Consider the following 144,179-nt stretch of genomic DNA (forward strand, 5'->3'; position numbering starts at 1 on the left):
GTTTAAATTGTATGGATAACCTTAATAACAAAAAAGTGACTGTGGAAAATAGAAAGAAGAAGAAGAAGAAGAAGAAGAAGAAGAAGAAGAAGAAGAAACATAAACAAGAGTTCTTTAACCTGAAAGGTGGAAAGATCTAAATATCCTATCGTATATAGATATATAATAAAAATAATACAAAAGAATAAAAAAGAACACAAAAATATGGTTGTGTAAAATAGTTTTATTTACAATCAAATAAAAAAAAAATTTACAGTCCGGGAATACATGTTTATGGTATCAGTCGTGGGTATATATTTTAAAAGTGCAAATGAATCATTGTTAATCCTAAACAATGAATATAATAACCGTTTTGCAAACATGTACTCAAATTAGTTGCTTATGGATTGTTTAAAAAAATTAAATGGCAGATATAGTGCATGTAAAAGTTAGCATTAATAGAGCAGACACAACATTATAACTTGTTTTTTAAATTTTATCTTATGTTACAATGTAACTAAAAATCTATTGTGAAAATGGAACTTAATTCCAAATATGCTTTCTATATGACTATATAAAAGATCTCATACCGAACGATTTATACTAAGATAAGTAATACACTGTAAGAAATCTATCGTAGAAATACATTTAAACCATCCCTATTGCATACAACATAAATTGATTTCTTATACTTTCATGTTGAATACTGATTGGTCAAGACGCAGTTGATAATCCGCTCTATTACCATTAGCGTTAGCAACAGACCTGGCAACGAATAACACAACGAATTGTTACATGCGCGTAAATTATGTGCGTATGGTTTGATGAGAATTCACGTCATTTCTACATAAAAGCAACTAAGTTTTCTTAAAAAAATAAGACATTCGACATAATAAAATAGATAGTGCTTGTTTGTAAGGGTAACAGTTGAATTTGACATCCCTCAGAAACCAGGGTAATTCATTTCAAAACTCAGGGTAATTTGACATCCCTCGTAAACCAGGGTAAAACCAGGGGAAACCAGGTTTTCTCAGGGTATCGATTTCAAATGTTACCTCTCCAAACAGGCACTATTTATATAGTGTTACATCCTAGTAATAGGTAAAGAAAATTTGTACATTAGACATTTTACAGCTAACTTATGTTAAAAAAAATTGTCCTCTTCGGTCTGCGACATTTCTCTTTTCGTTCACAAATTAGAAGTTTAATCAGAATTTGTTTCATTTCTCTGTTAATAAAGATATGAAGATTACAAATATTGCGAAATTTGCTCGATGAATGAAATTATTCATGACATTTTAAGTGCTTTCACATTTTTGATTTATCATTATCTTATTTTTTTTTTTGGCAAAAAATCTGAACTTGAATGTTGACGTTTGAGGCTTACTTTTGCATGAGAAACACTTTGTGGACAACTTGTAGACATCGTTTTTTCTGACATTGATAACGCAGACTTCTTCACTTTGGTTTGCCGAAATCTTTTAAGCAAACTCTTTTTCTAAAAAGAAAAAAAAGTTTATTTTCTCTAGTAGTTACAACCGAATTGATCCTCTAAAAATGCAAAGATTTATTTTAGATCGAAAATCATAGAATTGCAAAGCTAGTCTTTAACTTAATCTAAGCAACAAAAAATGATTAATGGAATTCTTTACAATGTCGATTTTTTAATCTAATATAAAAGGCAATTATAGATACTATTGAAATTTCATATCTGATTTCAAAATGATACATGTAATACTATTAATGATAATCATGTGTAAAATAACATTTTTCCCTTACCTTAGGTTTCATCAATGGTTCATTTGATTTAGATGTCGACGGGCTTTGTGAACTAAGAGTAGTTTCTTTTGTCCCTCGCTCAGTAAAACTCAATATTGTACTCAAAGTCGGGTATCTATTCCATATGCCTTGCCTCACCTTACAAGAAATTGCAAATATAATATTTGCTGTAAGATATTCTATTGAAATCCCCATAGGTTTTTTTTTAAATAAAAAAAAGAAGAGTCATATCTCAATCAAGATTAAGATTAAAAAAAAATAGTCATTTTCATATATGTATAAGTACATTATGAAATTTATTACAAATTTTAAAAGCTGACCTTTTTGTCCAACAAAACGTGTGAAACAAAAATGAAGAACCCCTGAAAAATAGATATTTATTATAAAAATGGCAATGTGTAAGTAAAACACATGATTCTGATTTTTGAAACAACAAATCAAATAAAACTTAAGAAATAAGAAAGAAATAATACTTCTTTTTTTCTAAGAAAACTACCCCAAACACCTCTGCAAATTAAACAAAGTTAAAAGCAAACAAACACGAAAGAAACATGATAAAGATATCAAACCTGGAATGAATTTGCAATGACAAACAAATACTGAAACACAACTGCGTTTTCGTTAACTGCCAGGATTCCGAACAGCCAAGTTACTCCTAGAACTGGCAGAAGTGTTCCAAGGGACCGCAGACCGGATCTAGTAATTAATGAAAATATTTTTTTTTTATCAGAACGTTTTACAAATATAACATGTACAATTCCATGTTTTGTTATGCATGTATGTTAGTGGGTTTGTGGCTAAGAAGAAAAAAACCTATGTAAAAGTATTTTGTATGTTTTGTGGATACATGCAATAAATTTGTGAAAACTAGTATTATTTTATTATGTTAAACTTTATGTTTGATATTCGATTGTCGGATTATGTTGGGGCATATGTACTAATAAAACAAGGTTTTTTTTCTACACTGCTAGTAAACCAACTTATATGAATATCAAAATTCTTCTTGGTTTGACTCACGACGCTTTCCTCTGCAGTGAAGATCTTGCCACTATCCTCGAAGCAAACAACACCCTCAAAAGTGAAACAATTATAAGAATGTTGATCTGAAAAAAAACCACAATTATTTTTTATAGAGAAACAACATTAAGTTTCAATTCTGTGAGAAACATTTAAATTCGGTGCCCTGAAAAATCTCCTATTCTCTTTACGCTTTTGAAGAATTTGATGTGTAAGGAAAAACTGAATAGTAGAACGTGTTGCTCAAGAACTTACCAAACTAATCAGACAAACTGGAATGATAAACAAATAGAGAGAGCCACTTTCGATGGACAACCAGCAGCTAAAAGGTAAAAAATATTTCTTTACCGACTGGAGTCAGTGGTAAACATATTTATGGCAATCAATTCTGTATTCAAGTATGTATGTAAAAGTAGATACATTCTTTAGTTCTTGAAAAGATAATACTATGTAAAATACGCATACTACGACTTTAGGTGGTATCCTTTACCCCAAAACGCTCCAAGATTTGTTGCAGTAATAATGACCGGTATACCTGCAAAATAACCGCTATAAGAATGAAACAAAATCATCCTTATTTTTTTTAATACTTACATCTAATTCCATATCGGTATTTTACGCAACTACCCGACTCTTTTTTTGACCAATGTATACCGTGTTGAAAGGGCAATTTAAATCGCTTTAACCCCCACCTCCTTCAAATTGCGTCAAATGAACTGAGGTAATCCCAACAATATTATGTATGAAGTTGAAGAAAATAATTAACCAAGTGCTTTAAAATGTATGTAAACATTCATCCATGTACTTGTATATGGATACATGAACTTGTAATGATTCCATAGAAATTGTATTAGAATTATGTAGCTGTTAATAAGATTTTGTTTATGTGAATGCATATGTAGTCTGAAGATATAATTCAAGTGAGGGTTTATTTTTGTGATGATAGTTTATCCCGCCAACCCCCCAAAAAATTAAAATTTCATCGCATTATGATATAAAAAAATAATATAAAGAAAAAAATCGGTCACTTAAACGAATGTTTGAAAAGTCTATACGACTTTTTAAAATTTTAAAATTTATTTAAATAAAACAAAAGGAAATATCTTACGATGAAAATATATCTAAAAGGTTAAATCCAACTCGTGAAAGGTTCATTCAAATACATACCCCAGATTCCACCCAGAAACCAACGAACCCTTGATTTAGACTTGAAGTTGTTTGCAACATACAGGGCATAGTAAGTCACTGTAATACTCATGAAGTAATATACACCTAACCCAAGCATACTGAAGAAGGTCACTAAGAAAAGGTAGTGGATAATGGCCGTTATCGCGACGCAAGCAACCTGAAATATAACATATATACTCAGTGTCGGTACATGTATACAGATTATTATTTTACAAATATGAATCCAATAATTTTCAATATATAATTTAGGTACAATATTACCTGATTGTTTAATGCTTTATAAATTTTTGTGGATTGTTTTCTTTCTTTATAAAATCTACGTACATGTATATATTAAATGTATAAGAATTATATATTCATATATCGGTAACCAAATAACATGACTGTTTTAAGTAATACATTGTATATTTTATCAATTTATTTTGAATGTTTTTTTTGTAAGATCTACGTTTGTATCTTAATTATGAAGTTATATATATATTTACACTGTACACTCAAATACCTATCACTTATCAGAAGGCAGAAATTGATTTTTACCTCATTCTCTGTCTGTTCGACTAACGATATGAAAATTGTATACGACAGTATTAACGATCCACAGATATTCAGCAACATGATGTTTTTGTCACTCCTGATAAATCTGAAATTTACTTACAATAAAATAATTTTGAATTTCTATATTACATGTACACTCGCTGGAGTAATATTTGTGCATGAATGATACAAATCAGTCTTACATACCTCCATGTCAGGATGTAAATCAAAGAAGTAAGAAACGTAAAAGCTATGGAGAGAGCTACCCCAACAAGTGACATCGTTTTTAAGAATGGACTTTCTTCTGTTACCTAAAATGTAGTGAAGGTAGTTTGGAATACCAACAGTAAATTTCAGTTTTGATTTCTTTGACTCTATTTGCATAAGAAAGGGGCGTTTACCTGAGTGTATGGTCTCATTAAAATAGCAAAGTTTGTGAGATGGTTGCAATGGTAAAACTGTTTTCTGACGATCTGTTCGATTCACAGTGCATCCCTCCTCAGACCATTTACTATATAAAAAAATGAATTAGAAATAAACCCACTTATTGCTAACTTTTGTATCAAAAAAGCTTGAATTTTAAAATCAGAGAAAACGATTTGTTTACAATCACTTACTTTAGATTAAAATCCCATGATACACATACAGCGCGCATTTCTGTAGACTCATTCTAAATAAACAGTTAATATACAAAAAATAAAAAACCAAGCTAAAAACAAACAATGGGATTAACCTAGGTTAATTGCACTTTTACACACGTCGGCAATAATAGGAAACTTTTAAGTTAATTGTTCATAAGAACTTTACGTCAATTGTAAACCAAAATCATATATTTCTGATATCTTACTTTGACAGTGTGTCCAAATATAAGAATGAGAGGTGGATCCAACACTCCTAGGTCTGTCTGGGTCGTGAGGGACAATATTGGGGAATTAACAAAGGATCTTTGCTTAGACTTTTCTCCCTGTTTACCTTTCAACTCTTTACTGGTTGGTTTAATTGATTTTTAAAAAAGATATGAGTATGATATTTCAAGTTTAGTATCGAAGCAAATTAAAAGAAATCATACATTATGATAATATCAAATCAGATGTTTGAGAACATGTCAGATTTACAAAGATTTAGCTAGATGTAAATAAAGATTTAAACGAAAACTGAAAACTTGTTTTAATAGTTTACCTGTTAGGATCAGATCCCAGAATGTCTGACATTGTTTTATATAGAACAGCAACATAGTTGATCGCTTGTAGGAAAAAAAATATTGAGAGATTGATTGGTATACTCTTCCAGTATCAATAATTGTTGTTAAATCTTAAATTAAATTGTGTTTTTTGCATAATTGTCATTAACAATAAATGCATATAACGAACAAAAATTAGGGTTTTTTACCTTTTGTAGCGTTTGATGCTTGTTTTGGTAATTCTAGAACGGTAGGATGTTCTTTGGAGTTTTGAGAAACGTTGTTTGATTGTTTATCCGGAAAACGTATCCCCGTTTCATCGATTTTTGTTTGGTTGATAACAAGCTCTATAAAAAAAACATCAATTTACGCAGTGTTTTTTCTACTACATGAATTGGCAATTTTAAACGATAAGGAAATGCTTTTTTACCAAAATTAGAACCGGTAAATTTAGTCGCTGTAATATTGTCGTTTTGGAGTGTAATCTTGCTGAAACGGTCCATTTTTTTTTAGGAGAAAGCTGGGGTCTTTTTCTGTCTAAAAAGTAACAAACTTTGTAAAATACGATATAATAAATCTTTCAGGTTTGACATTAAACGATAGATTGACTTTTGCCCCAGGCCACAGGTATGCTCTTGTAAGTAATGGAAACTTTTAATTTTGTCCTATTTATTTAATAGATACACAAATACAAGAACTTTATTAAATTTTTTATACCGCATGATTTGTTTTATTTGATTTTACAACATTTTATAATGTTAATATACCTCTTTGCTTACAGTAGTCCAAGAGTTTGAGTTATCGGGCGACAAAATGTTATCAATAACAGCGTAAAATACCTGAAAATAATTGAAGAATATACATATCGTTACTGTTTAATTTATATGGACATTAACACGCGCAAACGGTATTCTTTGTGTACTTTGTTAGCTGTACGTTGCGACATCCTAAAAGACACACTAATTATTCCAACACCGTGAAATATATATTCTTTGCTGTGTCTGTGCATTATTTGGGTATATGCTAATGAAGATGACATGAACATTATGCATTAATAAATTAAGAGACAATGGACGTTAAGTGCAAATTGCGGTAAAAATAAAATGATCTTTGCCCTAAATTAAGAGAACTGAAATAAGAGAGCTATATGCAAATATTTGGTTCATAACTATTTAGACTTTGATAATTGTCATTATATATTTTAGAAGCTCAAAAGTTAGTGAACCAGTTTGTGAGTAAACGCTACTTATGAAACATGTTAATTGAACTATTTAGGTAAGATTGTACAAATTTTACATATTGCTTTGAACATGTTCAATTGAATAAATCAAAAGGAGAAGGACGGAACAATGTATTGCCATTGAATTTAAAATAAGCAAGTAGAATTAAAAACGAATTTTACTTTGAACGTGTCAGTTACAAACGTTATTCTACTTTTCTAAGTTTTTGCTGCATCCTTAAAAAACAAGTACACGTACATTTTAAAATTATTATCACTTTAACAAAGAAAATAATCAGTACTTTTGAGTGAAAAGGGTCAAAACAATTATTCAGAGTTGAAAACGAGGGAAACGTTTTCGCTGACTTTTCACAATTTTTTAGTCCAACACTTTTTAAAGATGAGTGAAGGAATGAGGGGTTATAACGTAGATAATTCCAGTACATGACCTCTTTTTCGATAGCTAATCCTGTAGCGTTGGTTACTGTTACAATCTTCTCTAAAACGCCCAGAGACGAACTCAGATCACCAGCACCGATTCCATTTGTTGACGACGTCAGGTTTTTCATCAGTTGTAGAGTATAGTTAACTGTCTCCTGGATTCTTATTTGATCCTGTGTTTCATTCCCGATGATACTTTCCAACTTGAAAAAAAACAAAACTTATTTTGAAAGATTTTTACTACAAAAAAAATGATTGATACACTCATGATGTAATTGATCATTGCTTATGCATTATGTAAGGAAACTTACAAGTGACGATGCATTCACTAAAGCTTCGTTGGTGCAGTTGATAAAGTTAGGAGGTTCCCATTCTCCATGTTCATCACAAAATCTTGTTGCCACTCCTAGATTAGATTTGTTTGTTAATGATTGATAAAACATAACAGATAATACGATAAGAAGCATTCTTATTAACCACTTTTTGGACAAAATATATATTCTATCTTATTATATTTTTGATAATATTCAAGAGAACAAATAACAAAGAAAATAATTATTTTTTATCAATATAATTCATAGTTACTGGTAATATATCGGGAAAAATGTTGACAAAATTCAAAAGAAAAAATAGGGACATTTACCCGAGAATGTCCTTAAACAACAATTTTAAAGCTGTGTTACAACGCACTTTGAAAAATTACGCACTTTTAAAAAAATTTTCAAAGTGCGTTAATTTTGGGACTAGGTCAACGCACTTTGAAAAAAAATACTTTTTTTTCAAAGTGCGTTGATGTCGTCGATATTAACGCACTTTGAAAAAAAAGGTTCATGGTTTAGTGTAAATAGTTGATAGTTTTATATACACGTAAAATAAATTATTGTTTTAACTTTGTTCAGCTTAATGTGATATATTTAATAAAAAAGAACTCGTTGCATTCTCAAGTAACTTGATAAACTGTTTCTAGATGAGAATTTTTTTCTTTTCTCATAAGACAATAATTATCACAGAAAAAAAAATTCGGGAGGTTTGAATTATCCAATATGACATAAACTTCATCGCCTAGCAATTGCATTTTCCTTTTTTTGGAGTATGCAGCAAATTTACCTTTTATCTAGTATGTTGGGCTATGCCCTAACGAATATGATTTATATATATGAATAATGGAGATCGATGTATAATAAATTTCAACTAGCTTATTACAAATATGATGTGAAAAAAGAATACCTTAGTTATGTTTATCAAAACCAATATGATCTTTTAGAAGATCAGTGCGAGAAAATTAACCCACATCCTAATGCTTGTTTTTAATTTTATAATAATTTAATGTTCGTTAATGTTAATATCCTTTTATTGAAGTGATTTATTTGATTAGAATACGAAAAGAGGGTTACAGTAACCGTTGAAACACATAGATTCTTTAACATACCAATGGAGAAATTATTGTTCGACCAGCACGTTTTTTCAATAACACTGCATGTACTTATACAGAGCATATTTCTTTTTCCGATCTTAAATGTTTACCCAAAGTTGCTGAATATCATATGTTTTGGAAGGAAAAATGAGGGGTAGGTGACCTTCATCCTGTAATCAATTAAATGATGCACTGGTATTTGACCTGTATCTTTGGTTTACCCCCACCCCCATCCTCGTTCTAAAAACGTTAAGTTAGATTCACGAGTGTTAACAAATCATCATAAAATAAAAAAAATTAGAAATTCAGTTCCAGAATTTGTGATAAAAAATATTTTTTCAAAGTGCGTTAAGAGTGTCGATACTAAAATATGTTGATGTACCTTCATAACGCACTTTGAAATTTTTTTTCAAAGTGGGTTAACTTGGTCCAAAATTTAACGCACTTTGAAAATTTTTTTCAAAGTGCGTTGATTTTGTCCAAAATTTAACGCACTTTGAAAATATTTTTCAAAGTGCGTAATTTTTTCAAAGTGCGTTGCCACAAAGCTGTTAAAGAATATTATGTGACAAATGTGACATCAAAATGAATTGATTTATAAGATAATTTAATGTAAGGAGAAATAAATATTTTCTTTTGTATATTTGTATACGATTCGAGTTGATGTGGTTTTGCGCATGTGTGCGGGAAACGTTAACAGCAATGAGAGAGAGAGAGAGAGAGAGAGAGAGAGAGAGAGAGAGAGAGAGAGAGAGAGAGAGAGGACACCAAGTTTTGAAACGATCGTATCAAAAAACACGTTCAGTGTATATTTATACATAATTGTAAATAGTTACTAACATTTTATATCAATATAGTAATTACGACTACCACCTTTTACTGAAGCTAATCAATTGATATTGGGACCTCACGACTATTGGATCGTCCGAGCGATATATAAAGCAATTTGACGAGTTTACTAGACGTTTGGTCCTGTATTTGAATCGGTGCTAACTTCCGTTTTTTTCTCTTTTCAGATCAATCATTAAATAATTCTTAAACGAGATAAATTGAATTTACGTAACTTAATTTGACTGAATAATCTATGTAACAAGAAAATGATATTTTTTATGTATATAGAATAATAAAGTATACAATGCATAAATGTTTGAACGAGAAATCTCATAATAAAATCTTACGTATGCATCTTACAAAGGGGCATGGTCACGATTTTGGTCAAAAGTTATTTTTTTGATTTTAATGTTTATAATGCTTTAGTAAGGCATCTTTAATAGGCAACCATCATTTATTGAGTTAAAGGCGAGTCACAGAGCTTACAATTCCTCACTATGTAAACAAAATCTTTGTTTACATTTTGAAATTTGAAATGAACTTCAAGTTTTAGACCTAAAATGAATGTGTCAATCGTTAAGAACTGTTCATTTAAGCTTAAAATGAATAAGAATAAAGAATAATCAGCTTGAATTTTTTTTTACTCGTATATTGAACCTGTGTAAATAAAACAGGGCACGAGCCTTGTGTACATCACGAAGAATTGTGAGCCCTGTATCTTGCTTAAAACTCATTGACTTGCACCCAAATTTCATTTGATCATTAGAAATTCATTCAAAAAGCATTGTAAATAACAAAAACAGAAAAGTAAAATTTGACCACAATCGTGACCACGCCCCTTTAAAATAAATCTTCTAGTTTGAGAGAGAGAGAGAGAGAGAAGAGAGAGAGAGAAAAAGAAAGAAAGAAAGAACAGAACGTCGATGAACAAACGTTTCTACGCAAGTTATACATGAGGCAATACACGGGTAGGTAAAAAGTTGATAAAATTGTTTTTGCAATTACAAAAATCACAACTGTATGCAACTTTTTATAACAATTTACCTACCCTTTTGATATCTAGGACACGGCTCCTTTAAAGTTTTACCCGCCATAGCAGTATTCCATAATATTCCATCTATTTGTTCATCTTTGCAACTCATCAGTTCCTTAGGATCTTTAAAATACATACATCTATCAACTATAGTAAAATGTGTCATAAAGAAATTTATTAAGTGCATAAATCTTTAAAAATAGAGATAATTCAGTAATAAACGTGTAAAATTATACATATTATATAAAAATGATGTCGATTTTCTAGTCCAACGTGATTACAAAAATATTCCATATTAGTGGTTTAATGTAATTTCTGAAATGTGACGATAATATTTAGTTTGATTTCAGTTTGCATTTGTGATCTTATCAAATTTAAGACTCAGCATAATCATTATACTTTTATCCGTTATATTATTATTAATACTTATGAAAATTATTTTTTGTATTTTAATATATCAGTTATTATCCTCTAATATGAAGTCAGTGCAAAAAAGTTTTTTTTTACTCAACTAATGACTGGGAATGAGGGGAAATCTAATGACTGGGAACGAGGGGAAATATGGTTTCTGAAAAAATTCCAAACCCAACCCATACCCATCTAATCATATGTTATCCTTATACCTGTCTTGTAAAACCCTTCACTACAGATGCAAAGGTAATGTTCAGTACAGTACCAATCAGACCAAACCTAACAGAAAGTAATCCCCAACTACAGTACCAATCAGATCCAACGTAACAGAAAGTAAAGCCCAACTAAACCCTGGGTTTACTTTCTGTGTTTACTCTGGATTTACTTCGGGTTTACTAGAATGGACCCAGAGTAAACCCAAAATAAACCCAGAGTTGACACAGAGAGTAAACGATCAGAAGTATAGATGGCAAGATAAAATACAGGTCTGCTTCACACATCAGTGCGTAAAGTTGACCACAAAAGCAATTATCGTGTAAACTCAAAGTAAACCCTGAGTAAACCCAAAGTAAACCCCGAGTAGACTCAAATTTTCAACAAGAGGCCAATGGGCAACAGCGCTCAACCAAACAGTTCCTTGTAACATTCGGTTTCGTAGCATATGCTAATTTTATTTTAAACTTTGAACCATTTCAGGGCCCCCAGTATTGTTCCGATGTTTTTGGTTGGCTTTAAAATTTTAGGATCTACACTATAGTTGGATGCTTGCTTAGTAATCTCACAATCTCTTTGTAGTTATGGAAAAGAAAAGTTTTAAACGTTCTTCATAATATATATTTCTAAGTAAAACTTTGAACCTCTTGGAGGCCCAGTATTAGTCCGGTGGTCACACTTCTATTGATTACATTATTTAACTTTTTAAAGGATGCTTGCATAGTTATAGTGTGTAGTGACTTTGAACCAAGTTTATGTGAAGGTCTTATAAGCCAAGTAGGGCTAAGTGAAGAGTATATATGCCCTTAAAAAAGAATGTTTGTATGATCTGATAATGACATTGACACTTGACCTACAAACATCAAACAAGGTCACTACATACATGTACCCTTTAATCAAAGGCACCTTGTGGGTGAAGGCCTTAAGGTATGATCAAAAAGACTATGCAAGTATTTTTTTTTATTGAAACAAAAACAGTTTTTGAAGTCTTTATATAAATAAATAGACTCATTAATAGTAAAATATTAATTGGCTAACCAAAATCTCTGATAAACAGTACATGTAACCTTAGACCTAGAAACACGGTTCAATATCACTGCACACCCTTTACCCAAAGGCTCTAACAGTGGGTGAAGTATGAGCCATTTTGGGTAAAGGGGAGAGAGGATAATTATGCTCCAGACAAGAGATATTGTAATGGAGGGAAGCACAGATAGATGTACAGACTGATACCAATACGGTGCCCGCACAGCACGGCCCTTATAAATTAAACTTGTTAAATGACTTCCAAATGTGCATGCATGCATGAATGCATGTTAACTGAAAAAAAGGTTCCTGAAACAAAACTGTGAGGGAAAAGATTAAAGATTTTATAACGAACAGTCACTGCAACAAGAGGCCAATTGGCCTTAACGGTCACCTGAGTAGCATATAACCCATACACAAACTTGTCGAGGAGTCTCATATACATGTATGCATCTAATTAATTAGGTTTCATACTGGAGTAGAAAAATTATATATTTGTAATGATGATAACTCCCTGCCCGAAATCTTTCAAAAAGAACTGTGAAACCTATAATTTTGGTGAAAAACTAAAAGATCTGGTCTACAAAATCATGAATTCAGTTTTCCTCTCAGGTGTGTGGGAGTAAAGAAGATAATTCTTTAACATTACGCAGTACAGTTAAGGCGGCCAATAAAAATATCGACAAATTTTTGTGATGAAAACGCATATACTTTAGTTCACCTGGCATGTCCTTTATAAAACCAATAACAGTCACTCAAATAATATATATTTCTAATATATATATATATATATAAGTACACTATTTTATGTTCATAGTGGTCACGTGATATGACAGTCGCATGGTGCAAGCAGATGTATTTGTAGCTTTGAGGTCATTTAAAAAATTCAATATTGCAAGGGCATGGTCATGTCAAAATTCACAACTGAATTATAAAATAACTTAATGTTATACCGTAGATTTTGAAAAACGCTGCGAACTTCGTGAGATAAGATTATTTGTTAGTAGTAACCGTAATTCATAATGCATTTGTTGAATAATTTTGAAGGTCACAAGGTTAATTTCATTAAAAAATAATTAATTTGTAAGATTTTACAAGGATCGTAGAAGTTTTTAAGTTACATAGCATATTTCAAATTCACATGTAAAAGTTTGTCAGGATCAGTTAAGCGGATGCCCTTGCAATTAAGTGATTTATTTAGGTACTCAGCTTTAAGATATACGGTATTTTACACAAAACAGAGGTTGCCTCTTTATACGATGTATACTTATAAAAAAATGAAAATAAGACTATATAGGTAGCATTTTACTAATAATAATGTTAAACAAAATATTCATTTATAATTATCCGTTAATCTATGACATTAATTTTCTTCGCTAAAAAAACTGCATGATAGCCTTCAATGACTTTACTTAATGCGTCATTTTGGAGCATATGACGTCATATTTTGTAGTACAGCGAGAACGACATCTCGCTTATATTTCAGTGTGTAGGATATAACAGACCTCAAAACTGTAAGTAATAGCATTTGTTGTTTTCAATTAAAAGGTAAGCATAAATCAAATTTCCTCATAAATTAATGAATAAGTAGTTTTGAGATTTTTGATATACTGTGATGTCATAATGCACATTTCCCGTACTTTTTGTCTGAACGGAATTTATTCACAGCCTTAACTGTGCTGCGTATATGCATTAACACCTATACATCCATTTTGGCCAAGCCCTAGAGTCAAAACCCATCCTTGAGGGGACATGAAAATTAAAATTTCAATAGAGGACTTTCTGGTAAACATAATGATTAGTAAGTTTTTGTTGTACAGATGGGTGAGAATAAAGAAGAAATTTTTTACAACTTATATGCATTAACACTAGTTATTGCCATATTGCCCCCCCCCCCCCCTCTCATGTCCTAAACCCCTGACCCAGGGGCCATGAATTTCACAATTTAGGTAGAGGAGTTAGTGGACAATACAACCATGTATTCAGTTTTTTGCCCATATGTGTGGGAGTACAGAAGAAGATTTTAAAAGATTTAATATATTTTACTATATGGCCATATTGGCCCAACCCTAGAGCCTGAAACCCTGACCCAGGGGTCATGAATTTAGGTAGAGGGCTTCATGGACATCATAATCATGCATTTAGTTTGTAACAAATATATATGGTAGTAGATAAGAAGATTTTCTAAGATTCAATACATTTTTACTAAATGGCCATATTGGCCCCATCCTAGAGCCAGAACCCATCCCCTAGGGGCCATGAATTTCACAATATGCTTCATGGACAACACAACTATGCAACTAGTTTTTTCCTCGCATGTGTGGGAGTAGAGAAGAAGATTTTTAGAAAATTTGGCTTTTTTTGCATATTTGGCCCCGCCCGTGGCACCCCAGGGGTGGTAGAGCCATGAATTTCACAATTTATTTTCTTCTTACCATAGATATGTTTCACACCAAAAATGGTAACGATTGGCCTGTTATTTTTCAAGAAGAAGTTAAAAATGTAAAATTATTAACGCACGACGACGGACGAAGACCAATTGCAATAGGTCACTCAGGTGACCTAATAAAATGAGTCAGTTTTAAAGTCTAACAAGGCATACTGTACATTCTAATGAATTCTTGATGGCAATTCAACTTTTAGTCTTAAGCATTGAGAAAAGGTGTGCATATTCAAGATAAAATTGACATAGCTGAGTCCTTTTTATTACTTTAGGATATGGATAAAACAGGCATTGAAGGAATAAACAGGCAGAGCTAAACCCGAAAAATAAAGAACTACCTGTAGACACGGTAGAGATATCTGTAACAGGGAGCACAAAACAATGTTTCTTCCCAAAACATATTCACTTATCAAATACAGTAAAACACAGTTATAGTGAAAGGGCTTATGATGAATTGATGCTAACAGGGAAGTTATTTTCATTTCTTGTGACTTTTTTACAAGTTGTAAACTTGACAGACATAACAAATTATGCTTATAACGAAGCAAAATCACCCCTCCCTGACTCCTCATTATTAAGCATGTTTTTACTGCAATGTTAGAAGTTCAAGAAAATTAAATTACCAAAAAATATTAATCACAATTATTTTTTTCTTCTAAATTCTAATGCATATGAAATAGTTAATATTAACATTGCAAAATTCATGTTCATGTTGTGCAGTTGTAGAAAATAAACAGCTACTATAAAAGCTATATGGAGTTTAAACCTAAACCATTTAAAAAAAAAATCGTATCTAATGTCTACTCTTTCTCCAAAAAAAAAAAATATCTGTTATTTTTTTATACTTTTTAATTTGTGTCTGTTTTTCAATCTGCTCAAAAGAAAATCTAATAATTTAATTCAATGAGTGCCTATAAGCTTTTCTTAAAGTTTGTCCTATTTTTAGCTTTTAAACTCATTCCATCATCATGATCATGCAACCAATTGTATGGCTCTATTTATATTTGAAAAAGTCTGTTGCATTGTTCCACATGGTTTAATTTCAAAATCTCCATCATGGATAAACTACTGTAAATGTATTACATTTGGCTGTGTATTCTATTTAGCGCTTTTGGCGGAATGCAGCTTACGCTAAAACAATTAGCTCGCTAAATGCCTTGCAAATATGTACAAGAATAGTCACATTTAGGAGTACGCTAATTCAAATCCACGCCAACTTGTTCAAAAACTAATTTCCGCCAAATATCTAACACGTCAAATATAATGCGTTTACAGTATGTTTCTTTTATATTATGTACAAATTGATTATTTGTTTTTAACATTTTAAATGTTTAATCCCATGAAACTATGAAATGAAAGTTAACATTGTTTTATGTGCAAACATGCAGTGTAAAATATTTCTTCGTTGAGGAGGTATCAATGATCATAAAAGACAGGTAATCCCTATTAAAAAATTGTAAAAAAAAAACAACAAAAAAAAACCACTTTGTAGAAAATCTCTAAGCAGGAAGACTTAATTGAAGTGATGACCAATGACAGCTGTTTGTTTCTCTCACTCAGTAATGTGCCTATCCAGTACAAACTGTTACCATGCTTGTCCGAGGAAGCCAGTAATTGAGTTGTAAGTGAGATATGCATCAGTTTGTAAATTGCAGTGTTAAGAGGATTTAATGAGCAATAAAATACAATGCGTTATAATTAAGTGTACATGTAGTATGAATTGCCGAGCAGGAGGATACAGATTAATGTCAGTGTTTTCTGGTCAATATTTTTAGCTAGCTAAACACAATGTTATTTGTGACCAGGCCAGGAAAAGGACTGCAGATTGATAGTGTTTGATGAAATGTAAGGGTGGGGATGGGGAGAGTATAGGGGGTATTTAAGTACTTATATAGATTTTGGCACTTAATGTCAGTGCTTTCTGGTAACAAGCCTTCTTATTTTATGTAACTTCATTTTTAATCAAACTGAATAAAAGGGGACTTTTAACATGAAGAATGATCTTAAGTGTCCAGTGCAGTTCAACTTTTTATGATATCTGAATTGCCGAACACTGTAAGCACTTGATGAAAGATATGATAATATATTGTAAAATACTTTGTCTATCTGTGTGTCTCCGGCTCTACACTGGGTGTGTTTATCTTTAAACTTGATCTATTCGCTGTAAACTTGAATTTCTTGAACACCTCTGCATTAAATTCTCTTTAAATTGTCATCATTCTTTGTCTTTGTAAAAAAATGTTTTTATAAAAGATCCTTTCTTTCTTTTGAAACCTGATATCAATGGAAAATGCATCTTCTTCTGCATGTGATTTCCCACAGGTATTATCAAATGATAAACTGTGTGTTTCCTGAAAGTCCCCACTTATTGGGATGATAACACAGCAGTTAATCTGGTGTAAATCTAGTTTTTAAAAAGTGAAAGTATCAAAGTTAAAGAATAATTCACACATAACAACAATTCCAAATCGTAAACTAATCATTAAGATTAATATATTCTTAAGTAATCTACTTTTGAAATGACACAAAACAGAAGAAATGTGAATACTCATGGCTTGCTCATTGCAAGTGTGTTTTAACAGACACTGACAATGCATTCTAGGCATTGCTAGAAATCCTAACTAGTAGTTATATATATATATATATATATATATATATATATATATATATATATATATATATATATATATATATATATATATATATATATATATATATATATATATGCTCACTAATTAAAAAAGAGACAACTTAATTTTTTTAACCTGTTCCCCCACCACATTCAATTCATAGATAGTTATACTGCACCAATAAACTAACAAACACAGCTTCTAACACAATCGTTTCAAGGAGACACTGTTAGTTAGATTGATGTATCCATCATTTCAAACTTAATTAAGTACCTCTTTAATCACGAAAGGCAATTTACATTTTGATTATCGATTGATTCTACTCTAGACCTAAAAGGAATTCTCTTCTTTTTCTGGAGGTCAAAAATACAACCATTATTAAAGCCTCATACTTTGGAGTTTACTTATCTATGAAATATACTGATTTAAAAAAAAATGCTGTCCTCTACCATTCTCTGTCTTAACTAATTGTGATAATGTTTCATAAAAATACTAAAATATTGATCTCGTCTCTCACAGATAAATAGGCATCCATTGAAATATTCATCATAACAACAGACTAATATACATGTACCATAAATACGTTTTTTCTTCGCGTGTTAGAAAATTTGCGAAAATAGGGAAAATATGTAGCATTTTAAATTTGCATTGTCAATTTTTGCGATTTTTAAGTTTCTTATGGAAAATAATACAAGACATAACTTTTGCGTATTCAATATTTTGCTATTTGACAGAAATTGCAGAAAAAAGAAGCAAGATTGCGAAAGTTATTGGTTATACGGTATGACATATCAACCATCTTACATCATATAACCCCTGAATTCCTGCAAGAGACAATCATAAATATGTGTCAAACAAAATTTAAGTATGATTATAACAATAAGCTAAACATCAGATAGACTTTGGTTAAATGCTTGTAATGGTAGGAGGAGTTCGAATACTAGCACCAGACAGCTCAGTGGGTAGAATACCTGACTAGAAATTCAAAGGGCTTGGGTTCAAATCTAATCCATAACCATTTCTCACATCCTGTTACTTGGTTTACATCCACATAACTCTGTATTCCAAAAGACTTGAATATCAACAAGTATAAAAGGTGATTTAGATTACAGAGTAAACATGATTACCTGTGGATTCTTGTAAGGGTTGAACAAGACAGGTTCCTGCAGCATTACAGCATGAATAGTTGCCTGAAGTCGCTTCATCACAGACCTTCACTTGTTTATATCCCATCACTGTCTGCTTCGCGCCATCTGGGGTCTAACAGAGAATACAAAAACAGTCAGGTACGTGTGACTTATATACAAACTTCATTTCTTTGTCATAAAAGCTCAATTCAGTTTATTATGTACATGAAATGTACCTGACCAAACTAAATACTGGTACTTAAACAATATATTTCTTATTGGAGAACCAGTAAATATTCTACAGAATGAGGTAGAACTATCTATTAATAACTTTCCTTCCAAAGATTTTGATCAGTGGAACAAAGTCTGCAGTGAGTGTTTGATTTGTTAAATAAAGCCAATGAATGCACCAAAGGACATCTAAAATTGTGACAAAATAAATTTTGAAAATGGGCATGATTCTTTTAATTTTGGGAAATGTTAATCTTTTAGCTGCAACTTTATGTAATTATTTTTATTCAAGGTTATCATTTATAAAGTACAAAGTCGTTTTTATTGGTAGAGGTCGATCATTACATTTTCTTGAATCTTCACAGGATAATGAGGACGCCCACTTTTTTTACATACCAGATACATAGTCAGTGCATGTTTGTCTATTGTTTTACATTTAAGGGCAGCTATAAATTTATAAGTTTATATTAAAAGGAGATCATTGACAGACATGCTCTTTTAGTTAAACTAAGGAAAAACTGTTTCTTCTTGTGCACGCATTTTCTGTTGTAAACGGTATATTTTGGCCTGTTGAATATTATAACTCACATGTGATTACTAACCCCTGGTTACTTTCATTGTTCAGTTTCTTAAGTACGGAATAAGTAGAGCTCTACCAGTTAAATACACTGTTAAATGAACGTGTGCTTTAACTTACTATCACTTATCTATCATTAATCTATTCTAATCATGAGGCATATTTACAGAGATGAGTTTTCCCTGCATGAACTTCCGTTGATTGTATTTAAAATACTTGGTAAATACAGCTACTATGAGAAGATTACTGCATGCTCGCAAAGACATTACTGTGGTTTCATCAATATTCGTTGAATACCAATTTTCGTTGATTTCGTTGTTAAGTTTATCCTTGAAATTAAATATTAATTGAGCTGCAATTTCTACTAATACTTTGTATTGATAGGGTCATTGGCCACGAATTTACGTATCCTTGAAACTGTGATTTTCACTTTATCCACGAAAATTGATACCCTTGAATATTTAAGAAACCACAGTATTTTGCGATTTACTGAATATAAACTGGTTTGCGACAATTAGTTTTTGCAAGTAAGCCTAGACCTGTGTTGTTAAAACAACTATACAGTAAGGGCTTGTTCGCGATGAGAACTATTCGCGAAGACGAAGCTGTCACCAATATTACGGAATTTTCTCGCTGGCGAATAAATGTTGGTTGACAGTATAGGATGTGTAAGTCAAAGAGACGCTATCTTTCATTTAGTCTGGCAGTCTCACATTTATTTAAGTGCCAAAATTTAACATAACTATTTCATGACAGAGGTTTAAATTTACAGAGGAAATTTATAGCAGGGTCTTTTCAAATCATTTTTTCATGTATAGAAAATGCGCAGCCAATTAAATGCAATCTGTACAAAATGAGAGTATCTAAAAATTTCTGAAGCTTAAATTCGGACATTTTAAACACAAAAAAGGTAAAATTGGAAAGCTACAATAATCATAATTATAAAACTTAAGAGCACAGGCTTAAGCTTTGCTTCACATTAATATTGCCACCAAGGAAAAATATATTGGTGAACTAACGCATCTAGATTGAGACTTTTGCGGACAAAATAAGAATGCATTTAAAATGTCGATTAAGTACTAAGTATACATTTAAATTATTATTTTTCATTTTTTCACAGTCTTCAAAACAAAAATTAAGCAACACATACTTTTCAAAAATAAAATAAGGTTCACATAACTATCCCAGGGATGAAGTGAGAACTATTTACCTTCAGTACCCCATTGTCTCCTGTATAACATGTTGTAACTGCACACTTTCCCACTTCTTTTGGTTTTTCAAAACAAACATCTACAATAAAAACGATATGTATAGTACATGTACTACATACTGTATATATAATAATTTATATATCATTTATGTAAAATTCAGTAATGTCTATAAAAAAAATATCTGCAAATACGTAAAATTATTTGGCATAAAGAAATTTTAAAGCAGGCCAGGAAAGCAAAATAAAAATCATAGTCATCTGTAAATATCACAAACAGTATATTACATTTTTCTATATCTAACATTTTTAAAATTTTTTTTCATTATTTCTCAAATGAGATAATCTTATTCCTATGCCCTGGAAATTGCTGAGTCATACCGCAAAAAGGTTATATTGCCCTCTCGAAATTGTAATATCACCCTCGCGTGCGATAAATCTAAATGTTAATTACGTCAGTCAGGTTCGAAATTTAGCTAAGCAAACATAGAAAGTTCCTCGAAAATCAAAATGTCAGGACAGTGTCTGCTATTCAGAGGGACTAAATTACTTAAATTGTTTAATTTAGAAAATTATCTAAATGTATTTATTGAAAGTACACATCAACATTTTAAAAACTATCTTACATCGATTGAATGAAATGAAGATTTAGTCATTACCAAAACCTTGTTGATAGGGTTAATGGGGTAAATATGTTCTTTTAAACTAATTTTGAATTTTTTTCAAAATGTTAGATTTATAACATACAAATGATGCAGGTGACTCTAGATGGCTCAAAGTCCAAGGGACTGAGGAACTCATGTGCTTTAACAACTTTTTTCCCTTGATTGTAAAATATACAGATCTAGACGTGCTAACAACTGAATAGAAACAAATATTGAGTAAAGTCATGAAATTTATTTATTTTATTCATCTAATTATGATCAGATTCCTCAATGTCCTGAGTACAACATATCGGACTGCCTTCGGCATCAACGACATAAAACTATGTCACCTCAGGGATAATATTCTGATAAGTTGGCTCATAAATAGGTGTGCATATGTCATTCTAATGATTACCTACTGTATACAGGGAAATATTCACTCCCTTTTATTTTCACCCCCTTTCGCTCTCGTCAGTAGGCAAATTTAACATGTTTAAAACTGGGTGAATTCAAACCCTTTTTTAAATAATTGTATTTATTATTTATTTCTGTGTCTAGGCAAACTCAAGAAGGACGAAGCCATTTGGAAGTGTAGAAGGGCAAACATAATATGCAATGAATTTAACCTTAACAATACAATATCTTCGATGCACATGTATATTAGCATGACAGTTTACACATTCGTTACAAATGACTGCACACATACAACTCAATGTCCACTACTGGCACTAGACATGTTCAGTACATTTCATTATCTGCAATTTTATTTCATTGTTTTATGTTTGGTTATTTGCAGTGACTTGCATATCTGATGTTACTTTTCCCCTTAATTGGATTGAAGTTGTATACATTTGATAGTTTTATCCAAACTGAATTACCATGACTATGTAAGATATACGTCCAAATAGATGAGGCCTGATGCAGTTCCATAAATACGTTTAAGGTTGGTTTGTTTCTCACTAACTTAGAACTGTTCGTAGTCAGTCAGTAACAAATCTAGTAAGTGCTTTGTTTTCCCTATTACATGGAACATTCATTAACCAAAAGTGATGTTCTCAGCTGTCAAATACTCTTTGAAAATCTTTGCTGCACCCTTGTTTATGAACGATTATGTCGCTTTTCAATTCTAAGTGTTTTCTTCCTTTCCTCTGCAGAGGTTTGAACAAATCTTGACACTGCCATGTTATTCTGCTCCAGACACAACACTGTGATGTCAATTTAAATGTAAACCATATAATCTAAAAGTTATTCCAAAGGGCAACTACTCTAAATACTTCTGAAAGGGTTTCTCAATAAAATAATGTGAAATGTCGCGATGAGTTTACAAAACAGCAGCCAACGACAGCTAAATTACAAAATATTAATTCTCCCATGATGGACAGAGATACATGTACAGTGTATATCATGCAGTCACGTGTCATGGATTAATTTAAGCGTAAATGCTTATATTTATATTTTCATATTGATGTCTATTTGTATGCAATATTGTGTATTGCCACTATAATGCCATTATTTGCGCTCTTATTCAGGGATATGAAAAATACATGGAACAGCCAAATTCATATAATGTTATTTAGTTAGCTTCCACTACAAAAAATATAGTACCAGAAACTTTGTGGAGAAAAATATTTTTTACTAAGGAGTAGATATATTAAAGATTGTTTTTTTAAGTACATATCAAATTGGTTATGTAAGATCAAACGTTTCATTTAATCTTACAAAAATAAACATACCCAAAACATTTGGAGATGTTTATATCTGTGCTCACAGCGCATGAATTATCAAAGTGTATTCATAGAAAATGAAACATCGCAGATTTCCAATGCAAAGATAAGGGGAAATATACACTGAATGTAAATATAAACCAATGAAAGTGCAACATTTCAGTCCAAGGGAAAACAAAGGGAAATATTTCCAACTGTGAATCAGTGGCTTCTATCATGGGCCGGCAAGGGATATAAAGGAGAAATAGGCGGAAATAGCAATCAATTCTGCATGACCAATAGACCTTCCCCCAACTCAAGAACACTGATCAACATGATCAAGGGCTGATGGAAAAAAAATGACTACAACCATCAGACTCAATACTGTTAATTCAAATTTGACATAAAAATAAATAAATTTTAAAACAAGTGATTTTTTAAAATTTACATACAGCACCAATCAGACCCAACCTAACACCAGATTTGACCCTAACTAAACCCTGGGTTTACTTTCAGGGTTTACTTACTGCAAGCAGTGGTCTGCTTTTTTGATATTTGCATCCACTTGGGGTTTACTTTGGGTCCACTTGAGGTTTACTTATCATCTTACTGTCTGTAATTCCTGCCCTTTTCATATTCCAAATACCCATGTAATGTTGGCTTTCAAGTGTATTCGTCATAACAGGGTTTACTCCCTGTGTCCACTTTGGTTTACTCTGGTTTTACTTTGGGTCCACTCTAGTAAATCCAAAGTAAACCCCGAAAGTAAATCCAGGGTTTAGTTGGGGTTTACATACTGTTAGGTTGGGTCTGATCGGTACTGTATATCCAACCAAATATATGTGATGTGTGCATTCCAATTACGTAGGGTACTTATTTAAGGATCTGTATTTTCTTTACTAAATAGATATAAATTATTACTATTAAACAAGACATCTAAAAGTTTAAGGTAGATCTGATGGGTAATGTGTTGATCACCCAGCCTCCTTAATACCTGACTTTTCTACAGATTCTAGTATGAAAGTTGCCCAAAATAAAACCATCTGGAACAGCTGTGGAAAGCATACTATTATAGAATAGGGAATTGCTAGTTCCTTATATCTACCAGTAAGTGGGTAGGTCTGATGTCAATCAGACTTCAATCTTGTTAGTTTGGACAGCCTAATAACTATTATATTGTAGTAGTTGGGGCTATATGGACCAAGGATATTGGGTTGGTATGCTCAGTTGTAGAGCTAGGACTAGATTTGCAGAGGTCCTGGGTTCAATTCCTCATCCAGCCATATGTTCTCAATGTATTTATATTTTCAATCCACCTTTCCTTATTACAATATATTGAACAGTTCACATACCTTGTACTTGTAGGTCTATGATCCATTCTGTGTGTGTTCCAACACAGTTCACATACCTTGTAGTTCTAGGTCTATAATATATTCTGTGGATGTTTCAACATTGTTCAATTACCTTGTACTTGTATGTCTAAGATCCATTCTGTGGGTGTTCCAACATAGTTCACATACCTTGTACTTCTAGGTCTATAATATAATCTGTGAGTGTTCCAATATAATCAACATAGCTTAAAGCTAGGGTGTACTGCTGTTGATCACTTTTCCTTAAATTCGTGAGGTATAAGGTAACAGGCTCATCGGGATAGTGGATTAATCGATTCTGAACCTGGTGTTCTTCATTATAATATATCTCAAGCTGTGATGAAACGCTAGGTTCAAACTTGGCAAAGCTTGGATCTTTGTTTACGCCTCGGACTTTGTTCCATACGTAAATCTTCACCTCTTTGTCATCTACCAATTTGGGTTTAAACTGCATGGTAACATTGCCAGCTATATATCCTATGACTCTTACACTATTATCAGCAAATACTGGAAAAAAGAAATAAATAACCGCTATTAATCTGCTACCATTCAATGTTGAAAATTACTTCGAGTAAATTCTATTCCAAGTCAAGTTCTTTGCTATCTCAATAAGTATGTTATTTGTACATGTAATCGGGATGCTCAAGATACATTCTTTAAAGTCGAAATAACGACAGCAAACATTTTCTAAGATACTTGGCATTTGTTGACAATGTCCATTTCTACGCGGAGTTTTCTCTGACAATAACGTTTTTAAACGATTTCAACGAACATTTTTCATTTGAGGTTGGTTTGTAATTCAGTGGAAAGTCAAGGGTTTAAAAAAAAGGTTTCAGATCAATATTGTTTCAAATTTTCTAGAACTTTTCATTTAGAGCAAATATAATGTTTTTCGTATACTGATGCAATGTTGATAAAACAAACCGGAATAGATGGTGTGACGTCATAGATTAAAGTTCCAATGGCAGATCTCATGGAGGCGGGACATTAAAATTCAGCGATCGATTAACTTGATATATTCATTGTCCCAAATAAAACAACTGTAAGTTAATACGATTTACAATCAAAGTAGATGCTAATTAATTGATTTATTGTACAACATGTTTTTTAAAGTTTCCTGCACCTTTAAATTACCATTACCACATGTATATATTAGTTAACATTATATTATTTTTTTTATTTTTTTTTATTTCTGTCTTTAACGTTTTGAATGTGCAACATAAAAATATGTTTTTGTCAAGAGAGTTTTGTTAATATACTCTAATTATTTTTTTCCTTACATTGATGTACAACGATTTAACAAAGGAAATTACGTAAAGTTTGGTTTCAAAATTTCTACAATTAAAAGAAATATGATCATTTTTAAAATTAATTTGGTCGCAATTTTTAAAACGTCCTTAAATGCAGTCATTCTCTCTTATCATCAATAACCTTGTCCAATACATTTCCTGTGTATGTCCAGTTGTTATTTACATGTACCTTTTTCACAACTAGAATATAGACCAGCACAAAGAAACACATTTCAAGAGAAAAAGAACACAAACACATTTTTTCTCTATTTTTAAGTCAATAAAAAAAACCAATAAAAATCAAAGGTAGCAATTGTCTATAGATTCAAACAAGTACAGATATTATGATATTCCAGCATTGTTAATATGTTCTATACTCACCGTAAGCAAAGCTTGATGAAAACCAGAAGCTGAGACAAAGAATTGTCTTAAACATATTTTGACAATTGCCGAAAACAATAGACACCATTATTAAAACCTGAAAATATAAAAAAGATAATTAAAGTTTTTATTCTTATAAAAAATTATTTATGTATACTACTGCTAGTGACCAGTCAATGCCATTTAATTTCTGTGTAAATATGACACACACACACACACACACACACACACACACACACACACACACACACACACACACACACACACACACACACACACACACACACACACACACACACACACACACACATTTATTTCTATCTTGCACTTTGATGTCTTCATTTGATACAAATATGGCTATATGTAACATTTAAGAAATAATAATTAAAATCAGAAGAAAATAATATGGCGCCTATATATCAACAATAGTTTACGAATATTAATTTCATTTAGGTAATAAATAAATTAAAAAAAATAAAACCCTTAGGGTTACATTATCGAAAGAACTAGCCATAGATTACATGAGGTTTTCAATCCAACAAACACATGTTTAAAAAAACGGGTGCGGTATATATAGTTTGCGCATACTAAAAAAAATGAAATAAAAGTTTCATTAAAACTCTGCTTTAATCAAATCTTAATTTTCGACATTTATCATTAATTGTCTCAAGATTGCCCTAGATGATTATTTATATAAACGAAGTCATCAAACAACTGTCTTGTTTTTGCAGGATACTTATGAATATCAAATCTTTATTTAGTTCTTTTTAAATTCCTGATGCATTTCTATATTTGTACAAAGTATGTTAAGTGTTTGTCATTTAAAGGAATAATTCAGAACTGTAGATTTAAGAACTCTCATAAACAGTACTTAGCCACGAGAATTATAATTGCAACAAAGACGACAACTACTTTCAAACAAACAAGTGCACAACTCAAGCCAGAAAATACAATCTAAGTACTTCCTTCATGAATTCCTGTTACATTTAGTGTACTGACACTACATTAGCTCTTTTAATGTAAGATTTTTTTTATTTACAAAGCTATCTTTTTTTCCATTTTATAAACACTTAGCTCAATGTTACTGATAATTAAAATACATGTAAATACGTGATATTGTGATTGATAACGGATTTACAACATTGACGTGTAGATTAGAACATGATGAATGATGTAAATAATAAATGAAGAAATAAAGGTCTATTTCTTCCACTTATGAAAAAACTCAGTCCTAAACCTATCAATCAATTATAACAAATAATCGTTCTTGTAAAAATAATCGCGATATAGATTAATTATAAGATTCAGATAAAAAAAGTGCATTAAAACAAACTAAATAAAAATTAATAGTGTATATGTGTATTGGCTTTATTCTTATTATCATCATTCAATTATTATAGCGTTATTTTAAATCTATAGATTAAAGTGTAGTTAGATCAGTAGACTTTTATGAATTCGATCGCCGAATAATCAATTGATAGAACAAACCTGACTCGGTTAAAAAATCTTATAATATTGTTGCAAACTTAATTCATTAGTACAAAAAAGTAAAAAAAGAATACTATTAAAGAAATTAACCTGGTAGCACCCAAAGCAAACCAGAACATACAAATTAAAGCATTAGAATCATATCAGTTGTACTTACATAACAATGTTCTTTCGAACTTCTATCATCACATCACATCCCATGCAACCGCCGTTATACGAATCAAGGAGGGATGTTAAAAAGCAGTTTGTGGTGTAATTTAAAACCTCTTGTGAGAGTTTGCAATACAATTAGGGCTGCATAAGTAATGTACTCAAAACAAAAGACACATGGGAAACAATTAATATGTCATCCGTCTGTGCAGCTGGTAGGTCTCTGATGTCTTATCAGACCTGTGGGAAAAGGGGGATCATTAGTTTAATTGTTTATTTTCTCTCTAGCCAGGGTGCGCTATGATGGGTGATTTATGGCTGAGAAACCCTGGGGGGGGGGAGTAAACATGATAACGAGAGAAAGAGAGGGGGAGTCGGAGAGTAGGACTTGAAGAGGACAGATATTTAAGTTCATCATTAGTGATGTATTTTGCTCTTGTAGTGTATATGTGTAAATATGTAAATAAACTGTAAATAGAACTATTGTTTTAATTTCATTGACAAGTCCGTCACGTTACACTTTATATAATCAATTCAGTTAATCTGTAGTGTTCTTCCTATATATAATCAATATAGAAAAGAGTGGGTTAAGAGGAAGGTACTAAATAATATATTTTGTATGTTATGTTCTGCAGAAGATATAAAAGACGAATTTTACCTTTAAAATTGCATTTTAAATCTTATTCAAAACTATTTTAATGAAAATCATATGAATTGTAGTAAAATCGATCAATTATAATAATAAAATAAAAACGATCGTCTCAAATATTCTTTATTTAATTTTTAACATATTCGTGTCCTTTAATATTCACCAAGCTAAATTCAATTCGCATAGAAATTGATGACACAGTATTCTCTGAAATTGTGATGCTAAGTATACGTACTGTCGTCTACTGAAATTTATTTATCAAATTAAATGAAGTTCACTCTTTATGTACTGAATTAATTTGATAAAATAAATTTCAGTAAACGACACTACTTATGGACTAAAACTTATGGACTAAAAACTTAAATAAAGATTAAAGTCTTCATTACTTTGTTTCAATTTTAAGAAAAAGTTAACATTTCGATTAATTCATATTTAGTATTTTTTTTTGGTTAAAGGACAAATAGACAGATGTTTTAAGTCTTCTTTCATATCAATATTTGTTTTCATGATCATAATTAGTAAATGGGAACTATCTCTAAAAAAAGTAAAACTCTTCTGACATTGAATATGAATATTAACTTAGAAACTAAACATTTTCTGATAGAAATGAGTTTTTTTTTATCCGAGAAAGAACATCAAACGCAGTAATTGTTGGCCCGAAACTCGAAGTCGACCATTTGAAGAAATAATCTTTATTGTTTAGGGGTAAAGTTGAAAAGGGACGAAAAGGTAAATATTAATGCCAGCTTCTTTACAACATACATATTGAAATAGAATCTGCTCTTCTTTATCGCGGGTAGTAGTCTGCGAATCTGGCGGCCGTCGGTATCGCTACTCTTCCGGTAAGACGTTCTAACTCTGGAAATGGCTATAGCAATGATGATCTTATAACTCCTCCATCAGTCGTCAATTGTTTATTCATTTCTAGAAAAAAACATTGTGTAACAAGTTTTAATCCTACTATTTAAATGCTGCGAAATTTAATTTCAAATTGAAAGCACTTTGGTTATTTTAAGCCACACTCTCTATTAACCATTTCAAAATTTTTCATAACTATAGCAAAAATGTGAATGCAGTATTTATTTGGGTTCATTAATATCTACGTAAACTTTTTATGTAAATTACATGATGTCAGCAAGAGTAGCGTGCAGACTGCCCCGAAAGGTTGGAAAATGTGGAGAGGCATGCATACGTTATAACTATGACAGGAAAAAGAAAGCGTGCATGAAGTTCAAGTACAGTTGATGTGGAGGAAATGCAAACAACTTAATCTAAGTCTCTCTGCCGTAAAGTGTGCAAGAAACCAAAAAGTGAGTACTAAAGCTATAATTCATGATTTCTAAGGTTGTATTGAAACTTGGTTGGAAAAGAAAATATAATAAGGGAATTTTTGGAAATGGGATGTAGTCACAAGGAATTTAAAAACGTAAATTTATTTAAATTTAAATTATTATAATATTCCTTATTTGAATGCTTCTCCTCGTCAAATGGCATGTAATTAAGCTATTTAAATCAAGACAAAAGTACATGTAAAATTTGATTAGATTTAAAGTCATTTAAATTTTTGTTTTGAACCTTAGACTATTAATTAAAGAGATTTGAATAAGATTAAGTTTTATATAAAAAAGCTACAACAAACACACATGTAAATATATATGATGCTGCAATAAAAAAAAAGAGTGTATTATTTTAGTTCTAATTTTTTGTCTGTTTTGATTTACCGTGTCAATTATTCAAAGCTTGACAGAAAAAATTAGTAGAAATGCGTTATAATTTGGAAAATTCCTAAGAGTTGTTATTAAGATTTTTAGACAAGTGTCATATAATTAATGAAGTAATCCTTTTTGGTAGATTGTCCAAGATCGCTGTTTTGTAGATCTGGAGTTCGCAAGCGCCAATCCTGTCCTAGATATCCAAAAAGTAACATGTGTGTAAGTATCAAGAATCCAATATTTATGTAGTCACCGAAAATACATGTCTGATTTCTAGTCTGTCTGTCTGTCTGTCTGTCTGTCTATCTGTCTGTCTGTCTCTCTCTCTTTCTTTCTTTCTTTCTTTCTTTCTTTCTTTCTTTCTTTCTTTCTTTCTTTCCATGGCTGTCTGTCCGTGTCAGGCTGTCTGGTTGTACAAAGGAAGGGACGTTACCAGGAAATGTTACCACAACTATAACAAAAGCTATGAAAGGACAACTCCAAAAGCAATGAAAAGAAAGATTATTAATTTGATAATTGGACTTTTCAAACTTAAAGCAATGTTCACGTTATTAATTGGGAGTTACAGCCATACATCTCGACGCCTATTTAAATGATGTAAAACTAAATACAATTTGTCTTGGAAAACCTTTTTAAAACTAAATGAAATAGACAATGAACAAAATATTTGTTTTCTTTATGACCGATTTATTATTATGAAAATCTATATAATCATTCTAATCATTTTTTCATAATTATTCTAAAATAATTACTAACAAAAAGTTTTTCTGAAAATACCTGGCCAACTATACACTAACTTGCAGTGATGTTTCAATAATAAAATATAGCATTACCTATGAGATATACCTTTAACTGGGAAATTATGTAGTAGACTAGTTCAAACCACTTGTAGAAAGATCTAGAGATAGGTTTGTAGTTAATATCAAAATCAAGTATGATTACAAGCCCAAACATATAATGTTAACAAACTAGAAACATATTTTATTGTAGATCTTCTAGTTTTCCGGGGAACGAATGCATGGGGCGGTATTTCATAAAAAAATAAAAAAACAAATGTAGTTAGACTTCCTGTACGTTATAAGATGAAATATCTTCCACGTTTATGCAAAGAACATTGACATAAATTAAAACTGCAATTTACAGTAATCGTTGTTGAATTAAATTTTATGCTTGTGTGAAACCTTACAGAAAAATGAAGATACAATTGTATCATATATATTCAATAGCTTTATATAAAACATTTCATCGTGATTTTCTTGAAAAGAATTTTTTCGTGTAAATATGTACATGTATAATCGCACGCGTGATAGGGTTATGAACGTCTGCAATACTTTATGCTTTATTGAGTGTGAATGATTTAGATTTGGATTGCAAAAGTTAAACTTAGGTCATCAGCCATACATTCATGCTAAGTAAATAGTGCTCAAAGAAATTATAAGTAACTTGAAATGAACAAAAACATTTTAACATGTGATCTTTTTTTCAGACAGTAGTAAGTGGGTCGGATGACACTGATGACGACCAAAAATCACCTTAAGGATATGGCAAGCTGATTGGCATCTTATAAATAGATTGAAATCACACCGAGCTATCCGGATCATGTGTATTGAAAACACGTCGATAAGTGATTAGGCCGAAAAACAAGTACTCCTTTTCAAGGAATGATCGGCATGAAATACCATTGGTCAACTCCGTTAATATAATATACACTACATGCAGTAAAATATCTTTATAACACCTTTTTAATGATTTCCGAAATATGGCAAGGCATGAATGAACTTTACACTTAGTAGGCGAATCATACTTCCGACTAACATTCCTACGCATATGTGAAAAAAACGTGATTTGAATCATTATGTATGTAACCCTATAAATGTTTTATTTTCAGGAAAAATGATAAGAGTAACGTTTATAGTAATCTACGTCTATTTATAAATTTAAAAAAGGTTGTCATTGCATAGTAAATAAAACACTGCAAGGCGCAATGCGTGCGCAAATAGTTAAATTTGCCGGATGCCTCATATGGACACAACTGTGATCGGCCGAAGCCGATCACAAAAACTTCATACAACTCACCGTTTATCCGTTTTTTTTTCAAGTGACATAAAGTTTGCAAAAATAGGAAAAAATCTGTGACATTATCAATTTGTATCTGTTATCACTTGCGATTTAAAAAGTTTCTTATAGAAAATGATGTAGGATATAATTTCAGCGCATTCATTTTTTTTCAATTTATAAGAGTTCGCGAAAAACCCCGAAAATCAGATCCTCGAAAAATTACCAGATATACGGTATATACATTGGCTATAAACAAAATGATATGCAGGTCTTAACATTTTTACCCGTTCTTTATAGATTTATCCAAACACATGTAGATTTATCATTTATTGAAGATTACAAAGAAGAACAAGGTTTGCTTTTTGTTTCAACATAATTAAAGACAGAGTCCTAATGAAAGTTGCTTAAAGAATTCGCTCTTTTGTTATTTAGGTTATTATTATTTACATATTTCTACATTTCTTGTGCAAGATAAATTGCAAAATATGATACATGAGCGTTAAATATCTAAACTTTGAAAAGCTTTGTTTTATAAATGCAGTAGAATGATCAGCCATTTATTGAAAAAAATGTGAACTTTACTAGGATTATGTAATAATATGTTTTACAACCCAAACGTTATTTGCTATATGTTGATATTTCATTTCATGCACATTGCTAATCACTTAAAATATTTTTGAAATAGGGAGAGATATATGCAGATCGCCCTCTGATATAGGGACTTGTAACAATGGGTGCATAAGATATTTTTACGACTACAAAACGCGCACCTGTAAACGTTTGACTGCGGATGTTTGGGAGGTAACGCAAAAAAATTCAAAACAACGGAACTTTAGATCTGTCAAAAATTCTGCCAGAAACGATACAGTGAGTATAGATTTCAGAACTAAAGAAAACGAGTTGACAATCCTACAATACCTTCCGTAATAAAAGGCAAATAAATATTCTTCAAAGAAACATCAAACTTGTTTTTTTAACGTTTTGATTTCAAGCTTACAATTTTTTTGATTTGTACACAGAGTTTTATATCTGTGATATAATTTGACAGATTTTTTCAACAGTATGAGTAGCTCCCTCCTTCCGATGATAAAGATTTTTGGAACATTGCATAAATGATAACGCTTTGTTTTAGATACTTGAAGACCATCTAATTTCAATTTACTAATAATTCATCTCTTTATTTATTCCAGAATTGAAATTTCATAAACAATCAGAATATCTATCGCCTCATTAAATTTTACTTATTTTAAAGTATACTATTTCATGTGTAAAACACACGCTAATGTAATATGTTAAAATCAGTACAATTCAGGCGGAATGTTTTACATCCAAATTAGTTAAATAAACCAAACATAACTCCTACAGGAGTAAAATTTAAAGAGTATTAAGGGATGTTCTGTATTAGAAAATTTTAATTTTATTATATTTATATTGTTTAAAATTTAGTAATTTAGTAATATCTTCTTTAATTCTTTAAAAGATTTCATTCCATAGAAAAAAATATAAAATTTTTAGAAAAATTGAATTATAGGCAAAATTTAGCTTATCTGTTTTGTATTACCTTAAGAGCGTTGACTTTTATTCCTTTGAGATTTCATTAGTTAGGAAAATTGATATATATGTATATAAGCTCCATTACTTTTGAATCAAATGATAACCTACGTGTGTCGTGTGTGAATCATGCAGAGGATAGTACAATTATTCTTACTGGCAGCTCTTACAGTAAGTTGAACTATATCATTTATTTAAAATTTATCATTATCGTGTAGAAAATTACGTACATGGTTTAAAATGATACTTAATTTAAAGATTACCTAACGGTGTTCACGGTTAAATACAAATTGTTTAGCGATGATTTTCTAATAATGACAACAACACTTTTTTTAAAACCCTGTTTTCCCCGTTTATAACGTACGGAAGCCCGTTGGTGCCAAGTAGGAAAAATATTTTATCTGGCGGCCGCCAGATAATTATTTGGCGGCCGCCACATAATTATCTGGCGGCCGCCACATAATTATCTGGCGGCCGCCACATAATGATTTGGAGGCCGCCAGATAAAACCTGGCTTCCTGATGCGCGCGCATGTTTTAATGGGAGCTTTTTAGGGAGTTGTGGATACACTCTAATTCATTAGTTTTATTAATTATTTCTGAAACTTGACATTAAATAATTATCAATTGCAGAGCTTAGGGTTTTGAAAAACTGGTTGAGTTGAATGTATAGAAGACTTTGTTGTTAGAATCTATAATGATTTTTATATTACTTTGTGCCTTGTATTATACATGTTTGTTATAAAACATAGTATTTTAGAGTTGATTCTGAACTTTTAAAACTGAACTAAACACCCGTTCAGGAAATCTTAACATTAAAACACCTTAACTTGAGAGGAATGTTATGTAAACATGTATAAGTAAAAGAACGCGCTGCCTTCTATATGTTTTAATTTTGGTATAAGAATTTACCAACGCAGATTAGAGTCAGCTTTATTGACCACGACAGCTTGTACAGACAATATTATCACGAGAGCAGATCCATCTATTACTTTATAAGGATAAACTAGGATAAGTGTGTACTAGCATTCGTGGCCATAAAAATGAAACTATTTAACTGACTGTGTTGTTAAACTCTTATTCCAAATTACATGAAAGGCAGTACAATAAAAAGACCGTGATCGACCACAGTCTCTCTGGGTAGATCAAAGTACTGAGAGTACTGAAAGGCGGGGTCTTGAAAGTTTGAATTTGTAATTGTTCACGTTTTCCTCCATTATGTTCTAAAAATTATGAGTTTGAATTAGTTGTTTCAATCTACATGTAGTATGCTAAAGTTCGGCTTTTTGCAATTGCCAGATACTTTGTCATAATTTTGCTAAATCCCGACCGGGACTGTTCTTCATGATTGTAGAAAATTGACACAACGGTATATTATGTAAAATAATACCCCAAAGAAAAAAAAAAAAAATACAACTAACCGGGAAAATCAAAACAACTATATTTAGTCATATAATTTAAATCGTTATATTTATTTATTTTGTGATCAAAGGGAAAATCTATAAGTCGGACGGTATCTGTTATACAAGGTTTATGGAAACTCCGAAAACTCTCAAACTGATGAATTACCGAACAAAGTTAACATTTGTATACCGATAACAAGCACAGGCATCTAACGTTAGAAATATTTCTTTTTTACAATAAGATTATTCCAAGTACTATAACAATAAAAAAAATTGTCACAGTAGCCATTTTGATTTTTTTTTAGACCTTCTTACCTGTCAGGATTTTCTTGCAGCGATTCATATAAAATTAATAGGTAAAAAATAAATTCGTTTCGCCACTTACTACTTTTTTGTGTAAACTTGTGCATCATTTACACGAATCACGATACAACCGTTTCTGAAATTTCATTAAAAATCATACTCCAAATTCAGTCATCTGCTTTTCAAATCGATTAAACAAGAAAATGGAGACCAAAACTGTATGAATCACGTCATATTTCGGGGTAGACCTTTCCTGATTGGCTGTTATATATGATAATTGTAGATTGTTAATTTTAGCTATTAATTCAGATTTATTTGATTTTAAAATTTCTAAACCATGCAAAGTTTTAGAAACTTGCCCAGTGTATAATGTCCAATTACAATAAATAATTAAAAACCTAGAATATATTAAGTACGCCGACATATGATTATATGTGATTTTTTTAATCATTAAAAACGTCTTGATAGTGTAATTTTTTGCAAATTTAATATGATTTTTTTCCCCAGATAGTTAAGATATATAAATTTAAAATATTGACATTTTAGGATTAATTTCATTTGTCCCCATCATACTTTTGGGGTTGATTTTGTTTGGGTTATTTCCTGATCAATAGATACTAAATTTACAGGTTATTCATTGTTATGCAATACCGGCTGCATGGTCGCACAGATCACACAAACTTTAATATAGCGATGTTGTGCTTACAGCGCGGCATTAGCAATTAACCATTAATTTCTGCAAATGTCTTTAATTTTTACTATTCAAGCAACATTTTCCAAAATAGTTCCTGTTTATTAGTTAATGATGCCTTCGATTTGTAATTTGCAAAAATACAAATAGGGTTAAACTTTATGTACGTTATAAAATGAAATATCCTCCACGTTGAAAAATTATGCAAAGAACATTGACATAAATTGAAACTGGAATTTACGATAATCGTTGTAGAATTAAATTTTATGTTTGTGTGAAACCTAACAGAAAAATGAAGATACAATTGTATCATATGTATTCAATAGCTTTACATAAAACATTTGATCGTGATTTTTCTTGATAATTTTTTTTTCAAGAAAATATGTATAATCGGAGGCGTGATAGGGTAATGAACGTCTACCATACTTTATGATTTATTGAGAGGTCATCAGTTATTCATGCTGAGTTAATAGTGCTACACAGAAATTAAGTAACTTGAAATGAACAAAAACATTTAAAAATGTTGTCTTTTTTTCAGACTGTAGTAAGTGGGTCGGATGACAACGATGACGAACAACCACCGAAAGGATATAGTAAGCTGATTGGCATCTTATAAATAGAATAAAAAACACTCCGAGCTATCTGGATCATGTGTATTAAAAAACACACCGAAAAGTGATTAGGCCGAAATAAATTCATACAACTTACCGAATATCTGGTTTTCATTCAAGTGAAATAAAGTTTGCAAAAATAGGAAAAATATGTTACGTTTTCTATTTGTTTCAGTTACTTTTTGCGATTTCGAGACCTCTAGGTGTTTAATTGGACGCAATAACTTCTGAAATAAAAGTCAAACATGAAGAACCTTTTATATTGCTAGAATATTCAGATTGGTCAGAATAATTTCAAAATAAATAAAAATAGTATTATGATGCCGCGTGCAATACCTTTCTTATGGACTTGAAACAAATTCAAGATCTCAAAAATATGTATTAGGTATTTCAATAAGGAGTGTGTAATATTGAGAAACTGGTTAAAATGCATGTTGCTGAATAACATTGACTTTAAATTCAGTAATTTTTGCTAAACGGATTTATGATTATTTTAAGCAATATTCAGGTTCAGGATATAGAGTTTATTAAATTAAGAACACATGAACATTTAAAAAATTGTAAATTAAACATAGAATAAAACAATGATGAAAACACAGTAATGTATCAAAGTAATAGATAAATATTAAAACCAAGATAAAGTATTGTCATGAAGTAATTCATTTATGTCAATAAATATCTTCAAAGTTCTATGTCTGAAAGAAACAATATGATAATAATTGAGAAAAAAACATTTAGGTAAAGAACATTAGTTTTATCATGTAAAAAAGTATTTCAAAAGGATATAACTTTACTATGACATTATGAAATTACTATTACTATGACAGTAAATAAAAACAAAATTGCATTGGATAAAAATGAAATCTTGAGTGTATATATGACCTTCAACATCATTGCAAATACAAACCAATAAACTTTTACATATGTGATGTTTTATCATGCTTAAAAATTATATAAACTGGAAAATAATGAAAATGAAATTGTGAAAATATCTATGATGACAAAAAACGACTTTTTGAAAATCCAAACGTCAGTAACGAGTTAATAATAAATCTATTTAAAAATACATTTCACCAGATTTCGTCTATGAAATAAAATGCCACTCACTGCATGCTAATAATCATACTGGCATGCGACCAGTTCTCGCCGAGTACCATTTCTCGCCAGTGCATTGATACGTCATTTTATCAACACATAAAATAATATTCGAAAAATGACGTAACAATGCACTGGCAAGAAAAGGTACTTGACGAGAACTTGTCGCACGCCATTACAGTTTTACTGTGTATTGTATACCTTTAATATATATATATATATATATATATATATATATATATATATATATATATATATATATATATATATATATATATATATATATCACATAATGAGGTTGATCAGAAGTTATATACATTGATGTGGATTCTGCTGTAAAAAACGCAAGTAGAATCAAAACAGGGTGAGCACATATTATAGTATGTTGAAATGCGAAAACAAATACTGATTTTTATAAATTACATATATATTTAGAAGCACATGTGCAAGCAATGCAATAATAACTGCTGATGACTCAGGTATAAACCTCAACTATATGTAGCTTTACCTTAAGATTGTAATACCGGTGTTTATGACAACCTACCTTCAATTCGCCCCGAACTTAAAAAAAAAAAACTTCATAAAATACGTGTTACTAAGACAAAACAAGGACAACAGTTACTGGGTGAAAAATCCCCACAATTTCCATTCATTTACAATAACTAAAAATAAGCAGAGAAAAAATTGATATAAAAATGTTTATACATTTCTCGGATTCCAAAACCTTTGCTTTGTTATGCAGCGTGTTGTGTATACAACAAAATGAACAATTGGTTTATATCTGCATTATTGCGATTAAAAAATTAGCAATATTGTAAGGAGTTTTTTGTAAATCTTGCACCCATCTGCATTAACGTACAAATTGCTTATTTCTGGAAAGGCGTATCATAGAGAGACGGCTGGGTGACTTCTCCTAGCACCTGATACGCTGAGGTATCTCCCTCAACGTTGACGTAACAATCAGGGTTGACGGCGGTGTGACCAAGATCACTTCTCTGTGGTTGATTGGTGACTTCGGTGAGCTCCTGGTATGCCGTACCGTCATCAACGTTGACGTCGTGACCAGTTGCAGATGGTGCTGTGTCTACAGGTTTATCGTCTTTCGGTTGCTTATGCTGATGGCACTTATAACATTGTTCGTGTTTGCATAATCTGGTGAAATATATATATTTATATTCAATATAATTCATTAAGAAAGCAATAGCAGTGAGCTGATATGAACGGAGTTGATGATAAACATTCTGATTAAGTCCAAGGAGTTGGGTTATAAAAGAAGAGGACATTACCGCTTTGTATGAATTTAATGTTTAAGCATTTGATTACACAACACCATATACCATTCATGTAAATAAAAGCTAGTGACACGAATCAAATAGATATCAATCTTTTTACATTAAAGGAAACACATTTATATACAGGAGATTTCAAACATAATGTTTGAAATCTTATAATAATTGCAGAGGAAACTGCAACAAAAATTTAATATTGTTATTGGTAAATTAAATTTAAAAACAACCTTAGGAAAGTCTGACAAAAATATACAAAAATCCTTAAAACAAACCTAAAACAGATATAAAACAGATAACTTCACCTATTAACACAGTATTTAAAAAAAATCACTTCATGAACTTTTAGATTGCTTTAAAGCATTTTTGATTAACTTAGCTTTTTCCACATTCATAAGCTTTGAATTTTATTTGATATTAATTATATGTTATTGCAATGATCTTACCTTAAGGTGAGAAAAATGATAACGATGGCACAGACGGCGAGCAATGCAGACAAAATGTAAGTAGTGGAGGGATGGTCAGCTGGCTCTGCTGACGGTTGGAGACACTGAACTGTACACTGTACTGTAAGTAACATTTAAAAAATTGAAAAAAATCTCAGCATATAATTAAAAACTTGACGTCAACATGTTAAAAATGTCAATGTTTAAATGCTTTCATGTTATATGAAAAGATCATAATGTTTTGTTAATAAAGTGCAAAATAAAACTACCTTTGTCACACTTTTCTCCTTGAAATCCTACAGCGCATCCTTCTGGGCATTTTCCGGTCACGTGATGACATTGTTGTTTGTCAACGCAGTTACCACAAGTCAACGAACAAAGGAGTCCATACGTGTTGTTACTGCAAGCTATTAAGAAAAATTTCAAAAGAAACTCAAATGGTCATTTATCATAAATTGACAATTTTCAGGACATGTGTAAATTATAATTTCAATGTGTTTTAATCGAAATATGACTTAACTTAAATATAAATTGCTATTGACCAAATATCACGATCTTCAATAGTATACACTTTTACAGAAACGCATAGGTCTTGGAAAATAAAAGATTTGAGACTTTATTAAAATAAATAAATATTTTTTTTTATATTAGATTAACATTACATTGCTATTAGATTTAAAATATGATTCCTTCTGCAATTACCTTACTTTGATATTTTATTCTACATTTTGAAATTTATAATATGTTGTTTAGCGCGAAACATTATTTAAAACGACGATGAATTGTAAATCAAAGTTTTGTACCTTCAGTGCAAGTATTTCCAATGTACCCTGGGTCACATCCAGTTACACATGTTCCGTTTAGATGATGACATTGTTGGTTATTAAGACAGTGTCCACATGGCATGCCACAGTTCACTCCGTAAAGCCCACCATCACATTCTATGAATAAAAAAGTTAATGCAATTAAAAGATGAATTTAGTATTTTTCATTTTTTGCTTCTTTGTTGTTTTTATTGCTTTAATTTTGCATTAGTTGTTTAAAAAGTGTTCTACGGCAGAAAGAAACGTTAAAACTTAGTACTGTTTGTCCTTTACGTAGAAAATGAAGATCCTTAAGGTCATATGTAAGTATATATTATGCCTTCAAATTACACATTTGAAACCAGTCGTATAACAATATCTTGTCCTGTATTTATTTCTGACTTGAAATAGAATAAAATCCCCGAAAGCTTTGAATAACTGCGCATGAAAAAAGTTGCAAGACTCCACTGTCATTATACGCAAGTTCACTTTAAGAAAATACATTAAAACATAATACGGTATACCGGGAATTAATCCCCATGTTTTATCTTCGCCCCTTATGCTCTAAGCAGAATAATTAAGACTGAACGAATCAAAAACAATTTTTGGATAACTGTATTAATATAAAGGGTAGTAAAGAAATCAAGACTGGGGAAACCATTTGTGAGAGTATAAGGACAAAAATAACACAGAACAAAAATAACCCTGAATACAGTAAATCAGATCAAAAACCTTGTTATCGAATGTTCGACATAAATAATATAAAATATTTACATTTTTAAGAGTTTAAATTGTGCACATAATGTTAAATTGATCTTTATGTCTTACTTATGTTTAGTGGTGTTTAGCTGAATTATTAATGTATTTTCAGCATTATCTATTCTATTATAGTTTTGTTCTGATATTTATATTCTAACTTTTATTGTCATTATTACAGTTTCAGATTATACAGCGTGTCTTGTAGGTATTTGAATGTTTTGGTTGGCGCATTTTGATAAAAAATTTTTTCATAAGGACTTTAAATGAAAACTATTTTAATCATATAAGGCCAATATATATTCTCAAGAAATACATTTATAATTCATTACGCTGCGAAATTGTTAGACTAAAATCATCCGGAAAAAACAGCTGATCGAATACGTAAATACAAAAAAAAATATCAAAGCTTGTAAAATGCTCTATATACAGATATGCTGCATTGAGATTTTACGCGACCAGCTAATTGTAAGGTTATAAGACTCTTTTTCTATCATGTTGGCTAGCTTAAGCGCAAAAAAATGATCAAATCGACAATACAACTAGACATTCAATACAATGAGTCACCTTATAATAAACATTTTTGCCATCTTGAGATTCGTTGACTTGATTTTTTTTCGAGTTTTACTATTCAATTGCTTTAAATACGAATGGAAAAGGATAATGAAGAAAGTAAAAGTGTGTATATGTATGTGTCTATCTCTGCGTTTGTTTCAGACAATATAAATTTCATACTTGCTGCTTACAGGCATTAGACAGTGTCATAACTTTAATACTTATGTTTATTAATTGAATAACCTAATAGCCTAATGACTGATTACAATACATACCTTCTGTACAATATGTCCCCTTCCATCCCGGGTGACATCCCTGATCACAAATTCCAGAAGATTTGTTACAGCTGTTGCACTGAATAGGACACACTCGAATACAGTTTTCTCCAAAATATCCATCCTGGCACTCTACAGAAGAAATACGAAGGAGGTAATCATTTAGAGCAATGACCATTATTGTCTGTTATTTGAATCTCGGAAGCAACACCACTGACAATTGATACCTTCTATGCATTTTGAGCCCATAAAGCCACTCATGCACCCATTAAAACACGTTCCATTCAAGTGATGACACTGCTCATTTTTTAAACACTTCCCGCACGGCATACTGCAATTTTCTCCATAAAAATGGTTATCACAAACTGAAATGCATATCGTCAAAATCATTTATCTTAAATTCTCTCCTGCTATTTAAAAGTTTCATTATAAACATATTGTTATATAGAAAATTTACATGTAGGAAAATGAAAGCATAACTTTCTAGATAATATCATTATTACTTGTTTCACAAATATCATTATTACTTGTTTCACAAAAGTCGCCCTTCCATCCTGGTTTACAGCCGTATTTACAGACACCCGAGGTCTTATCACAACTTTTGCACGTTTCGTTGCATGATTCACGACAGTTTGGACCAAAATAACCATCAGGGCATTCTACAAAAAGTAAACAGGGAAAATTAGTGTAGATAAAATGATACAAATTTGTTTAAGTAAAGTTTTCTCAACAATAGGTGTAAATTTCAAATGTAACATTTTTGTTGGACAATTTAGATAAGTGAAAGGCCTTGCGTTGTACGTGTTACTTCCACAAGTGAGTGGTAGATGACCTTTGGAAACGGAATCATTTGTTTTTTAAGTATTAACAAAACGGTAAAACAATTGGCTGTATAAAAACATTTAAACTTACTTAAGTTAATCTACCCTAGTTTGAAGTCCTATCGTTCACATAAACGGAGCTTTAGTTGCGCTGTTGGAGACCTTACGGCGCTGTCACGGCTCTGTCACCGGAGCTGGGTCCTCACGGCGATCCCACTGCGTCCTTAAATAATGTAAAACGCCAAAACGCCAAGGTAAACTCAGTAGAGTCTTCTACAGCGCCATAACAACGCAACGGCATCGTTGCAGTGGGATCGCCTAGAACATTTTAGAACGCCATGCGACGGCGCGCACTTTGATTATGCACAAAGTACGCACCCCGTCTCTGCATTCTGATAAACACGTCGTAGAAGCGGAGGGGGTTGCCGTGACAGCGCCGTAAGGTCTCCAACAGCGCAACTAAAGCTCCGTTGGTGCGCTCAAGAAACGCAGCTAATCGCAGTGTAGACGTAGAAATGTCAATTGCGCTTGCACAGAGATCTCAAGCTCTTTGATATCTCACTACGTCTCTATTGCGCTCTCACTGCGCATCCACAGCGTTTGAACAAGTTGTGTTTTATTTGGCTGTGTTTACACAGCGACCCAAAGAGTTGTTGCTGTGTTCATCGCGCTCTCTTTACGTTTCTTCTGCGTTTGTTATCGTTTGTACCGCACTCCCACGGCTTTTCTAGTGCGTTGTCATCCAGACCACGAAAACTCCAACATTGGCTATTGTACAATTTTTCCTGAATTTTCCTTGCGATCCTACGGCGATGCATGAATTTTACAACGCAATGAACACGCCGTTGGAACGCAACTTGGTGTGACAGGGCCTTTTTCAGACATAAGAAAGTTATATCACAAGGAAGCGCAAACGTTTATTGTTGTTAGTTTTCTTGAAGAATGTTTTTTTTCAACATTTTGCTTAATATAACCACGTATAAAATACCTGTATCGCACTTGCTGCCGTTGAACCCACTGGCACATCCACCCATGCAATTTCCGAATGCGTGGTGACACTGTGTATTGTTCATACACTTTCCACATTGTAGACTGCAATTGGCTCCGTAGAAATTGCCATCGCATGCTAGGATTAAAAAAAAATAATGATATGTATTCTCATACAAACCTGAAAAACATAACGCCACAAAACATTGGCATTTTATAGTAAAAGAACACATTACAATGCTCATTAAGCATCGTTGCATAATGAAAACAGGAAGAATTGTGTTTACGCTGAACGAAATTCATCAAATTTCTAATTGTGCTTTCTTGATATTTGCAAGCATCTCTTCTGTAGAATATTATGTAAACTCACCATTTCAAAGAAACCTTTGTTTTTACATGTACCAATAATCCTTTCATCACAAAATTTGCACTTCATTTAATTTCATGAATAGTAATGACAATGGAATCCATATTATTGTACGAATATGCATACGAATATAATCAACTGTTGTCTATGCAACAAAAGTACATAATTCTACTGAAATCTGGGTTGATATAATACCGTTTTCACAATAGTCTCCTTTCCAACCGGGATGACATCCACTGTCACAGATTCCAGTAACTATGTCACAGGTTATGCACGTCCTGTTGCATTTGTTCTGACAGTTACGACCGAATGTGTTCTTTGAGCACTCTGGAAAAAAAATCAAAACGACAAAATATTTATATCTTTAAAAAAAATAACTGTTCATTTTTAATGGTCTCTGATGTTTAAATTATAAAATTTAATTTTTCTGATAATCTGAGAAGTAACAAGAAATAATACTTATTTAGCAAGTGTTTAAATGTTTATATGAGTGCATCATAGAATAGAAATTTGTTACTTTCTGCTTATAGAAATAAACTTTAACAAATATACATCTGTGTAATTTTATTTAGACGAAGAAATCCTTATCATATTTCTAAATATACCATTTTAAAACTACGCCAAATTCAATAAACATTGTTAAAAGCAATATGCATTTCAATACTGCAAACTGTATAATGATAGAGTAATTTTAAGCTAAACATATTCACTTGTTTACTGATAATAAAAAAAAATGCTGCATAGATTTGTGAGATTTCTCAAAAACATCGATCCAGCATGAAGCAACATATATGTTGAAATAATATAAACATAATCTATGCTTACGTTGCATGCATTCTGTGCCTTGGTACCCTCTGTCACAGCCTTCCACACAGGTACCATTTATGTGATGACACGATGCATTATTGTTACAGTGTCCACATTGTTTGCTGCAATTCTTACCAAAACGGTAAACATCACACTCTGAAATATTAATCGCCATGAAAACAGCTAGTTAAATATACTTTAATGACGGAATATACATATGTGTAGATTTTGGTTCAATGTTGCCCAATTTGGAGATTATGGCACTTAATAAAAAAACACGGTAAAACAAATTTATTCAAAGAAAATTGAAAAATTTATTCATTGATAAGCATGTAGTTTCTTTATCTACAAATGCATACATTCATAGTTTTCAATACATAGTTTATTTTACAAACTGTGGTCCAATTTTCCGGATCACTACACTTATCTTGTCCTAATCCATTAAAACCCTTTCTTAAAACAATTACGTCGTTTTCAGAAAGCTTTCACATGGTTTATTTTTTCAAAAATAAGCGTTGTACAGCTGATTATGAAAAGTTGATATCTTTTTGTTTAATTGAAGAGCATACAATAAATTTATCATAAACTGTAACAGAAATTGGATTTGCAACAATACTGTTAATCTGAATACCTGTATCACATTTGGGGCCTTGATACCCCTTATCACATCCACTAGTGCAAGTTCCATCAATATGATTACACTTCTCATGGTTTTCGCAGTTTCCACAAGTAAAACTGCAATTTTCACCGTACTTATAGTCATCGCATTCTGAAATATATATATATATATATATATATATATATATATATATATATATATATATATATATATATATATATATATAAACAACATTGTAAATTGTCAACTAAAACAGTGTTGAACTTTAAATCCTATTTGTTGGCTTATAATTCGTCTTTATTTCACTTGGAACGAATTAGAATCTATACTGTGAAACACACAGCCACGATGAAATTCATCAAATGATAGCGATGACTTATTGAGAATACGTTTAATGATATTTTTCTCTATTTTACACAACTATTTTTTTATGAAAGTTCAATTATAATCATGGGCTAAGTTTTTCATATCAATTCTTATTCAACATTATTAAAATCCTTTGAAATGTATTGGGCAGAACAATCAATATTATTTATAGTTTAAAAGATATATTTTTCTACATGATATAATTCCTAAACTAAGCTATATTTACAATAGATAGTTTGATTAACAATTGATACAAAGTATTATTTTCATGAACATTAGAATTTTTGTGCAAATAGCACACAAACGAATTGGTTATCCCAACACCAGGCGTTGTCCTTTTTATCTTTTTTCATGCAATAAGAATCTGCCAGTTTTTTTTTATTTTTCATTCCAAAACCTTCAAAACTGACTTTGTACGCTAAACTTAAATCATACGTCGTTAACGGTGAATGTAGATTAAGGTTCCTGTGCTACGATTTCTTAAATTAATAACGTTTGTAGTCTTTCAAGTACGTCACAGATATTTTTAATTTCAGTGCCTGATTTTTTATCAGAGTCACTGGTTCTCTGAGTGAAAATGTTAACCTCAATTTTGAAGCTTAACCTAATAAAATAATTACGGAAAACTACATGTTGAAAACATTTTTTTTTAACTTTTTCTCATATTGGTTGTTCACAGTGCGTTGTACAAAGTGTTCTTTAGTTATTCGTTTTCATAAAACAAACACTTGTTCGACTATATTCCAAAGTTATACATGAAACCACAATGACCTTAATAATAAAAGAAAGTAACTCTACCTTCCGTGCAGTTGTCTCCCATATACCCTAGGTCACATCCCTTTGCACATGTTCCGTATAGATGATGACATTGTTGGTGATTAAGACAGTGTCCACAAGGTGTGCTACAGTTCGCTCCAAAAAGCCCACCATCACATTCTATAAAAAAAATATTAAGTCCAATTAAAAGTGTATAAAATTATTTACTCATATATAAATCTCACGACACTAAGGTTTTAAATAATATTTTCTGAATGTTATACAACTTAGACAGTGTTAAACGACCGACGTTCAGCTTTAAATCCAAGGAACTAAATAAAAGTACCCTAATTATAATGTTTTTTCCCTTCCAAATCAGATTGTGTGTAAAGCAGAAGGGCAACACGTTTAATAAAGAGCAAAGACATGGTTTAAAGATACATTGCAAGTAATTCAGATATCAATTTAATATCTTATGTATATTAAACATTTCTGTTGCCATTCTTGGTTTAGTAAGATAAACTGACTTAAATATTTCAAGTCTATCAGTTTATATGCTTTTGATACTAAATAAGCCCAAAATGATAATAAAAATGTATTAATATATGTGCGTTTTAGATATATAACATGATTGGGTAGTACCAAATCTTGAATATCTAACGCTCGAATATTCGTAAGACCTGATGAATCATCACGATACATACTTTCTGTACAATGTGTCCCTTTCCATCCCGGATGACATCCAAAATCACAAAGCCCAGATCTTTTATTACAGCTGTAACAGTTAGCAGAACATTCCCGAGCACAGTTTTCACCAAAGTATTCATCCTGGCACTCTTCAAAAAATGAATAAAACCCGTGCACGCAAATTTAAGTAATTAACATTTTGGCTTGAGTAAACAATAGAAAAGAGTGAATGCATGATATAAAGTGGGGTTTTAAAAACATTGACAACTTCATTGAGAAAATTGTCATTGTCAAAATGGTCAATCAAAAATATACAGACAGAACAGAGTGTTTAGGTTAATCAACTCACCTTGAGCACACGTTTCACTTTTATACCCAAATTCACACCCCTGTGAGCAAGTCCCATTCACGTGGTCACATTGCGTCGTATTTATACAATGTCCGCATTGTCTTTGGCATCCTTCTCCGTACCATCCTTTGTCACATTCTGTGATGAAAGAACGAATGAGAGCACAAACATAAAATTACAGTTATATGTATTTGAAATAAAAATTTTAACAAAAGTTCTTTAAAACGAAATTATGACATTTTTTATGATTGATGATAATTGCGATATACATGAAAATAAATTTATATTTCAGAAAAACAGGGATAACAATTATTATAAAAATATTCTATATACCATGACATATAATAAAAATTAAAATTGGTTTATTATGAAAAAAGTTACGGTTCTTATCATTTAAATCTTGATCTTTATCATAAGTTAAATTACAATATTAGAATTAAGTTAATGACAATATTAGAAACAAGTAAATGACAATATTAGAGACAAGTTAATGACAATATTAAAAACAAGTAAATGACACTATTAGAAACAAGTTAATGACACTATTAAAAACAAGTTAATGACACCATTAGAAACAAGTTAATGACAATATTAGAAACAAGTTAGTGACAATATTAAAAAAAGTTAATGACAATATTAGAAAAATAATAACTATAAAAATGAATTATTTATCATAAATGATTAAAGAGTAGAAAAATACAGTATTTTTTATTTGAGTGTCGCTATACTATACCCAATTCGCACTGGTGTCCATTGTATCCAGGTTTACATCCCTGACAGGTGCCCGTCTCGATGTGACAGTATCGACATTTGTCAGGACAGGGGAGGTTACAGTCAATACCATAGTATCCGGGTCGGGGACAACCTAGGTATAATCAAAAACGACATTTTCACTATACCATGTCATTATAAACATTGTGATACATTGATACATTGTACTATTTTTTCCAGTTAATCAAATGCAAACTTAATGAGGGTTGTAAATTGATCAATTTGATCAAATTTGTCAATGAAAGAGATAAGCTTACTGAAATTTTTACGTACCTATTAAATACAATCCATACAAATTTTATAAATTGTGTTTTGAGATTTATTTGATCTTTATTACTTGATTAAAAATGCAAATTTAACATTCTACAACGAAACTTTAAACATAAACACGTTTACCATAGACTTCTACTTCACAGAGTTCGTTATAGGCGTAGTAAGAATAATCACTAGGATAGGTAACTCCTGGTAGTCTCTCGTTGGAGTAAATGACGTACTGACCATGTACAAAGCAGGTGGTGTTAAAGACAGCTGGTATCGTGCTTCTATTAAAGCTATTGTCTTTAAAGCAAAGTTTTCTATCTGACTTGTCTGTTGTGTTTGAGACGTATATAGAGAATCCCAGAGATCTCGCTGTATGCCCGTTTGATGGACCTTTAATAAAAATATACTTTGTGCTCACAAAATATACCACAATGAATAAACAGAAACAATTAAAGCAAGAAAAAGAACTATCCACTCGTTTAGTATGTGTAATAAAAGGACCCTCACTCTTTATTACTCTAAAAGGTTAAATTGTATAAACGAATCTGAATGTACATTAATTATCAGGAAATGCTTACATGTGCTAAGGCCACCAACTCCTAATGACATCCCTCACCATTTTACAGCTATATTTTAAAGTTTAACTTATTTTTTATTCAACTTAGGTAATTGTACTAAATTGTTTATATCATAATGATAAAATTCTAATCTGATCGCTGTCTATATAATTATTAATATTTTTAGCAGTATCTTTTATTTCTTTTGGCCCTTTTACCTGCTAAAACGATATTTATAATATATCAGCAGTTTTATTACATGAAATTTTATACAGTAAAAAAAAACTATTTAAAATTAATTACGATTGTAAAAAATATTACTGATATATTGGTACGTAGTAAAAATATTACTGATATATTGGTACGTAGTAAAAATATTACTGATATATTGGTACGTAGTAAAAATATTACTTAAATATTGGTACGTAGTAAAAATATTACTGATATATCGGTACGTACCCCAGGCTAAATTCTCGGTCCTGTAATAGATACGAATGTTATGGATGCTATAGATGCTCTCTAGATTAACCCACCAGGAAGTGGTGGGTTGTTTCTCAGCTGACATTGAACACTCTCCTCCTAAACCGTTCAAGTTTGATTTGCGTCCATCCACAGCATTGCTGGCAGTAACGTTAGCATGTCTGTATATGTTCTCCTGATATGCTGGTTTGCGTAGAGCCAAGTTAACTGTAAAATTATTTAGATCATCACTATTTGAGCCTTTTAGCAAAACGTAGTGTCTTACAAATGTTGAACTCTTATCTCGTATCACAGAAGTATAAAAAATGCATATAAAATCTCGCTACTTGTAAATTCGCAAAATAAAACATCATCGTTATTATGCATCATAAAAAGATTTAAACTTAACATAGACCAAAAAATAATAACTATCAGAGACAATTTCCCTCGAATGAATAGGTTACGCACATTTCCACATTACTCTCCTTAAATCGTATCATACACATACTATTTCATATCTCTAAAATGATTTGGTATCTGTTTTACAATGTTCGTATTTGGAACGTATAACAATATGGCAAGAAACCTAAATACAACCTAGGTTACATGTGCGTCCTCCATAACCCTCTTCACATCCCTGTAAACATGTTCCAACAACGTGGTCACATTGGGAGCTGTATAAACAATGTCCGCATTTCCTCTTGCATCGGTAACCATATGATCTATTTTGACATTCTATAAAAGAAAAAATGAAAGTATAAAGCAATTGGTGCAGACTTATAGAGTTGTTCAAAGAAAATATTTTAAACACCATGGTAATATCGTTTTCAGGAGCAACACAGCCTTATTACCAAAAGATATATTTAGCTTATTACTGAGTATACTAAATAAATAATATCTCTTCGTACAATTATTCTCAGTTTTCGCAGTCAATGGAAAAAAATGAATTAATCTGAATCACCTCTACCTATTTAGGACGACGGATCTAATTCAAGATTTCGAACCTCTGCGCAGGAATCCACGCATATGCTATAATTATGACTGTCGTAATAAGGTACATCAGAATAAGAAAAAATAATATATTTTTTTTTTTCATTCTACTAAACATAACTTGTGATGCCGAAATATTTCAAGTGGAAAAAAATTAAGAAACAAAAAGTAATCCGAACTTCCTTTGTATGCGACAAGTCCGTTATATTTTCAAGGTGTATAAGTCTTAAAACGTCCAAAGTCAGTTTATAGTCTAGTAATTTGGTAGAAATTGAATTTATACCTTAACCTTATTTATATTTATAGCAGTTAATGTAACGTAAGGCAATAATTATTTTTTTATACTTTCATGCTCAATACTGAAATCTGATTGGTTTAGACGCAGTTGATAATCCGTTCTATTACCCTCAGCATTAGCAACACGCTTAGCAACGGGTAACACATCGAATTGTTACATGCGCGTAAATCATGTGCGTACGGTTCGCCGTAGAATTCACGTCATTTCTATATAAAAGCATTAAGAAATTCTTTAAAATTAAGACATTCAGTATAATAAGATAAATAGTGCCTGCTTGGGAGGAAAACAGTTGAAATTGACACCCCTCGATAACCATTGTAAACCTCCGCTTCGTGTCAGTTGACAATGGTTTCCTCGGGGTGTCAATTCAACTGTTACCTTCCCAAACAGGCACTATTTATATAATGTCCTTTTTTCATGATCTTTCTATAGAAAAATGAACCACGCAGTAAACTTTTCATTGGTAAGCTAATTGACTTTTTAATATTACAAGTGAATTTTAAGAATTTTTAAAATTTCAGTTTTTATATCACACAAATTTCCATTACTTTCTATTATATCTGAGAATTTTCGTACCCACATTTTGAAAAGCCCCCAGTAAACTAAGGAAGACGATGATTTTTATTGATTTCCACTCACCATTCACTGATTTACATTATATAAAACTTGGATAAAAAATCTATCGAAGAAATAAATAATTGAGTCTCACAACAGGTTTTTTTCAGAAATTTTTCAAGAGCATACATTTACGTTGTTCTTTGTACATTTCAAAACAAATACCGAATCTTTTATTGGTCCTAGTATTTAGAACCTAAGTGAATTTTTCTTGAACAGACTTAAGTCTCCTTTATATCATGAAGTTTATGAAAAGTTTTAGGATTGCAGCCTATTTACTGATAACAATCTTGATAAAAACATATACTAAACATCAACTGTATTTTATTCTTTATTCGTATATTCGTTGTGCTAAATTTGATATGAACTGGTTAAGTAATTATTGGTGAAGAAGTATAGAAAATGTAACATAATTACAAACATCGCCTATGGCTGACACAACCCTGTTGAACTTGTGTAATCTCCATTCTAACTTACCGTGTATATTGTATTCTTATAAAATACTAAAAACAGATAAACTTAAATTTAATTTATTTCAAAATTGATAGTAAAGTCCTTGAAATTTGTTTGATGATACTTTAGTTTCTGAGATCAGCTCTGCACAAAAAAGGTCGTAAAAATGTACAAAATGGCCGATAAATCGGTACCGGAAGTGACGACAAAAAAAATCTCAAAAATGTATGAAGTTTATATCAAGTCTCATCTTCTTTGAAAAAATCGCTGAAATCGGTCCAATAGTTTTCGAGAAATCGCTTGCACAAAATTTGTGGAAAAAAATAATAATAATAACTAGATACGATCTCGTTACGAGTAACGAGTAGGTCTTCCTTGCGATTTCTGTTTTTAATCATACCATGAATAATCGATATAATTTTAGAATTACCCCCCCCCCCCCACACACACACACACTTTCAGATAATGTATACAAATCCCTAATTACGTAATAAATGGGTGTTGCAATGAGTTTTCCAGATAGATATTGCTACAATTAACAACTTTGCTTTTATAATGCATTACGAAATCTTAATCGTTTTTTATGTAATTTGTAATAGACTTTACGAGTTTCTTGCCCCCCCCCCCCAAAAAAAAGGTAGCCAGCCCCTTTTTCTTGATTTTTTGAAAAGGTCTTAAGAATACTAACAATTTTTGTTCTTACACCCATCTAAAATTGTTGATCATTTTTGAGATACAAATGTATGAATATTTTAGGGGCCAGCCCTCTCATCCTTAATGGGGACAGGAATTCGTGTTTTGATAAGTGGAATCGATTTAAATCATAAATTCAAGCATTTTCTCCTCTATCATGTCTAACAAAATATGTCTACTTCTCTAGTTATATTGCGTCAAAGTTTAAGTACTTTGGCCCCTAAAAATCCCTAATTACGTAATAAATGGGCGTGGCAATATTTTTTTCTAATAGATATTGGTACGATCAACAACTTTGCCTCTATATTGCATTACAAAATCTTTATCGTTTTTAAGTTATTTGTAATAGAGTTTAAGAGTGCCTTGGCCCCTTAATAAAGGGGCCAGCCCCTTTTTATTGATGGAAAGAACTTTTGATTTTTTTGATTCTCTACCACTTTTGTTATATATGTCTAAACAAAATATAAACTGATAAAAAGATATAAATCAAAACGTGTGAAAATTTTGAATGAAAATTCGTGCCCAATTTTCGTGCCCAGGCGAGCTCCAAGAAATGGCGCAACAGGCATTAAACAACTACATGCTGCACAACTTCAAACTATAGTCTACCTATCGTGAAAATTTCATATTCATATCTCTTATAGTTTCCGAGTTTATAGCTGCACAAAATGGGTCGTCAACAATTACAAAATGGCCGACAATTCGGTATCGGAAGTGACTACGAAAAAATTAAGAAAAATGTATGAAGTTAAGATCACGCCCAACCATCTGTGAAAAAATGGTTGAGATCGGTCGAATAGATTTCGAGAAATCTCGTGCACAAAATTTGGAAAAAAATAAATAATAATAACTAGATACGATCTCGTTACGAGTAACGAGTAGGTCTTCCGTTTAATTTTTTAAACGATTCGATTAAATATCAATGACATTTCAGAATTCTCCCTCAACCACCTCCTTTTAGATAATGTATACGATTGTCAATATCCTTTAAAATGCTTAACAAAGAGTTTTGCTTTTTAACATACAGCACATTAAAGATTTAATATTTTTATCCCCTAAAATCTCTAATTACGTCATCAATGGGTTTGGAAATGAGTTTTACAAACAGATATTGCTGCTATCAACAACTTTGCTTCTATAATGCATTACAAAATCTTGATCATTTTTAAGGTATGAGTAATAGAGTTTAGGAGTCTATTGGCCCCTAATTTAAGGGGCCAGCCCCTTTTTCTTGATTTTATACGAACGGTCTCATGAATACTAACATTTTTGTTCTTACATCCATCTAAAATTGTTGATCACTTTTGAGATACAAATGATTGAATATTTTAGGGGCCAGCCCTCTAGATCCTTAATGGGGACAGAAATTCGTGTTTTGATAAGTGGAATCAATTTAAATCATTTTTTCCAACATTTTCTCTTCTATGATGTCTAACAAAATATGTATACTTCTCTAGTTATTTTTCGTCAAAGTTTAAGTACTTTGGCCCCTAAAAATCCCTAATTACGTAATAAAAGGGCGTGGCAATGATTTTTTCAAATAGATATTGGTACGATCAACAACTTTGCTTCTATAATGCATTACAAAATCTTAATCGTTTTTAAGTTACTTGTAATAGAGTTTACGAAGGCCTTGGCCCCTAAAAAAAGGGGCCAGCCCCTTTTTCTTGATTTGTGTGAAAAGGTCTTCAGAATACAAATATTTTTTGTTCTTACACCCATGTGAAATTGTTGATCATTTTTGAGATACAAATGATTGAATATTTTAGGGGCCAGCCCTCCAGATCCTTAATGGGGACAGAAAATCGTGTTTGATAAGTGGAATCAATTTAAATCATTTATTCAAACATTTTCTCTTCTATGATGTCTAACAAAATATGTATACTTCTCTAGTTATTTTTCGTCAAAGTTTAAGTACTTTGGCCCCAAAAAATCCCTAATTACGTAATAAAAGGGCGTGGCAATGATTTTTTCAAATAGATATTGGTACGATCAACAACTTTGCTTCTATAATGCATTACAAAATCTTTATCGTTTTTAAGTTATTTGTAATAGAGTTTATGACTGTCTTGGCCCCTAATTTAAGGGGCCAGCCCCTATTTCTTGATTTTGTTGAAAAGAACTTTTGATTATCTACCACTTTTGTTATATATGTTTTAACAAAATATCAACTCATAAAAAGATACAGATCAAAACGTATGAAAAATTTGATTCGAAATTCGTACCCAATTAGCCTATGCGAGCTCATAGAAATGGCGCCACCTGCGCAAAAAAACTTCATTGTGCACAACTTCAACCTATAGTCTACCTATCCTGAAAATTTCATATTCCTATCTCTGATAGTCTCTGAGTTTATGTCTGCACAAAATTAGTCGTAAAAACTTACAAAATCGGCCGTAAATCGGAACCGGAAGTGCCGATTTCAAAATTTAAAAAAAACTTCTAGAATTATGACCACTGGCAATCATCTGAGAAAAAATGGTCGAAATCGACCGAATAGTTTTCGAGAAAACGCGTGCACAAAATTTTGGGAAAAAAATAATAATAACTAGACACGATCTCGTTGCGAGCAACGAGGAGGTCTTCCGTCTGATTTTAGAACTTGAGATATATGTTAGATCTAGATTTTGCTAAACATGATTTAGAATAGAAAAATGGGGTCTACATTCTAAGGGCCAGATACTATTTTGTTTCAGGGATTAGAGCTTTGTTCAACAAGTGTTTAGAAATTCGTCACCGTTCTTGAGATATCTGAGAAAAAAAAGTTTTAGGGGCCAGTCCCGTACCTCCTTATTGGAGCCGCTGAACCAAATTTTGAAGGTTGCATTTTGTAAAGTACATCATTTTGAGTATCTTTTCTTCTACACTGCATTTAAAAACATTTTCCTTTTTCAGATATAGCTGGTCATAGTTTATGGACCCTTGACCCCTAAAAAATCCTTATTCCATACACATGAAAAAAATCATTATATTACTTGGATACAGAACTGTAAGATAAACATATTTGCTTCTATAGCCTTTCATTAAATTTCCCTCAGTAAAGAGCTACAGATGAAACATTTTAGAGCCCTTTAGTTTCCTAATTTTAGGGGCCAGCCCCTTTTTTGATATCAAACAAAAGGTCAATTGAATCTCAACACATTTTGTTCAACAACTATTTAGAAATTCGTTACCGTTCTTGAGATATATGGGAAAGAACGTTTAAGGGGCTAATCCCTTAACTCCTTATAGGGGCCATTTAACAAAATTTTGAAAATTGCATCTTATTAAGTACATCTTTCTGAGTATCTTTTCTTCTTTACTGCATTTCAAAATATTTTTCCTTTCTGAGATATGGGTGATCAAAATTTTTGACTTTTGGCCCCTAAAACCCCTTAATTACGTAACACATGATAAAATCATTACATTGCTTGAATACATAACTATTAAATAAACACATTTGCTTCTACATCATTTCAACAAATATCTCTCAGTAAAGGGCTACAGATTAAAGACTTTAGAGGCATGTGATCCCCTAATTTAAGGGACCAGCCCCTTTTTCTTGGTATCAAATAAAAGGTCATTTAATTCTACACAAATTTTGTTCAACAAGTGTTTAAAATATCGTAACCGTTTTGGAGATATATGAGAAAGAAGGTTTTAGGGGCCGATCCCTTAATTCCTTTTAGGGGCCGTTTAACGAAATTTTGACGGTTGCATTTTGTTGAGAACATCATTTTGAACAACTTTTCTTCTGTACTGGATTACAAAATATTTTTCCTTTCTGAGATATGGGTGATCAAAATTTTTGACTTTTGGCCCCTAAAACCCCTTAATTACGTAACACATTATAAAATCATTACATTGCTTGAATACATAACTATAAAATAAACACATTTGCTTCTACATCATTTCACAAAATATCTCTCAGTAAAGGGCTACAGATTAAAGACTTTAGAGGCCTTTGGTCCCCTATTTTAAGGGGCCAGCCCCTTTTTCTTGGTATCAAATAAAAGGTCATTTAATTCTACACAAATTTTGTTCAACACATGTTTAGTAATTCGTTACCGTTTTGGAGATATATGAGAAAGAAGGTTTTAGGGGCCGATCCCTCAACTCCTTTTAGGGGCCGTTTAACGAAATTTTGACAGTTGCATTTTGTTGAAAACATCATTTTGAACAATTTCTCTTCTGTACTGCATTACAAAATATTTTTCCTTTCTGAGATATGGGTGATCAAAATTTTTGACTTTTGGCCCTTTAAAACCCTTAATTACGTAACATATGATAAAATCATTACATTACTTGGATACATTACTGTAAGATAAACATATTTGCTTCTACAACATTTCACAAAAAATTTCTCAGTAAAGGGCTACAGATTAAAAACTTTAAAGCCCTTTGGTCCCCTAATTTGAGGAGCCAGCCCTTTTTTCTTGATATCAAATGAAAGGTCCTGTAAATATTAACCTTTCTTACATTACATGTCTTAACAAAATATTTTTCAGAAAAGAGATAAACAAAGAAAACAAGAAAAAAATAAGACATTTTTTTAAACTAAATTTTCGGGTCCAGGCGAGCTTCGGCGCCTTTCAATCTAGTTCGAAATGAAAATAAAATTGCAAATCTACAATCTTTTGTCTACCATTCCATGAAAGTTTGAACTCAATATCTGTTATAGTTTAGGAGAAGTTAGAGTAACAAGCCACCCCTCTAAAAATCGCTAAAACGTCAATATCTCAAAAACGAAAGTGACGTCATCAATATAATTAAAAATCTATATTGTTTTGATCACTATCTATCATATCTGAAAGTTTCATGAAAATCGGTCGAGCCATTTCTGAGAAATCGCGTGCACAAAATTTGTAAGAAAAAAAAATAATAATAACTAGATTTTGCTAAACATGATTTAGAATAGAAAAATGGGGTCTACATTCTAAGGGCCAGATACTATTTTGTTTCAGGGATTAGAGCTTTGTTCAACAAGTGTTTAGAAATTCGTCACCGTTCTTGAGATATCTGAGGAAAAAAAGTTTTAGGGGCCAGTCCCGTACCTCCTTATTGGAGCCGCTGAACCAAATTTTGAAGGTTGCATTTTGTAAAGTACATCATTTTGAGTATCTTTTCTTCTACACTGCATTTAAAAACATTTTCCTTTTTCAGATATAGCTGGTCATAGTTTATGGACCCTTGACCCCTAAAAAATCCTTATTCCATAACACATGAAAAAAATCATTATATTACTTGGATACAGAACTGTAAGATAAACATATTTGCTTCTATAGCCTTTCATTAAATTTCCCTCAGTAAAGAGTTACAGATGAAACATTTTAGAGCCCTTTAGTTTCCTAATTTTAGGGGCCAGCCCCTTTTTTGATATCAAACAAAAGGTCAATTGAATCTCAACACATTTTGTTCAACAACTATTTAGAAATTCGTTACCGTTCTTGAGATATATGGGAAAGAACGTTTAAGGGGCTGATCCCTTAACTCCTTATAGGGACCATTTAACAAAATTTTGAAAATTGCATCTTATTAAGTACATCTTTCTTAGTATCTTTTCTTCTTTACTGCATTTCAAAATATTTTTCCTTTCTGAGATATGGGTGATCAAAATTTTTGACTTTTGGCCCCTAAAACCCCTTAATTACGTAACACATGATAAAATCATTACATTGCTTGAATACATAACTATTAAATAAACACATTTGCTTCTACATCATTTCACAAAATATCTCTCAGTAAAGGGCTACAGATTAAAGACTTTAGAGGCCTTTGATCCCCTAATTTAAGGGACCAGCCCCTTTTTCTTGGTATCAAATAAAAGGTCATTTAATTCTTCACAAATTTTGTTCAACAAGTGTTTAAAATATTGTAACCGTTTTGGAGATATATGAGAAAGAAGGTTTTAGGGGCCGATCCCTTAATTCCTTTTAGGGGCCGTTTAACGAAATTTTGACAGTTGCATTTTGTTGAAAACATCATTTTAAACAATTTCTCTTCTGTACTGCATTACAAAATATTTTTCCTTTCTGAGATATGGGTGATCAAAATTTTTGACTTTTGGCCCTTTAAAACCCTTAATTACGTAACATATGATAAGATCATTACATTACTTGGATACATTACTGTAAGATAAACATATTTGCTTCTATAACATTTCACAAAAAAATTCTCAGTAAAGGGCTACAGATTAAAAACTTTAAAGCCCTTTGGTCCCCTAATTTGAGGAGCCAGCCCTTTTTTCTTGATATCAAATGAAAGGTCCTGTAAATATTAACCTTTCTTACATTACATGTCTTAACAAAATATTTTTCAGAAAAGAGATAAACAAAGAAAACAAGAAAAAAATAAGACATTTTTTTAAACTAAATTTTCGGGTCCAGGCGAGCTTCGGCGCCTTTCAATCTAGTTCGAAATGAAAATAAAATTGCAAATCTACAATCTTTTGTCTACCATTCCATGAAAGTTTGAACTCAATATCTGTTATAGTTTAGGAGAAGTTAGAGTAACAAGCCACCCCTCTAAAAATCGCAAAAACGTGAATATCTCAAAAACGGAAGTGACGTCATCAATATAATTAAAAACCTGTAAGGTTTCGATCACTATCTATCATATCTGAAAGTTCATGAAAATCGGTCGAGCCGTTTCTGAGAAATTGCGTGCACAAAATTTGTAAGAAAAAAAAAAATAATAATAATAATAGGGAAAAAGAAACCGAACGAAAACAATAAGGTCTTCCGTTGGAAACGGAAGACCTTAATAATAATAATAGGGAAAAAGAAACCGAACGAAAACAATAAGGTCTTCCGTTGGAAACGGAAGACCTTAATAAGAAACAGTACGAAAACAATAAGGTCTTCCGCTGGAAACGGAAGACCTTAATAAGAAATCGTACGAAAACTATAAGGTCTTCCGTTGGAAACGGAAGACCCTAATAAGAAATCGTACGAAAACTATAAGGTCTTCCGTTGGAAACGGAAGACCTTAATAAGAAACAGTACGAAAACTATAAGGTCTTCCGTTGGAAACGGAAGACCTTAATAAGAAATCGTACGAAAACTATAAGGTCTTCCGTTGGAAACGGAAGACCTTAATAAGAAACAGTACGAAAACAATAAGGTCTTCCGTCGGAAACGGAAGACCTTAAAAATAAAAAAAAAATTAATGGATTGAAAGGCGAATCTGAACATAAAATAGTTAATTCAAATTTTAACGATACTTGAATATGTATAAAACATAATAGGATTGATCATCAGGGGTTCTTGCTATCGAAGACACCACACCCATTTTTAAGAATCTTTTTTATAAAAGAAATCTTAATATGCCATTAATTTTGAAAGAAAATCTAAATCACACCTACGTTCATAGTCATGTATAGTTAGAAGTATTTTTTGGCAAGTACCACCCCATTAAATCAAATGAGTCAAATAAATTCAAAATATCTAAATATATCTATAGAATCCTTCTTAGGCCTTTAGAAGGAGGTTGTCAAATGACCTAAAGTTTTAAGTAACTGCATTTCTTCGAAGCTTTTTTAAACAGATATTGTTCAACCAGATGCCTTTTCTAATTAACTCTTTAAAGCTTTGCACATGAGAGAGAGAGAGAGAGAGAGAGAGAGAGAGAGAGAGAGAGAGAGAGAGAGAAGGAGAATCTAGCTTAAAGAAACTTATTCTAAACATATAATTTCAATATATATATAAAACATAGAATATACAATATAAATAAACGGCTCTGGTGTTTTATGCGGTTATAAACATATTTAATTAAGAAAAATCAAGAATAGAGCAGCCAAGAAAAAAACAAAAACAAAGAAAACAAAAGCAAAACATTCATTTACAAATACAAACATATATATATATATGTGTGTGACATGCCGCTCACGATACTCAACAACTGAAGTTCTTTGTTTAGCACAATTCAACTATGTTTGTATATGTGTGATGAGATAATCAATGTAGTTCAATAACCCTGATTTTATTATTATTATTATTGACAATTTGAACTTTCAGTATAATATCTTAATCTAGTAAAGATACAATTATAATAAACAACTAGATCTCGTTACGAGTAACGAGTAGGTCTTCCGTCCGATTTTGTTTTCATATGATACGATGAAATATCGATATTTTCTGCCAAATCTGCGATCTTGGTGAATCAAGGTTTTTTGTCTCGAGACCGAAAACGGACGAACAAAAGAGGTTTATGAAAATAAAAGCTAGGTTTTTTTTTATACATTTGTTTAGTGTACACCACTGTTAATCATGGAAGATGAAACACCAAAGATAATCAGTTAAACTTGTAAAAAAAATGAATTGTTTGAACTCTTCTGGTGAGTACCGGAAGTGACGGTTGACAAAAGAAAACCCGATAAATATATCTTCAATCGATTGTCTATCATTTATAAAAGTTTGTGTCTCAATCACTTATAGTGACTGAAATCTCGCTGGTATCAATTTTGTAAAAAGGCTAGGTACCAAAGATATTTGAAATCTTGATTGTTTTCAAGTTATCTGTAATATAGTTTACGAGTGTCTTGGCCCCTCATTTAAGGGGCCAGCCCCTTTTTCTTGAGTTCAATCGAAAGGTTTCACGATTACTTACATTTTTTGTTCTTACACCCATCTAAAATTGTTGTTCATTTTTGAGATACAAATGATTGAATATTTTAGGGGCCAGCCCTTTAGATCCTTAATGGGGACAGACTTATGAGTTTTGATTAGTGGAATCGATTAGAATCATCAATGCAAACATCTTCTTTTCTACATTGCCTAACAAAATATGTCTCCTTCTCTAGATATATTGCATCAAAGTTTAAGTACTTTGGCCCCTAAAATCCGTAATTACGTCATAAATGGGTGTGAAAATGATTTTACCTGATAAATATTGCTACAATCAACAACTTTGCTTCTATATTGCATTTCAAAATTTTGATCGTTTTTAAGTTATTTGTAATAGAGTTTACGAGTGTCTTGGCCCCTAATTTAAGGGGCCAGCCCCTTTTTCTTGATTTTGTTGGAAAGAACGTTTAATTATCTACTACTTTTGTAATATATGTCTTAACAAAATATCAACTGATAAAAAGATACAGATCAAAACGTATGAAAATATTGAATGAAAATTCGTACTCAATTTTCGAGCCCAGGCGAGCTCCAAGAAATGGCGCCACTGGCGTAAAACAACATAATAGTGCACAACTTCAAACTATAGACTACCTATCCTGAAAATTTCATAGTCATGTCTCTGATGGTTTCTGAGATCAGCTCTGCACAAAATAGGTCGTGAAAATGTGCAAAATGGCCGATAAATCGGTACCGGAAGTGACGACAAAAAAAATCTCAAAAACGTATAAAGTTTACATCAAGTCCCATCTTCTGTGAAAAAATGATTGAAATCGGTCGAATAGTTTTCGAGAAATCGCGTGCACAAAATTTGTGGAAAAAAATAATAATAACTAGATACGATCTCGTTACGAGTAACGAGTAGGTCTTCCGTTCAATTTTTAAACGATAGCATTAAAATATCAATGAAATTTCAGAATTCCCCTCAACCACTCCCTTTCAGAAAATGTAAACGATTGTCAATATCCTTTAAAATGCTTAACAAAGAGTTTTTCTTTTTCTCATACAGAACATTAAGGTTGTAAGATTTTTGTCCCCTAAAATCCCTAATTACGTCATCAATGGGTTTGGAAATGAGTTTTACAAACTGATATTGTTACGATCAATAACTTTGTTCCTACAATGCATTACAAAATCTGTATCGTTTTTAAGTTATCTGTAATAGAGTTTACGACAGTCTTGGCCCCTAAATAAAGGGGCCAGCCCCTTTTTCTTGAGTTCATTCGAAAGGTCTCACGAATTATAACATTTTTTGTTCTTACACTTATCTAGAATTGTTGTTCATTTTATAATTACAAATGATAGAATATTTTAGGGGCCAGCCCTATAGATCCTTAATGGGGACAGACATTGGTGTTTTGATTAATGGAATCGATTAGAATCATCAATACAGATATTTTCTCTTCTAAAATGATTAACAAAATATGTCTCCTTCTCTAGATATATTGCGTCAAAGCTTTAGTACTTTGGCCAATAAAAATCCATAATTACGTAATAAATGGACGTGGCAATGATTTTTTCTGATACATATTGTTACGATCAACAACTTTGCTTCTATAATGCATTACAAAATCTGTATCGTTTTTACGTTATCTGTAATAGAGTTTACAAGTGTCTTGGCCCCTAATTTAAGGGGCCAGCCCCTTTCTCTTGAGATCATTCGAAAGGTCTCACGAATAATAACATTTTTTGTTCTTACACCTATCTAAAATTGTGTTTCATTTTTGAGATACAAATGATTGAATATTTTAGGGGCCAGCCCTATAGATCCTTAATAGGGACAGACATTGGTGTTTTGATTAGTGGAATTGATTATTTTTATTAAGACAGACATTTTCTCTTCTACAATACTTAAGAAAATATGTCTCCTTCTCTAGCTATATTGTGATAAACTTTTAAGTACTCTGGCCCCTAAAAAACCCTAATTACGTCATAAATGGGCGTGGCAATGATTTTACCTGATAGATATTGTTACGATCAACAACTTTGCTTCATAATGCATTACAAAATCTTTATCATTTTTAAGCTATTTCTCATAGAGTTTACGAGTGTCTTGGCCCCTAATTTAAGGGGCCAGCCCCTTTTTCTTGATTTTGTTGAAAAGAACTTTCAATTTTCTAACACTTTTGTTATATATGTCTTAACAAAATACCAACTGATAAAAAGATACAGATCAAAACGTATAAAATTTTTGGATAAAAATTCGTACCCAATTTTCGTGCCCAGGCGAGCTCAAAGAAATGGCGCCACTGGCGTAAAACAAAATAATAGTGCACAACTTCAGACTATAGACTACCTATCCTGAAAATTTCATAATCATATCTCTGATAGTTTCTGAGATCAGCTCTGCACACAATAGGTCGTAAAAAACTACAAAATAGCCGATAAATCGGTACCGAAAGTGACGACAACAAAAATTTCAAAAACATATAAAATTCAGATCATGACTCATCATCTCTGAAAAAATGACTGAAATCGGCTGAATAGTTTTCGAGAAATCGCGTGCACAAAATTTGGAAAAAATAATAATAATAATAATAAGAAACAGTACGAAAACTATAAGGTCTTCCGTTGAAAACGGAAGACCTTAATAACTAGATACGATCTCGTTACGAGTAACGAGAAGGTCTTCCGTTCAATTTTTTAAACGATACCATTAAAATATCAAAGAAATTTCAGAATTTCAACTCAACACCTCCCTTTCAGATAATGTATACGATTGTCAATATTTTTTCAAATGCTTGACAAAGAGTTTTGCTTTTTCACATACAGCACATTAAAGATTTAAGATTTTAGTCTCCTAAAATCCCTAATGACGTCAGTTGATGTGGCAATGAGTTTTTCAAACTAATATTGTTACGATCAACAACTTTGCTTCTATGATGCTTTCCAAAATCTTGATCATTTTTAAGGTATTTGTAAGAGACTTTACAAGTCTCTTGGCCCCTAATTTAAAGGGCCAGCCCCTTTCCCTAGAGTTTATTCAAAAGGTCCCACGAATACTAACATTTTTTGTTCTTACAACCACCTTAAATGGTTGTTCATTTTTGAAATAAAATGATTGAATATTTTAGGGGTCAGTCCTCTAGATCCTTAATGGGCACAGACATTTGTGCTTTGATTAATGGAATCGATTATATTAATCAATGCAAACATTTTCTCTTCTACAATGTTTAACAAAATATGTCTCCTTTTCTAGATATATTGCGTCCAAGTTTAAGTACTTTTGCCCCTTAAAAACCCACATTACGCAATAAATGGGCGTGGCAATGATTTTACCTGATAGATATTGGTATTATCAACAACTCTGCTTCTATAATTCATAACAATATCTTTATCGTTTTTAAGTTATTTGTAATAGAATTTACGCGTCTCTTGGCCCCTGATGAAAGGGGCCAACCCCTTTTTCTTGATTTCATTGAAAATGTCTTAAGAATACAAACATTGTTTGCTCTTATACTCATCTTAAATTGTTGTTCATTTTTGAGATACAAATGTTTGAATATTTTAGGGGCCAGCCCTGTAGATCCTTAATGGGGACAAACATTGGTGTTTTTTTTATAAGTGGAATCGATTTAAATTATTAATGCAAACAGTTTCTCTTCTATGATATCTAACAAAATATGTCTCCTTCTGTAGATATATTGCGTCCAAGTTTAAGTACTTTTGCCCCTTAAAAACACATATTACGCAATAAATGGGCGTGGCAAAGATTTTTCCTGATAGATATTGGTATTATCAACAACTCTGCTTCTATAATTCATAACAATATCTTTATCGTTTTTAAGTTATTTGTAATAGAATTTACGCGTCTCTTGGCCCCTGATGAAAGGGGCCAGCCCCTTTTTCTTGATTTTTTTGAAAAGGTCTTAAGAATACAAACATTTTTTGCTCTTACACCCATCTTAAATTGTTGTTAATTTTTGAGATACAAATGTTTGAACATTTTAGGGGCCAGCCCTGTAGATCCCTAATGGGGACAGATATTGGTGTTTTGAGAAGAGGAATCGATTTAAATCATTAATGCAAACAGTTTCTCTTCTATGATGTCTAACAAAATATGTCTCCTTCTGTAGATATATTGCGTCCAAGTTTAAGTACTTTGGCCCCGTAAAATCCCTAATTACGTAATAAAGGGGCGTGGCAATGATTTTTTCTAATAGATATTGGTATTATCAACAACTTTGCTTCTATAATAGATCACACTATCTTTATCGTTTTTAAGTTATTTGTAATAGAGTTTAAGAGTCTCTTGGCCCCTAAAAAAAAGGGCCAGCCCCTTTTTCTTGATTTTGTTTGAAAGAACTTATGATTATCTACCACTTTTGTTATATATGTTTTAACAAAATATCAACTGATAAAAAGATACGGATCAAAACGTATGAAAATTTTGAATAAAAATTCGTACCCAATTTTCGTGCCTAAGCGAGCTCCAAGAGAAAGCGCCACTGGCGTAAAACAACACAATAGTGCACAACACCAAACTATAGACTACTTTTCCTGAAAATTTTATAGTCATATCTCTAATAGTTTCTGAGATTAACTCTGCACAAAAAAGGTCGTAAAAATGTGCAAAATGGCCGATAAATCGGTACCGGAAGTGATGACAGAAAAAATATCAAAAATGTATGAAGTCCATATCAAGTCTCATCTTCTGTGAAAAAATGGTTGAAATCGGTCGAATAGTTTTTGAGAAATCGCGTGCACAAAATTTGGGGGAAAAAATAATAATAACTAGAGCAAAGCTCGTTGCAAAGCAACGAGTGGGTCTTCCGTTAATGTCGGAAGTAAAGCTGAAAGTTCCTGTAAGAAGCAGAGCTCTTAAACCAGTAACAAGAGAAAGTGAAATAAAAAGATGAAAAAATCGAATAATTCCTGGTACGACTTAACAAAATCCGAATGATTTTAAGTACGACTTAACAAAAACCTTCTTGATTTTAAGAACAACTTAACAAAAAAAATCCGAATGTGTCTAAGTAAGACTTAACAATTATTTTTGGTACGAGTTAATTTTACTATTAACATTATGCTATTTTTTAAACCAAGGACGCGGAAACAAAATTTCCGGAAAAATCAATTTTTAAACCCCGATATCTTTGTAATGCATCGTCTGATTTTCAAACGGATTTCAGTTTCGTATTCAGCATGACCAACTCTACAAACCTCGTAAACATTTAAAATTAAAACGAAAAATTCGAAAATTCGAAAATTTTAAAACACTTCCGGTTTAGACCGGAAGTGACGGAAACTAAATTCCAGCCTTATGTCCAAATAAAAACGATCAATGCTTCAACACAGAAAATTCCAAGTCTCTATCTTGAAGCGTTTTTGAAAAACGCCCTGGACAAAATCACTTTTTTAAAATTTAAAAATTGACGTAACGTTGAAACAGAAGTGACGTTGTAGTTGAAAATTTAACATCTTTTAGGGACAATGATGTTACATAATCCCTGAAAGTTTCATGTTAATCCGTTGAAAACTTTTTGAGATATTAAGCTTTAAAAAAGTCAGAAAAATAAAGAAAAAGAATAATAATAATAACTAGAGCAAAGCTCGTTGCAAAGCAACGAGTGGGTCTTCTGTTAATGTCGGAAATAAAGCTAGAAGTTCCTGAAAGAAGCAGAGATCTTAAACCAATAACAAGAGTAACTAAAATAAAAAGATAAAAAAATAGAATATTCCCGGTACGATTTAACAAAATCCGAATGATTTTAAGTACGACTTAACAAAAACCTTTCCGATTTCAAGACCGACTTAACAAAAAAAATCCGAATGTGTTCAAGTACGACCTAGCAATTATTTTTGGTACGAGTTACTTTTACTTTGAACATTACGCTATTTTTTAAACCAAGGACGCGGAATCAAAATTTCCGGAAAAATCAATTTTTAAACTCCGATACCTCTGTAATGCATCGTCCGATTTAAAAACGGGTTTCAGTGTTAGATTCAGCTTAATAAGCTCTACAAAACACATTTTCATTTTTAATTGGATCAGAAAATTCATTTTTTCGAAAAATTTGTTTCACTTCCGGTTTCGACCGGAAGTGACAAAATACATTTTTTTGGTCAAATGCCATAAGTAAATACACATATTTACAATCACAGAAAATTTCAAGTCTTTATAAACAGCCGTTTACGAGAAAAGTCATGGACAAAATCACTTTTTGAAAATTTTTAAAATGACGTAACTAGAAAACCGAAGTGATTTAATGACTGAAACTTTAAAAGCTTCAAGGGACAAAAATTTAACATAATCCTTGAAAATTTCTTGCAAATCGGTTGAATAGGTTTTGAGATATAAAGCAAAAAAAAAGTCAGAAGGAAAAACAAGAAGAACTAGAGCAAAGCTCGTTGCAAAGCAACGAGTGGGTCTTCCGTTAATGTCAGAAGTAAAGCTGGAAGTTCCTGTCAGAAGCAGAGCTCTTAAACCAACAACAAGAGTAACGAAAATAAAAAGATGAAAAAATCGAATTATTCCTGGTACGACTTAACAAAATACGAATGATTTTAAGTACGACTTAACAAAAACATTTCCGATTTCAAGAACGACTTAACAAAAAAAATCCGAATGTGTTCAAGTACGACTTAACAATTATTTTTGGTACGAGTTAATTTTACTTGAACATTACGCTATTTTTTAAACCAAGGAAGCGGAATCAAAATTTCCGGAAAAATCAATTTTTAAACCCCGATATCTCTGTTATGCATCGTCCGATTTTGAAACGGCTTTCAGTGTTAGATTCAACTTAATAAGCTCTACAAAACACATATTCGTTTTTGATTTGATCAGACAATTCATTTTTTCGAAATATTTGTTTCACTTCCGGTTTCGACCGGAAGTGACAAAATAATTTTTTCTGTACATTTGCCATAAGTCAATCCGCAGATTTACAATCACAGAAAATTTCAAGTCTTTATAAACAACCGTTTACGAGAAAAATGCTGGACAAAATCACTTTTTGAAAATTTTTAAAATGACGTAACTAGAAACCAGAAGTGACTTAATGACTAAAAGTTTAAAGGCTTCAAGGGACAAGAAATTAAAATAATCCCTGAAAATTTCTTGCAAATTGGTTGAATAGTTTTTGAGATATAAAGCAAAAAAGAAGTCAGAAGGAAAAACAAGAAGAATAATAATAATAAAAAAAAACAATAGAATAACAAGAGGGTCTTCCGTTGAAAACGGAAGACCCTAATAATAATAATAAAACTAGAGCAAAGCTCGTTGCAAAGCAACGAGTGGGTCTTCCGTTAATGTCGGATGTAAAGCTGGAAGTTCCTGTAAGAAGCAGAGCTCCTAAACCAATAACAAACGTAACTAAAATAAAAAGATGAAAACAATCGAATTATTCCTGGTACGACTTTACAATATCCGAATCATTTTAAGTACGACTTAACAAAAACCATTCTGATTTCAAGAACGACTTAACAAAAAAATCCGAATGTGTTTAAGTACGACTTAGCAATTATTTTTGGTACGAGTTAATTTCACTTTAAACAAAACGCTATTTTTTAAACCAAGGACGCAGAATCAAAATTTCCGGAAAAATCAATATTTAAACCCCGATATCTCTGTTATGCATCGTCCGATTCAAAAACGGATTTCAGTTTTGAATTCAGCATGAAAATTACTGTAAGATACGTACGTAAAATTTTTAAAATTGAAAAACATGAAAATTCAAAAAAATTGGTTTTGCTTCCGGTTTCGACCGGAAGTGTCCGAATTGAGTTTCCAGCCTTATGTCATAAGTAAAACGATTGTTCTACCTTCTCTGTAAATCTCATAGCTTTATCTTAAATCAAAAATGAGAAAAGCTCCGGACAAAATCACTTTTCAAAACGTGAAAAACGTCGATATCTGACGAAATTGATGACGTCATCAAATAATTTTTTCATATCATAGAGATCTTTTAGATACACATTATACCTGTAAATTTCAAAACAATCGATGCAAGCGTTTTTGAAATATTTGAGTTGGAAAAAAAATAAAAAGAATAATAATAACTAGAACAAAGCTCGTTGCAAAGCAACGAGTGGGTCTTCCGTTAATGTCGGATGTAAAGCTGGAAGTTCCTGTAAAAAGCAGAGCTTCTAAACCAATAACAAGAGTAACTAAAATAAAAAGATGAAAAAATTCGAATTATTCCTGGTACGACTTAACAATATCCGAATCATTTTAAGTACGACTTAACAAAAACCTTTCTGATTTCAAGAACGACTTAACAAAAAAAATCCGAATGTGTTTAAGTACGACTAAGCAATTTTTTTTGGTACGAGTTAATTTCACTTTAAACAAAACGCTATTTTTTAAACCAAGGATGCGGAATCAAAATTTCCGGAAAAATCAATTTTTAAACCCCGATATCTCTGTAATGCATCGTCCGATTTAAAAACGGATTTCAGTTTTGAACTCAGCATGAAAATTACTGTAAGATACGTACGTAAAATTTTTAAAATTGAAAAACATGAAAATTCAAAAAAATTGGTTTTGCTTCCGGTTTCGACCGGAAGTGTCAGAATTGAGTCTCCAGCCTTATGTCATAAGTAAAACAATAGTTCTACCTTCTCTGAAAATCTCATAGCTTTATCTTAAATCAAAAATGAGAAAAGCTCCGGACAAAATCACTTTTTAAAACATGAAAAACGTCAATATCTGACGAAATTGATGACGTCATCAAATATTTTTTTCATATCATAGAGATCTTTTAGATACACATTACACCTGTAAATTTCAAAACAATCGATGCAAGCGTTTTTAAAATATTTGAGTTGGAAAAAAAATAAAAAGAATAATAATAATAAGAACTAGAGCAAAGCTCGTTGCAAAGCAACGAGTCGGTCTTCCGTTAATGTCGGAAGTAAAGCTAGAAGTTCCTGTAAGAAGCAGAGCTCCTAAACCAATAACAAAAGTAACTAAAATAAAAAGATGAAAAAAATCGAATTATTTCTGGTACGACTTAACAAAATCCGAATGATTTAGGTACGACCTAACAAAAACCTTTCCGATTTCAAGAACGACTTTACCAAAAAAAATCCAAATGTGATCAAGTACGACTTAACAATTATTTTTGGTACGAGTTAATTTTACTTTGAATATAACGCTATTTTTTAAACCAAGGACGTGGAATCAAAATTTCCGGAAAAATCAATTTTTAAACCCCTATATCTCTGTAATGCATCGTCCGATTCAAAAAAGGATTTCAGTTTTGAACTCAGCATGAAAAATACTGTAAGATACGTACGTAAAAGTTTTAAAATTGAAAAACATGAAAATTTAAAAAAAATGGTTTTGCTTCCGGTTTCGACCGGAAGTGTCCGAATTGAGTTTCCAGCCTTATGTCATAAGTAAAACGATAGTTCTACCTTTTCTGTAAATCTCATAGCTTTACCTTAAATCAAATATGAGAAAAGCTCCGGACAAAATCACTTTTTAAAACGTGAAAAACGTCAATATCTGACGAAATTGATGACGTCATCAAATAATTTTTTCATATCATAGAGATCTTTCAGATACACATTAAACCTGCAAATTTCAAAACAATCGATGGAAGCGTTTTTGAAATATTTGAGTTGGAAAAAAAATAAAAAGAATAATAATAATAAGAATAAGAAAAAAAAGAAACCGTAGAAAAACAAAAGGGTCTTCCGTTGGAAACGGAAGACCCTAATAAGAAAAAAAAGAAACCGTAGAAAAACAAAAGGGTCTTCCGTTGAAAACGGAAGACCCTAATAAGAACTAGAGCAGAGCTCGTGGCAAAGCCACGAGTAGGTCTTCCGTTGTTGCTGCGAGTTGAAAATATATGTGATATGGTGTCAAACGATTATAATTATTAACTTTCAGTTCTGCTTTTGTTATAAAAACGTGTTGTGATTGAAAGCCTGCATATAAAACGTGTTTTGAAAAAGAAAACTAGAGGTACTGTGAGCAAGCTCACAATTGATACCCCCCGCTAAGAAAAAAATCATTACGCGTGTATTTTTGCTATTATAGAAAATATTGGATGAATCTATTTCACTGTCCATTTTTTATAAATAACAACTGCTTTATTTTTGGAAACTGTTAATTTTTAGCTTCTAATATTTCCATTAATAAGACATGACACAGACAGAATTTAGCTTTTTTGAAACAATGACCTTGAACTTTCTCAATTGACCTTGGGTCAAGGTCATGACACACCCTTTAATCATAAGCAATCTTTGTGTGAAGTAAGAACTTCCAATGTTTCCCCATAAGAAAGATATGGACCAGACACGAATTTTGCATTTTTTCTGCCAGTGACCTTGACCTTGCCCGAATGACCTTGGGTCAAGGCCATGACACACCCTAAGGTCATAAGCAATCTTTGTGTGCAGTAAGAACTTCCAATGTTTCCCTATAAGAAAGATATGGACCGGACACGAATTTTGCACTTTTTCTGCCCTTGACCTTGCCCGAATGACTTTGGGTCAAGGTCATGACACACCCTTAGGTCAAAAGCAATCTTTGTGTGAAGTAAGAACTTTCAATGTTTCCCCATAAGAAAGATATGGACCGGACACGAATTTTGCATTTTTTTTTGCCAGTGACCTTGACCTTGCCCGAATGACCTTGGCTCAAGGTCATGACACACCCTTAGGTCATAAGCAATCTTTGTGTGAAGTAAGAACTTCCAATGTATCTCCATAAGAAAGATATAGACCGGACACAATTGCACAGACAAGACGGACAGACAGACAGACAGACAGACAGACAGACAGACAGACAGACGGACGGACAAGGTGATTCCTATATACCCCCCCCCCCAAACTTTGTTTGGGGGGGGGGGGTATAATAAGAAAATGTTTTAGGAAAACTATTTGTCGCACACAGTTTATGTAATCGTAACAAACATTATTTTAAAAACTGAGATATTTAATGGCGAGTTAAATTTTCAGAGGGTAGCAAGCATTGTAATAAACAGTATGTACTCATGTGTCATGTCAGGAATTTTGGTGTTTGTTTTTTTTAAACCGAACCCGTTTATAAAACACGTAACCTTTTCTCTAAGATAACTTCTTTATTTAAATATTTGTAAATTTTTGAAGACAATGTGCAATTTAGAATTGTTGCGTGCTGACAAAATTTACAGACCCTGAAACGTACTACTACAACAAAAAAAGCGTGCGACTTACGTGCGAAAAACGTTTCGTATTAACCGTTTAGCGTTTCGTGTGAATCGTGAAGCGTTTCGTGTAAACCGTTTAGCGTTTCGGACAAAGCGTGCAGAATTTCGGACAATGCGTTTAAATCGTTTCGAGCAAAGCGTGCGTGAACCATGTGAAACGTTTATCAGATTTCATTCGGAACTCTCTGACAATTTGTTTCAAAATGGAGCCCGTGTTTTACATTACATGTACTTTAAACTGTTTGTAATTGGCAAAACTCTCTTGTAGGTATTTTCATGAAGAAAACAAATCTAGAAGAAATGATATACTTATCTTTTTACAAAACTGAATTTATTTTTAACAAACAAAAGAAAGGTATATGTATTAAAAGACGACTAGTTACAGAGTACATGTATATATAACGTTTTTATACGATGTTTCAGTACTGGTACAGTTTTACCGGTAACGAATATTTGCCAGTATCGAATAATTTTTAGAAAAATTATTGGTGGAAGACAAAGTTGAGGTTTAAAAAAATTCTAGCTAGGTGATTATAACACAGAAATAAATATTATATCAGTGCGTGAAGTTGTTTGCCATTTGCACGATTATTTACCGAATTGTTTACAAATTAAAAATGTGCCCCAGATATGAGCTGCCGGATGTTCAAAACAGAAAAAACGAAAGCCTAACTATGAAAATAAGTTTGTTATTGATCCCTATTTAGTGAATAATTAGTAAATATAATTCATTTAAAAAGATAATACATCATATCAAATAATAATGGAGCTTTGAATGAAATTACGACTTCAAATAGAACCACGTGTAGTTTTCCTAGTTACGGTTCATTGCGACAGAAGTATTATTTGGCTGCAAAAATTGATAGATACACGGGAAAAACAAAGGAAAATGGCAACTACTTATCATCAATTACTACTATAAAGTGTTTTTATGAAAATTCAATATTATAAAGTAACGGAAATGAAAAATGTTCAAGTCCAGTTTCAATTTGACCGGAAAACGGTATGATAAAAATAACGATCATATAATTTGTTCAAATGACATATTCCCACAATTGTTTTTCCTTGTTCATTTATAAGTCCATTAACATGTACCTCTAGTATATTTTTGAAATTAATTTGCCTCAAAAATATTCGGTCAGAAGAGATAAAGGGCGCTTAATTCGATACTGAGAAACGAATTCAAAACTAGGAAACTGGAGGGGGTGTTGAAATTACTGTCTCCGTAATTCATCCTTTATATTTTCGGAAGTTTGATACAGTTTAGAAGGACAAAGAAACGCGATTTAAACAAAAAATAAAAACATTTGGAATTCCGATAATAATAGTTGCATACACGAGACACCGCATACTGATTCGTTACCGGTAAAATGACTGTACAATATTAAAATTCGCTATACGTAAAAAATTAGCAGTTAGCAAAACATGATTTCTGTTGGAACAAGCCTTAATCAACTTTAACTTACACGAGCATGTTTTGATAAGCATGTATCTTTTTTAATTTATTTACATCGATAACTCTTATTGAGACCACTCGCGGCACACATAACCTCGGACATCGGGTGAGACCTGCACCTGGCTGAACCTGTCAATCAAACTCTGTGTATTTGTTTTCATTGGATGGTCAAGTGTCTCTTTTTTTGTCAATAGCCAATGGAAAAATTAATGACTTCAAGGTAATTGGAATCAGTATTTGATGAAGCACACAATTTAAATGATAGAAAATTGATTAATTATTTGAACAAAATTAAATGTAACCATAGAAAGAAAACATACTGATCATTTCTATGAATTGCGGTAAGTAAGTTCTTTGGAATCCCGATTATAGATATTTTTACAAGTAATAATTTTAATTACTTAAACCACTGTTAACGGAAAACAAGACGTAATTAACGCACAGGGATTTGCCTACAATGTACACAGTCATGCAATTAATTATTATGGGAATCTTTACGAATGGAACTTAATTCAAATAGATCATGATAATCTATATACACTGTACGCCGTTATACATGTAAGGAGCGCCGGTAATATATACGAAGATTGAGTCAAAAATTTAAATCATTTTTATTTCTTGTTCTTTCAATACAATGTTAAATTACATTGAAAAAAATCCGAAATAGTAATTACAACTTTCTTTTTTGTTTAATCATTTGAATTTTTTCTGAGGTACATGGATATGTACAGAACATATTTATTTACGCGAATGATACGACATAGGAAAAAAAAATTATCGGATGTTTGTATAACATTGTTTTCTAACGAATGTGACTAATTCAATTTTAAATATTTTTCAACATTATCAATGTAAATAATATTAGATTAATTTCCTGTTTGTATTTTTACATCGTATTCTCTGAAACCAATAAAAATACTAATGTTAAAAGAAAAATCAAATCCCGCCGAATACTGAAAAACCGATTTCAGTTTGTAATCATACGGATTTTTATTTTTGGTATTGACTATTGAGTTACGGTAACAGTTTTTCTGGATGATTTTTTATTTATATTTTATGTAGTAAAAGCACCATTCCAACTGTTACTCAATTACATAACAATTGATGACCCGGGGCTATATATGTTCTGAGCTGTGTGCGCTGAAGCGACACTAGATTCTCGGTCGCACGTGGCGATTGATTTAACACAGACTGACCGAATAAACAAACGGTTGGGAAAGTGAAACAAGAAGAAGCCACCAAAAATGATTTTCGACAGATCTTGATATCGTTTCGCCAAAAAAAAAAAAATACAGCGCGAGCTCCTGTCAGCGGGGGGGGGGGGGGGGGGGGGGGGCAGCAATGAGTTCGCTTCCGTAATGAAACGAACATGTAGAAAAACTACAGAAGTGATTAATATGTGACCGATAGAATCTAATCTAAAGTTGTTTAAAACTCATGTGAATATTCTTTTAAATAATCATCGAATGCCTCAACTCAGGACATTCTTTTATCGTGCTAGCACCTACCGCAAACACGTAACATGGAACTTTGATTATAAATTGATTTGATTTTAAACTACCTTGTACGCTATCGTATACACCAATGCTTAATCAACTGTACAAGTAAAATAAATTTATCTTTTCATCTTAAACCAAAATAATAGTTGAAAACATAATAAAATATAGTTGGTTCCGTGCAAAATGCCAAAATATGAAACATGAACGCGTGATAAGGTACAAGATCACGAACCGACCGCGGATCACTTGTCCAATCGTGCCGGATCTCCTCAGCCATGGGCGATGGATGATCATCATTTAAATGTTTAATATTTAGGGGGGGGGGTTGTTGTTTTGTTGTTGTTGATTTAAAACATTATTTGTACAGTTTATAAAATATTTTATATAAACAAACCAACCATTAATTTATGTCTGACGATGTTTCCGATTTGGAGTAATATCGTTCATTAATATTCATTTACACTCAAATTTAATTAAATAAATACAAAATGGACAAACTTTTATACCATAAAATTAAAACAGTTCTTGTATTTACGACTATATTAACTCAAACACGTTCATATGCATGGAAGTGTGCGTCTCGGTGTGCGAATCTTGTGTATAAATAACCGCTATGTAGTGCAGCCGTGGCTGAGATCCTCGGCCGTGGGCGAACGATAGCTTACGTAAAGGTACAACGCACAGACCCACACAGCTCAGAACCCAGTAAGCCTTGAAAATTGCAGTATAATGACCTTACTCTATCAAATAGAAGTTATTTATTTTAAACTTAAAACCCACAATTTATCTATATCTATTATTGCTTTAGATTGAGAATGACATTGCTGTTATTAATTAACTGAACGATTTCTTAATTGACACCCATTCGTTTAATCCATAAAAAACATGTGTAATCAAAACGAAAAAAATTCTTGGGTTTGCGGATAAATAAACTCATATATGAGAGACGCAACTCTCGTGTATTAGATAACCCCTGACCGCTAGGTAGTCCAGCCGCGACCATGGTGACCGATTTTCTCGGCCGCGGGCGAGGGAGAGCTTACGTAATGGTACACACCAGCTCTGATTCAAGGTAGATTTTAAATGTATGGATTAATAACTAAAATGTAATGCATAGATTTTTTTTAATTCCATATTTTGTGGTTTACTAGAAAAGAAAAACAATGATTTGTTTTCCAAATCCCGTTTTTAAGGGTTGAGCATTATAAGAACTTAACCAGTTAACAACAATGACTTAAACTCCTAAAAAAAGCACGTATTCTAAAAAAAAAAAATTCTTATGAATTAATGCCGTTTGTATAAACCAGCATACTTTCTGCGGTGACTTTATGCGTGTTGTAGGCGCAAAGACTTTCGTTAACTTGTCAAATGAAAACAGGTACATGTTAACATGTAAAGCTTTTTACACTCATACTACACAAATCACATACAAAATAACATTGAAACGACCTTTATGAGATCCCAACAAACAACTTTTCCAGCGACAGCCATATCAAAATCCTAACCGTTTTTGAGTTATTAAGCAAAATTTTTTAGGGGCCATTGGCCCTTAATTTAAGGGGCCAGTACTTTTTTATTGGTGTCAAATGAAAGCCCTCTATATTTTGCACAACTTTTATTCTACATGTCTTAACAAAATATTTTTCGTTTAAAAGATATAAAGGAAAATATGTCTAAATTTTCGCACTTTTTTGAATCCTGTTTTTTGATCCCCTACCTTTTCCTAAATAAAAAACATAATCTAAAAACAAAAACAGATGTGCACAACTACAATGTCTCTGTTATTCAAATTCGTTGGATTCCCATTCCCTGCTATCATAGTCTCGGAGCCTTTGTCTGGAAACAAAAGGCCCTAAAATTTTTTAAAAGGGGAATAACTCTTTAACGGAAAGGGAATTCTAATTCTATGAATTGCTTCAGATAGTGTTTTGTGAAGTACACTAGCCCTGAAAATTTGAGCAAAAACCGTTCAGAAATGAGCAAGATATGAAGCCTCAAAGTTCGCGTCTAGGAAACAAAAAAAAAAAAGAAAAATAAGAAAAATCTTAACCCGCACAATAATAGAAAGGTCTTCCGTTTCCAACGGAAGACCTTAATAAGAAAAAAAAGAAACCGTAGAAAAACAAAAGGGTCTTCCGTTGAAAACGGAAGACCCTAAAAAAACAATAGAATAACAAGAGGGTCTTCCGTTGAAAACGGAAGACCCTAATAATAAAAAGAAACAATAGAATAACAAGAGGGTCTTCCGTTGGAAACGGAAGACCCTAATAAGAAGAAATCATACGAAAACTATAAGGTCTTCCGTTGGAAACGGAAGACCTTAATAATAACTAGACACGATCTCGTTACGAGTAACGAGTAGGTCTTCCTTGCGATTTCTGTTTTTAATCATACCATGAATAATCGATATAATTTTAGAATTACCCCCCCCCCCCCCCACACACACAGACTTTCAGACAATGTATAAAAATCCCTAATTACGTAATAAATGGGTGTTGCAATGAGTTTTCCAGATAGATATTGCTACAATTAACAACTTTGCTTTTATAATGCATTACGAAATCTTAATCGTTTTTATGTAATTTGTAATAGACTTTACGAGTTTCTTGCCCCCCCCCCCCCCCCCAAAAAAAGGGGGCCAGCCCCTTTTTCTTGATTTCTTTGAAAAGGTCTTAAAAATACTAACATTTTTTGTTCTTACACCCATCTAAAATTGTTGATCATTTTTGAGATACAAATGTATGAATATTTTAGGGGCCAGCCATCTAGATCCTTAATGGGGACAGGAATTTGTGTTTTGATAAGTGGAATCGATTTAAATCATAAATTCAAACATTTTCTCTTCTATCATGTCTAACAAAAAATGTCTACTTCTCTAGTTATATTGCGTCAAAGTTTAAGTACTTTGGCCCCTAAAAATCCCTAATTACGTAATAAATGGGCGTGGCAATAATTTTTTCTAATAGATATTGGTACGATCAACAACTTTGCTTCTATATTGCATTACAAAATCTTTATCGTTTTTAAGGTATTTGTAATAGAGTTTAAGAGTGCCTTTGCCCCTAAATAAAGGAGCCAGCCCCTTTTTATTGATTTTGTTGGAAAGAACTTTTGATTATCTACCACTTTTGTTATATATGTCTTAACAAAATATCAACTGATAAAAAGATATAAATCAAAACGTGTGAAAATTTTGAATGAAAATTCGTGCCCAATTTTCGTGCCCAGGCGAGCTCCAAGAAATGTCGCAACAGGCATTAAACAACTACATGCTGCACAACTTCAAACTATAGTCTACCTATCCTGAAAATTTCATATTCATATCTCTTATGGTTTCCGAGTTTATAGCTGCACAAAATGGGTCGTCAAAAATTACAAAATGGCCGACAATTCGGTACCGGAAGTGACTACGAAAAAATTAAGAAAAATGTATGAAGTTTAGATCACGCCCAACCATCTGTGAAAAAATGGTTGAGATCGGTCGAATAGATTTTGAGAAATCTCGTGCACAAAATTTGGAAAAAAAATAATAATAACTAGATACGATCTCGTTACGAGTAACGAGTAGGTCTTCCTTGCGATTTCTGTTTTTAATCATACCATGAATAATCGATATAATTTTAGAATTACCCCCCAACCCCCCCCCCACACACACACACACTTTCAGATAATGTATACAAATCCCTAATTACGTAATAAATGGATGTTGCAATGAGTTTTCCAGATAGATATTGCTACAATTAACAACTTTGCTTTTATAATGCATTACGAAATCTTAATCGTTTTTATGTAATTTGTAATAGACTTTACGAGTTTCTTGCCCCCCCCCCCCCCCCAAAAAAAGGGGGCCAGTCCCTTTTTCTTGATTTCTTTGAAAAGGTCTTAAGAATACTAACATTTTTTGTTCTTACACCCATCTAAAATTGTTGATCATTTTTGAGATACAAATGTATGAATATTTTAGGGGCCAGCCCTCTAGATCCTTAATGGGGACAGGAATTCGTGTTTTGATAAGTGGAATCGATTTAAATCATAAATTCAAACATTTTCTCTTCTATCATGTCTAACAAAAAATGTCTACTTCTTTAGTTATATTGCGTTTAAGTTTAAGTACTTTGGCCCCTAAAAATCCCTAATTACGTAATAAATGGGCGTGGCATTAATTTTTTCTAATAGATATTGGTACGATCAACAACTTTGCTTCTATATTGCATTACAAAATCTTTATCGTTTTTAAGTTATTTGTAATAGAGTTTAAGAGTGCCTTGGCCCCTTAATAAAGGGGCCAGCCCCTTTTTATTGATTTTGTTAGAAAGAGCTTTTAATTTTCTACCACTTTTGTTATATATATCTAAACAAAATATCAACTGATAAAAAGATATAAATCAAAACGTGTGAAAATTTTGAATGAAAATTCGTGCCAAATTTTCGTGCCCAGGCGAGCTCCAAGAAATGGCGCAACAGGCATTAAACAACTACATGCTGCACAACTTCAAACTATAGTCTACCTATCTTGAAAATTTCAATTTCATATCTCTTATGGTTTCCGAGTTTATAGCTGCACAAAATGGGTCGTCAAAAATTACAAAATTGCCGACAATTCGGTACCGGAAGTGACTACGAAAAAATTAAGAAAAATGTATGAAGTTTAGATCACGCCCAACCATCTGTGAAAAAATGGTTGAGATCAGTCGAATAGATTTCGAGAAATCTCGTGCACAAAATTTGGAAAAAAAAAATAATAACTAGATACGATCTCGTTACGAGTAACGAGGAGGTCTTCCGTTCAATTTTTCAAACGATACCATTAAAATATCAATGAAATTTCAGAATTTCCACTAACATTTCACATACACCACATTACAGATTTAATGTTTTAATCCCCTAAAAATTCCTAATTACGTCATCAAAGGGTGTGGCTATGAGTTTTACAAACTGATATTGTTACGATCAACAACTTTGCTTCTATAATGCATTACAAAATCTTTATTGTTTTTAAGTTATTTGTAATAGAGTTTACGAGTGTCTTGGCCCCTTATTTAGGGGTCAGCCCCTTTTTCTTGATTTCTTTGAAAAGGTCTTAAGAATACTGACAATTTTTGTTCTTACACCTATTTAAAATTGTTGATCATTTTTGAGATACAAATGTTTGAACATTTTAGGGGCCAGCCCTCTAGATCCCTAATGGGGACAGAAATTCGTGTTTTGATATGTGGAATCGATTTAAATCATTATTTCAAACATTTTTTCTTCTATCATGTCTAACAAAATATTTCTACTTCTCTAGTTATATTGCGTCAAAGTTTAAGTATTTTGGCCCCTAAAAATCCCTAATTACGTAATAAATGGGCGTGGCAATATTTTTTTCTAATAGATATTGGTACGATCAACAACTTTGCTTCTATAAAGCATTACAAAATCTTTATCGATTTTAAGTTATTTGTAATAGAGTTTAAGAGTGCCCTGGCCCCTTAATAAAGGGGCCAGTCCCTTTTTCTTGATTTCTTTGAAAAGGTCTTAAGAATTCTAACAATTTTTGTTCTTACACCTATTTAAAATTATTGATCATTTTTGAGATACAAATGTTTGAATATTTTAGGGGCCAGCCCTCTAGATCCCTAATGGGAACAGAAATTCGTGTTTTGATAAGTGGAATCGATTTAAATCATAAATTCAAACATTTTCTCTTCTATGATGTCTAACAAAATATTTCTACTTCTCTAGTTATATTGCGTCAAAGTTTAAGTATTTTGGCCCCTAAAAATCCCTAGTTACGTAATAAATGGGCGTGGCAATAATTTTTTCTAATAGATATTGGTACGATCAACAACTTTGCTTCTATAATACATTACAAAATCTTTACCGTTTTTAAGTTATTTGTAATAGAGTTTACGAGTGTTTTGGCCCCTAAATAAAGGGGCCAGCCCCTTTTTCTTGATTTTGTTGGAAAGAACTTTTAATTCTCTACCTCTTTTGTTATATATGTCTTATCAAAATATCAACTGATAAAAAGATATAAATCAAAACGTGTGAAAATTTTGAATGAAAATTCGTACCCAATTTTCCTGCCCAGGCGAGCTCCAAGAAATGGCGCAACAGGCATTAAACTACTACATGCTGCACAACTCCAAACTATCGTCTACCTTTCCTGAAAATTTGATATTCATATCTCTTATGGTTTCCGAGTTTATAGCTGCACAAAATGAGTCGTCAAAAATTACAAAATGGCCGACAATTCGGTACCGGAAGTGACTACGAAAAAATTAAGAAAAATGTATTAAGTTTAGATCACGCCCTAACATCTGTGAAAAAATGGTTGAGATCGGTCGAATAGATTCCGAGAAATCGCGTGCACAAAATTTGGAAAAAAATAATAATAATAATAAATAATAACTAGATACGATCTCGTTACGAGTAACGAGGAGGTCTTCCGTTCAATTTTTCAAACGATACCATTAAAATATCAATGAAATTTCAGAATTTCCACTCACATTTCACATACAGCACATTAAAGATTTAATGTTCTTATCCCCTAAAAATTCCTAATTACGTCATCAATGGGTGTGGCTATGAGTTTTACAAACTTATATTGTTACGATCAACAACTTTGCTTCTATAATGCATTACAAAATCTTTATTGTTTTTAAGTTATTTGTAATAGAGTTTACGAGTGTCTTGGCCCCTTCTTTAGGGGTCAGCCCCTTTTTCTTGATTTATTTGAAAAAGTCTTAAGAATACTAACATTTATTGTTCTTACACCCATCTAAAATTGTTGATCATTTTGAGACACAAATGATTGAATATTTTAGGGGCCAGCCCTATAGATCCTTAATGGGGACAGACATTCGTGTTTTGATATGTGGAATCGATTTAAATAATTAATTCAAACATTTTCTCTTCTATGATGTCTTACAAAATATTTCTACTTCTCTAGTTATATTGCGTCAAAGTTTAAGTTCTTTGGCCCTTAAAAATCCCTAATTACGTAATAAAAGGGCGTGGCTATTTTTTTTTCTAATAGATATTGGTACGATCAACAACTTTGCTTCTATAATGCATTACAAAATCTTTATCGTTTTTAAGGTATTTGTAATAGAGTTTAAGAGTGCCCTGGCCCCTGATTAATGGGGCCAGCCCCTTTTTCTTGATTTCTTTGAAAAGGTCTTAAGAATACTAACAATTTTTGTTCTTACACATATTTAAAATTGTTGATCATGTTTGAGATACAAATGTTTGAATATTTTAGGGGCCAGCCCTCTAGATCCTTAATGGGGACAGAAATTCGTGTTTTGATAAGTGGAATCAATTTAAATTATTAATTCAAACATTTTTTCATCTATGATGTCTAACAAAATATTTCTACTTCTCTAGTTATATTGCGTCAAAGTTTAAGTATTTTGGCCCCTAAAAATCCCTAATTACGTAATAAATGGGCGTGGTAATAATTTTTTCTAATAGATATTGGTACGATCAACAACTTTGCTTCTATAATACATTACAAAATCTTTATCGTTATTAAGTTATTTGTAATAGAGTTTACGAGTGTTTTGACCCCTAAATAAAGGGGCCAGCCCCTTATTTTTGATTTTGTTGGAAAGAACTTTTGAGTCTCTACCTCTTTTGTTATATATGTCTTAACAAAATATCAACTGATTAAAAGATATAAATCAAAACGTGTGAAAATTTTGAATGAAAATTCGTACCCAATTTTCGTGCCCAGGCGAGCTCCAAGAAATGGCGCAACAGGCATTAAACAACTACATGCTGCACAACTCCAAACTATCGTCTACCTATCCTGAAAATTTGATATTCATATCTCTTATGGTTTCCGAGTTTATAGCTGCACAAAATGGGTCGTCAAAAATTACAAAATGGCCGACAATTCGGTACCGGAAGTGAATACGAAAAAATTAAGAAAAGTGTATAAAGTTTAGATCACGCCCTAACATCTGTGAAAAAATGGTTGAGATCGGTCGAATAGATTCCAAGAAATCGCGTGCACAAAATTTGGAAAAAAAATAATAATAATAATAAATAATAACTAGATACGATCTCGTTACGAGTAACGAGGAGGTCTTCCGTTCAATTTTTCAAACGATACCATTAAAATATCAATGAAATTTCAGAATTTTCCACTCACATTTCACATACAGCACATTAAAGATTTAATGTTTTAATCCCCTAAAAATTCCTAATTACGTCATCAATGGGTGTGGCTATGAGTTTTACAAACTGATATTGTTACGATCAACAACTTTGCTTCTATAATGCATTACAAAATCTTTATTGTTTTTAAGTTATTTGTAATAGAGTTTACGAGTGTCTTGGCCCCTTATTTAGGGGTCAGCCCCTTTTTCTTGATTTCTTTGAAAAGGTCTTAAGAATACTAACATTTATTGTTCTTACACCCATCTAAAATTGTTGATCATATTGAGACACAAATGATTGAATATTTTAGGGGCCAGCCCTATAGATCCTTAATGGGAACAGAAATTCGTGTTTTGATATGTGGAATCGATTTAAATAATTAATTCAAACATTTTCTCTTCTATCATGTCTTACAAAATATTTCTACTTCTCTAGTTATATTGCGTCAAAGTTTAAGTATTTTGGCCCTTAAAAATCCCTAATTACGTAATAAATGGGCGTGGCAATATTTGTTTCTAATAGATATTGGTAGGATCAATAACTTTGCTTCTATAATGCATTACAAAATCTTTATCGTTTTTAAGGTATTTGTAATAGAGTTGGAGAGTGCTCTGGCCCCTAATTTAAGGGGCCAGCCCCTTTTTCTTGATTTCTTTGAAAAGGTCTTAAGAATACTGACAATTTTTGTTCTTACACCTATTTAAAATTGTTGATCATTTTTGAGATACAAATGTTTGAATATTTTAGGGGCCAGCCCTCTAGATCCTTAATGGGGACAGAAATTCGTGTTTTGATAAGTGGAATTGATTTAAATCATTATTTCAAACATTTTCTCTTCTATGATGTCTAACAAAATATTTCTACTTCTCTAGTTATATTGCGTCAAAGTTTAAGTATTTTGGCCCCTAAAAATCCCTAATTACGTAATAAATGGGAGTGGTAATAATTTTTTCTAATAGATATTGGTACGATCAATAACTTTGCTTCTATAAAGCATTACAAAATCTTTATCGTTTTTAAGTTATTTGTAATAGAGTTTAAGAGTGCCTTGGCCCCTGATTAAAGGGGCCAGCCCCTTTTTGTTGATTTCTTTGAAAAGGTGTTAAGAATACTAACAATTTTTGTTCTTACACCTATTTAAAATTGTTGATCATTTTTGAGATACAAATGATTGAATATTTTAGGGGCCAGCCCTCTAGATCCTTAATGGGGACAGACATTCGTGTTTTGATAAGTGGAATCGATTTAAATCAATAACTCAAACATTTTTTCTTCTATGATGTCTTCCAAAATATTTCTACTTCTCTAGTTATATTGCGTCAAAGTTTAAGTATTTTGGCCCCTAAAAATCCCTAGTTACGTAATAAATGGGCGAGGTAATAATTTTTTCTAATAGATATTAGTACGATCAACAACTTTGCTTCTATAATACATTACAAAATCTTAATCGTTTTTAAGTTATTTGTAATAGAGTTTACGAGTGTTTTGGCCCCTAAATAAAGGGGCCAGCCCCTTTTTCTTGATTTTGTTGGAAAGAACTTTTCATTCTCTACCTCTTTTGTTATATATGTCTTATCAAAATATCAACTGATAAAAAGATATAAATCAAAACGTGTGAAAATTTTGAATGAAAATTCGTACCCAATTTTCCTGCCCAGGCGAGCTCCAAGAAATGGCGCAACAGGCATTAAACAACTACATGCTGCACAACTCCAAACTATCGTCTACCTTTCCTGAAAATTTGATATTTATATCTCTTATGGTTTCCGAGTTTATAGCTGCACAAAATGGGTCGTCAAAAATTACAAAATGGCCGACAATTCGGTACCGGAAGTGACTACGAAAAAATTAAGAAAAATGTATTAAGTTTAAATCACGCCCTATCATCTGTGAAAAAATGGTTGAGATCGGTCGAATAGATTCCGAGAAATCGCGTGCACAAAATTTGGAAAAAAATAATAATAATAATAAATAATAATAATAATAAGAAGAAACAGTACGAAAACAATAAGGTCTTCCGTTGGAAACGGAAGACCTTAATAAAAAGAAACAGTACGAAAACAATAGGGTCTTCCGTTGGAAACGGAAGACCTTAATAATAATAAGAAACAGTACGAAAACAATAAGGTCTTCCGTTGGAAACGGAAGACCTTAATAACTAGATACGATCTCGTTACGAGTAACGAGTAGGTCTTCCGTTCAATTTTTAAACGATACGATTAAAATATCAATGAAAATTTAGAATTCCCCTCTTAACCACTCCCTCTCAGATAATGCATACCATTGTCAATATCCCTTGAAATGCTTAACAAAAAGTTTTGCTTTTTCACATTCAGCACATTTAAGGTTTAAGATTTTAGCCCCCTAAAATCTCTAATTACGTCATCAATTGGTTTGGAAATGAGTTTCACAAACTGATATTGTTACGACCAACAACTTTGTTTCTATAATGCATTACAAAATCTTGATCGTTTTTAAGATATGTGTTATAGACTTAACGAGTGTCTTGGCCCCTAATTTAAGGGGCCAGCTCTTTTTTTCTTGAGCTCATTCAAAAGGTCCAACGACTACTAACATTTTTTATTCTTACAATTATCTTAAATTGTTGTTCATTTTTTAGATACAAATGATTGAATCTTTTAGGGACCAGACCTCTAAATCCTTAATGGGGACAAACATTGGTGTTTTGATTAATAGAATCGATTAAATTTATCAATGCAAACATTTCCTCTTCTACGATGCTTAACAAAATATGTCTCCTTTTCTAGATATATTGCGTCAAAGTTTAAGTACTTTGGCCCCTAAAAATCCCTTTTTACGTAATAAATGGGCGTGGCAATGATTTTTCCTGATATATATTGTTACGATCAACAACTTTGCTTCTATAATGCATTACAAAATCTTTATCGTTTTTAAGTTATTTGTAATAGAGTTTACGAGTGTGTTGGCCCCTAAATAAAGGGGCCAGCCCCTTTTTCTTGATTTTGTTGGAAAGAACTTTTGATTCTCTACCTCTTTTGTTATATATGTCTTTGAAAAATATTAACTGATAAAAAGATATAAATCAAAACGTTTGAAAATTTTGAATGAAAATTCGTACCCAATTTTCGTGCCCAGGCGAGCTCCAAGAAATGGCGCAACAAGCATTAAACAACTACATGCTGCACAACTTCAAACTATCGTCTACCTATCCTGAAAATTTCATATTCATATCTCTTATGGTTTCCGAGTTTATAGCTGCACAAAATGAGTCGTCAAAAATTACAAAATGGCCGACAATTCGGTACCGGAAGTGACTACGAAAAAATTAAGAAAAATGTATTAAGTTTAGATCACGCCCTAACATCTGTGAAAAAATGGTTGAGATCGGTCGAATAGATTCCGAGAAATCGTGTGCACAAAATTTGGAAAAAAAAATAATAATAATAACTAGATCTCGTTACGAGTAACGAGTAGGTCTTCCGTCCGATTTTGTTTTCATATGATACGATGAAATATCGATATTCTCTGCCAAATCTGCGATCTTGGTGAATCTAGGTTTTTTGTCTCGAGACCGAAAACGGACGAACAAAAGAGGTTTATGAAAATAAAAGCTAGGGTTTTTTATACATATGTTTAGTGTACACTACTGTTAATCATAGCAGATGAAACACCAAAGATAATCAGTTAAACTTGTGAAAAAAAATGAATTGTTTGAACTCTTCTGGTGAGTACCGGAAGTGACGGTTGACAAAAGAAAACCCGTTAAATATATCTTCAATCGATTGTCTATCATTTATAAAAGTTTGTGTCTCAATCACTTACAGTGACTGAAATCTCGCTGGTATCAATTTTGTAAAAAAGGCTCAGTACCAAAGATATTTGAAATCTTGCTTGTTTTCAAGTTATCTGTAATATTGTTAACGAGTGTCTTGGCTCCTCATTAAAGGGGCCAGCCCCTTTTTCTTGAGTTCAATCGAAAGTTCTCACGAATACTAACATTTTTTGTTCTTACACCCATCTAAAATTGTTGTTCATTTTTGAGATACAAATGATTGAATATTTTAGGGGCCAGCCCTATAGATCCTTTATGGGGACAGACTTTGGAGTTTTGATTAGTGGAATTGATTAGAATCATCAATGCAAACATTTTCTTTTCTACATTGCCTAACAAAATATGTCTCCTTCTCTAGATATATTGCATCAAAGTTTAAGTACTTTGGCCCCTTAAAATCCCTAATTACGTCATATATGGGTGGGAAAATGATTTTACCTGATAAATATTGCTACAATCAACAACTTTGCCTCTATATTGCATTACAAAAATTTGATCGTTTTTAAGTTATTTGCAATAGAGTTTACGAGTGTCTTGGCCCCTAATTTAAGGGGCCAGCCCCTTTTTCTTGATTTTGTTGGAAAGAACGTTTAATTATCTACTATTTTTGTTATATATGTCTTAACAAAATATCAACTGATAAAAAGATACAGATGAAAACGTATGAAGAATTTGAAAGAAAATTCGTACCCAATTTTCGTGCCTAGGCGTGCTCCAAAAAATGGCGCCACTGGCGTAAAACAAAATAATAGTGCACAACTTCAGACTATAGACTACCTATCCTGAAAATTTCATAGTCATATCTCTGATAGTTTCTGAGATCAGCTCTGCACAAAATAGGTCGTAAAAATGTACAAAATGGCCGATAAATCGGTACCGGAAGTGCCGACAGGAAAAATCTCAAAAACGTATAAAGTTTACATCAAGACTCATCTTCTCTGAAAAAATGGTCGAAATCGGTCGAATAGTTTTCGAGAAATCTCGTGCACAAAATTTGTGGAAGAAAATAATAATAACTAGATACGATCTCGTTACGAGTAACGAGGAGGTCTTCCGTTCAATTTTTTAAACGATACCATTAAAATATCAATGAAATTTCAGAATTTCCACTCATCCTCTCCCATTCAGATAATGTATACGATTGTCAATATCCTTTCAAATGCTTAATAAAGTAACAAAGTAACAACAACTTTGCTTCTATAATGCATTACAAAATCTTTATTGTTTTGAAATTATTTGTTATAGATTTTAAGAGTGCCTTGGCCCATATTTTTAAAGGGCCAGCCCCTTTTTCTTGACTTCTTTGAAAAGGTATTAGAAATACAAACATTTTTTGTTCTTACAATCATTTAAAATTGTTGATCATTTTTGAGATATTTATAATTGAATATTTTAGGGACCAGTCCTCTAGATCCTTAATGGGAAAAGAAATTCGTGTTTTGATATGTGGAATCGATTTAAATCATAAATTCAAACATTTTCTCTTTTATGATGTCTAACAAAATATTTCTTCTTTTCTAGTTATATTGCGTCAAAGTTTAAGTACTTTGGCTCATAAAGATCCCTAATTACGCAATAAATGGGCGTGGCCATATTTTTTTCTAATAGATATTGGTACGATCAACAACTTTGCTTCTATAATGCATTACAAAATCTTTATCATTTTTAAGTTATTTGTAAAAGAGTTTACGACTGTCTTGGCCCCTAATTTAAAGGGCCAGCCCCTTTTTCTTGATTTCTTTCAAAAGGTCTTAAAAATACAAACATTTTTTTGTTCTTACACCAATCTAAAATTGTTGATCATTTTTGAGATACAAATGATTGAATATTTTAGGGGCCAGCCCTCTAGATCCTTAATGGGGACAGAAATTCGTGTTTTGATATGTGGAATCGATTTAAATCATTAATTCAAACATTTTCTCTTCTATGATGTCTAACAAAATATGTCTACTTCTCTAGCCATATTGCGTCAAAGTTTAAGTACTTTGGCCCCTAAAAATCCCTAATTACGTAATAAATGGGCGTGGCAATAGTTTTTTTCTAATAGATATTGGTACGATCAACAACTTTGCTTCTATAATGCATCACAAAATCTTTATCATTTTTAAGTTATTTGTAAAAGAGTTTACGAACGTCTTGGCCCCTAAATTAAGGGGCCAGCCCCTTTTTCTTGATTTTGTTGGTAAGAACTTTTTATTATCTACTACTTTTGTTATATATGTCTTAACAAAATATCAACTGATAAAAAGATACAGAACAAAACCTATGAAAATTTTGAATGAAAATTCGTACCCAAATATCGTGCCTCAGTGAGCTCTAAGGAATATAGCCACTGACATAAAATTTAATAGGGCCTAACTTCAAGCTTTACTCTACATATCCTGAAAGTTTCAAACTCATATCTCTAATAGTTTCTGAGATCATCTCTGCACAAAATAGGTCGTAAAAATTACAAAATCGGCCGTAAATCGGTACCGGAAGTGACGACGTCAAAAACTTTAAAAACATATAAAATTCAAGTCACGTTCCATCATCTGTGAAAAAATGATTGAAATCGGTTGAATGGTTTGCGAGAAATCGCGTGCACAAAATTTGGAAAAAAATAATAATAATAATAATAAGAAACAGTACGAAAACAATAAGGTCTTCCGTTGGAAACGGAAGACCTTAATAATAACTAGATACGACCTCGTTACGAGTAACGAGTAGGTCTTCCGTCCGTTTTTTTTTTTTAGATAAAATGATACCATGAGATATCGATACAATTTCATAATTACCCCCCCCCCCCCAAAAAAAAATAATTGAAGATAAAGAATAAAAACCCTAATTACGTCAGACATGGGCCTGACGATGACTCTTTCAAACCGATAATGTAGAGATCAACAACTTTGATTTTTATAATGCATAACAAAATATTTATCGTTTTCAAGTTATTCGTAATAGAATTTACGAGTCTCTTGGTCCCTAATTAAAGGGGCCAGCCCATTTTTCTTGATTTTATTGGATAGAACTTTTGATTCTCTACTACTTTTGTTCTATATGTCTTGTCAAAATATCAACTGATAAAAAGATACTGATCAAAACATATGGAAATTTTGATTCGAAATCTGTACCCCATTTTTGTGCCTAAGCGAACTCCAAGGAATAGCGCCACTGGTGCAAAACAACTAAATAGTGCACAACTTCAAACCATGCTCTACCTATCCTGAAAATTTCAAAGTCATATCTCTTATAGTTTCTGAGATCAACTCTGCACAAAATTGGTCGTAAAAAATTACAAAATCGACCGTTAATCCGGACCGGAAGTGACGACGACAACAAATTCTAAAACATATAAAATTTAGATAATTTCCAATCATCTGTGAAAAAATTGTACAGATCGGTTGAGTAGTTTTCGAGAAATCGCGTGCACAAAATTTGGAAAAAAAAATAATAATAAACAGTACGAAAACAATAAGGTCTTCCGTTGGAAACGGAAGACCTTAATAAGAAATCGTACGAAAACTATAAGGTCTTCCGTTGGAAACGGAAGACCTTAAAAAGAAACAGTACGAAAACAATAAGGTCTTCCGCTGGAAACGGAAGACCTTAATAAGAAACAGTACGAAAACAATAAGGTCTTCCGCTGGAAACGGAAGACCTTAATAAGAAATCGTACGAAAACTATAAGGTCTTCCGTTGGAAACGGAAGACCTTAATTTCAGACCGAAATGGTCGATTATATATGGAATTCAAGGTTGCATATACTGAGGATCACTTATTCCAAAATATGTCTTATGTTACGTACAATCTTTGTATTCAACCTAAATATACGCGTGAGCAACCATATTGACAACCAAAAAAAGAACACCAACAAACAAACAAATCTATTCAAATTTAAATGAATAATAACCAAGGACAGACATGTTATAGTAAACTCAATTCCAAAGAATACCATTTTGGAACAATATTTGGTGAGATTATAATTCTGTTCTTAAAGTGTTGTTAAAGAATGTCTTTTAAATGCGCCTTTTAGTGATATACTTTTCCTTTCCTGTTGAATGCTAATTACACACTAGTTAGGCTGGGAAAAATATCACTGATGGTTAAATTAGCCCATTTAGCCCGTATAAACCATTCAATAAAGCATTGCGCATTTTACATAACCAACTCTTAGTGTTTTCGTTTCTAAAATTAAAGAAATTCAGCTTACATGTGAGTTACTCTGGGTGTTTATCAGTCTGATACAAAGTAAATGGCTGGTTATTACATTAATTTAAGTTTCTACAACTTGTTAAAGTCTTTTGACGTACGACAGTCTCTTTGTGCTTTAAATGTCACTTAAAATCGTAAACGATCAGAAGCAAATGCAGGCATGGTAAAAGTTATAAGCATGAACAATAAAAATCATTTCACGATATTTACATTTTGCATTATACATTTCACTGAATGTAGAATATATGTAGAATGTAGAATATAGCCAATTTTTGGATGTTGTTCAAAGATTTATTAATTATGAAGACAAATCTGAAAATTTGTATTACACAAGTAACACAGAATCGACACAGATGACAAGACAATTGTACATAAACACACATATGCAACGCATTTTATACAATTTAGAACTTTAATTCATTATATTTATTCTTAAGGGGCAAACAGACCTAATACTTATAGCATATCCCTATACAAAATGTAACCTGACCCGTTCAAGGGCTAGGCGGAGAGTTCCAGTCATGTGTACGAATTTGGCGGGGAAGGGTGATGAATTAATCATGTGACCCAATCTTGCCAGTACCTTCGTTAAAGATTTTAATCTCTCGTGCATAAACAATCACTCTACACATGTATACAAACCCAACGCTTAACGCCAGTGCAATAATTAAATGCAGAAATATCGTTATATACATGTAAATGGTTACCTATACGTAAGTACTTTTGATAACAGTAATTCCTTTTAAAAAGTCAATTTCATTAAAGTAAATCATTACAAGGAATTGGTGTGTTCTTACGTTTTACCTGATAAAATCTATGTACGGTTTTGTCAGTAATTTAAACAACAATCGCAAGAATGAAAAAAAATAATTATTTATAAATCGCACATTAAAGTTAGCTTACAATTAAAAATCAAATTCGAATTTATTGTTGTTGATCAGGGTAATGCATACCAAGATATACACTGTATACCAATTTTTATTCGCGATAACTTTATTATGCGATTAACTGCCGCAAAACCAATTCGTTAGTTATATTTTAGTAAATAAATGGCATAAAAACGACTAATGTTTGCGACTTAGCCGTATTGAGATCAACGTTGCAATGAAAAACAACCGACAAAGACTGGTTCATGGCGAGAAATATTGGCGGTGACGAGGCTTTCGTTAACACCGAGAAAATTTCTCATTTGTGAATAAAACTTGGTTTACATTCATTAAATTACTATTTCCCATTGAAAAGCAACATTGGTCGTAAGTTCATTACCATACAACTATAACTTAAATGTCAGAAAAAAGATATTGAAAACCTCTTTCTATATCATTGTTAATTCTTTTTTTTTCTTTTTTTTACAGAAAGTTTAATTTTTTGAATGATACATAACGATACATGTAAAATATGTAACATGTAAAGTTAAAAAAAATTTTTCATTACAAAGTTATCAACAAACATTTCGATTACAGGTAACTTACCTTGATCACACATTTGACCTTTGTACCCTGCCTCGCACCCCTGTAAGCAAGTTCCAATTACGTGGTCACATTGCGCTCTATTTAAACAATTCCCACAATTCTTTTGGCACCCATCTCCGTATTTTCTATTGTCACATTCTATGGTAAAAATAATTCAAAAGGTAGCGTGAACAGTTTGGAATTTGAAACGAAGACGCATGTAATGTATTTATACAGTATTGCATGCATTTTTGAGGCTCATTATAGCTTTATTAAAATCAAGGAGAGAAAATTGTAGGGAGATAAACGCAAAATGTTTGAATAAAAATAGTTTGAACGTTCCTTTACTTGAAAAGTGCTGATATAATCCTGAGCTATGCATTTATTTGTTTGTCGTAACTAAACATATGCACTGATTAAAGAAAATATTTATGTGAAGTACAATACAAAAGCATTGACTATAAAAACGATGACAATATATTGCAAAGAAATTAAAAAAAATATGCTGATTTCCTTGATGATGGTGATGATAGAATGATGATGATGATGATGATGATGATGATGATGATGATGATGATGATGATGATGATGATGATGATGATGATGATGATAATGATGATGATGATGATGATGATGATGCTGACAATGATGATAATGATGACGATGACTGATGCATGTATATGAGAACCCTTAAAAATGATAATAATAATTGAACATAACAACTAACTTAGAAGACATTTTCAGAGACTTTAATTTTAAATGAGTACCCAATTCACACTGGTGTCCTTTGTATCCAGGTTTACATCCCCCCTGACAGGTGCCCGTCTCGATGTGACAGAATCCACAGTTGACGTCAGGACAGGGAATGGTGCAATTAATACCATAAAAGCCAGGTGTAGGACATCCTACAAAAGTATGATTTCATATAAAGTAATGTTTGATTTGAGTAATCACAGGGTATGAGTAAAGATGAATAGTTCTCTGAATTAAAAACAACAGTTATGTTTGTATTTTAATTATCGACCGAATATATTGGCAAGGGGAAGCTTTTTTGACACTTTTCTCATATCAAGGTCACAATGAGTATGCTATTGAAATTTTTGATAAGCAAACACGTCAATTTTTTTTTTATATATTAATCAACTGCTTTCGCGGGGGTGTTAAGGAAGCATATGGGCAATATGCCGTCTTATTTTGTCTGTTGTATTCAAAATCGTAAAATTAAATAATTATTTTGAATAAAATCAAAAACTTAGTATCATCCTTTAAAATAGATGTCAGTGCAATAAAATTGGGTAGTACATTACTGCCACATTGGTGCATTATCACGTGACAACTATAAATACCTTACGTATATTCCTTAACATAAAATGAGATAGAACAACACTACCCCGCGGTTTCCAAAATAAATTAAACATACCAAGTGAAGGCAAAACATCTCAGTTTAATCAAAACCGCTGCTAGAATCCTATGTTTTTCCTTATTAAAAAGTTATTCATCCAGTTCTCGTAAAACCTTCCCAACTTTTATAAAGTTTGCACGGAAAACGGCAAATTGCATTAAAACAACACACAACATGGGATTCTAGCAGCACTTTTCAATTTAAGCATTGATCAAACTAACGATACGTGTAAAATTTCACGTTCAACATACACGGGGTAGTGTTGTTCTAGTTGGATTTTTATATCGTAAACAACGACAGAGGAAGGCCTGGCCGAGAAATAAAAGCAAATTTACTTACCGTTTAGCGAATGATTGATAAAACTAACATCTCCCCCAGTATTCTTATGTCCAATTCTCAATAAATCACACCACAATACTTTATTAGAATTCTTAGATTAGTTATATTTTGAATATGTTTACAATGCTTTCCGATCAATTTCACACGACTTTCAACTTTTAGTCATGACGTCATCAATGTGTAAATCTACGTAATACAAACTAATCTCTGGCAAAAATTGTCTTTGAAGTATTTTTTATTTGTTTTTGGTCTACGTTTCGTTGCTTATATATTTGAATATGTACATAATAACTAAGATTTGTGATTTCATGGAATTACATGTAACTCAGATTCCATATGCTTCCTTAACACCCCCGCGTTAGTATGTAAGTCAAATAAATAAAAAAAAGGATTATCAAAAGCATAAATGTATTTTAAAAAATTTGTGATAAAAGAGAACGCCTTTTTATTTTTTTTTCCAGAAAACCTCACACATTTCGAGTGTATTACTTGAGTTTAGGATAAAACTATTAGTGATAGAGGGGCAGATATTACAGACAAACTATAATACATTAAATTGTTTACCATATACTTCTACTTCACAGAGGTCGTTAAAGGCGTAAACAGAATAACCACTAGGATAGGTAACTCCTGGTAGTCTCTCGTTGTAGTAAATGACGTATTGACCATGTACAAAGCAGGTGGTGTTAAAGACAGCTGGTATCGTGCTTGGAGTGAAGTAGTTGTCTTTGTAGCAAAGCTTTCCCTCCGACTTGTTTGTTGTGTTTGAGACGTGTATAGAAAATCTTAGAAACCTCGACGTAAATCCGTTTGTTGCATCTAAAATAATCAACAGTATTTTATTTCAGTCATCGAGAATTTGGTCAATTCTCCATACTTTTCCATGGATAAAGATACATGTAACAAAATGAAATACTACGCTAATGTTACAGGTTTTCTAAAACACACAATCAACACATCGCCCTTGAGGATAACAATTCCATTGGTGTTCATGTTCTTTTATCTATAAATAATTTAATTTATCTGACGTTTTTAAAAACATACCCCAATATACATTGTCTGTCCTGTAATAGATCCTGATGTCGTGGATACTGCGGGTACTGGTCAGATTTACCCACCAGGTGGAGGTACGTTGATTTGTGGCTGATATTGAACATTGTCCTCCAATACCTCGCAGATCAGTTTTTAGTCCATCAACAGCATTGCTGGCATCAGTATTAACATTATAGTATGGGTACTCTTCATGAGCTGGTTTATTAAGTGCCAAGTTTTCTGTTGAATAAAAATTTAACCCAAGTAAATATGATTTACAGATTATATGATTATATAATTATTAGTTAAAAAAGATGCGCCGTTTTAAAATGTTTTGTGATTTTGTATTCTGCTTAAAATTATTCTAAATATGATATCTTCTTCCTTTACTAAAATTCTGCACTTGAGCCGGGCTTTCTAATCTCCATATTCGGGATTTTGATATTGTAAACCAAAAGATATACCATGAATATTTTTCACACGAAGTTGAATACATGACACATTCTGTATGAATACTATTGCATAACTAATGATGATCAGTTGGTTTCTTGAACCTTGGTTTTTGTTCTGTTTTGCAACCCTGTGTTAATTTATGATTACCTATGATTGGAACTATAGTAAACTATAACATGAAAACAATGTACATGTCAACTATTGACATATTTAGGCATTACTTGTTTACATTATTTATTTTAAAATTTTAAAATATGTTTCATTACTGGACGAATTCAACATATAAGAAGAATCTATTTGTCCAAAAATGTAATAAAGCGGCATATGCAAATGGAGCATGTTCAGAAGAATGTTAATCGGTTGACAATACAAAATTAATAAAGAAAGGTACTGTATACAGTGTAATTTTCGCCGTGTGTGATTTTCGCCCTTTTACTCTTGAAACAGTTTCCGCCCCGTCTTAAATTCGCCCAGACAGATGTGTTTTAAGAGAGGTAGTTTGAGACATCGTAATTCGCCCAGTCTTAAATTCGCCCGTTGACAACGAGGGCGAAAGAGGCAAAAATAAAACGGGGGCGAATATATTCCTGTATACAGTATATGTGGTGGTTCAAAATTCCAAGAGAGATAACTCTATCTTAACCCCTATTGCTTTATGTTCAGTCATTGTCCCTGTATTGTGTGAGGTGTTGTTTCGACTTTTATAAATGTAAAAAAAAAGTTTTTAACTTTTGTACAGATAAACCTAAGCTATTTAACCACCTTTATTACACTTTTAGCTAGCAATCACTTACATGAATGACTTAGGATTTTGTCATTACTAAATGAAGGAATGTAGTATATGTTACATATATATGAAACACTTACATTAGAAGTTTAAATATTTGTCATCATAAAGCCATGTTACGATGCTAATATTGCATTTTGATTAATGCAATTCATTAAACTGAGCATATCGTTCAAAGAGTCATAAAAGCAAACGGTTCCCGTCAGATGAAGATTTTTTTAATGTTTTGTAAAAGATCACGCCTTAGAACGCCGAAATGTCATTTACCAAAGGTTAAACTGCAAAAAGGATTAATATTGTCAAAAGTCATTTCTAGGGTGAGGGCATTTGGATCAAAAGTAATAATCATGATAATTGGTGTAATCATTTCATTGTTGTATGAAATCCTTATTCCCGTAATTTTTCGTCGGTAAAACGCAAAAAAAATTAATAATTATATCCCATGGCAAAAACCGTGAATGTATAAAAAAAATTCTCTTCATTTCCCTAAATAAATAAAGGGAAGTATTTCGTATTGTGGTATGTGAATTGCTCACACAAAGCTAGCTCTCATAGTCTTCACAACGAATAAGAAATAAGTATACTTATAAATGTTTGCTTACCGTAAGCAGAAGAGAAGGAAAACCATAAAGCAATACAAGTATTTGTCAAAAACATTTCTTCAAGGTCTTTTAAAACAAGAAAACATGTTGGTCTCCAAACTTTTTTTTAAGTGCGAAAGACTAACATCTTCCTTGTTCCGGGATCCCCCAATCGTATTTGAGTCATTTTGGTAGCTTTATTTAAAGTTGTGATAAGAGCACGAGAAACTTTAAACATGTACTTGTATGTAATATGAAGTTCCGTTTAATACATTATATCGGTTAATTGCGCCTTTCTTTTAGACAGAAAAACATTTGTACATTTAAATGGGTTTTTTTCCCTATGAGTTTCTGGTAGTTTGATTTTTATAAAGACAAGTTCGGTTTTGTTTAAAATACATTGTTAAGAAAAAAAAAAACAATAAAGATAAACACAGAGAGAATAAAATACCGTATAAAGGAATAATTTCACTATCGTGAAATTTACGAATTTGTTCGGAAACTCGCTGTTTTTACATAATATTTTTTCATGTTATTTTTTACGAAAAGAGAAATTGCGTACAAAATAATAAAAAAAAAGATTCCTATATTATTAAATTGTATAAAATGTTATTTCTGAAATATAAACCTTTTATCTGCAGATTTCTTTCATCAGAACTTCATGTGCGCGACATCAAGTATATACAAATATGTATTAAGTATCTTTTTTTTTGGGGGGGGGATACGTTAATATTTTATTTGGTCCGATTAAGTCCAAAAGAAACTTTTTACTTTGAACGGCAGATAATTCTCATTTGGTCCAGCATGTTTCTTTTTTTTTTTTATAATAAAAGTATGCCGAATCCGAGAAAATATGCTGGTCTTCAAGAAATGGCTTTTACTAGGTCAAAATGGCGGACAATTAACATTCAACGGTATTTATGAAACTTGAAGGTAAAATTCAATTATCGCTTAGGGACATCCTACATGTATTACACGTGTTGAAATACCAACTGTAGAAGCGGTTACTTCATTGCAGGCGTTTGGTAGTTTATTGGCAAATTGTACTAATTTATAAGTATTTTCTTTTCCTCGTGATTTCTAGTAATTACAAAATTGGTCCCAAGATATTTGAAACCAGGTAAAATAAGGGAAGACATCTTATAAGTAGGATCTTCTGTACCAAGATATTTGCAATAGTTCAGTATTTCTTTTAATTTTTTAATTTTATTCAATTTTTTTTTTCATCTCATTACCAACGAATATGTTCAGATTTTTCTGAGATTCCCTCTAGCAGTTTGTCTTATAGGAATTTTTCAAATATTTTAGTTTCATATTAATGTGGACTCCAATAAAATTATACAATTTCATTTCATGTTAATATTGGTTTTTTTGTTTCAAAACTTTATAACATTTCATTTTCAAAAGGATTCAAAAATAGAAATGTTTAAAAATTGGAAAAATAATAATTGAAAAAAATTAATCTTGAACAAGATTGATATATTATATTTTTAGTACAAAATAGAGCATTGTACTTTAAGGTATTATTATATTGTTTAATACCGTGCCTACCAATGGCATCAGCTGCATGCAACAAAATCTCCTACACTTATTTGATGTATAGATCCACCTTAAATATCATCATTAAACGATTCATTATTTGAACAAGTTTGCATATTGATAAATGATATTGTTCAAAATTTGGTGCGGGCTTGATGAATCCTTTAAATGGACAATTCAAAATTATTCAAGTTAAGGTTTAAAACAGGTAGTGTTTGTGTGGGTTAAAGGCATCTGTTTCATTTCATATCATAATCCTAAAAAAGTCTGATGTGAGGTTTTGTTTTATTGACAAATAATTATTAAATTATGATAAATTTTATGCTTTTTTACTTCATTCGTTTGCTTAGCTATACATTATATGCACTTTCCAGTAAACTTGACATGACATACATCTTGTTTCATGTATAAATATATTTGATATTTGGTGTCATCACACCTGCACTGTATTACAATACATTATATTTGGTTATATTTGTAAGCCTCCCCCAGAAATTCCCACCAAAACCCCTATAAATCTTAATTAATTGCCTTTGCTAAACTTTGTTCGTAAATTAGTGATTTTTGTTAAAATAAATCAACTTTCATCCACAAATGTTTGAAACGTTGCTACATATCATAATTTTAGGACAAGGAAGGATGTAACATCTTAAAGCTAAAGTGGGAAAAAGAAAAAAGAGGCAAAAATGAATTTTATAGGAAGTTAACGCAAAAGTGATGGTTGAAACGTGAATAACATTGACAGATGTGACAAACAAGATAACACACAGTGAATACTAGACTACTCTGCTCTTCTGTGATAAGAAAATGAACCTCTTATAAAATTAAAGTTATGTTTATCTTTTTAGAGAAATGTATTATGTTAAAGGTTAACAAATTCTTGTAAAGAGTACAGTTAACGGGTTGGAATTTTAAATAAAGGATGAAATCTTTTAACACAAACCAACATCCTCCTTTATCAGCTGAATTTAAAACAAAAATGAAACATTTTCATACGTAAGTAATTTTATTGAAGTCTTTAAGCAATCGTACTTTTCACAATGACATTCAAAGTTTATCTACTCCTTATCTTAAGTTTCACCATGCACTGTTTCTTGATCCTACAATGTAACAACTATGTTCGAGAAAAAACAGAAAAGATACTCCATCGCTTGCTTAGAAGTGATGGAAAAAATGTCTATTATATGCGAAATTGTTCAACTTTTAAACCAAGTTACAAAAGTTTCCGTGGGAAGAAAAAATGGCGCTTCTTCAATATATCATATATTTTGGCCAAAAAAATAAATGAATGAAAATAACTTATAATTGTTATAGTTTAGATTATTAAGAAATCTTATGAAACATTCATATGGCTGTGTTTCATGTGCTCAACGAGGTTATTTTGTTTTTTCTGCTTTCTTCTCAAGACTTTTGTTGTAAGACTTGTTTAAAGTATATCATTATTCATTTGACAGGTTTTGTAAAATATGTCTTGTTACAACTCAATAATTAATGAAATCAATGCATTGTCCACCTGAAAAACAAAGTTGAACTAACTCTTAATGATTGCAGATGATCCCCCCCCCCCCCCATTAATAAGCTTTTTCTTTTTTCGGGCAACATAAACTTGAACATTTTGCTTTTACTTACTTATATTTACTATACTTATATTGTATAGACTATATGATATTCTAGATTTCAGCTACGTTTAATGTCTGGAATTAATTCACAGTTGTGTTTCGTATTTCACCTATAAATTATTAGAAAAATAAAATGCTTCCAATGGTATTTCCATCCTGTTTGAAAATACATGTAGTGAAAAAAGAAATCACTAAACGAAACAAACATATTTATCAAAGCAATATGTATATATGTTTTTTTTTTAAGCTACTTTTTGCATTGGTGAGTTACAAATAAAAAAAAATACAAGATATTATATATATATTATGATAAAAAGAATACAAAAGAATAGAAAAAAACCAACAGTATAAAAGAGGTTGCATAAAATAGTTTATCAAATGAGAATAGGATTAACAGTCAAGACCTGTCTATGGTACATGTATACAGTCAGGTATATATATTTCTTAAAATTCAAAAGTATTGTTTATGTTCAACAATGAAGGTAATAACTGTTTTGAACTTCATGACGCTTAAGTTCTGCAATCATGTAATTAAATTAATATAAATTAAATTAATAAAACATTGATGAACGAATATAAATTGCTTATGTAGTATTTAAAAAAAAAATTAAATTGCAGATATAATGCAAGTAGAAGTTAGCATTGATAAAGCAGACACAATAATATAACTTGTTCTTAAAATTTCATCTCATCTTACAACGAACTAAAGATATATTGTGAAAATGGAACTTAATTGTTAATATGCTTTCTATATGACTATAAGTATATAAAAGATCTCATACCGAACGATTAATACTAAGATAAGTAATACACTATGAGGAATATATCGTAAAGATACATTTAAACCACCTTATTGGATGCAACATTAATCTATGAGAAATATCCGAGTAAAAGGTAAAAGCAAAATTTGTACATTTAACATTTTACAGTTAACTTATGTTAAAATTGTTCTTTTCCTCGGGTCTGCGACAGTTCTCTCTTTCTTTCACAAATTAGAAGTTTAATCAGAATTTGTTTCATTTCTCTGTAAATAAAGATATGAAGATTGAAAATATAGCAAATTTTGCTCAATGTATAAAATCAGTCGTGACATTTTTAGTGTCTTCAAATTTTTAATTTATCATTATCTTAATTTTTTTCCAAAGAATCTGAACTTGAATGTTGGCGTTTAAGTCTTACTTTTGCATGAGAAACACTTTGTGGACAACTTGTAGACATCGTTTTTTCTGACATTGATAACTCAGACTTCTTCTCTTTGGTTTGCCAAACTCTTTTTCAAAAAAATAATTTTTTTTCTCGAGTAGTTACAACCAGATTGATCCTCTTAAAGTTCGAAGATTTATTGTAGATAGAAGATCACATGATTGGAAAGCTAGCCTTAAACCTAAACTAAGAATGATATCGTTTGCGATTAAAAATTGATTGAAGGAATTCTTGATAATGTAATTTTTTAATCTAATTTAAAAAGAAATTATAGATACTTTTGATATTTCATATTTGATTTCAAAATGATATTCATGTGTAAAATAACATTCTCCCCTTACCTTTGGTTCATTTGATTTAGATGTCGACGGGCTTGGTGAACTTATAGTAGTTTCTTTTGTCCCTCGCTCAGCAAAACTGAATATTGTACTCAAACTCGGGTATCTATTCCCTATGCCTTGCCTCACCTGACAAGAAATTGCAAATATAATATTTGCTGTAGATACTTTAATGAAATCCGCATAGATTTTTCTTTGAAATAAAAAAAAGAAGAAGGATCATATCTAAATCAAGATTAAGATTTTTAAAAAAAAATAATAGTCATTTTTATATATGTATAGGTACATAATAAAATTTATTACAAATTTTGAAAGCTGACCTTTTTGTCCAACAAAACGTGTGAAACAAAAATGAAGAACCCCTGAAAAATAGATATTTATTATAAAAATGGCAATGTGTAAGTAAAAACATGATTCTGATTTTTAAAACAACAAATAAAATAAAACTTAAGAAATAAGAAAGAAATAAAACTTCTTTTTTTCTAAGATAACTACCCCAAACACCTCTGCATATTAAACAAAGTTAAAAAAAAAGCAAACACGAAAGAAACATGATAAAGATATCAAACCTGGAATGAATTTGCAATGACAAATAGATACTGAAACACAACTGCATTTTCGTTAACTGCCAGGATTCCGAACAGCCAAGTTACTCCTAGAACTGGCAGAAGTGTTCCAAGTGACCGCAGACCGGATCTAGTAATTATTATGTTAAACTTTATGTTTGATATTCAATTGTCGGATTATGATGGGACATAGGTACTAATAAAACAAGTTTTTTTTCTACACTGCTAGTAAACCATATTATATGAATATCAAGATTTTTCTTGATTTGACTCACGACGCTTTCCTCTGCAGTGAAGACCTTGCCACTATGCTTGAAGCAAACAACACCCTCAAAAGTGAAACAATTATAAGAATGTTGATCTGAAAAAAAAAAACTATTATTTTTTTTTATAAAGAAACAACATTGAATTCTATGAGAAACATTTAAATTCAATGTCCTGAAAAATCACCAATTTTCTTTACGCTTTTGAAGAATTTGATGTGCAAGGAAAAACTGAATAGTAGAATCTGTTGCTCAAGAACTTACCAAACTAATCAGACAGACTGGAATGATAAACAAATAGAGAGAGCCACTTTCGATGGACAACCAGCAGCTAAAAGGTTAAAAAAATATTTCTTTACCGACTGGAGTCAGTGGTAAACATATTTATGGCAATAAATTCTGTATGTATGTAAAAGTAGATACATTCTTTAGTTCTTGCAAAGATAATACTATGTAAAATACGCATACTACGACTTTAGGTGGTATCCTTTACCCCAAAACGCTCCAAGATTTGTTGCAGTAATAATGACCGGTATACCTGCAAAATAACCGCTATGAGAATGAAACAATATCATCCTTATTTTTTTAATACTTACATCTAATTCCATATTGGTATTCTACGCAACTACCCGATCCTTTTTTTGACCAATGTATACCGTGTTGAAAGGGCAATTTAAATCGCTTTAACCCCCACCTCCTTCAAATTGCGTGAAATGAATTGAAGTAATTCCAACAATATTATGTATGAAGCTGAAGAAAATAATTAACCAAGTGCTTTTAAAAATACGTAAACATGTATCCATTTAACTTGTATATGGATACATGAACTTGTAATGATTCCATAGAAATTGTATTAGAATTATTCAGCTGTTTATAATATTTTGTTTATGTGAATGCATATGTAGTCTGAAGATATAATTCAAATGAGGGTTTATTTTTGTGATTATAGTTTATCCCACCAACCCCCCCAAAAAATTAAAATTTCATCGCATTATGATACCAAAAAAAAAAAAAAATAAAATAAAAAAATCGGTCACTTAAACGAATGTTTGAAAAGTCTATACGACTTTTTAAAATTTTAAAATTATTTAAATAAAACAAAAAGAAATATCTTACGATGAAAATATATCTAAAAGGTTAAATCCAACTCGTGAAAGGTTCATTCAAATACATACCCCAGATTCCACCCAGAAACCAACGAACCCTTGATTTAGACTTGAAGTTGTTTGCAACATACAGGGCATAGTAAGTCACTGTAATACTCATGAAGTAATATACACCTAATCCAAGCATACTGAAGAAGGTCACTAAGAAAAGGTAGTGGATAATGGCCGTTATCGCGACGCAAGCAACCTGGAATATAAAAATAATTAAACGCCGGTGATTATATATATACTCAGTGTCGGTACATGTATACAGATTATTATTTTACAAATATCAATCCAATAATTTTCAATATATAATTTAGGTACAATATTACATGATTGTTTAATGCATTATGAATTTTTGTGGACTATTTTCTTTCTTTATAGAATCTACGTACATGTATACATTAAATGCTTAAGAATTATATTTTCACACATCGGTGACCAGAGTGTTTTACGTAATACATTGTATATTTTATTAATTTATTTTGAATGTTTTTTGGCAAGATCTACGTTTGTATTTTAATTATGAAGTTATATATGTACACACAAAAACCTATCACTTATCAGGAGGTAGAAATCGATTTTTACCTCATTCGATGTCTGTTCCACTGACGATATAAATATTGTATACGACAGTATTAACGATCCACAGATATTCAGCATCATGACGTTTTTGTCACTCCTTATAAATCTGAAATTTACATACAATTAGATGATTTTGAATTTCTGTAGTACATGTATACTCGTTGGAGTTATATTTGTGCATGAATGATACAAATTAGTCTTACATACCTCCATGTCAGGACGTAAATCAAAGAAGTAAGAAACGTAAAAGCTATGGAGAGAGCTACGCCAACAAGTGACATCGTTTTTAAGAATGGACTTTCTTCTGATACCTGAAATGTAGTCGAGATAGCTTGGAATATCAACAGCAAATTTCATTGTTAATTTCTTTGACTCTATTTGTATAAAAAAGGGGCATATACCTGAGTGTATGGTCTCATTAAAATAGCAAAGTTTGTGAGATGGTTGCAATGGCAAACAGTTTTCCGACGATTTGTTTGTTTCACAATGCATCCTTCCTCTGACCATTTACTAAATAAAAAAAATGAATTAGAAATAAACCCACTTATTGCTGTAACTTTTGTATAAAAAAAACTTTAATTTTAAAATCAGAGAAAACAATTTGTTCACAATAACATACTTTAGATTGAAATCCCAGGAGACACATACAGCGCGCATTTCTGTAGACGTATTCTAAATAAACAATGAACGATACAAATAATATAAAAAAACAGCTTAAATAAACCAATTGAATTAACCTAGGTTAATTGCACTTTACACGTCGGCAATAATAGGAAACTTTTAAGTTAATTTTACATAATAACTTTATGTCAACTGTAAACTAAAATCACATATTTCTGACATCTTACTTTTACAGTGTGTCCAAACTTTAGATTGAGAGGTGGATTTAACACTCCTAGGTCTTCCTGTGTCATGATGGACAATATTGGGGAATTGACAAAGGATCTTTGCTTAGACTTTTCCCCCTGTTTACCTTTTAACCCTTTACTGGTTGGTTTAATTGAGTTTCCAAAAAGATATGAGTAAGATATATTAAGTTTAGTATCGAAGCAAATTAAAAAAAATCATACATTATGATAATATCAAATCAGATGTTTGAGTATTTGTCAGATTAACACAGATTAAGCTAGATGTAAATAAAGATTTAAACGAAAACTGAAAACTTGTTTTAATAGTTTACCTGTTAGAATCAGATTCCAGAATGTCTGAGATTGTTCTATATAGGACAGCAACATAGTTGATCGCTTGTGGAAACATTAAAAAAAATAAATAAAAAACATTGAAAGATTGGTTGATATACTCTTCCAGTATCAATAATTGTTATTAAATCGTGAATTAAATCGTGTTTTTACATAATTGTCTTTAACAATAAATGCATATAACGAACAAAAAATATTTTTTTTTACCTTTTGTAGCGTTTGATGCTTGTTTTGGTAATTTTAGAAAGGTAGAACGTTCTTCGGAGTTTAGAGAAACGTTGTTTGATTGTTCATCCGGAAAACGTATTCCCGTTTCATCGATATTTGCCCGGTTGATAACAAGCTCTTAAAAAAAACATCAATTTATACAGTGTTTTTTCTTCTACATGTATTGGCAATTCTAAACGATAAGGAAATGGTTTTTTACCAAAATTAGATCCGTTAAATTTAGTCGTTGTAATATTGTCGTTTTGGAGTGTAATCTTGCTGAAACGGTCCATATTTTTTAGGAGAAAGCTGGGGTCTTTTTCTGTCTAAAAGTAACAAACTTTGTAAAATACTAATTGATATTAGTGAGCAAATAAACCACAATGAAGCGTTATACTTTTCTGCTAGATGCATTCCATGTTTTTTTTTAACTTTTTTTTCCTTACCTAATTTATTGAACTTTTCTTACATTATGTGTTAAAATTAAAGTTTCAGATAAATTTATCACTTGTCAATTTTTTTTTAATTTGAGTTTTGGATTGTTTGTAAAATGAATATTGTACGCTTTAGAGATGTTTGGACTCTGTAACAAAAGAACAATCCCAAATACTTCACACAAAATACTTATTTACATTGAATATTATGTTTGTGTTCGTTTAAACGAAAGCGTATTCGAACTCCTGTTAGAATTCTTTGTAACACCTCACTCTGAAAATCAGTAAGTGATGTACAATGACCTGAAACAAGTGTTGACCATGCACATATGATCGAAATATTAAGCTGGTTAATATAATAAATCTTTCAGGTTTGACATTAAACGATGGATTGATTGTGCTCCAGGCCACAAGTATGCTCTTGTAAGTATTGAAAACTTTTAACTTTGTCATATTTAGTTAATAAATACACAAATACAAGAACTTCATTAAAATGTTTATACCAAATGATTTGTTTTTGATTTATATTACAATATTGTATAATGTAAATTTACCTCTTTGCTTACAGTAGTCCAAGAGTTTGAGTTATTGGGCGATAAAATGTTATCAATAACAGCGTAAAATACCTGAAATTAATTAAAACATATAAAATATCGTTACTGTTAAATTTATAAGGAAATTGACATTGTGAACGGTATTCTTTGTGTACATTGTAAGCTGTATATTGCGACATCCTAAAAGACACACTAATTATTCCAACACCGTGAAATATCTGTTCTTTTTTGTGTCTGTGCATTATTCAGGTATACACTAATAAAGATAACATGGACATTATACATCAACAAATTAAGACAATGGACGTTAAGTGCGAATTGCGGTAAACATAAAATTATCTTTCACCTAAAATCAGAGAACTGAAATAAGAGAGCCATATGCAAATATTTGTGTCATAACTAGTTTGCTGTTGATAATTTTAGTTACATATTTTAGAAACACAAGACTTAGTGAAACAGTTTATGAGTAAACGCTTCTTATGACACATGTTAATCCGACTATTTAGGCAAGATTTACATAGTGCTTTGAACATGTTCCATTGAATAAATCAAAAGGAGAAGGACGGAACAATGAATTGCCATTGAATATAAAATAAGCAAGTAGAATCACAAACAAAATTTACTTTGAACGTGTTAGTTACAAATTTATTCTACTGTTCTAAGTTTTTGCTGCAGGCATAGAAAACAGGTACACGTACATTTTAAAATCATATCACTTTAACAAAGAAAATAATCAGTACTTTTGAGTGAAAAGGGTCAAAACAATTATTCAGTGTTGATAACGAGGGAAACGTTTTCGCCGACTCTTCACAATTTTCTAGTCCAACACTTTTTAATAATAGGTGAATGAATGAGAGGTTATAACGTAGATAATTCCAATACATGACCTCTTTTTCGATAGGTAATCCTGTAGCGTTGGTTACTGTTACAATCTTCTCTAAAACACCAAGGGACAAACTCAGATCACCAGCACCGATTCCATTTGTTGACGATGTCAGGTTTTTCATCAGTTGTAGAGTATTGTTTACTTGATCCTGTGTTTCATTTCCGATGATACTTTCCAACTTGAAAAAAAACAAAACTTATTTTGAAAGATTTTTACTACAATAAAAAATGATTCATACACTCATGATGTAATAAATCATTGTTTATGCATTATGTAAGGTAACTTACAAGTGACGATGCATTCACCAAAGCTTCGTTGGTGCAGTTGATAAAGTTAGGAGGTTCCCATTCTCCATGTTCATCACAAAATCTTGTTGCTACTCCTAGATTAGATTTGTTTGTAAATGAATAATAAACATAACAAATTATACTATGAGAAACATTCTTATATACCACTTTTTGGGAGTTGATTTTAATCAACTGTCCTATGCAGTTACTCTGGCAAACCCAAAGTGAAACAGTGTTTGGACCTGAGCACAAATCATCACCGCTGACAAGACTTAGATCTTGAAAATAATGGATACATTCGGTGAACTGTATGCTGTACCATTGGTTTTCAAGGAAACGTTTTTTAAATACCTTGAAAATAGTCAGATTTTATAAAGTACGAACAATTTAATTATATTTTGTAGTTGTATGTATTCTTACGCCAGTGTTCAATAAAGTTTCGTGCAACCAGACGCTCGGCTATATCCGTAAATCTCCGACAAGCAGAGAGTCTCTCTTCGTAGTCGGAGATTAACGGAGACAGCCGAGCGTCTGGTTGAACGGGACTAGAGTTCAATATTGCGTGGATCCAGACGTGAACAATTTTTAGAAGCATTTCGATTACTGATACACAGTTTAGTGGAATTAATTCTATCTTTGAATATTACACAGCATGATTCATATAAAGTTTCATATTCAAGAGAGCAAATAACAAAGAAAATTGTTATTTTTAATTAATATAATTCAAAAATCAAGAAGTTCCTGGTGATGTATCGAGAAATGTATTGACAAAATTCAAAAGAAAAAATAAGGACATTTACTCGAGGATGTCCTTAAACAACAATTTTAAAGCTGTTAAAGAATATTGTGTGAAACATTCGACATCGGAATGAGTTGATTTATAAGATTATCTAAATGTAAGGAGAAGTAAATATTATCTTTTGTGTTGTATCTTTTGTATATCTTTATACGATTTACGTTTATGTGCATTTGCGCAGGAAACGTTAACAGCAAAAAGAAAAAAAAAGAAAAAAAAAAGACTCGACACCAAGTTTTCAAACGATCGTATCAAAATACACTTAGTGTATACTTATACAAAATTTTACATAGTTACTAACATTTTATATCAATATAGCGATTACGACGTAACTTTATTTAACTGAATAATTTTTGTAACAATAAATATCAATTTTTATGTATCTAGAATAATAAAGTATATAAATGTATGAATCAGAAATCTCATGATAAAGTCTTACGTATCCATCTTCTAAAACGTATCTTCTAGTCTGTGTGAGAGAGAGAGAGAAAGCGAGAGTGATGAAGAATGAGAGAGAGAGAGAGAGAGAGAGAGAGAAAGAGAGTACGTCGATGAACAAACGTCTCTACACAAGTTATACATGTAACAATACACGGGTAGGTAAAAACTTAAAACTGTTTTTGCAATTAAAAAAAAAAAATAACAACTGTATACAACTTTTTATAACAATTTGCTCTATGCTACCTTTTTGATATTTAGGACACGGCTCTTTTAAAGTTATTCCCGCCATGGTAGTATTCCATAATATTCCATATATTTGTTCATCTTTGCAACTCATCAATTCTTTAGGATCTTCAAAACACATACATCTGTTAACTATAGCAAAATGTGTCATTAAGGAAATTTATTCAGTTCACAAATCTTTAAGAATGGAGATAATTTACTAACAAACATGTATGAATATACATGGGTGTAGAATGTCATTTACACATATTTTCTAATTTTTAGCTTATTTTGTTACGGATTTCAAAAGTCAAAGAATACACTTAAGCCCTTCTGTAGCAATATCTTAGGTTTAGGTATCATTATTGTTACGAACCCTCGATGTTGAGGTACAAATATATGACGAAACAGTCATGCTTAATCTCCAAATAATGTTGAAGCAACATTAAATATAAAAAATGGAAGTTTGAAACGTTAACATATCGTTATTATTTCATTCATAAATTTATTATTTCATGAGAAGTAAATACCAAATACATATTGATGTTTTGTATATCTCGAATCACAGCCCTGACAGGTGCCCGTCTTGACGTGACTTTTGCGACAATCGGGGTCAGAACAAGAAATGTAGCAATCATCACCGTTGTATCCAGGTACAGGGCACCCTAAACAAATAAAGATTTTTTTTAAATTCTTGGTTATAAAATTTAGGTTTGTTTTTAATTACTTTATAGTTTAAGATGAAGTTGAGTTAAATTTTTTTGAATATAGACATAGTAAACGGTCTCAATTATTTAAATTTAATGCAAAACTATTTTTTCTAAATGATGGTTTCAGACCAAGAATATTTTTTTACAATGATGAAATAACTAGTCAGAATATTATTGTAAAAATAAGTAGCTGATAAGGGGTATTTATGGTGTGTCAAATTATTGACTGGTAAACACTTTGTTTCAAACTCTGAATATATAGAATGTTGCTGCTGATTTCACAATCGACAATTATAATGCGTTCTCATTTCATGTAAACAGTATAACTTGCCAATTATTCATCTTGTTCATTTACAATGACAATGAGCCTGGCATGGAGGTACATATAATTAAACACAAGGCATGTAAATATGCACCATTTAAACCTATGCATAAAGATCTCCATTGCATTTACTAATTCACGACACCACCCTAATTTACATTTTTAGGCTCATAATTTTATTTTGGAAAACGTTACAATTTTAAATGGAATATTTTTTTCTTTTCTGTAAATTATCCTGTTTTACGCTTGAAATACTTACCATACACTTCAACTTCGCAAAGAGAGATGAATACAGAAAGCACATAGTAGTAAAAGTAGGTAACGTTGGGCAGTCTCTCGTTGTAATATATCACGTATTGTCCATTCAGAGAACATGGGGTATCAAAAACGTCTGGAAAAGTGTCCAGAGTAAAGTTGTCGTCTATATAACACAAAACCCCATCCGATTTGCTGGTTGTATTGGAGACGTATATAGAAAATCCCAAAAGCTGCGTTTTTTCCCTAACTGACCAGTATGAATCTATATCGAAAATTTTAACTAGTTTATTTTTTGTGAACTACCATTAGGAAACACAAATACATAGAAAGCGTTAAAAATTGTAAGAAACGATTGTTAAGTTTTCTCTTTATAAAATGCTTCCTTTCAGATAACTCTGTACATGCCATTGCTATACTCATGTATTTCTAAATGAGTATTTAGAATGTCTTAGTTCTTGTAATCTATAGTAATTATCATTGGTCTGAAATGTACACTAGAACAAAATCCACAGCACAAAAACTAAATTTTCTTAAATACTTTTTGGTAAATAATTTAATGGGGGACAAATGTTTTGTGTAATGAATTATTACATTCATAGATAAAATCATTGATTGTATATCAACTGGAATTCTATTAAGTTTTTATTGCATTTCAGAAAATGTGTTCCTGTTTATTTTCATTCTTAAAAAATGAAAAATATATAAAAGTTTATGTCAGCGAGCATTCTTCAATCCAAACTTATCTAAATTCACCTCATGTTTTGGCTGTTCACAATAATATGTTAGGCACTACAATAATCGAAACGAAAAAACAGAACTATATTGACACATGTACAAAAGTTGTCAACCAATGTCCGAGGTTATGTATGATGTTTGTACACAGTTAAATTATATTTCAGTTACATTTATCGATGGTAAAAAAAGTATCTTTCAAAATTATGAAACTGTCAGAATTGATTTTCATTTTCTAATAAAGCCATACATAAAAGTTTGATGTACAATGCATGATGTATTTGAATCTCGGACTAATATAACACAATATAAAATGCATACCCTGCAAGTTTTATTTTAATGAATTTCAATTTAGTTTTTCTTTTAAACATGGATGAAATCATATGATTACTGTTTTCTAGCTATATTTTCGTAAGTGTACATTGATATATGTACAATGTAATTGTTTTAACAAACACGTTTTATTTTGGGAAACATTATACCCTGCGCTATATTGAAACGAAAGCATTTTGAAAAATGTTCCTCATTAAACTTTTAGTAAAAACTCAATTACTCGCACGATATTTTGATGTAGAATACATGGTCTGTAGAATAACGTTGACAAATTTACAAAGATTTCGCCTAGCGTAAGGCCCTTGTTAAACAACGATACAAAATTTTAAAAAAGACCGGTATCATGTCATTTAAGTTTTTAAAAGTGTTTAAAAGTGTTTTTGCAACTATATATACAGAAACATACTATTGGGGTAATATATCCGGATATCATGGATGCTGTAAATACTGGTCAGATTAACCCACCAGGTGGCGTTTTGTCCTATATTAGTGCATGAGCATTGCCCACCATTGACGTATAAATCCGACTTCTGCCCATCCACAGCATTGGTTGAATTTGTGTTGTATTTGAAGCTTTTTGGATATTGATATGTTGGTCTACCAAGCGCTAAATTAACTAAAGAAAAACAACGAAATGTACATTATTTCGTGTGAATCTTTCAATATTCAGATTTTTATAGTGTTACATCTAATTCGCAATTCTTTAATTCCCTTGTTTCACTTATTTACATGACGCCCCAGATATTGAAAATGGTACGGAAAAAACACAATTATGCTACCCTAATCCATAAAGTTTTCACCTTTGCACTCTGTGCCCCCCCCCCCTTAAAAGAAAATGGTAACTTAACGTTGGTAACAACGTTATTGTTGACAAGCCACTCGTGTTAAATAGTTCGTGTAACGTGGGTGATCGTTCGTGTAACGTGCGGGATCGTGCGTGTATCCGGAAAAATGGTTTGCGTTTTTTACCGTGGGTGTTCGTGCGTGATCGTGCGGTTTTTTCGTTTTGTAACCTTTATAACGGAATGTCAGGATTTATTCTGAAAACAACGACAAATAGGCTTTGTAAAACATTGTGAATTTAAACCTTTTTATTGTCACAGTTCATATTAATTTATTTATTTAATGTTCATCAGCGCGCATTGCTGATAGAACGCATTGCTGTATGTATGAATGAGTGCATGTGTGAATGTTGTGATAAGTCACGTGGTTTTTCCATTTTTAGGATTTAGTGACCAGGTACATGTATATATGTCTTATTGACCAATGACAGACGACTTTAAACTCATTAATATGCATGATTTACTTACTTCGCTCACTATATAAGCGCAAGTCCCGCCAAATCTAGTACCCACAGATTCTACCCTTTACGGCGCTAGTATCATTTACTGTTATATTCCATTCCTGATCTTCAAAGATCCAGTTATTTATTTATTATTTAAAGTCCTGGATACCTGGTAAGATCACTGTTAAACATATTATTGTAACACCATGTTCAGTGATATTGTCGGTAAATCACCGGTATTATAATTGGGAAAACCATTGTGTTTGTAATTTAATTTAATATGTAGTACATGTAATTGTCTTTCGTCAATATCTTTCGTCAACGTGTGTGTGTTGTGTTGTGAATGTGTTTTCTGTGTTTTCTAGATTTCTTTTCATATATAATATAAAAGCAAAGTACGAATCCAAGTCTTTGATCGTTATTTATTAACGACCCTGTGACAATGGCGCCCACGTTGTTTATGCTTTGAAGGAAACCAGGGTCCAGATTCCAGCTCCAGGGACAAGGTTCCAACACCAGGGCCAGACATGTTCGAGGCGGCTGTGTGAAAGTGCCAATATCCTTGTGAAAAGTAGGCCTACAACTTCAGTTTATAAGTGAGCGAGCTCCGTCGACCACTACTACTATTCATCTGTTCATACCATGGCTAGCTATTGTTCATACTCGGAGATGAGCTCAATTCAGGACACCGTCCAGTGATCCGATTATTTGTGGAGATCTCTTGATCTAGTGCGGGAACAGGTGTATTCGCGTCGAAAACTGCGCGCAGTGATAGCATCGATTACAGAATTTCCATCTGTGAAAAATTCCAATTAAATGTGAACAAGTGCTATCCATTTATTTATATGTTCTATGTTTTGTAAATGTCTGATTTGTTTGTAATGTCAATTGTCTTTGTTGTTTACATGTCGTTTATGTTGATTGAATGAGAGTAAAGCCGGCTGTGTGCAAGGTGCGTGCTATTCAAGCGTGAAAGTGATCGGGCTCGAGATTTTTTCTTCATGTGTTTTGATTTTGTACTTCCGGAAGTGTAGAAACGTGTTTTCCCTAGGTATAATATCAGTCGGAATCGCGATTATGAACGATATTTACACTGAAAATATGTAGACGTTTACTCAATGATTTGTTTAGCATATGTTGATGTTGTCATATGTGTTTTGTGGACTGTCAATGTGTCTGTCTTAGATTTTTTTTGTGTTTTCGTGAACAATTTTCCCCACCCCTGCCCACCCCAGCCTATGATCTAAATATTATTGGTCAACTGCGCGCGTTGCATTTCACGATATTTATTTGCAGCCTTGACTAACCCTGAATACAGGACACCAGGACATTTGGACAAAGAAGACTGACAATCGGGTATTTATTAGTTGTGTAATGACTTAGTGTATACAGTTGTCATTAGATACTTCAAGTCGTGTGTGCATTAGATTAAGTGTGTATGCTTCATGTCTGTATGGTAGAACAAATGCGCATTGCGATAATTATTTTCAATTTGCTTTTGTGTCTGTCTCAGTGTCTGAGGGAAGTAAGTGTCACTATGGCGAGTAATGATGAAACTTCATTGGAAGATCTTATCAGTCAGATAAATTCAGAAAATCATTACAGGGTTATTCCAAAGGAAGAATATCAAATGTTACTGAAGTGTAAAGCTGATAGTGTCAAACAAACTCCTTTTTGTAATCCCAGGTTACCATTTTCTTCTGCAGATGAGGATGCTAGGCCAAAGTTTAGTCCAAGGTGAGTTTGCCCTTCCCCAGGTTATTTAACTCTACTATGACTAGTGCTCTGTGTCAGAACTCCAACCCAAATCCAGTCAAACTGCCATCTTTTAGTGGTAGCGAAACATTACAAAAAGGGGATGTCAGTTTTGAAGTTTGGTCTTATGAGGTTAGATGCCTTAAGAGCCAATTATCAGAAAATGCTTTATTACAGCTTGTTCGTAGTTCTTTGAAGGGCCAAGCGCGTGAAATCTTAATCCCTCTTGGTGAAGATGCCACGATTGACAACATTCTCGGGAAATTGGAAGACTTTTATGGGAATGTCTGCACACCTGAAAATATTATGCAGAATTTCTATGCAGATCATCAGAAAGAAGGTGAGGCAATTGTTACCTATGGTTCTAGATTGGAACAATGTATATCAAAAGCTGTAAGATTAGGTCACATTGACTCTAGTGCTAAAGACGCAATGTTAAGGTCAAAGTTCTGGTCTGGATTGAGAAGCGCTCAATTAAGAAATGCTACCAGACATAAGTATGAATCAGTTAACGAGTTTTATTCACTGCTGAGAGAAGTGAGACAGATAGAACAAGAGGAAAATAATTTAAAATCTGTCAATGCAGTTACAAAGCCTAGTGTTTCCATGTTGACAAATATTGATTCTCTCACTATTCAGAATTCAGAATTTGAACAAATGCAGAAACAACTCTCAGATCTACTTGGTCACATGAAAAAGCTTGATGATCGCATGGGTAAATTAGAGCAAAATGTTTCATCAAACAATTATAATCCACAAAATGCTTACAGATCAGACTCCTTTCAGGGTAGACAAAGATATTACCCAAGAGGCAGTGGAAACTACTCACAGCAACATAGGAGGCAATTCCAAAAGCAGAATCAGTCGCGCAATCAGCAGACTAAAAGTGGTAACTCTGGTCAGGTTGGAGGTAACAATTTAAACTAATATCATCTTCTGTTGTGGGGCAAACAGAGGATGCAATTAATGAAAGCCCTATCAGAACAACAAATCAACAAAATACTGACAGTTTATTTTCTAGATTACTTGGTGAATCCAATGATACTGAAATATTTATCAATGGTGTCAAGACCAAAGCACTGATTGATTCAGGCTCTATGGTATCATGCATTTCAGAAGAATTTTTCAAATGTTTGAATCCTATGCCAACTTTGCATGATATGTCAGAACTTGAACTGAATGTTCAAAGTGCCAATGGCAGTTTACTACCTTACAGTGGTTATGTAGAGTTAGAAATTTGTGTACCCTGTTTTGGTAACTCATCTTATGCGATACCTGCTCTTGTAGTTCCTCAGACTAATTATTCAAAAATTGTGCCTGTTATTGTGGGAACTAATTTCATTCGTATTTGCAGGAATACTTATGAACAGACATTAGATGAAGATGTCCCAGATGAGTGGAGAGTAGCATTTAACAGCTTAAAAGATGAAAGGCCAGTAAAGACAACGAACAATTCTAAATGTAATGTACTAATTATGCATGATTATGCATGATTTCGATAGACAGAAAGACATGTTATTTGACTTAGTCATTTTAGAATTCGATTGCTCATAACTAATAGAAGAGTTTTTAATCAAACGTTGATCTATGTCATGACATTGAGCAAAATTTAAAATAAATGAATACAATTGAGAGGATTCGAATGGTTATATGAGAAACCACAAAAAATGCTATGTTTCAACAGTTTAATCCATAAATTAGGTTTCGCAGCCCCCTACCATGACCATCCTATGTTATACTATGATATTCGATTTTAATGCTAAAGGTTTCCAATGCAATGCTATGAGATTTGTATGCTTTGCTATGGGAAATTGAAATAAAGGGCTTAATGATATGGTATTGTATACTATCCTATGTTATGCAATGAGATTTGAACAAAAACGCCTATTTACACAGAGTTCCACACATTTGGAAGTAAAAAAAAAAAGAAACAAAAGTGTACCACCATTTAGCTATGTGAACATCTATTTTTTGTTAGATAAAAACATTTAAAACAGAGTTAAACTTATTATGTATGCTATGCTATGGTAAACAATGGTATGATATGACGAAAACAGTTCTATGAGAGATTGTATGTTATGGTATGCGATTTCAATGCTATGCTATGGTGTATGCTGTAAAGAATATTTTTGAACTGATTGTATATCAAAGCTTGTTTAAAATCAGATATGTGACAATTTTCAAAATTAGTTTAAATATAGTACCAAAAACCCCCCACTAAATTAAAGTATAAAGATCACATTTCAGAAAGATGCCCTAATAAGAATTTGATAAAGTAGACGGTTTATTGTTAAGTGTTACAACATAAAGGATTAACCAATCACCTCATTAAAAAGTTAGACTCTCTTAGTACCTAAAATACACTCTTACATGGGAAGGTAAAAGTAAATACCGTTATTGAAAATATTACGCTACATTGAAAATACAGTTTAATTTTATACTGTTTCCTTTTATTTAATCATATAACTGTCACTGTATTTTTTGTTCTTATTATTTATACTACCACATGTTAGACGAACATACAAAGGAAGTTTAAATGATGGTGGCTTGATTACATAAATTGTAGGGCTAATATGTCTTTTTGCGGTAATTTGCCTCTTCATTGAAGATATGATACTCAAAGAAAATGGGAAGTTCCTATTTCAGTGTGAATAAGAAAATGGGTAACACCAATGCCTTAGGACGAAAAAGACAAACAACAAAAACACTTGTCATGTGATAATAAAGGAACTAGTAATGCACAGAGGATTTAAAAAGGATAACATGTAGTTTGATTATTTTATGCTTTTAGCTATTAACTAATAATAAAAAGTTAACTGTTAATTAAATTGATTTTTTAGCTTTTTACCTATCATAACAGTTAAACTGTCCACGTGAGGCACCGAAATAAATTAACATAAAACGTCAACTGTATCAGGAGTCAGGCTTTGGGCAATTTATATTGTAAAGTAAAGCATAACATTTATATGGGGAAGGAAATTCAAAAAACATATTTTATTTATATTTAAAAAATGGTTAAAATTATCAAATGCATCCATGCTGTTTTTTTTTTTCTAAATACATTATTAAGCTTTAATGCACGGTTGAAGTTAGGGAAATCGTATTTACTGGTGGCTGACATAATGTAGAACTGTTTTGCATTCAAAACCAAAAAAAAAAAGAATGATTATTTTGACGTCACACCATCTACTCTGTTGTCACGTATACAATGAATAGAGTGCTCCGAATAAAACACTGCTTTATACTTTTCTTTATACAAGTATCCGACGGAACAAAATTTATCATATTTAGGTTCACACGCCGATCTTAAGAATAAATGCTTGTAGGCATAAATATATGCATTGTTATTAAATAAATGACAGCTATCATTTAATGTTGAAAACTACTTCGAGTAAATTCTATTCGAAGTCAAGTTCTTTGCTAACCCAATAAGTATGTTTTATGTAATCGGATGATAAAAATACAATCTTTAAACTCGGAGTTACCATGCCGAAATAACGACGTCAAATAGTTTCTAAGATACTTGGTATCTGTTGAAAATTTCCACATCTACGCGGAGATTTCTCTGAGAATAACCTCTTTTCGATTTCAACGAACATTTTTCGTTTGAGGGTGGTCTGTAATTCAGTGGAAAGGTAAAAAGGGGTCTTAAAACGATATTGTTTCAAATTTGTTAGAACGTTTCATTTAGAGGGAATATCATGCTTTGCTTATACCGATGCCATTTTGATTAAACAAACCGGAATAGAAGGTGTGACGTCATAGATTAAAGTTCCAGTGGAATATCCGATAGAAACGGGACGTTCAAATTAAGCAATCCATTTTCTTGATTTAATAATTGTCCCCGGGAAATAATGAAGCAAACAAATGAAATAAAATACGATTTACAATTATAGTACATGCCAATTAACTGATTTATTGTACAACATTTTTTTAGTATCCTGCTCCTTTAAATCACCGCTACCACTTGTATATTAGTTAATGTAATATTTCTTTTTTAATTTCTGTCTTTAACGTTTTGATTGTACGACAAAAAATAATTTTTGGTCAAGAGAGTTTTGTAAATATACTCTAATTATTTTCTCGTTACTTTGATGTAAAACAAGCTTTGTTGAGTTAACAAAGTAAATGACGTAAAGTTTGGTTTAAAAATGGCCATCTTTACAATTAAAAGAAATAAGCCCATTCTAAAATTTAATTTTGTCGCAATTTTTAAATGTCCTTGAATACAGTCATCATTTCTTATCATCAAGTACCTTGTCAAAGGCATTTCCTGTATATGTCCAATTAGTATTTACATGTACAAACCCTGAAACGTGCTACTACATCTCTAAAACGAACCGTACCGTTCCGTGCAAGAAACGAACCGTACCGTTCACAAAACGAAACGTACCGTTCACAAAGCGTACCGTACCGTTCACAAAACGAACCGTACCGTTCACAAAGCGAACCGTACCGTTCACAAAGCGAACCGTACCGTTCACAAAGCGTGAAAGATAATTTATGCAAGACCCGCCTCCAAACGGACAAAAAGCGTACCGTACCGTGCAATAAGCGTGCAACTTCCATATATGGCTTATTGATGAATATGGCTTTCGATGAATATGGACGGAGATTATCGCTGACCAGATAAGTTCAATATTTTGCTAGATTTTTTATACGCGATTTGATAACACATTTTAAGATTTAAAACTGTTATTCTTATTGAAACAGTCACAAAAATATTTCCTTTCTTAGACCGTAATTTTTTCTTTGTTTTTCGACAAAACTTGCATCGCGGATTTCTTAAACATTGTAAACTATTAACGTTCACACAATCCGTGGTCATACTATTTTGATTATTTTTATGAAATGTTTGAAACATTGGGTACATACTGGACTTTACATAGCTCTAAGTGATTCTCGGGAGAGAGAGAGAGAGAGAGAGAGAGAGAGAGAGAGAGAGAGAGAGAGAGAGAGAGAGAGAGAGAGAGAGAGAGAGAGAGATATCTCGTTACCCGAAACGTTAGAAAGTAGCGTTTGTTTAGAAATATATACATGTATATACACTATGGCTAAACAAGGTTGAAATATATCTATATATAATTTTATATCCTTTTTAAATTAAAAAAAATGTCGACTTAAGTTACGCAGACCCAGAAAATGTAAATGACAACCACATATTACCGGTGACTCGAGTGATTTGTTCTTGAGCTATTTATGTACCAATAAATAAACAAAAAATCACCCATACATGTATGATGAATTGTAAATAAATACATGTACAAAATCTTAATGCATTAAATGCAATCATTGAACGGATAAAAAGGACACGCATTCCATAAAATAACTTTCAACTTTATTTCCCGCATAGCTGGTAATGGCGTCGTGATTTCACATGAACAAAAATCACTCGTGCGAAACACGTGTACAGAAGCTGATCTTTGGTTCTATACACAACAGGTATTATTGTCTTTCTTTGGTTTTTAGCAGTTATTGTACTTCACAACTAACTCTGTATATTTGGACGCTTAAATAGGTGTACACGAGATGCCGGTATTTAACCTTTCCACGGGCACCTGTTAGGTTACTCATCACAATCTGTCGTGTGTATAGTCTGAATATATCTTACTTCTACTTTGTAAGTTTCATAGCTTTTCTTAATCTCTAAAAAACAAAAGAACCGTCTGTAGAAATGGACACAAACAACTACACGAAAGACTATCGGCGCGTGGATCCGTGGAACAATTCAGCGACTCTATACATGCGGGATTTTCACATATTAACTTGCGATAAAAATATCATTTACCGAGTACATTAATGTACCAAAAAAAACTGATTAATAAAATTATAAATAGTTGAATGATATAACAAGTACATGTAAGCACAAACACAGCTCTTTTAAAATTTATTTTCAATCTTATATGTGTGATGTGAAATAGCGTCGAAATTTTAACCGTCGAGATCAATCTATATGTTCATCGTCCGCGGTACAAACTTTTAGTCATTGTGTTGAAATCGTTATGAAAACCATGAGTCTTAAATAAATGAATTCAATTCATACAAATAAAAATCTTATAATTCCAAATGGTTTGCACACAATCACATACACCCTCAGAGCGAGAGAGAGAGAGAGAGAGAGAGAGAGAGAGAGAGAGAGAGAGAGAGAGAGAGAGAGAGAGAGAGAGAGAGAGAACTTGTGTGTTGATTATAATACTTAAATTAAAATTTTATCACTGAACTTTATTATTTAGAATTTCGCTTTAGGTTTCTATAGTTGGTCATTTGAGCGGGATTTTATCTCAGGACTCCACGTGCTTCGCCTGTCAATCAGTTTAGGTATAACAGTACAAATCACGCCACGCGCCGCGTGCTACTTGGCTCCTACTATATGGCTAAAAGAAAATTATAGAATGAAACGTTTTTGTTTTATGTTTTCTTATATCCCTATTGAAAAGAGTGTTTCTATTTTAAATTATTCAACAAAAATTTCTCTCCGATTTCCTGATTATAATTCATGCACTGGCGATCAGAGTCGTTTTCCCTCGGTGTCGTATTAATTTTTGTTACAAGATGAATTCTTATATATTTATAACTTTTAACATTCATTTGTTGATTACCGGGTATTTTTTCGTGTCCTGTTTACAACAAGTAAGTGTGTAAAAAGGTAAATAAAATATAAACAGGTTAGTCAGCATTTGTTAAACGTCAGCTAAATCGCATGCATACAGTGAAGAGCGGACAATTGTTCAACAGAATGATAAATATCGCCATTATATATATATATATATACAAGTTATTGACTTGTTGTGTATATCCAGTTGTGTACATATCATAAGAGATATGTTACATGTACATGTATAGTTTAACGGAAAATTAAAAACTAATAGTCATATTTTGACTATACACGCGATCTTAGTTCAGATAAGAGAGGCGGGTTAGATGTAGGTATGATCTATGTATACAAACAAGTGCAAAAAATCATAGAATTAATATCTAAATGAATAAAAATTCGTGTCAAAAAACTATATAACAGTTGATTTCAAGATTTCTTATCTATCCATTAATTTTACATCGTCTATTCACTAAGGCAATCGGCGATCGGCAATAGTACTACAATAGTACGCAATAAAGAATGATCATACGAATTATGAATAATAAAAACTAGCCGAGAATCAAGACAACGATAAAGGAAACTAAACTAAAAAAATATCGGAATAAAGTCGGGGCAATTTGTTATAGCAATTTTAAATAGATTAGAAGTATTTAATGACTTCAACTCAAGTACATGTATAGAAATAAAAACTCAAGATGCTTTGTAAAATTATCGAAGGCTCGCTAAATTAACAAAAATATATCGGATTAAAATCAAACAGTTCTTTTAATCTATCTGAATGATTACATTAATCTAAATTAAATACTAATAATAACAGACTGATCAAAATTAAAATTACCCCCGCTTCCCAGTTGTCACTGAGTACACGGTTCACGCAACGTATCAAAAACGGGGGAACGGATGGACGTTCTGAATTTAAAAAGATCGATTGAAATTCTTTTGTAATATATCATATAAAAAAAGAAAAATTCTTGTCATAATTACCACCTTGCTGAAGTAGATCGGGCAAAAAGTAAACAAAATTAAATGGAGAAAAATCAAAGCGTTCAGGCCACGCCTACCTCATTAATAAAGCGCGCAAACCGTTCACAAAGCGTGCAGCTATTTTTAGCAAAGCGTATCGTGCAAGAAGCGAACCGTTCCGTTCACAAAGCGTACCGTACCGTTCACAAAGCGAACCGTACCGTTCACAAAACGAACCGTACCGTTCACAAAGCGAACCGTACCGTTCATAAAGCGTAACGAACCGAACCGTGCAACTGGTGTAGTAGCACGTTTCAGGGTCTGTACATTTTGGACGACTATCAACGCCGCATATAACTGGAATATGGACTAGCACAACAAAACACATTAAAAAAGAAAACTGACACATAAATATATATGCAGTTTTCTCTATTTTCAAGTTAATGATTTAAGATCTACCTTGCTACTCCTATGCCATTCAAAAAGATAAAAAAAAAAATCAACGGTAGTACCTGTTTCTAAAATTAGTTTAATGCAAAATTTCTGATATTTATATATTATTAAATTGTTCTTTACTCACCGTAAGCAAAGCTTGAAGAAATACAAAAGTTAAGACAAAGAATAGTCTTAAACATATTCTGACGATCGCCAAAAGCAATAGAAATCATTGCTAAAACTGAAAATATAAAAATGATATTTATTTTTTTTTAAAAACTAAATACTACTGATAGTGATAAGTCATGCATAACGTGGGAATTGCCTTTACATTCTTTATAAATATCCTCTAAAATATAATTATTTTCTTAATTATTTTTATTTTTTTACTTTGAAAAGATAATAAATAAAATTATAATGTATTCTTATGTTTTACTTTGCAGTCTTGATGGGTTACCAATTTGGCTATAAGTGATACTTACAGAATAATAATTTAAATCACAAGAAAATATTTGACACCTATACATAATTACGATCATTAATAAATTTCGCCATTTAATAAAAATAAAAAATTAGGGTTACACTACTGAAAGAACCAGATTGTTAAAGGTTTTCAATACCAGCATAAATTAGTTAAAAATAATACAAATCTGGAACAGAAGATGTATATATTATAGTTTGCGCATATTTACTAAAATAAATCAAATTAAAGTTTCATTAATACTCTGATTTAATCAAATCTTAATTTTTGACATTTACCATTTATTGTCTCAAGATTAGCTTTAGATATTTATTTATATAAACGAATTTTTTAAACAACTGTCTTTTTTGCAAAATATTTATGAATATCAAATCTTTATTCAGTTCATTTTTGCACTTTTATGAACATTATATCCTGATTTATTTTTTCAGTCTTTAAATTTCTGATGCATTTCTATATTTGTACAAAGTATGTTAAGTGTTTGCCATTTAAAGAACAATTCAGAACTGTAGATTTAAGAGCTCTCTTAAACAGTACTTAGCTACGAGAAATACAATTGCAATACAGAAGACAACTACTCTCAAACAAACAAGTGTACAACTCAAGCTAGATAATACAATCTAAGTACTTCCTTCGTGAATTCCTGTTACATGCAGTATACTGACACTACATTAGCTCTGTTAATGAAAAATTTCTTTCAATCGAGTGATGGAAGACTTTTTACACATTTAAACACATGATATTTGGATTGATGTCGGATTTGCAACACTGGCGAGTAAATTAGAACACGATGAATGTTGTAAAAAATTAATGAATAAATTTATTAAAAACCTAGTATTAAACCTATCTATCAATAACAAATTGTTGTTTTTGTTCAAATAACAGCGATGTAGTTTAATTAGATAATATAGTACATCAGATAAAATAGTACATCAGTAAAACTAAGTAAAAAAGTAACAGTATATATGTATATTTGCTTTATTTTTAATGTCATCATTTAAATATTAAAAATTTTAATCTATAGATAAAAGTGTAGTTAGATCTGTAGACTAGTACTTTTATTGATTGGATCGCCAAATAATCATAATAACTGAACAAACCTGACCCAGTTAAAAAGTCTGATAATATTGTTGCAAACTTAATTCATTTGTAGAAAAAAAAGTTTTAAAAATACTATTAAAGAATAATGGACAGTGCCGAAAGCAAACCGTACAGACAGAGTAAAGCATAAAAATCACACTAGTAGTACTTACATAACAATGTTCTTTCGAACTTCTATCATCACACTACTCCATGCAACTGCCGTTATACGAAGCCAGCAGGGATGTTTAAAAGCAGCTCTTGGTATAATTAAAAACCTTTAGTGAGAGTTTGCAATGCAATTAAGGCTGTACGAGGGTTGTTCGGAAATTATTGAGACATTTTCTCTTATTCTTTTAGTAAAAAAGATAAACTCTTGAAATTTTACCAAAACGTAAATCAGGATAGAGTTTATCAAAGTGACAAGTTTCTTGTTCATTGCATTAAAAGATCATTCCTAGTAAGCTGACCAAAATGCCTTCGTCCTGTAACCCGGCGCAACTGCAAACTTTTCGCAACGTCATTTTAACGCTTTTTATTGCTCCCGTGTTTTAAACACCTTACAAACGAACTGAAATAAGATTTATTCTTTATTTCTCATCTTTTGTTTTAATTTCAAGATGTCATCATTTACATTATCTCTCATTCTTGTATTTTTAGAGAAAAAATCGAGTTATTTTTACCCGAAAGTCTAATTACATGTACTGTGAATGTCTCCTGCAGTCATTTTTTTTTTACATATTTTAGAACTGTTGACAACAGTTAGTGTGTCAAAGGTTGTTAATTACTCCCTTTGGCCTAGTTCTAGTTAAACAATCAGTGAAAAAAAATATGATGTACTGAAGTTCTATACCTTGTCTTGTCATCGTATAGTTTTTTACGCAATTGCGTGGCTTTAAAAGGTCTTCTTCTGAGATTTCCACCAGTTTAATGGTTTTCGTTGCGCCGCCTTGACGTCAAAATTCAATGTAAAGTCGTTGTCAGATTTTTATTGTTTGGTAAATATATGTGTACCATATCCGTATTTCAACTCGAACATCAGTGAAACTTAATCAACAGTTAGTCGCAAAGAATAGCAAAATGAACATATTTAATTTGATTTCTTTTATCATTAACTGAAATTCTACGGACACTTATAAAGTAGATGGTTAAGTTGTTTAATCTCCGAGTTCATGGCTGCGCCGGGTACCCCGACCACCGACTTTTTTATCTACTGTCGTAAACAAAATATTAAATATTCTTTTAATATTACTTTGTTTTATTATTTGTTGGTGTTTCTTCAGTGTCTATGCCAATTTTCACCAAAATTCGTCACTTAGAAAAAAAAAATCGATTTGTCTCAATAATTTCCGAACAACCCTCGTATAAGCCATTTACTCAAAACAAAAGAAATATGGAAAACATGTACATATAATGTTGTAAGATATTTCATTCAAATATTAAATACGGAATGATGCATTTATGAGCACTTTGACATTTCCCAAGTAATACCATAAACAACAATTAATTGTATAATGCAGTTAATTTTTACGACTTTTTAGTCAGTTGTTTCATAAACATTGGCATTTAAGTAATGAACAGACCCAATTAATGCTTAAAAATACAATGTCACCTTTTAAGACGAAAACGGTTAAATATTTTTAAAAAATTGCTTATTCCAGCAAAATATATATTTTTTTATTTATTGAGTATCCCAACATGACGGCTTCCGGGTTTTTTTTGGTGATCTTTGGTAGTGTGTGACTGCTTATTTTTCTCAAGATTGTTTTCCTCAATTCATCTTTTTAAATACATTTTTGATCGTCAAGTATTTTTGCAAAAACTTTCGATCTAATTGAGCCTCATGATAAATGATTTCTTAATAAAATTTATTCAACGACCGTATTTTTGACCCTGTCAATATGGTCTTTATCAAAAGATATTGAAATGTCTTAAAAATCGCAGCAAATTTTAAAATCTTCAAGAAGTTAAACTTATAAAAAAATATTAAATTGTAAATGAGCGTTTGAATAAGCCCTTCCAATATTATAATACATCCCATTTATTTTCTCAGGTAAGGAATATTTCTGATTGTACAATGTTGCTCAAAAACAACATTTCATAACCAGTTATGAACATGTCCTTAAGATTAAATGCGTTTCTCATGGACTCTAAAAATTACGAAACTGTTAATTAGACTTTTATTGTATTCATTGTAAATTAACATTTTTCAGAAGTCTTGCTCCAGATCATCACCAAGATATTACCTGACGTATTTAGATTCCATATCTAGATAGTGGCATGACTCTTACAATTGCATCAAAGAGAAATTAATCATTGCACATCATTAGCTCATAATAGATTTCATGTGTGTCCCGTGGGCAATCTAACGTGTAACCTAGTAATATGATAATAAGGAAGAAATGAAACAATCATGTTCAAAATAATGCCCTCTACATGAATGATTTTTCTAAATTAAGAAAAAAATATTTTTTCTAGCTATATGGAATCTGTTTTTGGTATTTCTCCTTTAAGTCTTTCAAACTCTTTGGTGTAAGCCATTTTAATAATAACACTGAAATAATAGCCTCGCATTTTTTGGAGTATCACTTATTCAAAGAAGTGGCAATCTACCACAAAACACTTAGTGAAGCAATTCATGTTATCCAGCCATCTTCATCTTAAAACTTCCTTTATGTGTTCGCCTGATATGTTGTAGTATAAATATTGAGCGAAAAAAGAGACGCACTTTTAAATGATTTCAAAAGAGAGAGACTGTATTAAGTTTAACCGTATTTACAAAGTAGCGCAAGATTTTCAACAACGGTATATGGTTTTAACTTTAAAACGTACGGGACGGTATACTAGTATTTGATTCTAAGTATTGTGTCAAGCTTTTGAATGAGGTGATTAGTTAGTTGCTTTATATTATAATAATTGAACACATTAATTGTTGTGTGGTAGATCGGGATTTCGTTTCTATTTATTATAATTAGTATTTCGATCCCGAAGTGATTTAATTCTATCACTTTGGTAACGCCCACTTTATACGTAAACCAATAACTTTATTGACAGTTGTCTTTGATCTCTTTCCGTATATAAAGTCGGGTAAGTCCTTATTAGACGAGGGAGACGGCTGGTTTCGCTAGCTACTTTTCTCCAGACAGAGAGAGATGGAGGGAGACAGCTGGTATCGCTAGCTACTTTTCTCCTGAGTCCCTGTCTCGTCCGTCTATTTGAGGTCCCTGTTAAAGTTAGGTTTTAGGGTTGGGGATTTTAGGTACTTGCTATTGACTTGTGTTCTTATTTTGTAATAATAAATTTATAAAGGGTTGTCAATCTTGGTTTTCATTTACTTTGAGTTTTGGTTTATTATATCTGGTTTATCTATATTGAGATTAAAGTCGTTTTCATACCTTATCTATAATTTAGTAAAGTTTAATTTTTAATGTAGAGGTCAAATTCAGTCTCAAAACAAAAATAAACACAACGCGAAGTACTGATAAAAACTTATACGGCACTGACCTGCTACAGTTGTCTGTCTTATATTATTATGCCTCCTGTCAGTTTGTAGCTATATATTCAATACTCATCTATTTTCGCATAGTATACAATGGGTTTATATAGCGTAAGCATACTATGCCGAAATAGAGCACGGCAAATGTTTACAACGATACTTTGTAAGCGCCGAAGGCGGGTTTTGAACTCTTGCCACTAAAAGCATTACGTCTTGAAGCCCAACGCGTTACCATTACGCTACAGCATCCGATGATGTTACTGACGATATTTATATATATAAAACGTAGAAACATTTGATTGACATCAAGCAATTAAAAATATTAATCTTTCAAAAAAAACGCATCATTATTGACGACAATTTTATAAGTTAAAGTTTTGATAAACTTTTGAACAAATATATTAAACAATTTCGAAAGAAATTCTACATGAGAATCACAAAAACGCTTTTTTAAATGACGCTTGATACAGATTTACAAGAACAAAATTTAATGAGAGTTCGTCTGCCTAACATTTCGAGTTTTCTTGGTATGGTGAAACGTCTCTCGTTTCTTTAAAAGAACATAAACCCTTGTTAATTTTTCACTGTACAACAACTTGTTGATTAAATAATCAGGTTTATTTGTTTTCATATCAAATAGTCTGTATCAATTTTGAGACACTCTGTTTATTCGGAAAAAACCCTGTACGAGTTACATGTAACCATTGGCTTATCCGGAAGCTCCTACAAAAACCCCATAGTTTCACTGAATTTTTTACAACACTACATACACACATTCAACACATACACAAGTAGGACTCAGCACTAAATAAAGCCTTTTTAGATTTGTAAGCCTTGATTGTGGGGTCCTCAATTCCCTATTGGGCTGAAATTGCAGCAGCAGAGAGACCGGGAGGACCTTAACCTGTAACCACCTGTAACCATTCAGTGGAAAGGTATCTGTGGACTCCAATGGGAGGATGTCGACAAGACGGTAACATCAATGTCAAAATACTAGACTCCGCCAGATTTCATCATCATTCACCTCAGTTCAAATGACCTAACCAAAGATAAAATGACATCTAAATTGTTTTCTGAAAATGCACAATGTTCATTGAAACGATTGAATGCTTAATGGCCAAAGACAACCCCCATCTGGTCTGTCCCTTTGCGTATGGGAAACAAAATCAACAAAAAGCGGGTCAGAATTAACAAGGGCATGAAAAATTTCATGGCAGACCAGTTGGGGGGGGGGGTGTTACATTGGCCATGCCACAACATCAAGACAACCGATCTTGAGTTGTTTCGATCAGATGGTACAAACCTGTCGAACACTGGTAACAACATACATCTGACGAATATTAAATGCGCTCTACAATATTTCATTCATGGACAAAGGAACCAGTATCCAGTGGTTTCCTGAAAAGCAACTTTTTTCCGTCTCCAATCCCATTTGCATTTACATATGTACATTTTTTATGTTAGTATTCAGAAAGTTCTGATCGTTGTTTTGCTCCCATGATAGGACCAATGCTTTGGCCCAAAATTTTATTTTACTTAAAAGCATAATGTACTGCCATACGTGGTATTGGCCTTTGTTTCATGCTCTTTCTATTTTATGTACAATCTAAGGTAAATATAAATATTTTCAAGTCTCCAACAATTTTTATATGTATTAGTTGTACATATATAATATTAATTTATATAATGGGTTTTGTGGGGGACATTGTCCCAATGTCTGTGGCGGGACTGTGGAGTCCGTAGTGGTATGTGTTGACACTTTCTGCTCCAAAACCTGAGTGTCTCCCCCACTTGCTTTCAAATCTAGGGGCTAGTTATAAATTAAATCATTCAATATGATTTATAAAAGGCAAAGTTATGACAGTTAACTGTGCCATGTTGTTACAATGTAAAATATGGTTTTTTGTATAGTGGGCCTACACTGGGTATAGGTGGAGCCACATCCACCTCACTCCAATGAGGGGATGCTACAGGCTGGTGCACTAGTAATGGTGTAATAATTGGTTGATAAAGTAGCCCTTCTCACGCAAAGTTCTAAACCAGGTAGCACTGCGGGAGACAGGGTGAGAAGGGCAGGACTCACTACCCTCCTTAGAACGCTGGGGATCGTTCAGGTTCGGGTACTGATGTTTCATACTCGGAACCACATTGTGTCCCTACATGGGTAGTTAAACTGGCACACTGATCGGCTTCCCAGTTACCCCAAAAAATCATTATGCAGCCAACATCCACCAATTGTTTGTAATAGCGGACTAATAATATTTATCATACTATTTATTGTAAAGTTCTATTTCATAATTCCTGAATGTTGCCAGGTTCTGTGTCTTCAAGCAAATATAATGTAAAGTGCTGGGTTAGCTTGGTGAATTCAATAATTAATTAATCGATTTGAAATCAATTGATTAATTTGAAAGAACAAACGCCAGCTTTTCCAGTGATTATTTTTGGGGATAAGACAACACTCAAACGTCACAGCTACTTATAGCAAAGTTTGTTAATATATACAAAACTCGGCATAATAATAACAACAGTGTTGTGTTGTGCATGTACTATGCCTAAATAGTAGTCAGAGTTTGAAACATACATGTAGTGCACGAGCCGGAGGCGAGTGCACCATGTAAAAAACCCTAGTACATGCACAACAAAACACTATTATATAAATATGATATAGATTTTTTATATTATTTTCATATTTGATTGTATATTTATAGCATTCATTGATTTTAAAGGTCTAATTTCTTATATCTAGTGCAAGGTCAAAAGTTAACTTACTTATAAGTAAATATTGGAATATTCTTGATCTTTGTTTACAAATTGTGTATTCTAGATAGTCAGTATTTAAAAGACGACCAACATATTATCTCGTTTTTTATTACATCTAAGTATTGTCACCAAGCACTAGGATTATTAATTGATTCATCAAATATTTTATGTACGTGATCACTGTTTGAATAAAGAAAAAAATGTTGAATTTCGATAAAGTTTATTATTATAGGTCAATGCTGATATTGGTGCAATGAAGTAAGAATTTAGAAATTTGGTAAGGGGTAAACTTTCAATTAAGATTATGAAATAGTGATTACAGGATGACCACATGCGGTCAAGTCACATGGGTACTAAAAAGTTAACAAGTTGTGGAAACGTCATGAAAACCGGTCCTGGGGTATAAAATGGCCATGCGAGCCCTGACAACCTCAGTTGCGGTTTCTCGTTAATAAAATTGTAAGGACATACAACTTGTTTTCTTTTAAGGTACGCATGAGTAGTTCAATCATCTTAGCGTTAGAAATAGCATTGATAAGTAAACGCAACCAAGATGTAATAACTTGGAATTTAAAATGTTATTAATTATTTATTTTTCAGGATATTTTGTTAAATTAATCAAATCATTGTTATCTATTAATTTACTTTCTTCTATTATGTTGAGTTGCGGTTTCTCGTTAATAAAATTGTAAAGACATCCAACTTGTTTTCTTTTAAGACCGAGCGATAGAGGCTGAAAGCAAGCATTTATATACATTGCCCTCGCTGTCCAAGCATCCCCACAAATAACATTAAAAAACCGATAAAACAAATATATTGACACAAACCATCCACTTCGTTATACCCTCGAATTCTTTGGACTTTGTTATAAAATGTGGTCATCATACTTAATGAATATGATATGATATGAATTTGGTTAGTTCGTGATCAAATCTTCTAAGAGGCCCTTAAGACTTCAAAGGATTTGATCACTTGACCAACCAAATTTTTGTCTGAGTGTTGATTTAAACTTACTAATTATTTAGGAAATAAATAGCAATTTAAAAAGTTAACTGGAATATGATATTGGTTGGTCACATGATTGAATCCTTTGAAGCACGTAGAATTTTTCAGAAAACTTGATTACGTAATAACCAAGTTCGTATTCCGGTGAACTTTTTAACATTCTTTTGGTGTTAATAGCATATATTTTCATGTGAACAATACAAAGCGTTTAGAATTGCTAAAATAACCGATATTTTATGTTTACGATAACCCAACCGACAAGCGGTAAGTGCGTGCTATGATTATTTTGACGTCGTGTAAAAGCTCACACAGAATTGAAAGTTTTCGCTATTCAAGAGGTTAATATAAGGAATATTTTTGCAAATGTGAATATTTTTAACTGACTTTGGTTGATAACGTCTGACGAAAATGGGGGAACATGTTGAGGAAATTTTGCTCAGAATAAAACCAGCTAATACATTTACACGAATTTAATTGACTGTTTGATTAAACAAGATGCAATTCGAATAATTTTAAGAAAAAAAACCCCAACTAATTGCTTTCACCAAAATTGCCCATTTAAAACCCACTTGAAATCTTTTTTTTAATGTAGTCTTGAAATTTAAATTTTTTTTTACCAAGATGAATATTTTAGCAGTAATTATACATGATGGTTATTGTTGTTAAAACTGTTGTTAAAATGTAAATGATTGGGATTAATGGGAAAACAAATCAGGTAACATTTTAAATGTTCAAAAATTCATTACATGTTCAATGCATGAAATCAATACAGAGTATACAGGATTTTCTTTCATTTTATTCTTCAAGAAAAAAAAAACTAAAAAAAGGCGAAAAATATTCTTTTGCTTTTTGTATTGGATCTTTTAGGAAAGAGCGCTCTTAGTTTTAAGAATTTTTGACTTATACTTTTAGTTTTAACCATCCCAGAAAAAATATGTTTAAAACAATTACTCTATGAATACCTAATTGAGTTCATCTGCAATAGAGTAAGCCCAATAAATGATGTTCTATTTAAAACAAATAGATGTATACGGCTTTTAAATTTAAGGTGTATTTATCTAGGTATAAATACATCCCTTTTTTCTTCGTGTATCTTAACATCTCGTTCTTTTAAAACTCGGTCATTGTTATGTCTTTTTTCTTATCGATGACAATTAGTCTGTCATTTGCATGCATTCAATATACTGGAACTTTAACTATGTGATTCGTGTCTCGTGTGCCTGAGAAGGTAAGATTGTTAACTTTATGTCCACTTATAGTATCTGTTAGTTCCTTTTCTACATTATTGCAATGTTTTTGCCTCTTGTTAGAATGGTTACCGCCATGTAACATAAATCTAAAGACTTGTGCCTGTCAAGCACCATCAAAAAAGTCAAAAGAGTAGATCATTTTGACCTATGAATAATCAAGACAAACCAACTGAATTAAAAAGATAAATAAAACATGTAAAAGTGCTATATCGTTATCAGTTGATCTGTACTTGGTTCTCGTCAGCTTTTACATCAATGAGAAATTACTACTCTTTTTTGTTAGCATGATTCCATTCTCCGTTCTTTGAACCAATATTTCATAAAATAGCAACAATCTGGATTGTTAATAACTACAGTTTTGAACGCATCAAAACGTACATGAATGATATCCTTTTTTGGTTCATTTTTGAAACTCATGAAAACAATACTGTCACTTTTAATATCATCGATATTTTCACCTTATTATCAATATATGTATATGTTCTTTTTTTTCTCAAATAATTGCAATGATGAAACATTTGCTATTGTCTTAAAGTCTTCAATTTGATCGAAAACAATCCTATAAAAGTACAACGAGTTCCATTAGTTTACAGCCATTTAAAAGATAAATGATAACCACTTAACAGACGTAAGGTTGATTACACGGCTAAATTAATGATAAATCAATTGACCTTTCGGAGTTCCCATTAAAATAAAAAGACCTGTGCGTGCATCAATGGTTTACCACGGGTATTTAACTGAACCTTTTAAGACATTATAGTGGAACCATGCGACAATTATAGAAAGACAACTTATGTGTCTTTTTTGTTTCTATCAAAGCACTTAAATACCTTGTGTTATTTTTTATGATCGAGTGACAGAGTTTGATTTAAAAAAACAAAACAAAACATAGGTCAATACTAAATAAGAATAGTTTTTACCATATTGTTATTCATCATTTAAATAAATATTTGATACATTGCAATAAGAATGTGCACTTTGACATTATTTAAGAGCAATGTTTTAGGACAAATTTGTTGCACTATGAAATAAAAATTAAACTGTATGATATGAATTTTACGTTTAAATAGAATTTACACCATGCTATGCGAGAAACTTTAGTTTGTTCAGGTCGATTTTTAAAAAAACGTGATATGCCTTGAAAAGATATAGAAAAATTATCTTATAAAACAAAAGCGACTTTTAAAAGATTAAAAAAGATAAGTATGTATTTTGCTAACGGTTTAGCAATCTCCATAAGTCGTTTTATTTTATACTTTATTCTTACTCTGTATCTTTTAAGGGCCTTTTACTAGTCCATATGTTTTTAAATGAATTGGGTCTTCTGATTTTTTTTTAACCCATATGTTGATCTTAATTTAAACTAATTAAATGAGTATATATTTATGCAAATTTAGTAGAAAAGACACATGCTTAAATTTATTATTTTTCTTTTTGTTGCCATAATAGAAAGCAAAACATCATCTTATAAGTCATTATGCCACTTTAATCTACTATTTCATTTGAAGGTTATGTGATTCCATATATATACACATTTCACCACAGCATGGCTACCCCAAGTCCTTATGCAACACGGCAGTGTTCGAACTGCCAGGGGGACACGAAATTCATCTGTACTTCATGCAGATGTGATTTATGTTCCAGCTGTAAAGAGGAACATGTGATTGAGCTAAATACAATGGACCATGATGTGATGATATTCCGCAGGAAAATGACCTCTCCAATTCAAGAAAACTGTGCTATACATACTGATAATGTTTATGATAAGTATTGTGAAACTTGTGAATTGCCCATGTGTTCCTCTTGCGATGAACATACCGGACACAAGAAATTAGATATTAAATCCTTACATGATTCACACCATCAGCGACTCAGAAAAGCTATTCACGTCGTGAGGGGCAAGATCCACTTATACGAAAGTGTTTTGATGACCGGCATCAAAACTGATGTGAAAACCTGCCAAAAAGAAATATGGAAAGGTAATGCAAGTCTTATTTTGAATGCCGCACGGCTTAAGGATATCGTTGATAAAGTTTTATGTGACGTTGAACTCATACACAAGTGTTTTGTACACAATCTGAAAAGACACAGACATATTTCTAGTTTGGTGTGTACTGAACATTCATTTGAACAGTCAGCAACAGATCCTGTAAAATTCCTCTTATCAAAATCTGCCTTTGGAACATTAAAAGAACGGTACGGATGTGCAAAACATGCCAAGCTAAGTGTAACCGAAAGACTGAACGCAAAGGGCGTGACGATGTTATTGAGCGATATAAAGGTCACAGAGGGACGAAAACGACCTACAGAAATTGAAATCAAGTTGATGCCTGCACCTGTGTTTCAAAAGTTTTTCATGGCGACAGATGTTGACTCCTGTTCCCACATGGCTTTTGTGACAGCAGATAAGATATGGATTGGATGTAAAAACAAGTTTTATTTGAAAGACACAAACGGCGACACACTTTTTCACCAAGAGGGACCAGTTAATGATTTTTCTTTGTATAACCCTGCTGCATATTTCACAGTAACCAATGAAAAGGATTTGGTTTTTATAAATAACGATCATAACATCGTTAAACTGTCACACGATATGGAAAAAATAACGACATTAATTAACACACCATACAATAACAAGGGACCATGTTGTGTGTATTTCGCCCCCTTCGCTGGAGATCTACTTGTAGGGTTCATAGGATATGGTGATTTGGATAACAAAACCTGGATAAACCGTTACGATGAATTAGGCCGTCTGAAGCAAACAATTCAGTATAACGAATCAGGATACCCTCTTTTTACCCATCCTTCCCATATAGCAGAGAACAACAATGGGGATGTTGCTATTTCAGATAGAAGTACAGTTGTAATTACAGACATTGGAGGTCGACATCGCTTCTCTTACCATGGAGGGCCATTCAATTTTGGGGTGGTTCAATGAATTTGTACTGATTCACTTTCGCACATTCTATTGTGTGATAGTTACAGTAGCTCAGTACATATGATTGATAAAGACGGTCATTTTCTAAAATATCTTCTAATGCGACCACCAGGTATACTGTCACCGAGCAGCCTAACCATCGATGTAAACACACATCTTCTCTGGGTTGGATCATCAAGTTTAAACACAGTGCTTGGTTATAAGTACATAACCCAATATGTTAACACCTACGGTATGGCACATTTCATTCTTTTATGTTACTATTGTTAATCTCTGATGAATTTCCTAAATACAATTCAATCCGTTAATTCAATTTTGCACAAACGTGTGCCATGGATCATTAGAATAAGTCTGTTATATATAAAACCATAAACGACTAGGTAAAATAAATTTGCATGGTATTGCATTTTTTCAAACAGAATTAACATATAAGTTTGTAACTTATTATGTTTATTTTTTAGCTGAACCCTCACTGAGTGCTGTTGTAAGAAAATCTGCTGTACACTCAACAGTACAAACGGGGGAAGAACATTGCTTTGTAAATGAACTACTCTATTTAGAGACACCGGGTCCATTGCTACTGAATGCAATTAGAGTGGAAGACATCGGGTGTTGTTCCCATTTGTCACTTGTTTCGGCAAATAAAATATGGATCAGTGATCATAAAAATCTCGTATTGATAAACACTAAAGGTGAATCAATATACCATATTAAAGATTTATTCAGTGAACGAGGTTCCGGAATACACACAGTTACCAGTGATGGTGAATTGATTTATATAAATAAAGAACATAACATCATGAGACTGTCGACAGTTATGAAGACAAAAACTAAATTCATAACGTTATCTAACACTGCATTGAGACCTTTAAGTGTGTATTGTTCCCCTTTCACTGGAAACCTTCTTGTCGGAGTGACAAAAGAAAACCCAATAACAGGAATTATTTTGCATTACAACCGGGATGGAGATAAGACGAAAAACATACAGCACAACAACAGTAGAAAACCGCTTTATCGTAAACCTGCATATATAACAGAAAACGGTAATGGGGATATCGTGGTGTCTGACTCGGGCCTTAGTAATGTAGTGGTTACTGACAGGGAAGGAAATTATCGTTTTTCATATACAAGTCATCGCTCATGTTCTTACACATGGTGTCATGGAGTATGTTGCGACGGCCAATCGAACATTCTTATATGCGCTCCATACTCTAACTCCGTGCATGTCATAGATAAAAATGGACACTTTTTATCGCATTTTCAACTTTCAGGGATGGAAAGGGTATACTGTCTGAGTTATGACGTCCTCAATAACCTTCTTTACGCTGGTATTGACGATAATCAACAAACACTGGGTGTTTACAAGTATATATTCAGACAGGATTCGTTGTTAAGTAAGTGTTCATGCTTAATGCTTAAAAAATAAAATTATCTTACATGTCGTGAGAGGTTAAAAATTATAATTGAAAAATCCATTACAATTTTATATTCCACATGGTTAATGCTTTATCAATGCTTAATTCGAAAGTCAACATTTAAAGCCAACTATTTCTATGATTTGATATCTGTAAGACTTAGTAAATTTTTAACTATTTATGTCGCATTCATAATTAAGAAAGACATTTTGTTCTTTCATCACACTTCATAAGTTAGAAACTTTATGCAATGCATGCAAGTTCAATGTAAATAAACTCTTTCTAACAATTCTAAGTAATTTTTTGTCAACATTATTAATGTTCTTTCATACCATTCTCTCCCTCTGTTTTTTCTTTGAATTACGTTTGCTACACACATGCGCAAAACACATGTTCATCAATCCAAATGATGTTTCACATCCTTCCTTTAAAAATTATTCATTTAAAGATGCATATTTGTTTTACTTTTATCAAACGCAGTGTTGAATTTGGTGTGAAATTCATAGAATATTTTTTTTTTACCAAGACGAATTAGCTTATTCTCGTTGTAAATAACGTTGGTCTTTCCTTTTCCATACTTTATGTTTCATTCAGTCCAAGATCTTTTTAAAAAACTTTTTAGCTCACTATTGTTAAGTTAGGGTCATCCCTTGGAATGATTGTACATTTATCCGTGTTCCTTAGCAGAAATTGCTAGTACTTAACATGAATTATTTATGCAATACATAACATATCATATATCATAATAATTACCTAATATGTAGACAAGAAAACGCTTGAAAATTTAACATGCGGTGAAAGTCAACGTGTTTATAGCCCAGTTCTGTTCTAAACATTCGTTTTACATTTTTCGTAGATCCGGAATCATTCTCTGGTGATTTAGCAAATCCAATAAAAGCTATTCAAACAACAGAGACTAGAAAAAAAGAAGTAGGAAAGAATAATCTATCGTCATCACCGTATAGCCCAATCCTACACAAATACTTGTCAGTTACTGATGTTCGGTGTAGCAAAAGTGTATCTTTATGCGCATCAGGTACCTGTATGATATGGGTGAGTGATGATCATGACATTGTATTGATCAACGAACTTGGTGAAACATTACATCAAATCAAAGATCAAATCAAAGATTATCGCGATGGAGCATATGATGGGTCGTATGGATTGCACACGCTAAACAGTGATGGTGAACTAATTTACGTAGCAAAGGATGATACTATACTCAAATTGTCAAAGGATTTGGAAAAAAGTACCATATTTATTCAGAATACGGATTCAAATGAATGGAGACCTCAATGTATACATTATTCCTTATTCACGAGTGATATCTTGGTCGGCATGGCAAACATGAATTTAAGAAGAGGAAAAATAATTCGGTATAACAAAACTGGCAAAATGGCGCAAACAATACAATGCAACGAAAAAGGACTGGACATCTTCAAATATCCTCGCTATATAACAGAGAACAACAATGAAGATATGCTGGTATCTGATTGCTCTGGCGCTGTAGTGGTCACGGATAGTGCAGGAAAATTTCGTTTCGCTTACAAAGGATATCCGCAAGGAACAGCATTAGATCCACTAGGAGTGTCCACTGACGCACTGTCAAACATCTTAGTATCCGACTATTACAAAAAAAACAATACATGTTATTGATAAAGACGGTCAGTTTCTGTCATATCTATTGGTTAACCTACAGTGCGTCTCCAAACCATGTTCTATTTTCTTTGATAAAAATACGTATCTTCTTTTTGTCGGCTCAGATTACAACAATACAGTAGCTATCTACAAGTATTTAAGGGGTGAAGATGTAGTGTCAGGTAAGATAACAAAACTCTAATTGAAGATTCATTTTTTTTTATTTGTGCGCTGCTCGAGGACTTCAACACACTGAAATGATTACATAATTGATAGTAAGATAGACTGTATATGTACAGAAACTGTACTACAATGTACCAACATACATTACCTATCATTGCTAACGAAGAGTTTTAAATAGACTACGTTCCTCATTAAAAAAAAAAACATGAGGAATAATGGTATATGGCTTTGGAAAGATAAACTTACAAATATTGGTATTAGCTGAATTGCCAACAAAATGTATTGAGCTGGTTGCATTATATACATTTAAGTGTTGACACAAACTTTTGTTACGTGTAAGGTTTTATACATGCATATGATTTTAGTTTTTATAAACACGTATTAAGGGCGGGATGCTACAATATTAATATAGCCTTTTTATTTTATGATTGTGTCATAGATCAAAATAAATATTGCGATGCTGTAAGACAGATGCAACATGACCTTGTCGATGGAACTTCTTCGAAAAAGCAGATATTTGCCCCAGCAGTACAGAATTATTTCACAGTGACAAACTTTAAACGCTGTTCCCATTTATCATACGGCATATGCGACTGCCTTTTAATTAATGAAGGAAACAACTTTATCATTACAAGTACATTAGGTGAAACTATACACCATATTAATGATTTACGCAGTGATGCCCATACTGGATCGCACTCAATGAACCTATCTCGGGAAGAGTTATTTTATATCGAGAAGGACTATAACATTGTCAAACTGTCAAAATATAAAAAGAAAACAAAAACAACTTTTATCAAATGTATGCAGGAAACCGATTCTGCATGGCGACCATGGTGTCTTTACTGTTCTCAAATAACTGACGACGTTTTGGTCGGTATGAAGAAGTTGGACAGAATACAAGGCAAGGTTATTCGGTACAACAACCTCGGGGAAAAAATACAGGAAATACAACACAACGAAATCGGAAGCGATATCTACAGTACACCACGCTATATAACAGAAAACATTAACGGAGATGTCGTGGTGTCTGACTCGACAGGTGCTGTTGTGGTAACAGACCGTGAAGGAAGACATCGTTTTTCGTACAAAGGACACCCTCCTGAATCAGAACTATCTCCACTAGGAATCTGCACTGACAATCTGTCACATATCTTGGTATGTGATGAGTTAACCAACGCAGTACAGATTCTTGATAAAGACGGAAACTTCCTATCCAATCTGCTAATTAAACCATCAGGTATAGTCTCGCCTATTTGCCTGTGTTATGATTTCAAAGCCGACCTTCTCTGGGTGGGATCAGACGTCAACTACTCGGTATGTCTGTACAAGTATCTAACAACACAGCACACTCTTACCGGTAAGATTTTTAAGTTTATATTCGAGTTTTTATGTATGATGCCAACCTTGGATATCACTGATTTTTTACCATAGCATAGCATAGGATTGAAATCTCATAGCATAGCATCGAAATCGTATAGCATAGCATTGTTTTGATTTGAAAAAAATAAATGTTCACATTGTAGATTTGTGGTAAACTTTGGCTTCCTATCATTTTACTTTGAAATGTATGGAACTGTTTTTTGTATGGAGGCATTTTTGTTCAAATTTCATAGCATACCATAGCATAGCATATCATACCATATCATTAAGCCCTTCATTTCAATTTCTCATAGCATAGTATAGAAATTTCATAGCACAACATTGAAATCTCATAGCATACATGTATCATTTTAATCGCATACCATATCATAGCATAACATTGTAAAAGATATGCATGAAATTACTGTACATGCAGTGTAACATTTTTTACATTTAATGCCGAAACTATTATAACAGTTATATATTAACATTAAAAATGCACAAAATAAATAAACAAGTATAAAAGTCAAGTATAAATATTCTATTCGCTACAATCACCGTCTTTCAGGACATTTTCGTTTGTTTTCGATGAAAAACAAATCAAATAGAACAATCTATTACTAGTGTGTTCAAATACATTTTCCAGGCACAAATTAAGACACAGATAACTAAAACAAGTATTACATCAGTAATATGTTTATACCTAAACGTTGAAGTTGCGTATTGAAATATACATTGTGAAGGAATACATGTACGAGTCTCCTTAAACAGGATGTCAGCCTTGATCAATATCAGTACTTATATTTTAGGCACCAGCAAAATTTATAGTTTGCTACCCGTATTCTAAGAAGTATGATTAAACCTTTTAAAAAATACTTTGACAGGTTTTTTTTTTTATAAATTACATAACATGTAGATCTAGATTTTGCAACTCTCGATTGTAAAAAAATAAATAAAATAAAGGCACTTTATTTTCGTTGTCAATATAATTCATTATGCAACACTCTTTTAATAATTTCAAGTTTTAAACACTGATTCTACACAATTTTTTGTTTTATTTTGCTCTAGTTTTTTTCATCTGCCGTTATTTAATAATTGGTAATATTATGTATATATTTGTCTCGATAAATTTTTATTCACCCTTTTATGAATGATTTACAGATAAGAATTCAGAATATGAAGATAAATATGAAGAGTGCTGTCTGGTTCAAGCAGACTTGTAAAGAAATGAAATTCTTTGGAGAAGGACACTTTGATTCTAAGGAATGGAGGAGGGGGGGGGGGGTAGGTGGGTATTTTTCTCAAAAGTTTATTATTTTCATCCATTTTTTCTGTAAAATGTGTTCATTTAAAAAAAGGTTTCAAAAAAGTTAGTGGTTGTAAACAACTTATCATAGAAAGAATGTCATAGTTTGCAATTTGGTGTATGCCTCTGGTTTACCATGATTGGTCATATCTTATAAGTCAGTGCTTCTTATTTCTTCACGTTTGTTACAACTTTATATTTACATTCCACATAATTGTTTTGCATACAAATTTTGAGTTTCTAACGCGCGTTACTCAATTTTTATGCACGCGTCGCTGCAGTAATGAGACTGTATACTTGAAAAAAATCATGATTCAATGCTATATTAAAGCTGACATGAATTCATAAAAGCATTTGGTCGCCATATAAGTTTCGATCGCTCCTCTACTGTCACTGGGGTATATATACCGGTTGAGAAAGTTACGGTAGGTTGCTTTCCGATCGAGGCATTCACGTTGCACGGACTTCTAAATGCATGAACTACACTGTAGTAAAATGTAGTAATAAAAAAAAAAGAAAACAACAATGACATACAAAATATATTTATTCTTAGAAAGGAAGTCCAATGTATGCGCACATACAGTGCTGCCTCACTTTGCATGCAAATCGAACACGTGCGTCGTTCATATAGAGTGCATAACGTCTGCATCTTCTTGAAAACCCCGGCGATACAACATCCAACAAAGTAGCTGAAAGATAATACATCCAAGAAAGTAACGTTGTCTCCATCCGTCCATACAAAAACGCCCCTTTTTTAAAATCCATGCGATAATTGACATTGTGCGATCTACCACAGTGTGTGGTTTGCGCATGTGCGATGTTATAACATACACAGGAAAACGGTCTACAATTATCGAGGAATTTTTGAAGTATCTGCACTCAGTCTGTCTTGTTTCGTCGTTTATTGGATATATCTTGCCAGTGCAGTGGTTGTCAAATAAATTTTGTTCAAAACGCGTTTTTACAAGTCTTTTCGTCCAAGGTAACGTGTTCGGCGGTATGAAATTCCTGAATGCGGTGAAGCATGAATTGTGCTCTCGGCCTTATATAGAGGGTGTGTAGCGATGAGCATAACAATAGAAATCGACAACTAACATGGTAGTAGTCGGGGATAGAAGGGAAATAATGCGTATTTATGAATTCATGTCAGCTTTAAAAAGTCACACATTTTGCATTTTTTTTCAAAGTGCGTTTAACCTGGGAGTAAGTTTACAAACGTTGATTCTTTTTTTTTTTAAAAAAGACAACTTTATATTATTTTTCCAAGCGCGTTGAAATTATTGATATTAATACACTTTGAAAAAAAAGTTCTTGAGACCTTTTAAGATGATTGTTTTTACTTAGATCGATGGGACATCAACAAGAGAATTTAAAAAAAATTAACTATCATGAATTTCAATTGCGCAATTGCACAATGAATTTCTGGAGTGCATTCAGATTTGTTGTCAAAATATCACATCATTTGCGCAGAGTAACCATCAGATGTCTTTCCTTGTTTGATTTTGTTTGTTTGTTTGTTTTTTTATAATTCTTTGGACTGTATATTCTATAATCAATATCTTTTTTCAATACAGTTTTAATCTGATATATGTTTTGAAAATCAATGCAAAAAGTGCATTTGAAATACCTTTTATAAAGTAATTAATTTAACAGCTGTACATGTAACTAACTAACTTTTAACATCCAAATTATTCGTTTAGATTAAATGTGAGAAGTGGTTTTATGACTTGAAACTCATAATAACATGGAAAAGGCTATTGATTGCATTGATCAACATATTTTTCTATGACTAAACTTTATTTATCAAAGTTCAAGAATATGATATGATGTTTTGGAAGAAAAGATGCAGTTGCATTCTTCAAGTACTCAATTTGATTATTTGATTAATATATTGGTAATTTGACTGTATCATTGGTTGTCGTATCTATAGAGCAGATTTAACACGGTAAAAAAATGAACACTTATTCTGAATAAATGCGACATCAGTAAATAGTTTTATAAATTTATTGATGAAAAAGATATGAATGTTAACACTCATTATTCACTTTGAAAAAAAGATCAAAGTGCTCTGTTTCGGTCCCAAAATTATTAACTCACTTTGAAAAAAAATGAGCTGATTTGGTAACAAGT

The 144,179-nt window shown here is 31.9% G+C and overlaps 4 protein-coding genes and 3 pseudogenes across 4 annotated transcripts in view; 3 read left to right on the plus strand and 4 right to left on the minus strand.

Annotated features, from left to right (window-relative positions):
• Positions 1-263: 263 nt before the first annotated feature.
• On the minus strand, positions 264-24,691 carry LOC128171560 (adhesion G protein-coupled receptor B1-like; annotated as a pseudogene).
• Positions 24,692-37,879: 13,188 nt separating this feature from the next.
• Positions 37,880-97,604, minus strand: LOC128171555 (multiple epidermal growth factor-like domains protein 11). Its single transcript, XM_052837343.1, has 21 exons — positions 97,479-97,604; positions 95,649-95,876; positions 95,169-95,423; positions 93,631-93,768; positions 92,885-93,022; positions 50,103-50,240; positions 49,506-49,733; positions 48,625-48,879; positions 48,191-48,322; positions 47,458-47,595; positions 47,126-47,257; positions 46,464-46,601; positions 44,069-44,200; positions 43,508-43,645; positions 42,226-42,357; positions 41,926-42,063; positions 41,699-41,830; positions 40,113-40,250; positions 39,579-39,716; positions 39,310-39,430; positions 37,880-38,729 (listed from the first exon to the last, which is right to left on the minus strand). Exons 1-21 carry the CDS (start codon positions 97,531-97,533, stop codon positions 38,444-38,446), a joined length of 3,330 nt encoding a protein of 1,109 aa, XP_052693303.1. The 5' UTR covers positions 97,534-97,604; the 3' UTR covers positions 37,880-38,443.
• Positions 97,605-102,123: 4,519 nt separating this feature from the next.
• On the minus strand, positions 102,124-111,442 carry LOC128174527 (adhesion G protein-coupled receptor B1-like; the record flags this gene model as incomplete). Its single annotated transcript, XM_052840063.1, has 22 exons — positions 111,436-111,442; positions 111,036-111,296; positions 110,275-110,409; positions 109,766-109,873; positions 108,286-108,380; positions 108,000-108,176; positions 107,113-107,184; positions 106,345-106,450; positions 106,125-106,262; positions 105,899-105,962; positions 105,567-105,705; positions 105,338-105,390; positions 105,120-105,228; positions 104,926-105,029; positions 104,722-104,824; positions 104,161-104,338; positions 103,454-103,523; positions 103,250-103,316; positions 102,998-103,083; positions 102,726-102,852; positions 102,477-102,518; positions 102,124-102,285 (listed from the first exon to the last, which is right to left on the minus strand). Coding segments are annotated over exons 1-22 (2,403 nt in total), but the record flags the coding sequence as incomplete, so codon positions are not given.
• A 2,884-nt stretch (positions 111,443-114,326) lies between these two features.
• Positions 114,327-116,133, plus strand: LOC128171597 (uncharacterized; annotated as a pseudogene).
• Positions 116,134-133,118: 16,985 nt separating this feature from the next.
• LOC128174528 (uncharacterized) lies at positions 133,119-136,145 on the plus strand. The gene is made up of 2 exons (XM_052840064.1): positions 133,119-133,185; positions 134,716-136,145. The coding sequence occupies exon 2, from the start codon at positions 134,754-134,756 to the stop codon at positions 136,143-136,145; it is 1,392 nt and encodes a 463-aa protein (XP_052696024.1). The 5' UTR covers positions 133,119-133,185; positions 134,716-134,753.
• A 2,459-nt stretch (positions 136,146-138,604) lies between these two features.
• LOC128174529 (uncharacterized) lies at positions 138,605-141,966 on the plus strand (annotated as a pseudogene).
• Positions 141,967-144,039: 2,073 nt separating this feature from the next.
• The window catches only part of LOC128171576 (protein draper-like), a 7,359-nt gene continuing 7,219 nt past the window's right edge, over positions 144,040-144,179 (minus strand). The window contains exon 10 of the mRNA XM_052837372.1: positions 144,040-144,179. This exon is cut by the window's right edge and continues 1,792 nt beyond it. The gene's annotated coding sequence lies outside the window, so the exon portion shown is untranslated.

This window comes from Crassostrea angulata, chromosome 2 (genome assembly GCF_025612915.1).
Source record: "Crassostrea angulata isolate pt1a10 chromosome 2, ASM2561291v2, whole genome shotgun sequence".
In the NCBI taxonomy this organism is placed as follows: domain Eukaryota; kingdom Metazoa; phylum Mollusca; class Bivalvia; order Ostreida; family Ostreidae; genus Magallana; species Magallana angulata.

Coding starts and splice junctions, on each gene's coding strand:
- LOC128171555 (XM_052837343.1), bottom strand. CDS start 97,533: ATGTTTTTGACAAATACTTGTATTGCTTTATGGTTTTCCTTCTCTTCT. Junction 50,241..92,884: donor AGGTCAAATGTGTGATCAAG/GTAAGTTACCTG, acceptor TTTCTTTTATAG/AATGTCAAAATAGATCATAT. Junction 49,734..50,102: donor AGGACGCACATGTAACCTAG/GTTGTATTTAGG, acceptor ATAATTTTACAG/TTAACTTGGCTCTACGCAAA.
- LOC128174528 (XM_052840064.1), top strand. CDS start 134,754: ATGGCTACCCCAAGTCCTTATGCAACACGGCAGTGTTCGAACTGCCAG.